The following is a 136,232-nucleotide window of genomic DNA, read 5'->3' as shown; positions in this document are numbered from 1 at the left end:
GATTAAGCTTGTGGTTTGTTTGGTCTTTTCCCCCCACCCTGGCTTTGCAGTTGACAAGTTGCCTGGATTCCATTTAGAATTCCACTAAAATAAGGGGAGGATGGAAATATTTTTGTAGCACAGCATAACTACAGTGTTAAAAACCAAGCCGGCACATGAAACTGAGTCTTCCAAGGATTTGGATCCTACTACGCTGCTAAATATAATTTTAGCTAGTGTAAAATATGTTCCAGATTTCACTCTGCAAGCACAGACAGTTTGAGCACATGAACCACCTTGGAACGTGCAGGAAACACACACAGAGGGTGTGGAAATCTGAGCCAGAAAAGCAGAAAAAGGAATGAACGCCAGGGAGGTTCTTCCCAACTCTCCTGACACCTTCTCCAGGCTAACAATGCCTGGCTGCTGTGGGACAGGGATCTCCTGTCCTTCCCTCTGCCCAAGAACCCCATGAGGCCTGGGGAGGTGAAGCCACAGGGATGTCCCAAACACCAGGGGCTGCTCTCCAATGCACGGGACAAATCCCACAGCACCTTAAGGACTCCCCCACCTGCACCCCACAGTGACACCAGATTGCACATCTGGGCAGCTGCAAGGCAGACTTGGGCAGTCAGGACACGCTGTGGGATGTCCTGGGCTACAAGATGTGCCTGGGGTGTGTTCTATTGCCATCTCTCACAGCTGGGACATTTATCTTCTGTTAACTGGGCACTTTTCTTTATCTCTCCCACAGCCCATCCTCCCTCCAGGAGATCTCTGCTGTCCATGGCCACTGAGTGTCCCTGCAGGGCTGATCAAATCCCACCATCCCATGGGGAGATGCTCTGCCCAGGGGAGGAGCCAAGCATTCCTCCCTGGATCCAATCTGCCCTGGGAACAGCCCAGCAGCCTTTGCCCACTGCATTCCCAGAGGAGCAGCTTTCTGCTGCCCTGCATTCCCAGAGGGAGAGCAGGCCCATCTCCAGCAGCCCTGGAGCTCCAGAGGAAAACTCCCCCCTTGTGCAGGATCCCTGCTCCAGCAGAGCCACAGCTGGCACTGCAGGAGGGCTGAGCCCCCCTGGGATGGGACTGTGCCACCAGCCTGAGCCCCCTGGGATGGGACTGTGCCACCACCCTGAGCCCCCCTGGGATGGGACTGTGCCAACCACCCTGAGCCCCCCTGGAATGGGACTGTGCCACCACCCTGAGCCCCCTGGGATGGGACTGTGCCACCACCCTGAGCCCCCTGGGATGGGACTGTGCCACCACCCTGAGCCCCCCCTGGGATGGGACTGTGCCACCACCCTGAGCCCCCCTGGGATGGGACTGTGCCACCACCCTGGGATGGGGCTGTGCCACCACCCTGAGCCCCCCTGGGATGGGACTGTGCCACCACCCTGAGCCCCCCTGGGATGGGACTGTGCCACCACCCTGAGCCCCCCTGGGATGGGACTGTGCCACCACCCTGAGCCCCCCTGGGATGGGACTGTGCCACCACCCTGAGCCCCCCTGGGATGGGACTGTGCCACCACCCTGAGCCCCCCTGACCACAGAGGGCCGGGGCATGGTCTGACTTAGCAGTATTTTTTTGTTGTTGTTTGTACTATTGCATTTGTATTTTTAATTTTCCTAATAAAGAACTGTTATTCCTACTCCTGCATCTTTGCCTGAGAGCCCCTTAATTTCAAAATTATAATAATTCAGAGGGAGGGGGTTTATACTTTCTATTTCAAGGGAGGTTGCTGCCTTCCTTAGCAGACACCTGTCTGTCCAAACCAAGAGAGGGGATCACAGCACAACAATAGTGCTCCCCCTCCCTATGTGAGATCTGTGCAGCTTTACCTCTCTGAGAATCAAGCTCGGCCCCTCGGAAGGACTCTCACAACACCGTGTTTAAGTCCTCAATTTGTAGAGTCTGTGTTTCCATGGTTACCCCCACAGCCCATAGTGCAAAACTGCCAGGATAAAACAATTCTAACAAAGAGCCAACTTTGTGCAGTGCAAGTCAGTGCTCATGCAGCACTGCCTCTGCTCTCCCAAAGCTCTGGGAGCCTCTGCTGCACTCAAGGCAGGCAAACACCTGTTCTAGTGAAACAACCAATTATTGGACAAATTTCTTATCTCCCCCTAAGTAACTTCACAATCCTGTCCACAGCTACCAGTGAAGCACAATAGTTACTATAGTAACATTGTTCTGGGAATAAATAACACTTTGCTATGGATTCCTTTCAACAAATAAAACAAAATACCCCGAGCACACTCTGGATTAATGGCTTTATTTATTTAGAAGCCTTCATAGATTGTTATTTCTGTTCCAAGCCCTGAGCTGGTTTGGGTGCCCCATTCTGTCTTCTCCAGGTAATGGGGGCTGCATGGAATAACCCCCCCCTGTGATGGCACTGGAGCTATGATCTCATCTGTCAGGAGGCCATTTGAGACTGACACTGCTAAACTGATGGGAAAACCTGGCACACACCTGGAGGGCATCCACAGGCTGCAAAGGCTCTGACCCCCAGGACTGACACCCAAGAGCTCCTGGCAGCTCAGGCCCTGGGCTCTGCCTCTTGCTCGTGCAGGTGAGGCTGACAGCAAGGTGCCAATGCCTCAGAACGCTTCTGGTGTCAGCAAAAAAATTATTTTTAGCTGGGAAAGAATTTCCTGAGGGGAGGTTCTGCCTTAGATGCCATTGCAGAATTTTATTTATGGCTCAGATGCTCATGGACTGTTTAGAACCAAATCAAAATAACAAAACAAACAAACAAACAAACAAAGCCCTAAACCTGACTGTGAGCAGCTCTGCATGGGGCAGTGCTTGCCTGGGGGATCAAAACTCTTGACCCAGATCCCTGGCTCTGCCCAGATGGTGACAGGAGTCTCCAGGGGGGCTGCAGTCCCATTCCCAGGCAGACCCACCAAAACCATTCTGCTGAATCCTTGCATGGTCCTGTGAGACCCCAACAGATCAGGCATGACCCTAAAGGACAGACAGGGCATCCAGCTGTGCCAAAGGTGTCCCAGGGCTGTCCTGTGTCCCCAGGGCTGTCTCCCCAGGGCTCTGTCCCCAGGGCTGTGTCCCAATGGCTGTGTCCCCAGGGCTGTGTCCCAGGGCTGTTCTGTGTCCCCAGGGCTGTGTCCCAGGGCTCTGTCCCCAGGGCTCTGTCCCCAGGGCTGTGTCCCAGGGCTGTGTCCCCAGGGCTCTGTCCCCAGGGCTGTGTCCCCAGGGCTGTGTCCCCAGGGCTGTGTCCCAATGGCTGTGTCTCCAAGGCTGTGTCCCAGGGCTGTTCTGTGTCCCCAGGGCTGTGTCCCAGAGCTCTGTCCCCAGGGCTGTGTCCCCAGGGCTGCGTCCCATGGCTGTGTCCCAGAGCTCTGTCCCCAGGGCTCTGTCCCCAGGGCTGTGTCCCCAGGGCTGTGTCCCCATGGCTCTGTCCCCAGGGCTCTGTCCCCAGGGCTCTGTCCCCAGGGCTCTGTCCCCAGGGCTGTGTCCCAGAGCTCTGTCCCCAGGGCTGTGTCCCCAGGGCTGTGTCCCCAGGGCTGTGTCCCAGAGCTCTGTCCCCGGGCTCTGTCCCCAGGGCTGTGTCCCCAGGGCTGTGTCCTCAGGGCTGTGTCCCAGGGCTGTGTCCCCAGGGCTGTGTCCCAGAGCTCTGTCCCCAGGGCTCTGTCCCCAGGGCTCTGTCCCCAGGGCTGTGTCCCAGGGCTCTGTCCCCAGGGCTGTGTCCCCTGGGCTGTCCCCAGGGCTCTGTCCCAGGGCTCTGTCCCCAGGGCTGTGTCCCCAGGGCTGTGTCCCTAGGGCTCTGTCCCCAGGGCTCTGTCCCCTGGGCTGTGTCCAGGACTCTGTCCCCAGGGCTGTGTCCCCACGGCTGTGTCCCCATGGCTCTGTCCCCAGGGCTGTGTCCCAGGGCTCTGTCCCCAGGGCTGTGTCCCCAGGGCTCTGTCCCCAGGGCTCTGTCCCCAGAGCTGTGTCCTAGGGCTGTGTCCCAGGGCTCTGTCCCAGGGCTCTGTCCCCAGGGCTGTGTCCCCAGGACTGCCTGTCCCTTGTGCCCAGGTGGGTGCCTGTGCAGCAGGAGCAGGCTCTGGGCTCCCAGGTTCCCAGCCAGGAGCTCTGAGCTGCCTGGGGACAGCAGGCTGTGTGACACTGGCTCCAGGAGCAGTCTCAGAGCAGTCAGGCAGTGCCTCAGCTGGCAGAGCCCAGGGGTTCCATCACTCAGTGCCATCAGCCAGCTCCATCCCTCCTTGTGTCCCCCTGCTGATGGAGCTGGCAGCTCCTGGAGCCCACAGGGGTCTGGAAGCACAGCCCAGGAGCAGCCCTGAGCCCCAGGCACAGCACAGCTGGCACTGCAGAACAGCTGGAGCCTGCTGGTAACTCAGGGCAGCTTTGCACTGAGCTCAGTGTAAATGCCATGCCTTTTGCCCAACTTCCTACACTAATAAAATTTAATAGAACTGGCAGAAAAAATTTTAGAATTTAATTTAATAGAACTGGCAGGCTGGAGAAAAAGTACACCATTATTGCAGTGTTTAAGTGAGGTTTAGTTTAGATGGGGATCTCAAAGTAATGAAAAGTGGAGGGTATATCAAAAATCCCAGTAAACTGGGGTAAGGAATTCACCACGGGTGAATCATCAGTTATTATGCAACCAAAACTCTTCTCAGCATACTAATGGTACAAGATGGCCCCTGGTACTGCAGCTTTGATTTTTGGGGTTTTGGTGCATTTTATCTGCTTTTGTCTAGTCCTAAAGAGGGGAGGGTCACCCTCAGGAAAGCTCCAGACTCACAAAACCATTTTTTTTTCTCCATGAGAAGATTTTTTGACAGACAGGCATCAGCTCAAGCATGGTCAAACAGCTCCTGCTCTTCCTAAAACAGCATCAGTCTCACACAAATGTGCAAAGGGCAATTTAGCAACTTCAGATCAAACTTTTCAGAAGGGCAGGCAACTGCAGCAAGATCTGTTTGCACAGCTTTCTGCAACAAATCCTCTCTGCCCACAGCTACAAGGAGCAGAGTGAAAAATCACCTGCAGGTAATGAATAAATGTTTCAAAGAGAGGATGTTTCCAATTCAAACCCCTGAGGGTTTTGCAGTGGGTGATCACAAAGTGAGCATTGCCCAAGTGTGACCCCTGGACTCAAAGAACCAGCACAGGAGTCAGAATCTCCCTGATCTCCGGATTTGGTCTCCTGGCTCATAGCAGCCATGCAAAGGACAGGACCCAGCAAGGCACATAAAACAATTCTTTTTTCCATATTGCTGCTCAACACAGGTCAAAATTTCATCCCTGAAAGGGTGGAAAGCAGTGCAAGCTGGCCTGAAAAATGAAAATCAATTGTAAGATGCTCTAGGAAAAAAGCAAGTTGCAAACCTGAACAGGGACAGTGCAACTGATGGGAAATCAGCTCTCCCTGAGACACATCAGATCAGCTCATAGGCACCTCCCAAACAGTTTGCTTCTTTCTTTAAGACAGAGTTATTAAAATTTTAAAATTTCACTAAATATTCCAAGGTGGAATGAAAGCTGATCAAGTCATGTGGTGTTCCCCCAGAATTTGTGGTGTGCTGTAAAACCCAAGTTCAATATAAAGCAGAAGACAGCTCTTGAAAGGATGATATACTGATGATAGATGATACACTGGGGGTGTTTCAGTGAAGGAAGAGTCTGACCAAAATCACTGCAAAGAAAAACCCAATTTTGGATGGTTGCAGAGTTTCAGTCCTTTTCAAATAACTCCAAAACACAGGACAAGGAAAAAAAATAATAAAAAATTAAAAATGGGAACTGCTAAGTAAATTAAATGATCATGTCAGGTTTGATGTCCAGTTCCAAAAATCGCTGTAAATCTGCACATGAAGAAGGCAAAGAAGCATTCTCATGCCCAGAAAAGGGCAGGGCAGCTTTGATCCCACTGCAGACCCAAAGCACCAGGGGTTCCTCCCACACCAGAGCTGGGCAAAGGCAAAGCAAACACAACCCCAAACACAGCCCCAAACACACACCCCAAACACACACACCCCAAACACACACACCCCAAACACACACCTCAAGCACCACTTCCTTCCTTGTCCCCCTTTTATTTGAGCCAGGTCTCCAGTTCCTCCAGCTCTGAGATGTTTCCAAAAGGACCAGGCTATTTTCTGCCAAATCAGCCACATTTGCACAGAAATGCAGTAATTAGCACTGAAAAATACCTCTGCATTCACATTTTTCCCACTAAGAAGAGTAATAAATTCACCCATAAGAGGCATGATGAACATTCCTAGGACATGGATTTTTCTGTCTTGAATGAAATGAACAGTTTGTAGCTCAAGCAAGGTGATGGCACTAATGAATTTTAAAGGCCTCTCCTCATGAGTGGGATTAATCTTACATGTCATAAATGCTGATTAGATACCCTATGTGCAACATGGAATAAAAGGATAGGTTTAGTCATCTAAATGTTGTGAGGGATGTTCAAACAGAGCTAAAACCACGTGGCAGCAAAACAGGAGGCCATGAGAAAGCTTTCCTAAACTCCACACATGTCCTGGCTAAGCAGGAATTGGGAGAGGCAAATCCCAGTGTCCCTCACCTGCTGCCAAGGAAAAAGGGATCTGAGAGGGGTTAGGGTTAGGGTTAGGGTTAGGGTTAGGGTTAGGGCCCAACAGCCCAGCAGGACTTAGGATGGAAGAGCACAGGGAAATGCTGTCATTAATACAGGAGAATGCTGTTGCACAAGCTTTATCTCCTGTCCAGCACGTTCTGACTGAAATCACTTCAAATTACTGCATCAAAAGCATCCAAACTTGGCTTTCAAGAGATCCAAATCTGATTTTAAATTTCCTGTCAATAAAGAACTTTCCACAGGCTTTCTTGGAAGATTTACCCAAACAAATAATCACATTTACAATTGGAAAATGTCCATCTTTTTTTCTCCCCCCTCAAAATGAACTCCTTCTCTTTCAACTACTTCCAGCAGTAAAACTTGGTAAAACTCTTTTTGTCTGGTGGACTGGAAGACCCCCATTAGCAAAGCCTTGCTCCTGATGCAGTTATTTGTGATCCCATCACCTCCTCCTGCTTAACCTCATCAGGGTTTGCTCCTGGAGTCTCTCAGTGCACTTGGAGCTGGTGGGGAACTCAGGCTGGCTGAAGGTAATTACAGCAGCCATCAGAGCCACAGCACTAATGAACCCTCAGCCCTAACGAGCCATGGGGTGTGGAAGGGGCTGTGGCACCACTCAGGAGCACAAGCCCTGCAGGTCCCTTCAGGCTGGCTCTAAGGGAGCTTTGAGAGGAGCAGCAGCCCTGGGAGCTGTGCTGGGACCCATGCTGGGGTTTTTGGTACTGATCCCCAGCTCCTGGGACTCTGGCCAGGCCCTCCCCTGTTTGGGGAGACCCTCCTGGAGCAGACTTGTGTCAGGAAAGAGAGATGCACTGGATCTTCTTGGTCTTTAGGTTCTTGTTTATTGTCATCTAGAGTTATTGGAGTTCTCTAGAGTTATCTATCTTATCTAGAGTTCTGCAGGCTGTCCACACAAGGCTCAGTGCACTGGAAAAGCACCACAAAAATGGCCAACAATCTCTTGTTCCAAGGTCTTTTAAAGCTAAACTATCCAATTAAGAGCTAACACCTAGATTATTTCCCTTTTAACCCAATATCTGATCCCACAATGTGGACTTTTCCACCCAATCACAAAAAGCCCCCCAAACCCATGAAGAAGGAGGAAGAAGAAGCATGAAGAAGACACCCAGGACAGAAGGCACCCTGTGCCCTCCACCTTGCTTCCATCCACAGCACACTAAAAATCCCAAAACCTCAATTTCCCACCTAAGTGATACACCTAACACTACTCTCTACAATCCACTTCACACCTTAGTGGATTCTTGTCTATTCTGGAGTTTAGCAAACTTTCTCCATGAATAAAAGTCAGAGTCAGTGCTCCCCTGGGGGTCAGGGCACCCCAGAGCAGACAGGGAAATATTCCCAGTGCCCTGAGTTTCCACAGACACAGGTACATCCCACAGCAGCTCTGTGTCCAAACCCTGCCCTGAATCCCAGCTCTGCTTCTGGCTTTGCCAGGAGCTCTCCACTGAGCTTCCTTCCTCATTCCCTTGTGAAGTTTCCAGCTCTGTGAGTGTGTGGTAAAAACCCCCCATTCCAGCTGCAGGGTGACAAACTCCAGGTTCCTGACACTGAAATACTGAAGTGGTTTTCTGGCACATTTGTTGTTTTGTGGTGTGCTTTATCACCACCTTCAATCTCTGCTTTCAGAGCAGCTCATCTCATAAACCACAGTAGGAAATCAAGATGATAAAATCTGCTTCTGACTGTATTAGTGACAATTTGATTTTCCCCTTTGCTTCACTTGTGCAGCACTCTCACTTTCCTCACTGACTATCAAATCTGTCCCTGGGTTTACAGAAATATTACTCCTGGTAAACATAAAGCAGGCCTGTGGCTAATTCAGCTTATGCTACAGCAGAACTCCTGTTTCTCACTCAGGTTTTCTGAGGTGCTACCAGTGCAGCTCTTACCCACGCCACTGTCAGCTACTTGAACACTTCTCACACACTGCATACAACTAAATTCATGGGTTTTCTGTATAGAAAAATAACTTTTGGTAATGCCTGCCATTTAATTAGTAACAGGCTGGAAATAAGAACAGCCCTAGATGAAGGCAAACAAGTCCTTGAAGACTCTGCTGCCCAACAGCTGCAATCCCATGGGATTGCTGCTCTCAGGTGCTCAGGCCTCTCTGCTTGGAGCACCTGAAGTCTCTGCTGGATTCTGGTGGCTCTCAGAAGGACAATCCTTCCATGGAGAGCTGATACATCCCCTGTGTGCAATCAAGGAGGTGCAAGGGAAAGGTTGCTGGTCATTTTGACCATTGAACATACTCTGAACCATGAAAACATATTTTCCCTTTTGAATTTCTATTAAAAAAAACTTTATTTACAGGAAAATCAACTTGCTATTCACTTGCACATTACATTCAACTCCATGCTGATACTTACTCAGCAGTTTGTTTTTTCTTTTTCTATGAATAGAGAAACTAGTATGAGAGAGAGAGAGAGAGAGAAATTCCTGCCTGGTTCTGCAATGATCTTTAAATAATCTTAAACATTCCATATTCAGAATTGTCATTTTTAAACTTTTCAAGTTGAAGAATAAAAATATTCACTCATACTTGTGGAATTCATTATAGGCTATCTATGGTTTGTGTGTCAGCCAGTAAATAATAGCTTTATAATATTGTTTTGCATATCCTCTTTTACCTGGAACTTGTTTGAAGTGTCTTGAGCAAAATAAATCCAAAAGTAGAGCTTACCAAGTTACTGAATTTATTAAAAGCAGATAAAAAAGGCATCTCTTTCCTTGACTACATTTTAAATTTAAGAAAAGTTTCTACTTCAAGTTTCACTTTCAGTATAAAATATGCCCTTGTGGAAGCTGTTACAAATGTCAAACTTTAAGGAGCATAAATTTATGGTGGCATTGAATTTTAATGGCACTATAAATGTCTATAGTAATGGTGATATATCTATTGCAATAAATTGCTACTGAGAAATATAAAAATAAATGTAAGATAAAAGATTGTGTATAAAATATGTTTTTACATACTCTTTAATGATTAAAAATCATAGAAAACTAGAGGCAATAAATCACTGCAAACTGCTGTTGGATTTTACATGCTCTTTTACTCCCAGAACATCCAGACACAATCCTTTGGCCAGAAATGGCACTGCCTTTAATGAGGCTGATCCTGACCATCTTATTTGTTGACTTGAAAAAAAATCTGCTTTCCATTAAGGATCCCAGAAGCACTGCTATCAATGACCCACATTACTGAAGCCATGCCTGCTGGAAAAGGGGAATTTATGGAATTCTGGCACCATTGCTTGGCAGTGCTTCCTGCCTGCTCTCTTCCTCTGCACAGCTCCCTGTTATTTGCCACAGCTCATCCCATTTGGGCTGAGCTCTGTTCCCAGGGCAGAGGAATGTTCCCATTGTGGTAAAAGGAGAACTCCAGCCCAAGGAATCCTCAGACATGCAGAGGAGCAGGCAGCATTGGCTCTGTGGAGGTCAAAAGCAGTGCCTGATATAATAAATGATCAGTCTACACTTCCAGTAATTCACTGTCTTAAAAACCTTCATGTCCTTGCTTTATTTTCTTAAAACAGGGGCAGCTGAAAATTATGAGATTGTTCCTTGACAGTCATGGAAGCTGACATCAATAAAGCCTAACCATCCAGGAATATCAGTGGGAAAGAAAAGGGGAAAAAGCAACAGCAGATGGAGCTTGGGCAGGAATGGATCCTGGAATCCCAGTAAACCCTCCAGGCTGGGCATGGGGCAGGTAGGAGGAAGTCACTGTGGGGTTTTTTCGTCTGATTTTGAATACATTACAGACATTTTAAATGTGGAAAACCAGGTTTTCTCTAAATTGCTGTAGTAATATATTCCAGATATTCCCTGAAACCCCTAAAACTTTAATTTAGCTGGGCCAATTTCCCCCAGGGCTGCCTTGCAGTATTGGGCAGGACTGCTGTCATCTGTCAGTGGAGGTCTGTGCTGTCTGGGTGAATCCCACCCACATTTTCCCTGGGGAAGACTGGGGCAGAAACACCCAGAGATGTTGGGGAATCAGAACAGCTCCAGCAGGACAAACTGCAAACCTGATCCCTGCCTTTCCCTTGATTGGGCTGGGGACCCAACGGGGGCTAATGAGATTGAAGTGCCCATGACTCCCTTGCCAGTGGCACTCGTGCTGGACACACAGGAGCAGGACCTCAGTGAACAGCACGTGGCAGCTGCCAGCTCTATAAATATTGCAAGTGAAAGCTCCAGGAGCTGCCATGGCACTGCCAGCTGCTGCCAGGTGCAGGGCTCCAAACATCCTGGCAAAGGTGCTCCTGCAGTGCAGGAAGGGGAGCTCTGGAGGAGGGACTGGGCTCACTGCTCTGCCAGCAGCACCCCTGGGTCCTGCAGGGAGCAGGGGCTGCAAAGGGAGCGGGAGGTGCCAGAAAACAGCCCTGGAGAAGTGTCCCAGGAGGAGACATTCCAGAGAGCAGGAATGCTGTTGGGTCTGCAGGAGGTGACAGATCCAGTGCCACGTGCCAAGCCTGTCCAAGGCCACCAGCACCCAGAGGACAGGAGCACACAAAGACCACAGGATTTTGGAGACACACCTGATGGAAGCAAGGAAACCACGAGTGACTTTTATGGGGTTGGGCTGTCTGTCTCTGCTCCCACACACCCCTAGGATGGTGCTTGCACCCTGGGCCTCAAAAGATGAGTCTGGACTCTGGGTTTTTCCGTCTTCAGAATTGTTTATTGTTTCTTATCTACAAAGTTCCTTCTCTGCCCGACCTGGATCTGACCAGCACGGCAGCCAAAGGCACTCTGACCGCCCCCGAGGCGGTCGCGTCTTTTATAGCAAAAAGTACGTATATCATATTTACTCTTTATTCCCAATACCTGTCACCCTTGTCACCAAGTGCACCCTCACCCCAGAGCAATCCACAAGTGCCAACACCACACAGAAGATGGATGGCAAGAAGAAGAAAGAAGAGCCCTGTGACACGCCCTCATTCCTCCATCTTATCTCCACAACCCCCCTGTACCAAAACCCCAAAATCTGTAATTTACCCTATAATTATGTCTTCCCTTCACCATTCACACCCGAGTGATTCTCACAGGTTCCATCTCCTCACACACAGGTGGCACATCCCTAGATGGATCAAAATCCATCCACCAAGTGCTTCTGGCAACATTCCAAGGCCCCTGAGCCCCCCAAGGGTTCTCTCGGTAGCTCTGGACATCAGGAGTGATGTGCTGAGTTCCCACAAGTTTCTCTGGAAAAACCAGCCTCCTGTGGCATGGAAGCTACTGGAAAAACCTCTAAGCCAGAAACATCACTTTTGGTTTTGGTTTTGTTCTCCAGCACGTTTCTGGCAGGAATTACACAGATAAGTTTGAAGCATCTCTGGAACTCGATGGATGATAATATCTTAGTGTCAGATCTTTAGGATTCAGGGCTGATTTAACTTCAGTCTTGAGAAAATCAGGGAAGTAGGATTTAACCAATTTGAAGTGCTTTCTAAAATTGTGTTTTGGTTGTTTCTAACACTAAAAATGGCAATTAGTGCCCTCAGCTTCCCCCAGGAACAGTTTCACAGTGAAGACCACTGAGTAAATGTACCTGCTATAAATACATTACAATTACAGAGGTTCAAAGAAAAAATGAAGGAAAGGAGCAAGCTTAAACTTCCAGCAAAATACTCTCTAGTTACAGCAAAAGCATTGAAAATTTTACAATAGAATTCAAATTCCTGTTATTTACACTGCCATTGGCAGCTGGTGCTTTCTGCAGCCTCAGAGTAAAGAGGATGGGGCATGTAAAACACTGCTGCTCGTTCTCCACATCAGCCAGAACCTCTCCTCATCTCTTCCCCACCCTTGGAGGAAAAGGAAGCAATCCCACCAGCTCTTCAGGAGCTTCATGGAACTGGAGACTTTCCACATTGTGTGTTTCCTTGTCTTCACACTGTCACTGACACTCAGTATTGCCATGATTACAACCCAGCACTGGCACTGCACAGCTTCTCTGGGGATGTGCAAAACCTGCCAAAGATCCATTTGGCTGCTGCTCATCCCTTGGGGTGGCCCCACCAAACCTTTCCCACCTTTCTGCTTTTTAGTGTGATTTGTTTTTTCATTAAAAGGATGCAACAGAAGTTATTAATAGCTTAAACTTCACTTTATCACTATTAGATCCAGATTTATTCTTGTTAAGGACAAAGAGGAACAGATTCTCCTGGCACATGGGATGTTTTATTAGCACCCCATGGATGGCATGGATCATCTTGCACTGCTCTAGAGGCATCATTTCCACACTGGGAGATCAGCTCCTCTCACACAGCTACCACATGAATATTTCAATTCTTCCTTCATGCAGAAGAATTTGGAACTGCAAGATCTCTGGAAAACCTCTCCCTGTTCATGGAGAAAGCTCGTGCAACTGTAAAATAATATTGCAGCAAAATCATGGCCCCACTGTTCCTTTACAAGCTGCAGATAAATGAGGGGACAAGGTGATAATATGGGATTATTTTCCTATTTCAGTGACCTAATTAATTTCATTTTGTTCACACTTTCATCTGATTTTGTTCTCTTAGAAATATTAATATTTCCACATCCAGGCACTTCACATAAAGGATTAGAAGTTTCCTAGTTCAGCAAGAGAAGGAGATAGAAATGATCTCTGTCAGAGAAAGGAATGAGCTGTGAGCCACAATCCTTCCATGCACAAAGCTATTCTAATACAACAGGGGAACTACATTTGATTTTAGAGTGTATGCTATCCACCTTTCTAGCAGATATGGCCACTTGGGAGTGATTACAAGACCTTTCATTCCATGATAAAAATAAAAAAAAACCCCAAACCACCACAAATAAAGCAGAGAGAGCTGAAAAAGAAAATCTCCTCAAACCACTATGAAGTTTTGCCATAAATAAGAGCAGGTGGGAATGATGGCAAAGGAGATCACAGAAAAAGAAGATCAGCACCACTGTCAAATGAGTAAAAATGGGTAAATAGGGATTTTTCCTGCAGTTCCAAGGCCATCAGAGCAGCAGGCAGTGACTGCAGTGATGGACCTGAGCCCTGCCATCAGCCCTGGGCTGCACCTGACCGGGGTGCACAGCTGGGGACAAGGGCTCTGCTGGCCTTGGAACACACTGCTGCTGTGCCTGGGCCCTAAGCTCAGCCTAGAGCCACCCTGCTCAGCTTAACAGCACACACAGCCCTCAGCTCAGCCTAGAGCCACACACAGCCCTCAGCTCAGCCTAGAGCCACACACAGCCCTCAGCTCAGCCTAGAGCCACACAGTCCAGCTTAGCACCACTCACAGCCCTCAGTTCAGCCTAGAACCACACAGCTCAGTTTAACACCAGAACCCTCAGCTCAGCCTAGAAGCACACAGCTCAACCTAGAAGCACAGAGCCCAGCCTAGAAGCACACAGCCAAGCCTAGAAGCACAGAGCCCAGCCTAGAAGCACAGAGCCCAGTTTAAGACCAAACACAGCCCCCAGCCCAGCCTAGAAGCACACAGCCCAGTTTAGCAGCACACAGCCCAGCCTAGCAGCCCCCAGCCCAGCCTAGCAGCCCCCAGCCCAGCCTAGCAGCACACAGCCCAGTTTAGCAGCCCCCAGCCCAGCCTAGCAGCACACAGCCCAGTTTAGCAGCCCCCAGCCCAGTTAGCAGCCCCCAGCCCAGTTTAGCAGCCCCCAGCCCAGCAGTGAAGGCAATATCTGTGTTTTATCAACAGCGTTTTGGTGACAAACCCAAGAATCCTGAGAAGAAAAAGAACCCTGTCCCAGCCAAAGCCATCTCAGCTGGCCAGCCCAAGAACAGGGCATGCCAGAGTGAAACCTGTGCTGCTTTACAAACCCCTGTTAAACAAAGGTGGGAAGGATTTTGGAGATGTTTTATGGTGAGGATCTCAACTGCTCCATGATTACAGCCCACACATTCTGGGAGAATGTTTAGAAGTGTGGTAGAGATAGAGCAAACAGAGGGGATATTTCTTATTTTTTATTCATCTGCACAGGGATGTGATTATGCTTTTTACTACTGTCACTTAGCTTAATATTTAAAGAAAAAGTTAATAAAAGAAATAGTCAAAGCAAAACTAAGAGCAGGTGTGTAGAACTTTATGGATGCATACCTTTAATTTTTGTCAAAATCTACATTTCTTCTCACTCAGCTGTTAGGAATCTGTCCAACAACCTACCTTAAAGCAGACCTTTCACACCAGCAAGGCTCATTTGTTCCCAAACACTATGAATGCATGACAAAATGATAAACAAAGACATCTTGAGTAGAAGATGATTATTTTTGCCACTCCTGTGCAAAAGTAGAAGATTTCAAATGGTGAAAATAAAAATCTGTTTCTAAATAGGATATTACAAGTAAGAGTTGTCCCAACACCCTTGTAGTCACTGCAATGAAGATGTCACCAGCAAATTTATTACAAGGAGTGACTGAGGGACTGATCACACATTTGCATGAAGGGAAGACCAGCAAATAGCTTTTTTTTTAGAGTTTTTACCTGATTCCCAGTTTCTCTCAACTTCCAGAGGTGTGTCCTGCCCTGGGCACCATTTAAATCCTGTGCAATGCTGAACTGAGCCTCACAAAGGAAATGTGCCAAGGCCTCAAGCTGCCACTTCCCACAGAAAAAGGAACCAGAGATTTGCAGAAGGAACCCTTCTATTCTGTTAAACATATGAAAATCTTGGCAGGAGTCCCCAGGGAACAAAGAATCCTGTTCTGTATGAACAGGTAAATGTCAATTTAGCTGGGCCAATTTCCCCAGACAACTGCTTCTACAAACTCAGGGACATTTACACAGCCCTGAAGTAAAGGAAAACTCCCCACAGTCTTCAGAAAGTTAAATCCATAACTGACAGTGACTGCTCAGCTCCCAGGAAGCTCTGGGGCTGACACAGAAAAGCAGTTATTAGTTTTGTCCAGGTCCCTTCATCCCACATCTCTAGGTTTCAATTGCCTCAGGCTGAAGCATTCCTTTTGTCCCAAAGTGAGAGCACAAAGCCCAGCTCTGAGCTGGAGCCCCTCCTGGCTGGACACACCATTCCAGCCCTGCAGGGACAGCCCTGGCAAGGCTTCACCTGCCAAGCCCACCACAAAAATCCAGGTTTCACCTGGGGAAGCATCTCCAGGTAGAGCCAACCCTGCTGCTGTGAGCCCAGAAGGGAATTCTTTCTGCCCAGACTGTGCTTCCCATCCAGGGAGCCCTTTGGTGGCAGGTGCTGTGATCTCTCTGGTGCTCACAGAGCTGGAGAGTTCTTCAGATGTGTGCCCCAAGAGCTGCATTTATAGAACACCAGCTGGTGCTTCACTCTGATGGAGTTCTGCTGTTACCAACACACTACAGGGCCTTGTTTCCCTAAATAGAGAGAGGAGTGGTAAAATTATCCACTGTGTTACTCATCTATTACACTGAGCTAAATAGTGCTTCCACTGATTTGTGATTTTTGTTATTGTTTTCTTAAAATGTCACAGTATTGCATTTTTCCATTTGAAGAGAGAGTGTGATGACAGCTATACATAGTTCCTCTTGGACTGCTGCTTTCAGCAGTGTCTGAAATATAAATTCCTCACCAGCAGAAATAGAAATTCCTGAGTGGCACTTTCCAAATCAAAATTTTTGGAGGGCACGTGACCAAAGCACATGGCCACAGTGAAAGCAGTTGGCAGTTCTGTCCCAAACCAGGATGGCCTCTTGGCCACAAGGCAGGGACACCAAACAGCCAAAACACTGAGAGAAATTACAACTCTTTACTGCAAGGACACAAAGATCAGTGAAGCATCTCGAGTCCAGACCTCTTGGTTCTGCACATTTGCTCAGAAAAGAATTGAGAAAATAATTCTGTACACAAGATTATCTCCTAAATTCCTAATGACAGCACTCAGGCACTGTGTGCCCCACACAGCAGCAGGCACAGAGTGGGACTGCTGCAAGCAGGAGGAAAATGAAATGTGAAAAATGCCTATTTTATGATTGGCTTTTTGCAAATATTAATATGAATATTATGTGTGATATGTTAGAAAGTTATGCTGTATTAAATTTCTTAAGTGGTGTGTTAGATATAGTTGTAGGTTATAACAAAATGTTAAAGTAGAAACTGTGCTATGTAGGATACTTTTTTTTAAAAGATAGGACTTGCACTGAGATAGCAGCCACAGGACACCAGAATCTTTCAGAGAAAGAGAATTTATTGCTCTCTTTTTGAATTCTTCCTGCCTCACTCAGCCCTGCAGACACCTTCAGGATTCAGAGGTGACACTGCCCAGACAGAATCCTGTGTTTGAATGGAATTTGTGCATCATGGATGAGGTGTGTGAATATGCAACAGGCTGTTGTTTTTAAGGGTTAATTCTCTGTTAATGTGGGTCCTTTTTCAGGCTTATTTTGCCCAGAAAAGGTACCCAGACTGTCTGTAACTCTTTGTTTTTATTGTCTCATATTGTCCAAAATCCTAATTGTCCAATTTTTATTACTCTAATTATATTACTATTTTTATCACCATTTTATTACTATTAAACATTTAAAATTCTAAAAACAAGTGACAGGTGTTTTTCACACGAAACACTTTGTGCTAGCATGGCCATGGTACATCCATCCATGGTGAGGGGTGATTCAGCTGTACCAGATCCACAAGCAGAAGAAGTGCACAAATACAGACACCTCTGACTGTAAGAGGCAAGGCTAAAATAAAAATATCATAGAAGAGAATGAGTGAGGGGTTCATTGTTGGAGGGGAATGCCAACACTGCCATCTCTGCAAGTCCTGACAGGCTCCTAAAGCACCTGAGCACAGCGAGCCACGTGCTAATTCCACAAGAAGTGGGTGTGAAGTTACCACAGACATGCAAACATGCAGGCAAAACAGGAAATATCCTGTGGGGATAACCCACCAAATGGAAAGTCCTGAGAGCAGACAGGGCTGCAGCTGTCCAAAAGTCATCTGTGGGCTCTGAGAAGAGGCAGAGGGCAGAGGAACCCCACCATGGTGTGAGGGAGCAGGGTCACAGGCTGCAGCACCACCACAAGACATGACTCTCCCTTACAGCCAGGCTCCTGCCAGGCTCTGACTGCATCAGACTCCTTAGAGTAACAGATTGCAGCTCAGCAGCTCAAGGTTGGGCTGGGCTCTGCTGGGGATACAGGCACCAATACCCTTGTCAGCCTGCCTGTACTGACATGGAGTCTGGCTTAGCTCATTAGAACAAGTCAGATAATCTTCTCCTATGGCCAAGGGACTCTAAATTATTTCCTTTACTAATTTTTCAAAGAGCACTCTGGGTCTGAAAGCAGCTAAGCTCAGATAGATTCCAGCAGACAGGTTCCCCATGTTGTTTTTATTCTTCTCTCTTTTGACTAATGATCAAACCTTACAATTCACCTGTGAGGAATGCCAGTTCTTCATAACACAGTGCCATTATCACAGTGCACAACACACCCAGGATTATCTGAGATGGTAAATCAATGGCTTTAGCCCAACTGGTGATTTAATTACAGCTAAGAAATACTTTATGAAGTTACTCACAGGTGAATAATATTATTCCCATTTTATTCTTTAAAAATCTTTTTGGTGTATCCATCTGAGGTACTAAAACCCACACCACTACAAAAGTGCAATGATTTGTGTGTGGATTTTTTTCCCAACATTGATTTTAAAAGGTCAATTTCTGTGTTCTCTTTAGGCAAGGAAGGGATTTTTGAGTTCTACAACAAGATACAGCAAGACTGTAACAGCACTCCAGTGTTTTCTGGCACTCTACAGATGGGACTGACACACACCTGTGTTAACATCAGGAAAACACCTTTTCCTGCAATTAACCTTTACTGCAAGAACAGCCTGAGTGGATATTCAAGGGGAAACATGGGAGGGATCCACCCCATTACATTAAAAAATGCCAGGTTATATTCACCTGTCACCCCATGGGGTGTCAGAAGGGGTGTGTGTAGATACAGAGATTAGATAGATATCAATTAGATATAGATAGAGATTAGATACACATAATTAGATAATATATAATTAATTAGATATAATTATGATTAGATATTATAGGTACAGATATAGATTAGATATATATATAAATAGATACAGATATAGATTATATAGACAGATGATATAGATATAGATAGATTAGATATTGATATAGAGGATATAGATAGATTATATAGATATAGGTAGATAGATATACAGATAGAGATGATATAAAGATATAGAGATACAGATATAGATATAGATACACATAGATATAGATGATATAGATATAGATATATAAATATAGATAGATTAGATATAGATAGATATAGATATAGATATAGATAGATATAGATATAGATTAGATATAGATATAGATTATATAGATATAGATTATATAGATATAGATAGATATAGATAGATATAGATTAGATATAGATATAGATTATATAGATATAGATAGATATAGATTAGATATAGATATAGATTATATAGATATAGATAGATATAGATTAGATATAGATATAGATTAGATATAGATATAGGTGATGATTCGAAATAGATATAGATTAGATATAGATGTAGGTGTAGATAGATTTAGATTTTTTGCGTGAAGAAGGTCACTTCACCTATATTTTCAGAAGGTTAGGAGCCCCACTCCTCAGAGTGAAAAATGAAATTCATCCCAGCTCCATGATTTCTAATCAGCAGTCAGTATCACCCCCTCAATATGCCTCAGTAATAGCTGGAAGGTTTTGTGCCTTGTGTTGTTGGGTTTCATCTTGAAAAAAAACCCAAAGAATAAAAAGTGAATAATTACAGAAATTCTTACTTTAGAGTAGTAAAACTCATGATTATTTGGTCTATAAAATGAGTGACAGCCACCTCAGTCCTGCCATGTGAAATTGTTTAGTGTTAAGGCACTTTTAAAAGCCAACCTTCAATGCAGAAAATATAAAGGAAGTCAAATATGCAGCCACAGACTTGAGTCCATGAAAAAAGATTGGGTGTACACACCTGAACACACCTCACAGTTCAGATATTTACAGCAGTTTAACCACACATGTGTCTGAAAATGAGCACAGTGGCAGGAGGCTGCTTGCATGTTTAACTGCCACAATGCCCACAGAGCCTGGAATAATTCACTTCAAAGTGTGGCTGTGTAAAGTCTCTGTTTTTCTTCCATAAATAAGTGGTTGGGATTCAATGCTAAGCTCTCCATGACCCCAACAGCTCCAAAGGCCAGCTGCAGATGGTGCCCCTTGACTTGCTGACACTTGAGGGACTCTGAGGTCGACTTGTATAAACTGCTGGCACATTTAGACCCCCCCTGGGACTCCAATTTGCTGTGTGCCAGTTCATCTTAATGATTTAAATTAGTGCAAAGTTCCCCACTTGAACAGCAAGGCACCAGCTCTCAGGTCCATCTGTACAGTCAGGGCTGTGCAAACTGATCTACCTGAAATTCACTCCATTCTTCACTGAGCTTCAGCCACCTTCTCTGCTTTTTAAACTTCTCACCTTGCTATTAAAATCTATTAGGTTAAAAAGAATAGCAACTCTTCAAATTTTACTGGAGGGCAAAAAAAAAAAGGACTAAAATTGTTGTTTTTTATATGTGCCTTTTTCATTCCTGGTTACTCTTTAGATAACAATGATCATGAGAAGGCTAAAACAACAATCATCTTTGAGTCTGGCAATCAGGAATGGTTTTGATTCATTGCACATTTAACTCTGGCATTGATTTTCTACTCCCTAGTGAGCAAATATCTGGCAACTCCTAAATTTAAGCAAGACAACAAACAGAACAATGAAGATTTCCATTTCACAATGGGATAGATTCCTCTGGTTTTTCAGGAAATGATCTTGCATTTTCAGAGAAAACAAAACTCATATTCACACAGCTTTTCAACCCTATCCCCATCCTTACATCCAAACCCTGCTGGGAGCTGAGCCTTTAGAAAAGCCCCCAAACACTGCCCAGACCAAATAAATTCTGTGGGTACCCCCTAAAATATCCCCAAAATATGATTGCATTCAGTAGGTGCCAGCAGAACAAACCAGCCCAGCCCAGCATCAGCCAGGGCCACACTCTGCACTTCCTTCCTCAGAGCAGCATTTTCAGGGCATCAAAAATGCAAATGCAAAATCAAACCTGCAGAAGGAACAGGGGGTTAGCACACAGCAAAGCAAGGAGGGAAGTGGAATGATGATCAAGATTCTGAAAGCAAAGGCTCTTTCTGCAAAAGCCCTCTCCTTGAGGAGCACCTCTAGTCCCATGGCAGGCTCCTGTCCATTGTGTTGGCAAAAAACAAAGCACTGAGGAGCTGATTTCCAGCACTGCACTTCCCTGGATCCCCTGGGCTCTTTTCCATATTTCCAAATGGTAACACAATCATGAATGAGGCTAAAAAGGTGTGGCCCAAGAGCCCTGAGAAACCTGGGGAGAGCAGCAGGTGCAAGGCTGCAAGGAAACAAGGTGAAAGGAGTGAGAGAAACCAGAAATATTAAACATTTGTTTCATTCCAAGTAACGCAATTTCCTTCAGGAGCAATGTCCTTAATGCTTTCCAAAGTGCCACTGGGATCACTTCCAGTCAGGCTGGTTTAGAATAATGAAAATCACTGCTGTGCCCCCAATTATTGGACCTGTTTGAGTGGGTGTGGAACCAGAGCTGAGCTCCTTTTTTGTTTGTTTTGGTCAGGGCTGCAGCTTTGCACTGAAATAATTACACTACACTGCTCCTTCACATAATTCCCCTGCAGGTATAAGCTGGAGAGATAATGTTATTACTTGGGAATAACACTCAGAAGAACTGTACACTCAGGAGGGAAGAGCTGCTTCACTCTGATGAAATAGATAAATTGGCACTTCTCCGGGTGCAATCAGCAGATAGGAGACTCAGTCTGCATCTATTACCATGGCATCAGAATGCTCTGATATCATCCTTGGAGCAGCCCTCTGATGTAACTCTATCTCTAGATTACAGAGAGAAAGCCAAAATCAAACCTCCAAAGGCAAATGCTGCAGCAGGATTTAGGAAGCTGCAAGAAGACTTAAGTGGAATTTGCATACTTGAATCTCAGGATGCAAAATTAAAAACCCTATTTGAAGGAAGAAAAACCAACCCCAAACATACTTAGCAATAAAAAAGAACCCAACAGTAACTATTCCATTAACCAAATAGAGAGGAACCCCTGTCAGTGTCTAAGTGTTTGCTGCAGGCTTCTCTGGGCCTGGAGAGCAGTTGTGCATCAAGTTTGGGGTTTTTGCCTGGTGCTGAACAGATGGTGCTCAGTGCCAAACCTGTGTCTTGTGATCCAGCCTGGTTTTCCATGAGAAAAAAGCTCAGAGGGATTTTTTGGCTTGCCATGATCCAATCCTGCAACTGTGGCACCTGTTCCCAGTTTGAGCTCCTCAGCAGCACCCTACACTGCAGTGTGCCAGCCCTTTAAACTGCTTGGGTCAGTTTATGTTTATCTAGGAAGGAAAATATAAAAATTAAGAGAAAAACCCAAGCTTCATAAACTGCTTAAGACAGCTAGAACAAAACACAGGGAATTAATTTTTAAAAATACAGGGAATTAATTCATTGCAGTGAAATGAAAGGTCAGCTTGCTTCACTTTCAGGATGAAAAAAAGCATTAAAATAAATAAATAAATAAACATTTAGCACTGTGAACAACCAAAATGACAAAGGAAAACAGAAAGGCAGCAATCACATGTTCATGGTGACAGCTCCCACCCCAGGGACTGCTTGTGTCCCCAGCCCACATCCCATTTGGAATGGGGCTCACACACACTGCACTTTTGCTGCCCATCTGCAGGGCAGAGGATGCAATCTCCAGAGCTTTTGGAGACAGGAGCAAGCCTCTGATGCCTGGCTATTAATCCTAGTTGGACAGAAGTGGGATTTGCAATAAACTCTCTCCAGTGGCAATGCTGACTTCCCTGGGATTTGCCACAAACTGCCAGGACCCTCTCTCCAGTGGCTTTGCTGGCTTGGAGCCCAGCACTTCCCAAGAAAAGCACACACAGGACTTGAGTTTCTCTTTCAGCTGCCTACAAGCCCTTCTCTGCAGTGACTCATTTTGTGGCTCCAGCTTATCCTCTTGGAGGATTTAAGTCTCCACGACCTTGCCCAGGTCACTCTCCACTTTCCTGCATAGCAAGAAGGAAAGGCTGACACCATAGTAACCCAAATCTCAGCCTGAAACCATGGTAACAGGATCATCTTGCTCCAGGCACGCTACCGGAGGTGCCCAGCACAATTTCAAAATATTCAAATTGAAATAAACTGCTTTGGAGCAAATCAATTCCCTGACCCCGATTCCTGCAAATTATTCCAGTGGAGAATTTCAAGGTAGGCTGGAGCTCCCATCAGAACCTTTCAGGGAACATGCCTGTGATTTCTCTTCATGCAACAAAAAGGGGGTGGCTAGAAAATTCTTTCAAAAATTCCCCTGAAACAGTGGTACAGAAAGGCAGAAGGGTCTCCATCTGTTCACCTGTGGATATTCTTAAAAGCCTTTCCTGTGAGCTTCTCCTTTAATACAGAAAAATGCTTCAGAAAGTACCCCTGGTTGTACAGTCTAACCAAAATGGAGAAAAAAATAGGGGGAAAAAGCCTTTTTGAACTGAGCAGCTCCTTTTATTTTCATCAATCTTGAGGTTTTCTGCAGCCCTAATAAGTGCAAGATAGCTGCTTTCAGCTTCATTAATCTTAAGCTTATTTGTAGAAATAAAAAGTCCAAGACTTTCTGACAGAAGTGTGATTTCCATGGGATGGTTTTCCTTTCAGCAACCATAATGCAACAGAGAAGAGAGAAAATGCAGCCCTGCTCTCCAAGCTTTCTGCAGGCTACCAAAAAATTTACAACTTTTACAGCTCCAGTTTGTCTGGCATGAATAAAACCAGGTGGGATCAGAGCTTGCTGTGCCTCACAGGATCCAAACCCACCATGGGCAGATTCCCTGAGCGTGGTGCAGGGAGATGTGCACACACCAGGAGAAAAGGAAATGGGATGGGCAGAACTGCACAGGACTGAGGTGATGCCATTCATTCAGATGGAGAGATCATTTGTAAGGACTCAAGGAGATGATTAAACACTAAGGAAGGAACTGTTTAACACAGGAAAAAAATTCTGCACATGAGAGATGATTTTTTTCCACAATTTCTACAATGAGAGATGCAAGTTAATGCCAGATTGTTTCTTCAGGTATTTACTGCCTGACTCCCAGGGAATTCTCCTGGAGCAGGCTGCCTGCAGGTGATGGCTTTTCCTAAAGATACCAGCTAGAGGTTTTTAAGCCAAGTTTTCTTTCAAAAAACTATTTAACCCCACCCCCAGTTTAACTGTCAATATTTTATTATCCACATAAATGTCAAATCCTTTAGCTGACATTACTGTTTTATTGGCATGAGTCTACTGACATGCTGTAACACATGTTAATTGTTCATTGCATCATATTTCACTTAATTAATTACAGCCTTTCTTCCTGATGAATGTCCTTGGCCTGTTATATTGTTAGCAAGGGTAAACAGGAGCACACCACTTAACTTGACACCATCAATTTAAAAAGTATTTCTTCCATTCTTCCTCTGCATCTTTTTTTTTATGCTAAATAGCTGTAATGCACACAGCCATATGCAGAATGGAAATTAAATGCAAAGAATATTCATCTGTGAAAAACCAATTTGTGTGCAGAATGTCCATAATGGAGAAGTAGAAAAAGATAATTTCAAATCAAGTCCATTTTTGAGCCCAGAAGTGGGATTTGCCTGTGCAGTTCCTCAATGGCTAAAAAACCTGAAAAGCAGAACTTAAGCCTGTTATTTGGGGATTTGGGGCAAATGCACTGGCTCAGAAATAAGCAAATGAAAGAAAAGTTAATTTTATTTTTTTTCTAACCTTATTTCCTGTTTGTCTGAATAGCCCATGGAGCAACCAGGCAGCCAATGATATAAAAAAAGTCATTAGGCTGAAGCCTTCAGTAATATTATCATCTGATTACAGCAGCCACCAAAATACCATCAGTCCTGTAAGGCAATGGAAGACCTTGTTCCCCTCAGAGGTTTCTTCACTTCTACACCAAAAAGCAAAATGAGCAAGTGCCCCTCCAGCTGCTCAGTGGGTGCTGATGGGCTGGGATGAGCCTGGACTGTGCCCTTTGGGAATATATGTGCACACACACAAATGCCTCAGCCTGGATACACACACCCCAAAACCTCCAATAAACCACACCCTGAGCTGTGCCTAAAATCAATAAAATTCATAAACCACACCTTCAGGTGTGTCTAAAATGAATAAAACTCATACAGCACACCCTGAACTGTGCCTAAAATGAATAAAGTTCATACAGCACACCCTGAGCTGTGCCTAAAATGAATAAAACTCATACAGCACACCCTGAACTGTGCCTAAAATGAATAAAGTTCATACAGCACACCTTGAGCTGTGCCTAAAATGAATAAAGTTCATAAAGCTGTGCCTCCCCACCTGCAGAGAGCCTCTCTGCCAAGGAGCCCATTGCTGTGGGGAGCATGGGGGGGCTCTCCTCAGTCCAGAGAAGCTTTCCAGAACATTCCATCTCCTCAGCATTACACATTTATCCCTGTTCCAAGGCCACTGGCAATTCAGCTGTTCTTAGCAGACCTGCCAGCAGTTCTCCAGTCAGCAGCAGGAAATTATTAGGACTATTTTATTCCTCCAGTGCTCACGCTCCAGCCCACTCTGCCTGCTCCCTGCTGGTGTCCTGGGGAGCTCATCCCATTAACTCCCCTGCTCCCAGCTTTCCCTGGCTCTGATCTGCTCAGCAGTGGATGAATACATTGTGCCCCATATTTACACACCTATTAGTGGCTAAAAACCTCCCCTCTGTCCAGCTGCAATGACATTATACCCATTCCAGCTCTTTTTACACCAAATTTATTTGCAGGTGAACACAAAACAAACGGGCTGATTCTCTGGCAAACAAGGTGTTTGCAGCAGCACTGAATAGGAATTGCATTCTGACAGGTTAGCTCTCCTGCTTAAGTTCTGAGGCTGCTATTATGGTTGGAAAAACATTTATCCCAACTGCTCAGAAATTTGCCTTGGTCTACTGCCCATCCAAGATCTTATTTCTCCAATGGAGTCTCATTTCAATGTAATCATATTCCCAGTAAAAATTGAATAGTGCAGGATTGGGAGATTCAACACAAGTTATTCAGTCTAAAATACATGAAAGATTATTAAACCTGGCCATAGGGGTTTTTTTTTGGGGGGGGGTGTGGAGGGAATGTTTACTTGACTATATTTTAAATATATTTTATGTGAAATTTTGATTTTATAGTAAATATCCCTGCTGATCCCTTTGCCTCTTCCTTCTATAGTAAACATGATCTGGTGCGAACATAAGGCTTATTTCAAATCCTAAAAGGTAATTAAAGCTGAGAGAGTCCAGGAAAAAAAAAATCACCGATGGTTCTTCTGTGCCTAAGGGAAGTTTTAATTAAAAGTCACAGGAGAATAATCTGTAAGAAACAAAAATGAGATGGCTGCTGTTAATTTGCCTGGGTCTCAGGCAGATAAACAGGAAATGTGCAAGCACTAAAGCTGCTGTGGTTTAGTTGTTCACTTTAACACTTGCTGGCAAAGCTCTGCCCCGAGCACTCCTTGGCAAAGCCAAAGCTCTGCTGTCCCCAGGCTGGGCTGCAAATCCCACCAGGAAAACTGCAGCACGTGTGAGCCTGGCCTCCAGAGCGGGCCATGGGCACCAGAGAGTCACTGCTGGCTCCCAAATCACCAGTCCCTGGGGTGGGACAGGATCCCAGCAATGGGACAGGATCCAGCTCACCAATGCCCTGGGGTGGGACAGCATCCCAAATCACCAATTCCTGTGGGATGGGACAGGATCCCAGCAATGGGACAGGATCCCATTGTCCCACCAATCCCCTGGGGTGGGACAGGATGCCAGGGATGGGACAGGATCCAGCTCACCAATCCCCTGCGGTGGGACAGCATGCCAGCTCACCAATGCCCTGGGATGGGACAGCATCCCAAATCACCAATTCCTGTGGGATGGGACAGGATCCCAGTGATGGGACAGGATCCCACCCACCCGTCCCTGGGGTGGGACAGGATGTCAGGAATGGGACAGGATCCAGCTCACCAGTTCCTGTGGGGTGGGACAGGATCCAGCTCACCAATGCCCTGGGATGGGACAGGATCCCAGAGATGGGACAAGATCCCAGCTCACCCTCCACAAGCTCCTGAAGCAGTCCAGGTAAGGAAATCCCCTTTCCTCTGGACAAAGTGCCTGCAGAGGCTCTGCTCCAGATGTTGGGCACAGCCCTGGGCTCTGAACTTGCCTCACAGAGAAGCAACAGAGAACCAGCAGAGAACCAGCAGAGAGACAGGAGAGAGACAGCAGAGAGAACCAGCAGAGAGACAGCAGAGAGGCAGCAGAGAACCAGCAGAGAGACAAGTCAGAGAGTCATCAGAGAACCACAAGAGTACAGCAGAGAGGCAGCAGGAACCAGAGAGAGGCAGCATAGAACCAGCATAGAACAGTCAGAGAGACGACGCAGAGAACCACGAGAGTACATCAGAGAGGCAGAGAGCGGCAGCAGAGAGGCAGCAGAGAGGCAGCAGAGAACCAGCTGAGAGGCAGCAGAGAGACAGCAGAGAGACAGCAGAGAGACAGCATAGGACCGCATAGAGACACAGAGATACAGCAGAGAACAGCAGAGACCAGCAGAGAGACAGCAGAGAGACAGCCGAGGAACACAGGGAGCCACAGAGAGACGCAGAGAGGCAGCAGAGAAACCAGCAGAAGAACCAGCAGAGAGAACTCACAGAGAGACGCAGATACGGCAGCAGAGAACAGCAGAAGAACAGCAGAGAGACAGCAGAGAACCAGCAGAGAACCAGCAGAGAGAACCAGCAGAGAACCAGCAGAGAGGCAGCAGAGAGAACCAGCAGAGAGCCAGCAGAGAGACAGCAGAGAGAACCAGCAGAGAACCAGCAGAGACCAGCAGTTACCAGGAGAGAACCCGCAGAGAACCAGCTAGACCAGCAGAGAGAACCAGCAGAGAGAACCAGCAGAGAACCAGCAGAGAGGCAGCAGAGAGGCAGCAGAGAGGCAGCAGAGAGACAGCAGAGAAGAGCCTTTCTGTGCTCCATTTCCAAGGAGCAAAAGGAAGTGAAAGGATTCCCCCTTTATCCCCCCACTGCTGTCTCCAGCTTTTGTAGGGAATTCCTCAGTTTGCAGTCTGGGGTTCTGTGGCTGCAGAGGTCCCCAGTGAGGATGACAAGGCTGTGCTGGAGGAAGGGGACAGCCCCACCCTGCCCCAAGCCCTGAGCACACAAAGGTAACCAGGAGACAATTTTACCCTTGGGCATCTGGCTGCCCACCAGAGCCATCAGCCCCCAAATACAGCAATAAATCACTGCTATCCTTTTCTGCTCCTGGCCTTCAGGAGCCCTGCCAAATGTCACAGCTAGAAACTTGGGCTGTCCCCCTGTTTTGGGAAGAGGAAGCGTGGTGCACTCTGTGCATACAGAATCACCAAAGCTGCTCTCACCTGCCAATGAGGTCAGCAACTGCCACAGATTCAATTTCTTTCTTGTAAGGGGCAAATTTCATTGCAGGTGAAAAGTGACTTTTGTATTTGCTCAGAAATCTTTCCCCAGATTTGATATCTCAGGTTTGAGCTTTTCTATGTTTCAGGTTCTGTGCTGCTTTAGTGTGTGGGTCTGGGCTCCCATCAGGGCATGCTGAGCTCTGTGCACAGAGCAGGGAGACAAAACAATTCCTGCTCCAGCTGGGCACCAAGGACAAATGATCCAAATCTCAGCCCAGGAGCACAAACCCCGTGGGCTGGAGAGAGAAAAACAAGGGTGGGACTGGCTGGGCTAAAGCTGGGCTGGGACAGTGAACTGCAAGGTGGGAATGGAGCAGAATTTATAATGTTGAGAGTCCTTGTGACTGTTCATCCATTTTGGGGCCATTTTGGGTCACCTTGGGTGCAGCCCTGGCTGGGCTCTGGTGCTGCCCAAGGTGGATCCATGGAGGAGATCCTTGGAATCAATCCCTGCTTTTTTCTTTAGCTCTGTCCAGCCTCTGCTCTAGGGCAGCCTGCACAAGGCATCACCTTCATTATAACCAATGGATATCACTGATAAAATCTAGCAAGACAACCATTTTTTTTGGGTCACAATAATTTTTGATACTTTTCTGCTTCCATAACAAAGAAAATCATATTTATTTGGGGTTTTCTTCTTGTTACACAACTAAAAATCTCTACTCCCACTTACCTACATCCCCAGTACTTGTGTGTTTCAGCAGGATAACTCCACCTATAAATTCAGACATTTCCAGGTAAAATGAGCAGCAAAAATGTTCTTCCAACAGTACACACTGAATTGTGCTATTATCCTACTCACAGCAGGTGCCATTTGTTACCAAATCAGCAAGTGCCACAATTATAAGCAGAATTACTTGTTAAAATTTAAGAAGCAGATAAACAGCAAACAGGAACATTGATTACCCAACAGATGCTGAAAAAAGGAAGAATGTCTGTCTGTGATGAGGCCAGTATAATATTTTTTGTTCCGTGCATCTCTCCAAAATGCAATGTTTGATTGAGAACATTTTTGAAGGCTGGTATTTAAAGTGATTCTTAAGTGACCAACATCAGTATTTTTCCTGTGAAACATTTACAGATACTATAATGAACCCCCGTGGCACTGAAAACCAGAGCTGCTGCATCCATTTACAGCCTGAACAACCTGAAAGGGAACTGAGGGGCAGTGTCTGAAAAGTGACTCTGCCCTGGTTTGGTGTCTCAGCCATGGCTCTTGGAAAGCTCTGACCTGTTTGGTGCAGAACTGACTTTGGAAAACACTGAGAAGGAGGCAGGTGGGACTGAGCTGAAAGCCTTCCTCCTGCTCCTTGCCTGCTGTAATCACTGTCCAGCCCATGGAACCCCAAACTGCATCCTGACACCCAGGGGGAAGAATGCCTTGGGAAGGCTGACCTAGAGCAGACCCCAGACAGAGCTAAAGAATAAAGCAGGGATTCATTCTTAAGAGGTCTATTTATTACTAAGAGGTGTCAAGCAGATCCACCTTGGGCAGCACAACTCAAAATTGTCCCAAAATGGATGAACAGTCACAGGGTCTCTCCCTGGGATCAGCTCTGCTCCATTCCCACCTTGCAGTTCACTGTCCCAGCCCAGCTTTAGCCCAGGCACTCCCACCCTTGTTTTTCTCTCTCCAGCCCACGGGGTTTGTGCTCCTGGGCTGAGATTTGGATCATTTGTCCTTGGTGCCCAGCTGGAGCAGGAATTGTTTTGTCTCCCTGCTCTGGGCACAGAGCTCAGCATGCCCTGATGTGAGCCCAGACCCACACACTAAAGCAGCACAGAATGTGAAATATATAAAAGCTCAAACCTGAGGCATCAGTTATATCTTTAGCTAGTTTGCTATTTTTAAAATAGGGGGTTTTTTAATGTTTATTTAGGGAGAGAAGATTTTTTTTGTTAAGGTTATGGAGATTTCTTTATAAGAGGAAAAATAGAGTTGGGGGCTGTGTCAGCTCCCACCCAGCTGTTGGTCAGTGCTCTGTCCCCCATGGACAGGGGAAGGAGTGGGAAAAACTGCACAGAAAAAACTCCCAGGCTGGAGCAAAGACAGAGCAACCACCCAGCAGTGACTGTCACAGGCAAAACACACTCACCTGGCAGGATTTGATTTAATTTTTGCCAACTAACTCTAATTATCTCTACCCCTTCTTATCACCACAGGTTACACTCAGTCCCCAAGTGTCTCCTTTCCTCCCTCATGCACACATGCCATTATTACAGAGTTTATATTTTTTCCTGAAAAGCAAAGAAAAAGGACAGCTTTCCTCTGTTTCACAGTAATAGCAATTTTTCTGGGTAACTGTGGGGTTTTTTTGTTCACCTACTTGTAGCCTGACAGGAATGGGAGAAGTATCTTCAAGCAAAGCAGTTGGAAAAATAAAGAGACAGATTACTCATATCTTTATAGACAGCTCATAATGAATACTCAAAGGAGGAGAATCTGACAGAAGTGGTGAACACACTCCTGCAAACTGGAAAGACAGAGGAGAAAGAGGCTTCTGGTCCACTGGAGCTGATACCTTAATTAGGCAATTAGAACTATTAAACATTGCCAAAGCTCCAGGCCTAGGTGAATTGCAGCTGAGAAATCAGTAGAAAAATGGTGAGGGGAAAAGGAAAGCCCTTGGCAGGATTTGTGATAACTCACAAGGAAGGAAGGAAGGGAGTATCTGAGAACTAGAGTAGCAGTTAATAGAATTCTTTTTACTTTAAAAGGCTCCAAGAGCATAGAAACCCCAAGCTTCTTATCCTGCACTCAGCTATGCAGAAGAGAGAAAATTATTACAGCAGATTTAGGAATGCCTGATTTAGAAGACCACAAGGAGGCTGAATGCAGAGAAAGAGGCGCTCAGGCAGAAAACTGGAATCCCTTCCACGTGTTCCTGACCTGGAGACAATCCCAACATCATGGACAATTCATCAGGAACTCAGCAAAGCCTTTGGTAGCACAGCACAGAGCAGTTGGATTTGAAAGGAGGTGAACATGTTTGCAAAGGAGTGACAAAACAAATTCCAGAGCTCCAAAGACACCCAGCAAGGAGCAGCCAGCTGTGGAGAGCAGGGGGGAGCTGCAGCTCCTGGGAGCTCCCAACTTCAGATTGGTTCCTGGAGCCCTGACCTCGGCATGGTGTGTTCAAAATTGTTCCATCTGCTGGTGGCACACCATTCCTGAGGCCACAGAAGCAGGGGAGAAGGAGCAAACAATTCCAGAGGGAGCTGGGTAATTGTGGTTTAAATATCCATGGCACATAGGCATGAGCAGCAAGGAATTCCACTGCACTGGAAAGGGACCACAAAGAAAAGTGGGGAAAACTGGGGAAAAACTGGGAAAAACTGGGAAAAACTGGGGAAAACTGGAATGTATTGTGCCTGACACAAAAGATCCTCTTCTAACTCACTGCAGAGGAAAATTAAGCAAATTGTAGGGATATTTATAGTGAATTGATATAGAAGAGGAAATGATTCTAGAAATGCAAAATGGGATGTCTTTTAAGAGGGTCATAACCAAGAAAGTTACTGAGTGATTTCACTGTTTCAATATTGGCTGATAAACCTCCTAAAAATAAAATACAACTTAGATGAAATGCTCAAGAATGTTGTATTTTTCAGACATCAAAGATTGTGAATTCTGTTCAGAAGAGAGAAAATCTCAGGATTCAAAATTGCAACCACTTACTAATTTAGCTTCTGCACCCTGGATGAATATCAAAACTAATAAATTCCATGCCCACTGAATTCTTATTTTCTTAAAACATCTCATTTTGGGGTTGATTCTATGCTTAGCTATAATTTGATGAAAAGAATTTTAATTTTTTCCATGTTATACAGGGATAAGAAATGAGAGAGAGATGAGAGAAAATAGTAGATTCAAATCTTTGGCACTATAACTTAGAGGAAATTACAGAGTTTTAGAGTAGGTAATTTCTTAGGCTTACTGAAGAGAAAGCAAAAAATTGATGTAAAAACCTGTGACTAATACAAGGACAAAATTGCAGCTTTTCTATTGTAGCATAATACACAGAATACCCATCTTTTAAATAGATCCAGGCTGAGAATGAATCAGGAATAGTGAATTAAAATTATGCTGAGCATGGCTCAAGGAGGAATAAATGTTGGGCTTGGGGATTAAAAAAATTGGAAGTATATAAACTAATCTGTTTCTCTGGGAGAAAAGGCATGTTTTGATGACTCTGCCATTTTGGTTTTTCCTACAAAGATATTACTGCATGTTCCTAATTTTTGTGTGGCAAGACAGAAGGATTTTCTGCCCAAGTACCCCAGGAAACAGCCAGTGAGCTGAGCAGCCTCAGACTCAGGAATTCCTGGTTTCTAGGAAAAGGTTCCAGTCAAAAACATTTCAGGGGTGTTTTAATTTGGATGTGATTCTGCTGATTTAACTGGTTTTTGTGTCCTTACCTTCACCTGTAAAGCTTAAAGTGATAATTTTGGCAAAGCTGTTGCCTAATGACTTTCAAATAGATTTAAAAATATATTTTGATATTAACTGTATTGCCAAAGTCAACTATATATGAGCTAAGGGAAATTAACCTTCAAGTGATACTTGAATACCAGTAAACCACAAGGGTATGGAAGAGATTAGATAAACTGTAGTTTAATTATGTGACAATAATTCACCTCATTAATCTCTTAGGAAACAATAACCACAACTGTTAAATACTGTGATTAACAAACTCTATTTCAAACCTAATTTTAATTTTATATGACTTTGCAGTATTATCCAGTGCAATCATAGAAAAGATAAAGTAAAAAAAAGCAAATAGTAAGTTCTCTGGAGAAGACATCCAAAATATCCTCACCTCTTCCACCTGTGACAAGAAAGGAATAAGACCAGCACTACTTGGACCTAATTCTGTCCCAAAAAGTGGAGACACAGTGGCTCCAATCCATGTGCAAATAATCCCAGGATCTCTCAATGCACTTCTGCTGGGTCCAAGCACTCCTGGTTCTCTCTACTACCAACATCCCTAATTCAAACAGCACTCCCTGGGAGCACTGCTGCAGATTTGGGCAGCATACTGGAGCTTAATAAAGCTGATTTAATCTGCATTTAGGGTTTTTTTTTTCCCCTTCTGTTGCCCTACACAAGGGTTTGCTAAACTGCATGCAGAAATAAACCTGTCTCTGCTGATGCCTTGGAGTGGCTGCCTAGAGCAGAGGCTAGACCAGATTAAGAGAATAAAAGTGGGTATTTATTAAAGGTGAGTTATTTATTATAAAGTGAGTATTTATTCAACAGATACACCTTGGGCAGTCAAAGCCTCCCAGAGGCTGCACCCAGGATGGACAATGGGCAGGAGTTTTTCACACAGTTATAGGTTTGGTCCATTTGCACACCAGGGTTAAACCTCCAATTACAGCTTCAGGCAATGAAGTCATTTACTCCCACTTTGCCCCCCACAATTCCCTGTTGTTTACATTTTTCAGGGCCTGAGACCATGAGGTGTCCTTGAATCTCAGACCTGGAGAGGAACTGTTTGGTCTGGGAGAACAGCAGCTGACAGGCTGTGGAATTTAGAGCTATAGCCTGAAGCTGTACAGGATCTGAAAAATATAAAATTTAAATCCTAAGGCACTACAGACACTGCCCTTGCCCAAAGCCTGAAACCCCCCAAGCCTTCTTTAGCCCTTCCCAGAGTCAGGAAAGCTGTGGGAGAGGAGCACAAGGATCTTCATGGAGCAGGAGATCCCACGGTGGGCTGAGACCATTCCCCTACAGCTCTGCAGTGCCACTGCCTGGGGAGCTGAGCTCTTGTGTCACGAGTCCCACACAAGCAAAATGCAGGAAAAAAAATGTATTTACAACAGGAGCACCTAAGGGTTGCTGCCTTGCAAGGGGCTTGGTCAGCAATCACAAATATAACAGTGATGGTGAAGCCTCAGGTTTGAGCTTTTCTATGTTTCACATTCTGTGCTGCTTTAGTGTGTGGGTCTGGGCTCACATCAGGGCATGCTGAGCTCTGTGCACAGAGCAGGGAGACAAAACAATTCCTGCTCCAGCTGGGCACCAAGGACAAATGATCCCAATCTCAGCCCAGGAGCACAAACCCCGTGGGCTGGAGAGAGAAAAACAAGGGTGGGACTGGCTGGGCTAAAGCTGGGCTGGGACAGTGAACTGCAAGGTGGGAATGGAGCAGAGCTGATCCCAGGGAGAGACCCCGTGCCCGGCCGGGCATTTTGGGGCCATTTTGGGTCACCTTGGGTGCAGCCCTGGCTGGGCTCTGGTGCTGCCCAAGGTGCATCCATGCAGGAGATCCTTTAATAAATCCCTGCTTCATTCTGGAACTCTGTCCAGCCTCTGCCTAGGGCAGCCTGCACAGGGCATCAGTGGCAAAGGACATGGGGACAAAGGGAGCCCCTCAAACCAGGCAGTGAGCCTGGCACCTGCAGCACTGCCACCCAGGTGTGTCAACATCCGAAAGGAGAGTTCTGCACCAAGTTACAGCAAAAAAGCCTCAGTTCCATCCACAAACACTAAACAACCTCCTTCCTGGGGGTCTTGGGTCTGCTTGCAAAATAAGAACTCTCAGTCTTTTTTATTTGATGAGCTCACAGCCTAAGTTCATGTCTGCTGCAGGTGTTTTCCATGTGGATTAAGGAAGATGTCCCTTAGTTTAGAGCTGTAAATCAAAACCTCACTTTTAAATATTCTTTTTTAGATTATAGTCCTCAAAACCTCTCTTTTAAATATTCTTTTTTAGATTATAGTCCTCAAAACCTCACTTTTAAATATTCTTTTTTAGATTATATTCCTCATTCAAATACCATGCAAATAGAAGGGAAATTGTCTTGATTACTTTGATTTTTAACAGGTGCCACGTTTAGTCCACAAAACTTCTGGAAAACTACACTCAGATTACTTAGCTTCTGCTTGCTGACCTTTTTTTTTTTCTTTATAGCTGTCCAAGGAGAAAAGGAGATATGTTTATAAAATCAGCAAGCAATAAACAAGAAGTTCATGTTCTCATAGAATGAAAAAATAACATCCTCGAGAAAGTCATGTTCAAAAATATAAGTGTCTCAGAGAGAATAAAACCCTTTCATTTATAACACTTTTCCATTAAAACAATGTAATAACTACTGAAGTTCAAATGATGTATGAGTATCTCCTTGAAGAAGATCTCCTGTACATCTGATAAACCATAAATACTGTGGAATGTACCTCAGGCAGAACAAGCACAGCTTGCTGTGATCCTGAAAAATATCCAGTGTGGGTGAGGATGAGTTATGAAGGTGAACAAATTTAATATATCTGCTTGCCTCGTGGACACCCACAATTTGCAATTTAATCATCCAAAAGTTACGGTGTGTTCATAATTGTATTAGATTTTGAAATAAGGCAGGGCTGGTTATGTTAAGCCTAAAAAATAGCCCACCTTTTCAGGTTTATGGTAATTTATAAAGGAAATAGTTACAAACAAGGTGAATGGAAGCATTAGAGCTGCACTGAACAAAAGGACAGTATAGTGCAGACAGATTCTTGAATCTACATCACATTTTTATCATTGTCATCTTTTAGACCCCCAGATTTATAGACAGAGAAAAACCCTGTGCTGTTATTCTGTGAGGGTGACAGGATTTAAATTTAAATTTATTTTTCTGCAAGCTAATTTTAAGAATAACAAGACTTTCAGAGTGGAAAAAAACATTGATCAGTCTTGAACCACTATCTAACAAGTAGAGGCACAGGCTTTATGCCTACAGACCCAGATCCTGGAAAATAAGATAATATCAGAACCATTATTTATATAAAATAATTTAAAAACCTCTGAATTAGATCTAGATAGAGAAAGCTAACCTTGCATTTTAGTGGCTCAGACACCTGAATAAAGCAAGATGATCTGCTAGCTTATTTTTCATTAAATAATTTCATTGTTTAGAAGAAAAATGAAGCATTTGCTTCTAGAATGATGGGGAGAGATTTTACGATAATAATACAGCCAGGTGCACAATTTTAGAAATAAAAGACCTTGGTTCAAATCTGTACTTTGAATTAAGCTGAGATTTAAACATGACCCTCCAATTTTATATATAAAATCAAAAGAACATCAGCAGCAGCCTCTTTCAGGCTCTGGACCTTCACTCTCTGCTTTAACCAGGGGAAGGAAAAAACCACCCAACAGAGCTCCTCACTCCAATCAGAATGTTAGCTTTCACACTGAGGCTGAAATTCTAGCTTTAGTGAGCTAAAGCTGGGCTGAAGAAGGAGGAAAACTTTATTTGGGGTAGATTTGAAGCAACCCCTTTTCCAGGAGGGGTGACCTCCTCCCAGAGTTCAGGACTGAGCAGGCAGCTCCAGAGGGGATGGAGGCTCAGCCTCACAAGGAGCAACAGGTACAAGTGGCACCAGGAGAGGTTTCACCTTTATATATGGATTTTTTTCCACAGTGGAAAAAAGGGAGCTCTGAGACAACCTCCCCGTGGATGTGGCAGCATCCCCTTCTCTAGAGGCTGTTTGAAACATAGCTGGACAAGGTGATAAAAAGGCTCCTTTTCTCCATAAAAAGTTGGACCAGATGCTCTTTCAAGATCCCTTCTAGCCTGGCTTGTTCTATGATTTTTCCCTCAGCAGCAGAGCATTAGCAGTAAAGGCAACATTCTTTCAGATGCTGCAATAAAAATAATTTTAAAGAGGGTAACTCTGAAGTCTTCTTGCTCTATTATCAGTGAAAGCTTTAAAAAAAACCCACCCACCACTATGACATAAAACCTTCTAATTCCTCCCCAAAAGAGAATCACATAACAAGATCTCTAATAAAAAGGAGGAGATTAATTGGAGAGCTGCCTTAAGAGACCAAATGTTCCAGACCTGACAGTTGTATAATGTAAGTAATTAGGGCAACATCATGAGTTATGTTATCAGAGGCAGCAGCATGATCAGCAATTGTTTGCATTTCAGGGTCTATTCAGGAGTCCAGCACAGAAAGGAGAGCACCACAAGCAGATGAAACAGATGTTGATGGAGCAGAGCTGACTCCTCAGCTGAGTGCTGTTCTCCCCCTGGCAGTGCCTTCCATGCATTTATCTTCATGGAAAGAAATGTAATCTTCAATAAAAAGAAGAAGAACTCAGAAGTTGCCCCAGCACAGGCTCCTGCAGGTGTCAGCTCCTGATGGGAAGAGAAATTAGAGATGAGCTCAGCAGCAAAGGGTGGGGAGTGAACCCAAACTCTTCTCACTCCCCCAGCAGAGCCTGAGCCCCCTTCCTGCTGCTCCCCTGGAATGATCTGGGCTCCAGGGGAAATGAGTGTGGGTCCCTCTCTTGGCACAACAGCTGAGGAGAAACTAAACCCAGCCCCAAACTGAGAAAGGAGCCTCCTGAACTGATAATGCCAAAGGCAAAGGCCCCTTGCTGCATGAATCAGTGATAAAGGGAAAAAACAAAGCTTGAAACGTAACGGCCAAGAAACAGGAGAATTTGTGACACAGGGGGAGAGAGGAGGGTGACAGATGATGTGTGGGATGTTTGACTCAGTATCTGCCAGAAGTGACCCCAACTGCGTCATTATTGGTGCCTAATGAAGGGATGGGACTAAAAATGATTTATTGCTCAGATGAGCATCAGCCTCAAAGGCCATGAGATTTTAGAGGAGCAAGCAGCCAGCCATAGCTGAAGGTAGTCACAAGTTCTTTGTTACAAGGCAGTACAGAACTTTCTAACCCAATGGAAAGTTGCCACAAAGTTTATTTTGTTTTTCTAACCTATCACCTTTGCTTTATTTTGCTGCACTGCAGATACTTTTATCCAATGGGCTGCTATCACAGGTGCACACAAATGCTTCTATTGTAACTTCTAAAGCCTTTACTTTATATAATTACATTACTACATTATAAACCCTTCACCATCTTATCAATACAGTTTCTCACTTACTTAAGGCAGATTCTTATTTACACTATAGAAACACAAGTTTGTAATTTTTCTGCCTTATGTCTGTGTATTTTATTTGTACACCCCTCCAAGCTTCTCCCAAGGCTGCAGATCAAACCCTTCAGTGTCTCTGGGAGTTTCTGTCTTTCCATTTCCTACCCAGCAGGAAAAGCCCAGCCAAGCACAAGGAATCACAAAGTGGGGAGCTGGGCTGGACCCCACAGCAGGGACAGGCAGAGGGGGAACCACAGAACAGGGCAAGCGTGTCAGGGAAAACAGAAACCTGAGGGGATTATTTACAGAGGGAATTAGAAATTTATGGTTCCATCATAATATCTCACAAATGTCAACTGCTGGGTCTATCTACAGAAAGGCTGATTCTGTCTGAATGCCCAATTCCCTGCCTGCCTGCTAGTTACATGTCATTAAATAAATCTGTAAACTGCTTTGGTCACAATTTGATGTAAGGAACACAATTTGAAGTTTTCCTCTATTACAGGTGTTTATTCTTCAAATGACCTCCTTGTTTAGCTTTCTTTTCTTCTTATTTCTGTACCTGTTTGAGACTCTAACTGGTACCATATGTCCAAAGAAATTAACTTAAACTGAGATGAGGTTTTTGTAATCAGTTGTATTTTTGGCTTTGTCAAATCAAAACTTGGCAAACCTTATAGTAAAACATGGGATGATTATCAAAACCAAAATTATAAATATTACACATCTTCCATCACATAAAATAAATATCATTTATCTGATCACTTAGGGCAACCCATGAGAAGTTTCTGCACTCTGATCTAGTGTGGTATAGAGGTTTTCTTTGACTTCTACTAAAACCAGAGAAGAAAACATCCAAACATCCAAGTGATTTTATATATATATATATATATATAAAGTGCACAATTTTTTTTAAAATCAAAATCCTGCAAAGTGACTTTTGTTTTCAGGGAATCAGGTCCTGAACAGCTGCTCCAATCCTTGCCTTACAGATGGAAAAAACACCGAGGTAATAAACATCCCAACAAAAATAAAGCCTTGTTTTACAGTTGAACTGAAGGCTCCAAATGACTGAAACAAAGCAAATAACACAGCAAAGATTCATCTCAAAGGAGTCCTACTGTAACCACAGAATAATTACAAGCAGCAATGTTTATTAGTATGCAAAGAAGCCAGATCTGTTTTGCTTCCAGAGCAGCACAAAGGATAAAAAGTCAAGGAAGCAGCGCCCATTATAATATATCACACACAAAAATTCTCTGTTTGTTTCAGAGAACATCTTTACTCTGGAGGCACAGAGTGCAGAGCTTCTTGCCAAGAATAAAAAGTCTTTAATTTCTATTTCCAGTGATGCATTGTGCCTTCAGAGCTCGTTCAATTGAAAAAGTACAAAGGTTTCAGTTTGCAGAACTTTTGTCAAAATGATTACAGAAGTTGTCATGGAACAATTTCCAAAACAAACTGTCTTATTCTCCTTTTAAGGCCCCCTTGACATTTTTAGTTCTTTAGAGGTGGTGTAAGTGGTGTAGGTTTCTATTTTCACAAGAGTGGCAGTGTTTTCTCTGATAAACAGCAAAAGTTAAAAAAAGTCACAGGCGTCTGTGAGTGCACTGAAAAGGCAACATTTTAAAGTGCTTTGTGTTTGTATGTGTAAATAAATATGTGTACAGAAGGAAGAACTGAACTAACAGAGTAAAGGAAAGATTTTTCAGGTGTTTTCAAGACACTGCTCCTCACTACAGGAATTACTGACAAATTCCCTTTTTCCTGTGTTTCCATCTTTACAGACACATATCAGCAAACAGAGGGCTGCTGTCTGGAGCCCCACAAAAGAAAAGGTGAACTGTTAAATAAAACCTTCAGGAACAGAATGACTCATTCTAGCAGGAAATGAAGAAAAATGGCCCATCTGAAAAACCCCAGCTCTACTTCAAGAATGTACAATTAGCAGTTGAAAGAAAAAGATTAATTATTTGCCATTGGCTCATCTATTAAAAACAGTGTTTAATCAAAACATTACAGATGGAGAGGGAGCTAAGAATTGGCTACAAATTAGGTGTTCTCTATAACAATAGTGGGAAAAGGGAGTAGTTAATAAAATCTAGTTGTAGTTGTCTCAGAGAAACTTTGTGAACAGCTGAGCAGATCCCCTCGGCTGCTCGGAGTGGAGTCACACATTAATAGTCAGTGCATCTATCAAAACTACTACCTGCACTACAAATGTGTAAGCTGTCAGACAAGGGAGTCTCAGGGGATGCACATCCTGCTGGGCTGCTGAGATGAGTTATTCACTGTCTCTGCAGCTTGAAAAGAGCACAAAAAAAGAGAGAACTTGGAAATTTCATCAGACTGAGAGTGTCAGCGCCACACCTGAGAGAAGTGGTTCCCAAATTAGCCTCTTAAAACAGGAACTGAGGGGCTCTAATTTCCCTGGACAGGTCACCCCCACTATTTTCCCAGTCTGCATCATTCATCTTCCACCTTCAGAAAGATGAGTGGACCAAAATAGTTTTCAGTTTCACACAATTGCACTTTCTTTCATATTTAGACTTGCTTTCACTTACAATTCAGAGAACCCCAGGGGGATGTCACTTGGAGGGCACCTCTGGCACTCACCCAGTCCAATCTGCTTTGTGCTCCTCCACTCAGAGCAGGCTGCCCAGGAATAGTCTGGTCCATTTTGGAGCATTTGAGCACCTCCAGTAACTGCCATTCCTTCTCTCCACCCACACACACACAATCTGTTCCAGTGCAGGATAAAAATGTTACACACACACAGATATGAATACACACACACATAGTGAGATATATTTTTATATATATACATGGAATTTCACACATTCTGCCTCCTGTCCTTGGATAACCAATGTGCCTGGCACTACAATCACAGCAGCACTACCAAGTTCCCCAGTACCAGTGCAAGATTTCCACAAGTTTGTAGCATTCCCCACAGAAGCCCAGGTTCCACATCTTTAATAATCACTGGTGCTGCTCTGGATGCCAAGGCACAAGGAGCAGGTCTGCTCCACACCACGTTCAAACCTCAGAGGTGGAGATGTGGGGATCTGTGTGCAGCCAGGCTGTGGGAGCTGAACAGCCAGTCTGAAATCCCAAATCCAAGCCTGGGCTTGCAGGCAGCCTCAGGGTCTGTCAGTGTCCATGGAAGGAGCTGTTGTCACAGGCCCCCAGCCAGGTAACAATGAGCAATGACTCCACAATTCAATGGAGTCAATCAGAAGATTGATCAGAAGACTGATCAATCACTTTGTTATACTATACTTATTGAGAAACCCATTGTTTTTTATAGGCAGTCATGATACAGGTGGAGCCAGCTGGTCCCTGAACCCAAACACCATCACCAGTGGCCAGTTCAGAAACCACCCTTTGGGAACCAATCTCCAGAACACATTCCACATGCTCACAAGCACAGGTGCAGCAAGCTGTGAGGAATGGTGACTCACTTTCCATAGTTTGGGAAGGTTTGTTAAACCTGATCAAAAACACAACAGAAGACTGAATAGAGAACAAAGGTTACGGCACCAGGAGCAAAGGATTTTGCCCACCATGTGCTCTCTCCCCCACACCATGGAGGTTTCCCTTTCTAACCCTTTAACCCCTCCCAAAGTTCTGTCCACCAACCCCTTCCTCACTGCCCAGTGCTGGAGATCTCTTCCTCCAACCCTGACTGGAGCTCAGGTGTTCCATGGTGACAAGCCAGCCCTCCCAGATGTCCCAACCCCAGCTGTCCCTTGATAACCACATGAGGGGGTAAAACATAACTATAAATCTATAAAACCTTTCTTACTTACACACATGATATCTGTCTGTTAACTGTCAGAGTCAATCATCACATTACTCATCTGTCACAAAGGAAAGACAGGCATTGTTTCTCATTCCTTCCTCTGATTTCTCTCAGCCTTCCCCAGGACAATGCCTGGGAAAGCTGTGCCTTGCCCTGTGTGGCCAGAGAGCTGCTGCCACAAAGAGCTGACCAACCCCTTCCCCAAAACCTCAGCCTACACAGCTCCAACAGAGGCACCTCAACACCTCTACATCAGGCTTTAAAACTGAAATTTTAAAATTCAAAAAGCAACAAATTTTAAATTTTAAATTTTTCATTTTAAAATTGAAAATGCAATAACACCAAAGAATTCCCAAGAGAGGCAGAGCTGAATCCTGTTATCTGCACCAAGGACAGAATGATGGACCAAAAGATAAACTGATATCCAGGAAACACCACTATTTGTTTTTTAGGAATTATTCTGGGAGTTTTCGGCACTGCAAATTTAAATTGCTTGTGTATACATACATCACTAACTGCAACAAAATAGAAACCAAACCAAACCTGCTAGGAAATCAACCAGGCAGTCAAATTCTCCTCCTTTTGTGCAGATTTCTATTGATTCTGTGGGGATTTTCTCATACTTCAGAGCACTCAACAGAGGCTATAATTAGTCAGAGGTTTTGAGGAGACCAGATGATCCAATACCAGTATTTGGCAAAGAACACACATATGGAGAGGAGGTCTGTGTGGGGGCACTCAAGGTTTTGGAAATAAAAATAACAGAAGCATCAGAAGAAGCACTTAATGACAAGAAAAAATACTGATAATGGAATTATTGTAATAGTATGTCAAGATGAGGAATGACAGTCTTGGGAAATGAGACCAGGAAATTATTATCCCTCAGGTTTCTTCCACACTTTGTTGTTGGAGTGTGAAGAAGACAATATGCAATCACCTCAGCCATATATTTAGCTTTAACACTTTATTAGTGCCAACAACTCCAGAGCTGCCATCTTCAGGAATATCTTGCCATTCTCATCCTTCTGGATTGAGTAGATGCTGAGAAAGTTTTAGAAAAAAAATGTTGCAAACTAGATGTGTATGTGGATTTTTTTGAAAACCTTAAATAGGCAAGCAGGATGAGAAGTTTTACTTTGCTACAGAAATACCTTAAATTCACATTTATTTTAGGGAAACAAACTTTTGGGATTAAAGCTTCACTGTAGTGTCCTACACTACACCACAGTGTAAAATCAACTGGTGGCCAGTTCCCACAGCCACAAACTGGATTGTTAACACACTGCATGGTTGATATGTTAAATTTAGACGCTGATTTATGTACAGGATGAGGTACATAATGTCCACTTCTACAATTATGTACAAATCCTGTGCATAAAGTTTATTTAAGTACAGGATTTGTAGATAATTGGGGTAGTGAAGCACTGGTGGGAAACAGAACATGACTACATTTAAACTACTTTTTAAAGCAGAATTCTCCAAAGCTGATGTTAGTTAGGGAGTTGACTTGAAAGCTTTTGGCTTTCAGTGACTTCTGAGTCATTGAGTTTCTGACTTTTGCAGGACTTTAAGATAGGTCTCATGCCAGATTTGTCAAAATTTTCCTCACAAAATGTTAAAAAAAAACCCTGTAGAGGGTGATCTTGTCCCCCAATGAGTTGCAGCTGGGTCAGTTGCTGAAGATTGGAGGTGGGCCTGATCTTAACAGGCCACACCTGTAATCAATAAGAACTAGTGCTATATAAGAGTAAGGAAAGAGGAGTGAGGAGAGTTAGATTACTGCCAGGAGCTGGAGAAGTCAGTGTGTAGAGGAGCTGCCTGTATCAAGAAGGTATGAAGCTCTGATAATATGAAATCCTTGTACTATGATGATGATAGAACCTTTGATATCTAAGACAACAAATGGTGACCCCGACGTGATTTGGGACTAAACTATATTGCCCCGTGGATTTGGAGGAAACTGGATTTGACCAAATAACCCCGAGGATTCAGAACTGGATTTGACCAAGTAGCCCCATGGATTTGGGAGAACTGGATTTGGCCAAGTAACCCCATGGTTTTGGGAGAACTGGATTTGACCAAATAACCCCGTGGATTTGGGAACAGGACTTGAACACTAAACTTTTGGCAAAATATATCAATTACAGCTCTTGGTGTTTGCTAAATATGAGTGTAAAAGACCTTGAAGATAAGTGCTTTTGTAAATTGGGAAAAGCTGTAGAACTAAACTAATATTTAGAAATATATATGTCTGTGTTGTAACATGCTGTTTTGAACGTTTGTATAACTCTTAATTCTAAATGAAATATACAAATATGTAATAATGTTAATTTATTTAAATATGTCTTTCTGGAAATGCTGCAACTCTGTGGTTAAAAGAAAAAGGGGGAATTGTAGAGGGTGATCTTGTTCCCCAGTGAGTTGCAGCTGGGTCAGTTGCTGAAGATTGGAGGTGGGCCTGATCTTAACAGGCCACACCTGTAATCAATAAGAACTAGTGCTATATAAGAGTGAGGAAAGAGGAGTGAGGAGATTCAGATTGCTGCCAGGAGCTGGAGAAGTCAGTGTGTAGAGGAGCTGCCTGTATCAAGAAGGTATGAAGCTCTGATAATGTGAAATCCTCGTACTATGATGATGATAGAACCTTTGCTATCTAAGACAACAAACCCCCAACCCTGCAGACGGTGGTCCAGCTCTAACAAATACATAGTTCTGGTTTTGATAGCTGTGTTAACAAAGACAAGACAGGAACATTCATGTCCTTGTAGACCATGATTTCTGTGGTTAGGGGATTGCAGAAAATATTTGCAAGTTCAGGAGACAACTTAATGAACAAAAGCCAGAATTAACAGTGGAAGTGGCAGCACGGACAACCAAGAGGATCAGGCCCTCTTTTCCTATAAAAATTTCTCTTGTCTTCAGCAGCTGTACAAAAATAGCCTAGCTCTTGGTTTCATTTTCTTCTCTGAAAAATGCGTTTTAGCAAGTATTAACTGCATATCCTTACCAGCAAGGAGTTCAACTGCTCCAATTTAAAGCACTTTTTAAACAAAAAATAATAGTTTGTGGGTGTTGTTGCTGTACCTGGCTTATTTTAAAATATTCACAAAATACACATGCTTTATCAATAAGTCTAAAATTCTAATAGTGGGGAGAAAATAGATTTTTATCAATTTCCTGTCCTTTTTGAGATCTGTCTTGCAAAGCTGTGAGAACACTTGGAGCAGAGCACATCACCATTGTTAATTTGCTAATTGCAAACATCACCATTGTTAATTTCCCAATCCCAGTCTAGGTGGAGCAAAGTGCAGTGGGCAGACCTGTAATGGATTTTCTGTGCTATCCTGGACACCTCCTTCCAGTAGCATTAAAAAAAAATAAATTCCATAATTTCTGAAATCCAACAAAAAATATTTTGAACCCCCCAAGTTCCTAAAATTTTGGCAATGCCCTTTGAAACAGATTCTTTTCTGTGTGCTTTTTTCTAGATTTCTCTGCCAATACATGATATTGTGGAGGAGGGTTTGTCTCTGTTCTGCAGACAGATGTTCACACTCAGGGAGATCCACACAGACTGCACAGCCAGCAAAAGGCTTCAAAATGGGACACTGGCTTAGACAACTGACATCAGCTTCTTCAACCCTGTACATCTAGAAGGAGCTGCCAGTTCTATCCCTCCCTTAGAGCTATCCAGCTGAGTTTTTCCAGTTAAATTGACTGTAGTATAGGTGTCTGACAAGAAATCTACTTTTAATATAAATATACATAATGAAGCTCAAATAGAGAAATCACTCACACAAATATATTACAAAGCTAGAAATGTAACAATTAATTTCCTGTCCAGTAATTGGATTCTCTTTGCACAGATTAGTTATTGCACATATGACAACAGAATTTGCACATTAATTCTTTGCATATTTCCACTTGTGCTTCCCACTCTCACAAAAGCTCTTTTGCCATTCTCCCTGTTCATGGAGATTCTTTACCCTTTCTTTTAATTGTCGAAACTCTCAATAAGTGCAGTAAATTCCTCCCCATTATTTTTAACAGGTTTTTCATGTCCCATTGAATCAAACAGCTTAAAAGCTTTGGCTTCAACTGCACTTTTTGAGCCTCCTGTCCTTATAAATATAGACACTTTTTCTTAATAGGATTTCCAATTTGATGTGCCCCGAGCTGCAATGCCAGAAGGATTACTTAAATTATTGAAATTTAATTCCAAATCATTGTGGGTTTGATCACAGAGCTGAGGAGGCTTTGCTGTGCATTGTGCAGGGACGAGCCTTGCTCACATCACAAACTTTGGGCAAACAGCCTTTGTAGGGTCAAGCCAATTGCACTTTAGATTTTTGGGCCCTGGGTCTTAACACCATGGGTTTCAATGCCACAGTTTCACATGTTTCTACTCCAGCAGATATTCTGTGGGCCAACATCAAAGCATTTCTGGGCCTCAAATATAAATGACAAAATAGTCTGCAAACATATCCCATTGCTGGCATCCATCCCACCAGGGAATCAGATCCTCTGGCAAGAATCCTTGTGGATTGGACAAGGATTTGCTTCTTTTTGCAGTAAGCACAAGACAAAAATAATAATAATATTAAAAAAAATAATAAAACCACAAGCCCTGAGCAGGAGGATCCACATCCTTGAAGTCTAAGATGGAGAACCACAAGGAGAATGGGGTGCATGAGGAATACATGGCAAAGCATCCAGGAGATGACAGGAGAAGTGTTCAAGGTGAGCAAAGTCAACACCAACAGAAAGTCCAAGGCAGCTGGGTCTGTCAGAAAGGTGAGATGTTTGTCCTGCATGCTCAGTGTCATTAAAAATACTGCCCTGCAGTCAGTGAATAATAAAGTTGAGCTCTGCTCCCCTGTACCCTCACAGAGTTTCATTCAGCACTACCTGCATCAAACCTGTAATTCTGTTAGAACTGAAAACTGTTTCTTCAAAAATAACTCCAAGTTCCTACCTCAAATGTGAATTTTAATATCTAAATATACATGAATTTATTTATTGAGAAAAAAATTTCACAGTTCCTTTTTTTCAAACATCTCTACCATTATCCTGTAGAAACTCTGACCTTTCTTTCTGAAATGAAGTTCAGCCCTTTACACAGACAGTATTTACCTTATGGGCTAGTTAAAACTGAAATCTTTTTGGGATCCCTGAATTCCTACAACTCCACAGAACACCTACATGAGAATGAGGGGTTTGTAGGAACACTGAAGAGCTGAAAATTACTCTTTTTCCACCCTCTGTCAGAATTCACATTTGATATTTCAACAAGCTGAGATTTGTTTGCCTTTTTCTGCTCTGTTTATCCCTTCTGCATTTGTCACCTCTGGCACTGCACTGAGCACTGTGCCCAGCTCCCTGTACTGAGCACACATCAAATGGGAGGGGGTCCAGAGGGGAAGGGCCACCAAGATGTTTACAGGGCTACCAGCCTGCAAATGCCAAGAATTGGGTTTAGACAGCCTCAAGTCACAAAATTAAAGGCACTGGCCTTGCTTTAGCTGTGGTGACACAGAAAGAGGAACCAGATTCTCCTCAAACATGCACAGCTAAAGGCAGAAAGAAACAGATAACAAGTTCTGATTAATTACCAGCAATAATTCTCTATATAATTAGGAATAAGTTGCCCAGGAAGTCTGTGGAATTCTGTTCACCAGAGCTGACAGAAGCTCAGCAGGGCACAATCCTGATCTAACTCTGCAGTTTGAGGAGGATGCTGAACTAGAAGATCTCCCAAGTCCTCTTCCAAGCTAAACAAGGCTATGAAATATCCAAGGAAAACCTATTATTTATTGGTAAAACCAGACACAGTGGCTTAGTCTGACCTATTTTTAATCATACTGATCCACATGTTCAGTTTATTCTTTACATCTCCCTGGCTCAAGTTCCCACTCTTCTCCTTTAGTGGCTGCTCTGTGTTTCACAGCCTCTCCCATTTACCAGATCACTTTTGTCACCAGATTTTTCTGGTTTTTTTCAGGAACCACCAGCTGGGAGCTGGTGATTTTTTTCCTGTTTTTTTCAGGAATCACCAGCTGGGAGCATACCCAGTTTTTCCAGTGGGCTCCCAGATCCATACAAGGGCTTTGGTAGTTCATCATTTCTGCTGAGTGCAAAGGCCATGCTGGCAGTCACAGGGTGGATTTCTCTCTGATCTCCCAGAACACCTCCAAACCCTAGCCCTGCTCAGCACCATGCTGCCTCTTTAGACAGAACATTCTTGGCTTTCCAGATGGGGCTCACCAGAAGGGTTTTGCCACTGGAGTACAAACTCACCATGCTGGGAAGGTCCCAGCTGCTGCTGCCTAGGGAACAGGGAAACACCCCACCTAGGGCAGGGCAAAAACTCAGCAGCAAAAATATTTCCTGCTAAGAATTAAAAGAAACAAGATTTGAACTACAGACATTTCCCATGCAGTAGGAATTCTGGGTTTTGAGCAGCCTTGAAAGCAGTGTTTTCCTCTAAATGAAACACAGGACCAAAGAAAAGCAGTCAAAACCTTCCAGAACCATCGCTAACAGCATCCCTCAAACCTAGGGTGTCTTTTGCTGTCCCTAAAATTACAGCAGTTAGAAAACCAGACATGTAAAATTTGAGCTTTTTACCAATTTATCTTACACTCCTTGCCAGGTGATTTCCAAATTTCTACTCTCAATCTGATTTTTCTGTACAGCACTCCCTATTGCACTCTGCATGGGTTCACTGTGGACCACATTTATCCAAAATGTCTTTCCCTGTGCCTTGAAGTTTTCTTTGACTCTTGAGTCTCTCTGATCTCTTGTAGTTAAACATGAGGTGAGAACCTGGGAGATTCTTCTGAAAGAAGTGAGAAGAACTTTTTCCCTTTTAACTACCTGCAATTTGCATGAATTCTGGATTTTATTTCCCAAGTTAAAACAAACAAGAAGATTTAAAACAGAACTTTTTAAAACAAGACCTAAAATGCTGGAAAAGAGTTTTCTATTAAAAACAAAGTTTTCAGTGAAGACTGTAACTGAATAGGTCAGATGTGTGAAAAAGCCCCTACTCTCCGTTTTCATAACAGGTTTCTATCCCAGAATATCTTCATCTAAGCAGACTCTCTCTTTGATCTTTATGTATCAGCAGGGCAGAAGATGGAGGGATTTGATAAATCCCTGGCCAATAATGGGGAAAATCCCACTTAAAGAACTGGCCATCCAGCAATCTTCTTCCCCAAAGTGAACATTAAAACTTAACAGACTGAAATATTTTTGCAGACAGACAGGAGGAGGCAACTTCATCCCTCCAGTGGCACTGCATCTGGTTAGGCTGGCATCACCTAAGAGGTGATATCAACAATTCCAGACTATTTGCTTCTCCATTCATCCAAGAGCATCTGAGCCCTGTGTGCTGCACTGGCTGTGGGGGTGAGGGTTTGGCAGTGGGGGCTGCAGGGGTGGCCTCTGCCACAGGAGGCTTGGGGACAGGGACAGCTGCCCATCCTGAGGCACTGATTGCAGGGAGGGACAGGAAATTGGCAGCTGGTGGGAAGCTGAGATCAAAATTCCTTTGGTTTTGCTTTGCTTCTGCACATCACTGTTGGATCCCTGGCTGCTGAGAATTTCAGGCTTTCTGTGCTGCCAGGCACTGACACCGAGGGGAGCACTGCACTTGATCTGAGGCTGTGCAGAAAACTTCCAAAATGGAATGACAGTACTGGGATTATAGGTGTGTGGTTTTAACAGAAGTGTGCAATATCACCTGGTGGAAAACTCAGAGTTTAAGGTTTTAGAATATATGAATATATATAAAGCAAGAGAGAAGTTTTAGGGCAGCAGCCAATCCTTCTTCACAAGTTTGAGTGGTACTGTGTAATCAGGTAAAAAAGTCTGCATTGCAGGGCACAGGTAGTTAGTTATTAGGGTAAAAGTAAAACTAATTTAAGTGTCATTTCTTAATTAGACAGTTTATCCTTTAAAAGCCCTGTAGAGAGAGAGATAGGATTCCATTTTTTAGTTAGTGAAGTGCTGTAGAACTCACAGTTTATAAAACCAGAGTATAGATAACAACTAATGAACATCTGAGTCCTAGCGAGAAACACTGTCTCACACATTGAATCCTGACTTTAGCAGAAAAAAGAAACAAAGAATCCACACCACACCTCTGCTTTTTTTTCTTTTTTTTTTTTTTTATGAACCTGTCTTTACTACAAGCCAAGAGTTTTCCATGTCATTTTCTGCCCCTGTCCTGCCCGGGATGAGGAGTGAGAGCAGCCCCCAGCAGCCAAGGTGAGGTCACCCCACCATGGAGTACCCCAGGCATCCATGGATAATTAATGAGCTGTTAATCACTTTTGAAGCTGTTAAAGCTACTGGGCATTTTTTAAAGGGTAGCTGACTATTCCTGACAGCTCTAGTTTCTCTGAATGTGCCCAGCAATCAAATGGCAAATTGGTAACAAGACAAATCTCACTAAATGCATCACACTGGGAGAGAAATCTTCCCTGTCCCAACACAAATTCTTTCTGTAATGGCAGCAGTTCTTTAAGAGAAAACAAATTTATGGGCCTCCTTTACAAAACTGAAGTTTAATTCCACTTTTTTTATAGTTGTAATCACCAGTTATGGTATTTCTTCAAACAGATAAGGGACTTTCCTTTGTGATAATTCAACATATTAAGCATAAGCCCATAAGGAATTATCTCAAAGAATATGTCAAAATAATCCAATGTGTTTTCCCTCATATTCTGCTGATGGATTTAAATCCAGTCTTTAGGAAATGGTAATGTATTTGGAAGATGAACCTACCTAAAACAGACACACAATGGAAAGAAATTATTTCTTTTCAGAGCAGCATTTTAGAGGGGCCAGGTGGAAGATGAAATAAATTCAATGAAAGTTTGAAAACATATCAGGACTGAGGCAGTGCATCAGCTCCTGAATCTCCAATCAAGAAGGTAACATCTTTAATAGCTTTTTAGAGCTCTGCCTCTCAGAGCTATAATCTTAAGTTACCCAGCTCATGCAGCTCCAATCTTCTCCAGTCTCACTTTTCTCCCCAGTGAGAGATTATGAAATCCATTTATCTTCACCCAGTAGAATACTGTAGCTATAGGCACAAAATATGCTGCTATCAGGGAAACAAAATGCAGTGGAAAGCCTTCTGATATATTTATTAACTGTTTAGTGTTTCTTTATTAGAGAAATGAAATAAACTCAGCTTCTACAAAATCCCCAAGGAATCAACAGAGTTTGACTGAAGTGTGTCATTGCAAAGAATGCTGTAAAAAGTTTACTTTCAGGGAAAATATACCCATGTCTCAACTTTTTATGTAACCAAGAGGAGTCCAAACCAAACCCTGATTCTCTGATAACACATCCCATGTCTGCCCTACTCAGTTTGCACCCCCACAAACAACCAGGAGCCATTAATAAGTTCATTAGCTGATCCCTAATTCTTCCAGGGACACAAAGTTATACCCACACAAATCTCAGAAAGAATTACTGCTGCTATTGCAATGCCAGCATCTCCAAGTGACACTGCCATTTCCCTCAATATTAACATCTGGGTTAGAGCTGGGTATTCTGCTCCCTGCTCCTGCTGCTTCCCCTGTTTCAGAAGAAAAACAAGGCAGTACAATGGGCAGGGAAGCAGGAACGTGCTGAAACACCAGATTGTGAAATATGTGCTCATATTTAGAGACAGAAACCTGTCTCCAAAGAGGCAAGAGAGAGGAAGAGTTGAGTTCAGGAGCACAGGTGCCTGTGCCCAGCTCAGCCTCCCTGCAGGGAATTGCTGCCACCTCCCAGGACTCAAACCTTCAAAAACCCCAGCCCCAGAACTGCTCACACACGTGGCTGTCAGTCATGCTTTGGGGAAAATGGAATCTTTCCCAGAATCTAGCACCACTTTCAATTTTTACTCTCAATTTTTATTTTTACTCTGTCAATTTAACAACAAACAGAAATAAAGTTCCCAAATTCCACATTAGGGTTCAATTCAATTAACAGACTGAAAACTCAGACTGGAGTCAGAAGTAACCAAGTTACTTCAGTTTTGAGAACCTTTGAATACAGGCTTATAATTAATTTGCATTACCATAATATAAACATAAAGACAGAGGAATGAACCAATTTTTACCAACAGCAGCTGCAGGCTCTCTCTTGTCAAGATTATAACAACCACAGAGAACCTTGTAGCTGGAAAGTACAACACTGTAAAAGAAATATCACTATTTTCAGTAGAAAACTCTTGATATTTGAATTACTGATAACAGAGCCCATCTTCCCAAAAGAAGCAGTGCTGTTACACGTTCTGGTCAGGAACTTCCTTTTAAAATTCTGGGTTAACTTGCAGCTTGAATTGTGATTTTTACAAAACTGGGGAAAACTCACAGAAATCTTATTCACCCCTCTGACCACCTCTAAGAGCCAAGCAATGCCTGTTTGTTACAGCATGACACAACAGCAAAACATCCAGATCTTTGCATTTAGCATTCAAACAAAAAATATTGGGAAATGGAATGGCAAGCTCTGAACATTCCTAAAATGCTGAAATGCAAAAGCACCTCTTTGAAAATATTTTTCAAAAGGAAGTCATAGGAAGGAAATCAGAATGTACAGATTTTTCACCTACAAGAATTTAAGGACCTTGACTAGAAAGCTGTCCATGTGTTTGCTGTAACATTACTGGAAACAGGAAAAAATGTGAGGTTAAGCAATCTGCAGTAAAGTATGAAATACAGTTCTTACATTGCTGTTTTGCCTTTTGAATTCTGTGTGAGAGGCCATCAGCAAGAAACTGTCATTGTCAGCTATAAGACAATAATGACAATCCCTGGAACACCTTTTAGAAACATCCTGACACCTACAGGAGCCCCTTTTCCATGCACAGAGGACAGGGGTGATAATGGCAGATGCTGCAGCCAAGCAGAAATTCAGCATTTGTCCCCAGACTCCCATGGACAGGACCTTCCTAAACAATGTATTCTGGTGTGTGCAGCTGGACTGGGGAGACACAGGGGACAGAAATTCAGAGGAGGGCAGAAAAGCTTAGGAGATTGGATAGTGGGGATTTCCTCCAAAATAACACTTCAGAGCTGGTTTATTTCAAAGCACTACCTAAGCAGACATCAAACTTGAAACTTTTCTTGCTAAAATTAAAAACAAACTGTCCCAGCAACATTTCATCTTTTTTTTTTTAATTACCTCACTTCAGAGTTCTCTACTTAAAATCATGGTAAAAGCAGAAAGCTCATAATTTTAATAATTTACACCTGTGTTAATACAAAATCTCTTGAAAGGCACAGAAAATGTTTGGGTTTTTTATAGCTCTTCATTTTCAAGAAATTTTTGTCCTCGTTTAGGATCAAAAAGCCAACAATAGGATAAATTGGTAAACAAATAAATAAACCCCTCTACACATTTCTTCAGCTCTCCACAGACACACACCAGCAGATCTACACCCACATTTTTCTGGGTTACCATGGTTATCTGCTTCCCTGACTTGTTTGAACAAGAAATTGAAAAAAAAAAAGGCAAACAAATCACATTTAGTCAGAAGAACACTTATTCTGCTGTGTCCTATGATTCCCTTCTCCATGGTAGCTGAGTCTCCAGGCCAAGGGCAGTGGGATTCCCATGCCCTGGGCAGTTTGGGGTGGCACATTGTCAGGAGGGCACAGGGACCATCTCTGCTGTGTTTGGAGCCAGTGGAGCCAGCCCAGCACTGCCCATGGCAATGGCTGAGCAGGAATTTCTGAGTACCTGGACCCCTGCAGGAGGCCAGCAGTGCACAGGCAATGATAAAGCTTTTCATACATGCAAATTTGTAAGGCATGATGCATTTAATAATCCCTCGTCTGAGTAAGTTGTAAAGATGCCAGCAGGAGGAATAATTAATTTCTGTTAATAGCTCTCAGTGTGGTTTGTGTAGTGCCAGACTTAAAAAAATAAATAACCTGGAGAGTTCCAAGTAAGACTCCACCCCACCACTCACACTGTGATTCTCTCAAGCCTGTGAGCACCCAGACATCTCCAAACACCTGGGCCATCCAACAGAGGGGAAAAAGTGCCAGCAGCAAACTAAAGGAGCCCAGCAAGGAGCCCACAGGGCTCTCCACAGGCACTGGGTTCACAAGGAGGGAGTAATTCCAGATTGTTTCCTGATCATCCTGTGGGATGGCCACTGCTGGATCATCCTCACCAAGGCTTCTGGAGTCAAAATACTGGGGCATGGTTGTACCACAGGGTGATACTCCCTGGGTAACTGAATGGAATAATGCAAGTTGATGTTCTCCTCATGCCCACCTTGAAATACCACTCTATTCTCATGTGAAAATATGATCAGCATCTACAACAGCTCTATTAACTCTTGGTTTCAACTGGTCAGGCTCCAAATTTCATTTAGGTCACTTTTAGCTCCACCCTAACACTCTGAAGCCAGGGGAAATATTTTCTTCTGATAAATGAAAATTCTGAGGAAGCAGAATCTATCTACAGATAGAGGGCCCACAGAAGTAATCTCAAATCATTTTAAACCAGCCATCACCTATTTTTGAGCCAGAGTCATTCTGATCATTCTCCGTTCATTAATGGAGAAACAAGTGACTCAAGATATGACATGGTGTGACCATTTATGAGCTCAGGGGTGGTTTGAGTTCAGATCACTCAGTTTGAAGCAAGCCAAGGACCCAATCCTTGTTTCCATTCTCCATGTGGCAGGCTGTGTTTTGCTTCCCACTATGGATCATTCCTATAAGTGTCACTGTAATAGACACTATTTTCAGAACACAAACATTTTCTATCATATGGCTGAATTAAGGAGGCACAGAGTCTAATAGACTTTCTGTCATATGGCAACAACTGCAGCAATCAGCAAGTTAAATGCAAACATTCAGTAGCTGCTTCCTAATGAAAACAATATGCTTACAATCTGTTCTGCATTAATCACACTTACAGAACGCTGCATTACAGCTCCCTTCCTATGGCAAATATTATTTTCATGGGATATAGAGTTAAAGGGGGATCAGTGGAGTGAAAATGAAAGATGTGGGGGCAGGGTTAGGTAGGTTGCTCTCAAGGAAAATTCATTGCAAAGTATCCACACTGGAAGAGAAAGTGATGGCTAGGTGATGTCTCCTGCCTTGTGTTTCATTTCCTGTGTCTTGTGTGGAGGAAAAGCAAGTGAGGAAACAGGTGCCAGAGCACTGCCAGCCTTTCCCAGCTGTGAGGGATGCTGAGCACACCTTCTTGGGCCTGGCAGGAATCTCCTCAGCAGCTGCTTTCAGCTCTGCACACACCCCCAGGGGAATACATCGATTTTTTTTTAGCAGAGGGAAGCACTTTGCTATGCTCCCCTCCTTTTCTAACCACTGTGCTTCAGTGCTTTCCCTGCTCCTGAAGGTGTGAGCAGCAGGGATGTTCAGGGGGCTGTGAACCCAGCTAATTAATGGCCTCAGGGGAAGGCAAATAAAATCATTCTGGGTAGAGGAGTTTCAATTCAATCATGTTTTCTACCTTGTTCTTAAACAGTGGGGCTTTTTTTTCCCTACTTCCTCTGTCCTTTCAGGGTTTGATTCAGTTCCCAGTCTCCTCTCCAGCTCTGTGACACCCCCATGGCACAGGAGTGGGCAGGAGGGAGGAACTGCTGGTCACACATCACCAAACCAAACCAAACCAAACCAAACCAAAGCAAACCCCAACACACAGCATGCCTCCAGGTGCAGCAGGAGCTCAGATCTGCTCCCCACCACTTTATAAACCTGACTGCTCATGCACTGGCATGAGTAGAGCTTTACAAACATGTGAGATCATGTCACAGACCTTATATTTGTTAAGTTTCATTTTAGTGTAGCATTTATTTAATTTTTTTTACTTTTATTTATGCAAAGCAGTTCTTTAAGTACCCCACTTCATGTATCTGCTGTATTCCTTCAAGGTCTAGAATATTTTCTAAGGTCTAGAATAAAGAAATTATTTCAAAATACATCAGGTACAGAAGAACAGATTTTGCTGGAATGCTGATCCATGTTAACTGGAGTGCTCTCTGACATGCCCAGCACACCCAAGCTGCAGCAGGCTCAGGTGCACACACCCCACAGATCTACCAGCACACAATTCTTCTCACATTTTTTTCCATGGGAAAATGGTTAAGACAGTGTTTTCTTCCAGTATTTCTAGGAAAGGCCTGTGTCAGTTTAGCTGGAGCCATTCCTGTCCCAGAGGCACCACAGAATGCCTGTGACACCACAGTTTCCTGTCAGGTCTCTCACATCCAGAGAAAAGCTCTCTTGGGAGAGAAATTTGTCCTGAATTTCTCCTTTAGGTCCATTTCTCCTGAATGGACCTAAAATGGTCAAGGAGCTGCACTTCAGCAGCACCCATGGCTGCAAGAGAAAGAAGCCTTGGTGGGAATGGCATTAACCTCCACCTGCTCCTGGGTCCTTTTTGGGTCTTGTTAAGGAAAATGCACCAAGCTCCAAAGGCTCTCCCTTGAAAGGCACAGAAAGTGTTTGGGTTCTTCACAGCTCTCCATTTTCCTCCATCACTGAACCCTGAGCAGGGGACAAGACAGCCAGAGGATTTGCTGGGTTGGATTTGCTACAAGCAGAAATAAAAACTAAAAGCTGTGAAGGTTAGGGCAGCCTTAGCTGGAGCAGTGCAGGGATTCTGGAGTTTCACTTCAGCAGAGAGTAAGGAAGACAGATGAATTTTAGGTTTGGGGCAACCTGTAGAGTGCCAAATATCACTGCAGATGGACAACTGCAAAACAGAAAGGTGAAAGCACTAAAGGATACCTGAGAGTGGGACCATAATGCAAATGTGTCCCTGTCTGTGACCAAACACATTCCTATTCCTGGGAAACAGACTGAATGAAATAACATGGGAGCTCCCTAGAACCTCCCACTTCAGAGAAGTCTAATTTAAAAATTTTAATTTTAGAAAGCTAACATAAACAGGGCTTATTGCTTTACATCAATACCAATTTCAACTAGTGCTCCTAAAAGCTTTATGAAATTTTACACCCTCCTAGAAAGGCTTCATGCTGAAGAAGGTCCTACTGATCCTGCAATATTTACTCCAAGAAAAACCCTGGATCAGGCAGGGATACCCCACTAACTGTGGTGAGCAGCAATGTGTGGAAAAATCACCAGTCCTGCCCATGAATGGAGACAGGCAGAGATAGTGGAACACATGTTTACAAAATAAAAATTTGCCCAAGGTGATTTTTATTCCACTCTAATATGAAAGGTCTTTGGTGCAGGGGTCAAGGTTTGATTCCTAAAGTTTAAGTCAGAGCTGTACACTTGGGAAACCTGGGAACTGAGCCTTGTGCATGACAAAGAACTTCAGAGTTCTGGCACGTGCCATGCAGAAGGCATCTGTATTTAAATGTCAAATAACTGAGAACATATTGCAGCCATAATGAAGATGTTCAAAGGCTAAACTGTTCTCACTCTCATCATGTCTATATCCTGTCTGACATCTGAATTTCAGTTTTAATTTTCCTAGGGATTCTTCTACCCCCTTTTTCTTCTGGAATAGACACGATCTCCTTACAGTGGTATTAAAAAAAGTAAGATAATTAGAAAAAGTAAGATAATTAAATTCAAATACCTTGTTGTATGACACGAGGAAAAAACCAACACTAAAAAACATCTGCACTATAAACCACTACCAAATGCCAGATCCCACTGGCATTTTCCAGTGGAATAACTGATTATAAGGGGATTCTGTAGAAGACCAAAAAATTGCAATGCTAGAGTCCATGATGGCCAAGAAAATATAATTACTTTACTTTTGGGTGTTCACCTCCACATTAAATATATGCAGAAGTGAGGACATGAGCTAAATTCATAGCAGGAGGCCAAGCAAAAGAATTGAGATATGTCCATCATTGGTGTTTCCTTCATCACACAAACTACTAAAACAGCAACCAGTTCCACAAACCCTGCACTGCACATTTGCTGCAATGGACCACGTGGGGATGAAACAGCAGCATCCTTCTACTCCTGATTGCCCTGAAAGGAACTCTGTTTTCAGGCAAGACTAAGAAAGTTAAGCTTGTAAAAACAGCACTTGAGCAAAATCCCATCCTTCACTGCAAGAGAGCTGCAGGCAGAGCATCCCCTGAGGGAATTGCAGATTGCTGAATTTATTCCCTGCACTGCTCTGTTACAGCTGGAATTAGCACCTGAAGGCCTAATCTACAATAAAATCCCAATTATTGTCAAAGACTGTCCCTGAATCCTTACAGGCTGATTGGTGGCACAGAACACTGCTGTTCTCCAGAGGTTTTGCAGCAGGAGACACCTGCAGAGATGGAGCTGAGGCTTTGGGAAAGAATGGGTGACACATTCCTGCTCTCCTGGGTTCATCTGGGGAATAAAGCAACAGCTGGAGGTGAAGTCAAAGCATGGGACTAAACCAATTTAGCAGCATTAAAAAAAAAAAGGTTGGGGTTTTTAATTTGTTGGTTTTGGGTTTTTTTTACCAGAGGTTAAGATGTGGTAAACAAGTAATATGACTTGAAAGAAAGTTTTAAAAGAGTTGTTCTTAGATAAGCTGCAAAAATTTTAGGTGCATTTTTAACAAGATGCTTGAAACTGAACTCCAAAACCTGATTTGACTTGCAGATGAGAAAGTACAGCCTAGGTAAAATGGCAAAATGCAGAATCTTCCAATCCCTTTCACTTCTGCAAATCCACAGCATTTAATGCATCCCAGGAGCTCAGGGAAACCTGGAAGAGGGTGGCCCTGCTCCTTCAGTGACTCCTGCCAGTCCAGGGCATGAGTCAGCTCCTCCTGGAGCCCAGTGAAATTCATCTCTCTGTTCAAATGCCATCACATTTATGGGAACATCCCACTGCAGGTTCAGGCACAGAAAAGTCAAATTGGTCAAAGAGGTGCCAGGGTCACATCAGGATCTGACCCAGAGCCCACTGAAGGCAGTCAGCCATTTCCAAAGGCTTGGAATTTAACACACACACAGAGTGGTTACATCAGGGAATCTTCAGGGAAGCTTAAGCAAAGATCCATTCATTCCTGCTGAAATAAAATAATCACTGGGAGAAGTAACATTAGCAGACATTTGTTTCTGTCATGATTCAAAGCAAAGTAAATAAAAAAGGCACTTATTTTCAAACCTGTGTTCTTTATCTTGTGATCCTGTTAACAGGAAAAATCTATTTCTTGGGTCTATGCATTCCTAAAATAAATGTTGTGCTTTAAGTCTTTAATTTCATTTAGTGTTTTATAATAGTTACATATACAGCTTATGTCAGTTTCCTGTATTTACTCAAAGTAAGCATTAAACTAATTAATAAGAATCATTATAATGTTTTGCTTCTGGCAAAAATACTCTTTTGCAACACTGAAATCTTTAGTCTCTGATTATGTTTTATCATATGTTTTTTTAACCAAATTCCAGTTTATATGAAGTAAAAAAACTGGCTACCTTATTTGATTTTAGTGTATTAGCACAAAACTTTGGGTTCACTTGGGATCCCTTGTGAAAAATAATGTGTCACTTCAGAGACAAGCACAATAGAATTCACTAAGATTAAAAACTGAAACAGAAGATATACCCTTCTCTTCCATCTTTTGAAGTGTTCTCAAAACCTTTTCTGTCATATTGATGATCCACTTAAACTTTTTCATCTCAATCTGATTACTTTGTTCACACTGCTTCAGAGATTAGCCTGAAAAAAGACATTTTAGCCAAACTGTTCAGCAAATGCCAAGAGCCCATCTTCATACCATCAGGGCTGTGTGATTACTTACATCATATTTCCACAAGTAGAGGATTATACAGCCTGCTGGAAAATCCACTTAATTCACAATTAGCAGAGGGAATTTTTTTCTGGTTGTAGGAACCTACATGCATTTTTTATCAGCTGAGTTTACTAAAAAAAAAAAAAAAAAACAGTTGGAAAGGAAAAATGCCCATATTCGTTTCTCCCAGCAGATGTAATTAATCATAAATCTCAGGACAGATGGAACTGTTGTAGAGGCTTGGAAATCTCCACAGCACTTCCAAAGCCATTGCATTTGCTGGTTTGTGATACTGCAAAACAAACAAAAATCACTTGGTATTCAAGTTCAATTTTGCTGTTTATGTTTATCTGTCTATTCTGCCCTCTACATTGTCTGCTTTATTTATTATTTGGCTTAAAGAATAGGCTTGACTGGGATTAGGACAGCTGTGCTGGCAGCACTGCCAATTGTCTGCAGTTTCAAGTGCTCAGGCTTGATCCACCATTGTATTGCTGGTCCACCATGAATATTGGACAGCCAGCTGTCACCACTGCTTGTGAGCCTTTTTCTACCCTATTTCTCTATCTGCCTGCACAGCCTCTACTTCTAGTTCAAATCTGTGATGCTTAGAGTAATTTCTGTTGCCAGTTGAATGGCCAAGGTTTGCCCCTTGAGCCTGGGATGAATAAAGCCCTGAACAAGCCTGAGATACTTAGCAATGAGCTTCATCCTTCATCCCTGTGCAGTCAGATGTGCTCCTGCAGACTGGGTGAGGTTTCTTTGGTCTTCACCCCAAATCATCCACAAGTCCCTTGGAGTAATGGGACATCAGGCTCAGATCATGACACAAAGATACATAAAACTGTCTCACTATTATAAAACTTGAGCTGATCAAAACCACAAACATTTTTTCCATCATTTTCAGAACTTGCTCAGTAATTTTGATCTTGCAATGTTGTTAAGCACATAAAGAGAGTACAGAAACCTAGGGGAGATAGCAGTCTAATGAGAACCTCAGAGATTAAATCTGCCTAATCCAAGCCCTGACACTTGTCCTGCACCCTCTGAAATCACAGAATCCCAGAATAATGGGGTTGGAAGAGACCTCTAAGATCATCCAGTCCAACCTGTGTCCTAACACCTCACCCAGACTGTAGCACCCAGTGCCATGTTCAGTTTTTTTTAAACACATCCAGAGATGGTGATTCCACCACCTCCCTGGGAAGGGCACTCCAGTACTTTATTATTCTGTCTGTGAAAAATTTCTTCCTAATATCCAACCTATCCCTTCCCTGCCATAGCTGGAGGCTGTGTCCTCTGGCTCTGTCAGAGACCAACCCCACCTGGCTGCAACCTCCCTTCAGGGAGCTGTAGAGAGCAATAAGGGCACCTCTGAGCCTCCTCTTCTCCAGGCTAAACAGCCCCAGCTCCTCCCAACCTTCCTCACGGGGCTTGTGTTCCAAATGCAGTGTCCTGGTGCTGCCTGGCCACCAACCAGCAGCTCGTGTCTCACCCCTGAGCTCAGGGCATTTACCTGAACCAGGCAGGCAGAATCCTGATTTCCTGCATGGTTCCCCTTCCACTGCTCTCCTTCCTCTCTGAAGCTGCTCCCTGTTTCACCAGCACAACACTGCTTGTGCAGGCTTTCACCATCCCTCTCCTCCCATCATCTCACTCTGAAGAGCATTCAGGGTATTTCCATTCACATACAAAATCATTTCCCCCGATTTAAAAATAAAATATTAAAAATAAAGCCGCCAAATTCTAAAACCAACCAGTGCTTGGAAAGCTGGCAGGTTCTCTTTAAATATTTCAGTAATGTATTCATTGATTAAAGTATTTCATACCCAATTCTGTGCAATCAGCAGAATTACCATTACTCATCGCATCACTCACTCTGAATCACAAAATGCTACAGCTATGAAAGGATTAAATTTGTATTGGCTTTTAAGCATTAATACTAAAATAAACACTTCAGCAATAAACATGTCAGCTAAGTGACACTGCAGTCCTCTCCATAATCTGAGGGAAAATAAATGCTCACAAAATGTTTTCCATATACTAGAAGATTGAAAATTACAGAAATTTCTGTTCATCTGCTTTTACATTAAAACTGACATTCATGGAAATTTTTTTCCAATGTTTAAGGCTGTCAGTTCCATTCAAGTGATAGATGTCAGCACTTTTCACTTACCCTTAAGAGATTTTATTAAGCACTAAAAAAACCCCAAAACATTTTGTTTGCCTGCCTGTAAGAAAATCCTATCAAGTTACCTGTGTGACGTCTTGCAAATTTATTTTCAAAACATTTGTTCCATATTTTAAATCAGAGCCTTTTAATAATTTGAAATTTGATACAGAAGTATACACTAAAGGAATTTTAAAATAAAATTCCTCAAGCAATTTAAGTTATTTATGTCTCTTTTGATATTAAAGCACCCAATAATTTCTGAACAACCTGGTACCAGTGAAATATCAGAAAGTGAACAGCAGTGTTGGAAATACAAATCTGTAGCAAAAACTGAGGTTTGAGGAGGTTGTTCTATCAGCAGCATTTGAAATAAATCTTTCAGATGAGAAGTTACTTTAGAACTTCAGTCAAACATTAAACAAGGACTGTAGCAAAGCTATGTAAGCATCAGAAATTTTATTCTTCCCATTTCCCTGATGTGGAAAATGAAAAGCAAGAATCCTCCCCTATAATAAGATCATTCCCTTGGTTATTTCCTAAAATGTTCCCTGAATTCAATTGCTGATTCTAATCTAACCTTATTATTTCAACTCCCAACAATCCTTAACAAAAATGTTTACAAGATGGAGAGCATACATTGTTTCTAATTAATTTACAATTACTTAGTTGGAAGTTAATTACATCCTCAGTCAGGACAACCCAGTTCACTACTACCAATTTACCTCAATTATTCAAATGGATTTAATTGATTTTTAATGCATTACTCAAATGCAAACATAGGCTGAGCCTGATGTTTTCCTTTTGCAAGAGAGACCCTTAGACTGCTTATGATTTGCATAGCTTTGTCAAGACTTTTCTTCATTAAAAATAATAACAATAAATTTTAAATTAACTTGCTGTCAATAAAACACCCCTTTTTTGACATTTTAGGCTCAAACCCCAACCTTGCAAACAGCAAAGAGCTTTCAGCAAAGAGTGCAACAGTCTCAGAGCAGCAGCTTTCCTTCCTAATGTTTCTGAATCTTTTCTGGGTTGGTTTCCTTGGGTTTTGTGGGTTTTGGGTGGTTTTTTGTTTGTTCATTGGTTTGGTTTTTTGGGAGGTTTCTTGGCTGGGTGGGGTTTTTGTTTTTTGTTGTTGGGAGATTTTTTGGTTTTTGTCTTGTTGTTGTCTCTCTGGGGCTTCTCTGTGGAAGAGCATAGATTTTCCATTGGGACAAAAAACTTTGTCTAGATAATACAAGTGTCTGAGCACAGCCTTGGGTTTTACTGAAAATTCCTTACAGCAGTTCCAAAAGCAATCCCAGGAGCTCAGGGGTGCAGCTTTAGGTTTCTAACTCTCAGGAGAAATCAAGAAATGCTCAGGTGAGCCCATTTCCAATGTCCAGCTCTGCTGATGCCTCAGATAAGCCCCATTAAACTCGTTCTGTTTTATTATGCCAAAATTCTCATTTGCAAATTGAGGATAATTTATGGAGCAGACTGAGATCCTGTGATAAACAACCCTGAAGAAGAAGGGAGTGCTGCTGTTGATGGATTAGCTGTGGCAACACATCCTTTAAAAACAAAAACAAACCCAAAAAAGTCCAAGTGAGTCTAGAAACAGCACTGCATTCCCCAGGATTTGCATTAGCACTTTGATCCAACAAACTCTGCATTTCTTTAGAGGGAACAGAACAGCTTGTCTCCACACTCTATTATAATTACCACTAAACTGCACTGGAAACTTGGCAATTTTGAATTTCATAACACCCATGACTGACATTCCTAATTAATACTATTGTTTCTCTCCTCTGGCTGAGTTTCCTGAATGCCAACCTCCACAGCATAGACTGAAAACAGACATTAAAGAAAATAACATCAATGTTAATCTCTAGCACAAATACATTAAATGCCTCAGTACCACAGGAAAGGACAGCATTCCTATAAATAATGGATCATTGCAGCCTGATAATCTTTATCCTCCTTCACTAATAAGATGATAATCTTTCTCCTCCTGTGTCCTTGCCTTTGAATTTCAGTGCTGCAGTGGCTGAAGTGCATTACCAGCTCTCCTTCTCATCTGGCTTTGAAATCTGTAAATAAAAGACCCTTCCAAAAGAGGAAAGCAAAAGGAGCCTAATGAAGACACAATGCAGAAAGCTCTGCTGCATTAGGCTCTGATTAATTCTTTCTACTTTTTGTCATCTGAGTGGAGATGTGAGGCCAGCAGAACTCAAAGTTATGTATTTGGTTCAGGCTGCCTCACTGGGGAGACAGCTCTAATGTGCAGCAGAGATCACAGGTCTCCAGGGGATCCCAGCCTCCTTCCAGAGGCACAATCAGCATATTCAAAAGCAGCAGCAGCAGCTCTGAGCTGACATCTCTCCACATTTCACTCAGGAGCAGAGCTGGGCTTTATTTCTGCATCCCTCTGCACTGGACAGGATCTGTAAGAAGAGCAACTGCTCCTGATTTCATAGCCAGATACTGTGTGGCAGGAGAAAAATATATAATACATTAAAAATTCCTCTCATTTGAGAAATGCTAAACTGGCTTTTTACTTTTCATTTGAAATAAGATTTTTGATGCAGGTGGTGGGAAAAAAATTATAGAAAGGAATTAAGATAATTTGAAAAGCAAATTGACTATTAGAGGTGCTCTGAAAACTATTTTATTTATAAATACTATTATGATTTGACCTCCCAAATGGGCCAAAAACCCACGACACTTAGGTTGAACCCAAAGCATCCCACAAACCCATGATGTCTCACTTTGGCAGTCCCAAGGCTGAATAAAACAGAATCACTTTGCTAGATTGGGATGTAGGAAACAATCAAGATCAGCTGGAAATCAGCAAAGCTTTGCTTTAGTTTCCCACAGATTTAGTTTCCTCCAGCAGTCCAGATACCAACACTTCTAAGTATAAAACTTACAGTAATTGGTTTTGACAGAGTGGATCCAAAATAAAGTGAAAAACCTCATAGTGTCGTCTGTACACATTCTACATATTGATCAAAAATATTTGAAGTAGAATATTCTACACACAAATTCACCACACCAAACCATTTAGCTGACGTGCTGAACCACCTGTATTTCTTTTCTGAACTGGACAGATCAGTTCTGTCAGCACAGACCTTCCAGGAGAAGAAATGTGCTGGAACTTTCACACCTGTCTCTGAGAACTCATGACACAAAGAGTTAAATCAACTGCTGGCTACAGAGAACTGCCGAGCACTGTGAAGCATTTAAATAGTTAGAGATGTTGGAATTGTAAACTTAAATGTTGGAATTGTGTATGGAAAGCTCAGTGTCTCCTGTTTCTAACTCTGCAGATGGCTTTCAAATGTCTCACTTTCAGGAGAACCAACAAAACCAAAAATGGATCACCAAGGTTTGGAAGTGCCATTGGGCAGTGGCTGCAGGGGGAGCCTGGTGTGCAGCAGCACCCAGAGTGCCCAGAGCATGTGACTGAGTGCAGGGGCTGTTCTGTTGGAGGCTGAGCACAAAATGGGGTGGGTTTCTTCATTTTTCCATTTTAGCCTATTTTTATTTTAGTTAAAGGTATCAATGTGGGTTTGCCTGCTGAGTTTCAGTAAAACATCACAAATTTAAATGCACTGAACTTGTCAGTTTAAGTCAATCATGCTTTCTTAAATAGTTTTGATCTGCTTTTAACTTATATTCCACTTTTACTTTTAAATGTGTATCTAAATTGAACTGAAATTTCAAAACAGAATAATGAAATCAATGGGGGAAAAAAATGTGCCAGATTGAAAAACACACAGACAAAAATTTCTAAACCTGTCCTTTTGCTTCATTTTCAAAGCATATAGGTAGGAAAATGCCAAATGCACTTCCAGTCCTAGTAAATGCCTTACCCACAACCTTGCAAATATCAAGCAGAGCATCCACCTACAGATCTTGTTTTGAACACTTTCCTTTTTTCACAAGGTCATTCAGTCATCACAACACTCAAAGACCAAAAGCCTCTGCATGTCAGAAGCCTTTTTTTTCTTGTCTGCAATGTCATCTCCATCAAAGTCTGTAAAGAGCTTGGAAGAGGCTCCAGTCCCTTTGCAGCCCAGCATTTTGTGGTGTGTGGTTTGAGAAAAGCTTTTATCAGGAAAAATGCCACAAAAAAATTCCTTCTGAGCCCCATCAAGTCCTGTGCTTCACTGTGGATATGTTTCTAGAATACTGAATATTCCCCTTGCACAGCTCTGACAGGCTGGAGCCTGTGGCAGCTCTAGTGATCTTTGTCTTCACCTTTCACCTCATGCCACATTTTCCCCTCCCAATCCTCTCCTGATATCCCCACACCCAGGGTCCCTGTGCTCTGAACTCCTCTGCAAAGCTCAGTGCAGCTGACAGAGCCTCTCTGCTCGTTCTTGGGGCTGTGCTGGGGAGATCACTTCATGGCAGAGACAGGCTGTCCCTGCAGACCCCTCTGGTGACCACATCACAGCAAGACTGACAGGCTGACACCACAGCAAACACAGCTACTGTCATTGGGTTCTGGAGAAAATATTTATCATTCCAAAGTAGTCTTTTCTGATTTGATTCTGAGACAGACACCAGACCCTGTGCCCCAGAATTTATTGGCTGAAGGACTTCAAGACAGTGAAAAGCCAAATTTAAAAAAAAAATTGAAATTAGAACATAATTAAATGATTGAAGAAACCATTAAAAACAAAAATACTAAACCACCACTGTGTCAGCATCTGTTCCTTTTGCCCTTTCTACTTTTTCCTGGTCCTCTCTTGGTTTTGTTTTCCCTTTGCATCCAATACTTCTGACATGATTCCATTTACTTATTCCAGCAAGACTTTGAGTGTATTTATTCAAGGCTTTTTTTCTTTTTTTTAATCTTTTGTCCTTTGTCTTCTCTTTAAAAAAGGACTGTATTGTTGAAAATGTCTGTTGTTGAATGCACAATGTTTTCACCACTGCTTTGGGAAACTCCTTCCTAAAAGAAGGAATGTAGGAATTTGATTCTTGTAGGATAACAGTGTGTCCTGGATGCCTGGGGAAAAGCTGTAAAACTGAGGGAAAGGATATCATGTGCAAGGAAGGGAAACCCAACCCAGGCCAGTGATTTACAAGAGAATAGAGATTCAGTAAAGTAAGGAACTATTCTGGAAATGCAGCAATCCTTCAGGAGAGCTGAGTTTCACCAATGGATGAAACATAAGAGGAGTAGGAGAAGTTTCAATTTTCAGAGCAAACTCTTGTTTCTCAATATTGCAGAGCTGGCTGGAGAGAAAAGAGACCAGGCAAACCTGTTCTAACTTACAGTTACATGGAGATGGCAAGAAGTTTTTCACTTAAATGACATAATAAGCATCTCCAGCTGATAAACTGATATTGAAGAAGAAACACAGCAGGAAAAGAGGAAAAGGAATACTTTTTTCCCAAGGATTCATGAGAAATAAAGCAATCAAGGGAGAAGGAATATATGAACCTGCAGGAGATGACCAATACACACCTAAAAGAGCACTGCCAAGTAACAAAAGGATCCCAGTAAATATCTGAGCTTATTCTTATTCTTCATGCTTCATGAGGGGGAAAACAAAGGGAGGAGGGGAGGGAGAGTATAAAATCCTGCTTATTTCCAATTAGAAATCAGGATTTAGAAGGCCAAATCTTTTTCTCAGAAATGCATATAAATCTGTGGTTAATCTGCCTGCCAGACAGACATTTTAACAGCACACTTCCCCAAACAGCAATCATGGCACAGTAACTGGCACCTCTTCTCAGAGACACTGCAGATTACCTCAGAAATCACCAGCAGAAAGCAATGAAGCATGAAATATATGACCCTCCAGGTGAACATTGCCCGGACTCAGAGCCTCGTTTGTAAGCTGAAAATGTACCATATAGGCTTTTTTATGGAGACTAACATTTAAAATGCTAATGCAAATGGCATGCAGGCAAACAGGCACTTTGAACACACAAGGGCATCCTCAAAATGCAGGGACATCACTGCCAGTCCTTCTGGGAGGAGTGTGATGAACCTGATGTATGTGTTAAACCACAAAGTCCTGTTGAGCTTTGTTCAGCTCCAGCCAAACCCTCTGATTTCTTACCTACTGTACTTCAAACATTTCCAGAGGAGGTTTTAATCTGCTTCTTCCCTGCAGAATGCCAGCTGCCATTCTGGTCCCATTTGCCTGGGCTTCAAGGTGAGCAACACATATGATCAGCTTGGTATCTCTCCTATTGTATGTAATTAATCTACATCCTCATCCTTCTAGAGAGATCTCAGCCTCATCCACCCTTGCTGGCACTGTTTGCATCCCAGGGTGTAATCTGTGACAATTTACAACTGCTTGTTTAGTCAGTTTGGCTTCAAATAGTTATTGTGAACATGTTCTCTGCATTGTGTACGTAAAATTCTAATGAACCCTGGGAGAAAATGTATGTTAGCTCTGAATACAGCAAAGACTTGAGAACACCAGAGTGCTCCACAGTGTGGCAGAGCTTCTGGGACATGGCAGTCATGAGCTCATTTCTATTTTGGGTGCTGAGTGAATGCCAGTGATGATGACACAGGCTGGTGATCAGGTGAGAACCACCACCAGATCCAGCAGTGCTGGCCTCAGGAGGCTCCCCTGTGTGACATGAGAGTGAAGCACACTCTGCCTGCAAAACAACTGCACTTTGGGGAGGAATTGGGCTTTAAGAATTACCCCTTTAATGGATCCCTTTGCAAACATTCTCTAAAAAACCTTGAAGCAATTGTGTCGATAGGGATCATTTCTCCTGTGCTCAGCACTATTGAAATCCCTGCTGCCTTGGGAATTCTGGTTCTCCATGGCTAATCACAAGGGCAGTGGTAGTGTGGGTGTCCCCATTCATGACAAGAGACTGTTAATCCTGAAGGGTTCAGTGGTTTCATTACCTTGAGGACAAGAAGGAGATGCATGCAAGGATTCAGTACCCCAAAGTGGCAGATAAATTGGCTAGAGCTCCTGATTGCCACTTGGAAAAAATAAAACTGTTGGAAAGCCCTAGTTAAGATTCTTCCCTAAATGATTAAGTTCATCACCAAGTGAAATATGACCACAATCTGTATTCCCTGCTTGCAAGTGACTCACTTGAGCAGGTTCCATTGCACGCAGAGCAGAGAGGAGCCTCTGGCCTGAGCTGCTGCACTGCTGCTCCTCAGCTCTTCAAAGGAGAACCATGCTCAGATTCAACCTACAGACATCAAACCCAGCTTTTTAAATGGACTTTGAGGTATTGCTACTGGAAATAGGGGGTCTAAATGCAGTATGTTCCTTCTCAGGAGCCAGGCCTGAGCATTTCCCCATTTCTTTTCTTCCTGTGTCTCACAGTACATCACGTAGGCACACCCTAAAATGGTAGAACTGCTTTTGAATTAAGGACAAAAAAAAAAAAAAAAAAAAAAAACTCTGCTCTCTTGCTCATGCATGCCCAATAACTGCAAGTGGTTGTTTTTCTATTCATTTCAAGCATGGGACTGTACCCAGTCCAGGAAAATTATGTAAATAATTAAAACTCATAACCCAGAACCCCACACATCCTCAGCCTCTTTCCAATTTCCCCCTCCCTCTCTCCTGGCAGCTGCTGGTACAGATGTCAGTCCCTGACAGATGTTTTCATGAACCCCTCAATGAGGCACTCTAGAGGTGACTGTACCAACCCAGACTTTGGAAGCACAAGAGGCTAAAGGAGATCTGTGGCTCCCTACCCATCAGTTTAGCCAATGATTGCTCCTTGCAGGTGACTTAATCTGCATTCTTCCTAATAAAATAAAAGAATAAACTGAACGACTCCTATTTAAACAGCATGTGATAATGCAGTAAAGAGGGATATAGAACTCAACCCTACAGCAAGGGGAGATCCCTGTGATGCCTCAAGTTTTAGCTTTCATATTTTCCAGATTCTGTACTGCCTTAGTGTGTGACTCTGAGCTTCATACAGTGTTAGCAAGTTCTCCTCACAGCTCAGTCACACAGAACAATCCTTTTCCAGTCCCAGAACCAAGGACGCCACTGCAGCTCCAGGCCCAAAAGCGCAAACAACAGAGAATTGAGGAGAGCAAACTGGGAGGATGGGACTGCATAACCTGGAGCTGTAACTGGACAATGAACCCCAATATGGAAATGGACCAAAATAAAAGTGTGAGAACTCATGACTCAGAGTCCATCTTGGGTGGAGCCACAGCCAGGCTCTTGCACTGCCCAAGGTGTAACCTTTGAAGGCCTTTAATGAATCCCTGCTTTATTCCTTTAACTCTGTCCACTCTCTGTCCCAGGTCAGCCTCTTTAGGCATCACCTGGTATTTAAGGAGCTGATGGGAACAGTCTGTACCTGGCATGGGGCAGCCCATCCTCCCCTCTGCTCTCCAAACTTCCCCATGGACAGCCAGCAGAGAGCCCAGCCCTCCTGCCAGGCTGCCCATGGAATGGTGTGTCCAGCCACCCTGATGTCACATAGTGACATAAACCAGCTCAGCCATAAAGGCTTTGCTTTGAGGCTTTAGGGAAAGTGCCATCACTGGAAGGAACAGACATGACAAGTTAATACCAAATCTACATCATTCTTTGGAGCAATAATTCACCTTCTGACCTTGCTCCATTTTAACCTGTCATCACTCCTTAAACTTCTGCACTACTGTAAGACAATGAGAGCAAAATGCTTTGTACCATTACAGCAACAGCTTGAATAAAGCAATGAGGTTTAAAGATTACCTGCCCCAGTATCTGAAAATACAGACATAATTGAGTCTGACTTTCTTCAAAGCTTTCCACCCCCCCTAATGAGGTCTAATGTATTCAGCATTGAAAATTTAACAACAGGTGCCTTTACAGGAGGAGGCACAGGCAGTACCTGTGAGTGTCTTGCTCAGGAATGCCAAAGAGGGCCTCACTCTGCTCCCTGCAGCAGCAGCTGCCCTGCTAAAGAAAGAAATAAATTCTCTTGCCTAATGTTTGCAGCTTGCCCAGGCCCTGGCCTGGACCCCAGAGCAGGAGTTGTTTCCATCCCAGTTATTGATTCTCTCTCATAACACGCACACAGTTCCCAGGTTTGGGGCTCAGCTTGCACTGTTTGCTGCAGGCTGCTGGGAAAATCAGCCCCTTCTCCATCCAAACCAGCACAGCAAGAGAGGCAATCAATAGTGAGAGTCTCAGCTTGGTGACTGTCATCACTGCCCATCACTGCTTATCTTCATGGCCTTTAAGAAAAAACACCTACATGGTGGATTACATGATCTGGAGTTTGTTCATAGATGATCTAATAAACTGCAATACACTTAATCAGCTAAAACTTATGAAATTTATTCTTTCATTTAATAAATATACTCTAAATCATAGATAATGCTCCTATAAATCCTTTAATAAAATATTTTGGCTACTTGAATTATAAATGACACCTACATAAAATAAAAAGTTAAATATAACTAATAATATTCTTTGTTAATATTATAGTATAATTTTAATATAAATACTGAAGAAAAATACATCCATGACTCCCAAAATCCATCCAGCCTCTTGCTCAGGCTGCCCAGGAGCAGTGGGGGGGGGGGTGTTTTTGGGGAGCTGTGACAGGGGCACTGGCAGTCCCAGCCTGGGGAGCTGCAGGGGCTCAGCACCATCAATCAGTTTGCTGCAGGAGGCAGGGCAAGGAACAGCACTAAGCATTTTTCAAAAATGAATAATAACCCAGGTACTTGGCACCTGCGTGTGACGTGAAGCATTACAAACAAATGAGGAGTAATAGAGCTTACTGGGCATAAAATGTTACTGTTTTATAAAAAAAGTGCAGAATAAGCAAACCAGAAGTAATCACCCTGAGCACTTCCACCAACTAAACAACCTTTAAACTTTCTGAGGTCCTACAAAATAACATGATGGATTAGCATCTGCATGAGGCTATAAAGGGAAATGAGACAGAGATACTTTTGAAATCATCCTAGAATTTCAGTGTTACCTTAGCTCTGTTACTGTTCAAATACTAAAACATTGAGTTAACTATTTTAATGACCCAGATCTTCCTATTGTGTCCCCTAGGCTTTTAAAGTGCATGGAGAAATATTATTCAGGCTTTAGGCATTTGCCAAATTAATGTCTGGAGACTACCAGGCATTTTAAAAAGCAGTGCCAATTAAATATTTCCTTATATTGCACATTATTGAATATTCTTTGCTAGAGATCCATCTTGCTAACAGTCCCCCTGCCTGGAGGTTTAAAGAGAAAAAAAAAAAGGAGGGGAAAAAAGACCTTTAAAAGGAAGGGCAGGCTGATACATGTGCAGATGGAAGGTGTACATCTGGATCCTGCCTTGTTCAGAAAGGTGAGCAGTTACTGCATTTGCTGGCTAAAATGTTGCCAGTTTGCTGACAGCTTCATTGCAGAGAGTTGGAAATCCCATTCTGCCATTAAATTATATTAACCCTGCCCTAGAAATCAAAATTGAACTTGGATTCATAGTTTCCAGTTTCTCAGTTTTAGCAGACAATTGCTGCCATCATATTTTACAATTTGTTGGTTTGGGGTTTTTTCATCTGCTTTAGCTTCTTGCTAAGAATTCCTTGTACCTGTTTTGTCTTTCCAGAAAGATCCTGCTCATGTGTCCTAATGGACTGAAAGAATTTAGGGTCCCCTCACTGGAAATACTCTCTATTTACATTAATAACTAGAGGAAATCTCTTGGTCACTAATTCCAGCCACTACATATTAAATTCCACTTGGAAAGGAGAAAGAATTCACAATATACAAGGACCAGCATCTGAAAAGAAAGATCCCTGGCAGAGTATTCAGATTCCCCTACTATACAGCCTTTAATTTAAATCCAAGGAGTTGAATTTTATCGTGGATTTATATTCTATATTCAGACTTAGAAGAACAGGCAGAGTTAAGAGAACTTGAGCAAGATTTGCTGATCTTCCAACATGCTTGAAGTTCAGAAAGCTGAAAAATTGGAATTTTGGGGAGACATCTACTGCCATGTGCTTTTGCTTTCATAAATCACAAGCTTTGGGGAAAGAAACAAAATAAAGACAAATTATCTTACTTTATATTGCTATGAGAAAGGTAAGAGAAGAAAAGTTCTACCATTCCCAGAGGAGAATACTGTTGGGTAAGGTAAGGCAGGTACACTGAGAGCAGAACTGGGTCTATGTGTACAACTGACTCGTATCAAAATTGACTGATTTCTCCTGAAATTAAAGTGCATTTTAAAATGCTCTTTAGAACACAATGCAGTGCCATTCTGCTCTGAGAGAAGTGGGGTATTTAGTAGGCAAATTTACATTTGGCATAGTTTAAATGTTCACAGTGAAAGAAGTGAGAGACCTTGTTTTGAAACATAAAAATATCACACAGTGGGAAAAGAGAGAGAAAGAGACAGTGAGAACTGAGAGATAAACATTGTGCAGTATTGTTTATCCAGGCAGCCAGCAGCACTAAATAAGGCTCCCAAATATCATTACTGTGGTGATGAACACCCTTTTGCACATTTAAAAACTGAAACTGAAACTGTAAAGTGGATGGATTTCTCCCCACTATAATTTATTCATCCACATTTAATTGCAGGAAGCTGCAATGTTCTTTTCAACTCTGTACTTTCAAAGCAGGGGCTTCAGTCTGCTGAGTTCTGTTCTGTGAGGGCCCAGTGGCCACTGCTGTGTGCAGGGGATGGAGGAGCTGCTCCCAGGCTCATCTCCCACAGCAAACCCCTCAGATCTCCCAACAGCATCAGGGACCATGATGCCTTAGGATTTTAGCTTTTAAATTTTTCATGTATTTGTAACCCTGCAGTTTTAGTGTCTAACTCTGCACTCCACACACAGTGGGAGCTGCTGCTTCCCCATTTTGGGCAGACACAACAATTCCTCTCCAGGTCTGGGAGTCAAGGACACCTCACTGCCTCAGGCCTGAGAGATGGAAACAAAAGGGAGGTGGGGAGAGCAAACGTGGGGTAAATGACTTCTGAAACTGAAGATTAACCTCCAATGTACAAATGGACCAAACTTATAAAAGTGTAAAAACCCATGACCTGCGGTTCATTTTGGTTGTAGGCCCTGGGGGTCTTCGTCGGGCCTAAATGTACCTGAAGGCCCTTCCATAAATAGAACTCCTTTTGATTCCCTTAATTCTGTCTGCCCTCTGTTTTTAGATAACCCAAAAGGCACCAGTTTTGGGACAAGGAGAGCAGCGGGGTTTGAGCTTTACTGAGGTGCCACAGACCCCAGGCAGCAGTGCTGGAGCCCCACAGTGGGGTGTGCCAAGGCCGGCCGCGGCCTGGTGGCTGTGCTGAGCTCCTGTGGGGTCACAGGGCAGGCACCCACTGTAGCCTCACTGCAGGCACCCACTGTAGCCTCACTGCAGGCACACAACTGTAGCCTCACTGCAGCCTCACACTGCAGGCACCCACTGCAGCCTTACTGCAGGCACCCACTGCAGCCTCACTGCAGCCTCACTGCAGCCTCACTGCAGCCTCACTGCAGCCTCACTGCAGCCTCACTGCAGGCACCCACTGCAGGCACCCACTGCAGGCACCCACTGCAGGCACCCACTGCAGGCACCCACTGCAGGCACCCACTGCAGGCACCCACTGCAGGCACCCACTGCAGGGACACGGGAGGCCTCAGGTTTAGCTTTTATATGCTTCAGAGTCTGGGCTGCTTTAGTGTGTAAATCAAGGCCTCACATGAGGGGATGCTGAGCTCTGTGCACAGAGCAGGGAGACAAAACAATTCCTGCTCCAGCTGGGCACCAAGGACAAATGATCCAAATCTCAGCCCAGGAGCACAAACCCCGTGGGCTGGAGAGAGAAAAACAAGGGTGGGACTGGCTGGGCTAAAGCTGGGCTGGGACAATGAACTGCAAGGTGGGAATGGAGCAGAGCTGATCCCAGGGAGAGACCCCGTGCCTGGTTGTGCATTTTGGGGCCATTTTGGTTCACCTTGGGTGCAGCCCTGGCTGGGCTCTGGTGCTGCTCAAGGTGCATCCATGCAGGAGATCCTTGGAATCAATCCCTGCTTTATTCTGGAACTCTGTCCAGCCTCTGCTCCAGGGCAGCCTGCACAAGGCATCAGCTCCCACAAGACTCGCCACAGATGAAGACTAGAAATGGCTGAGGCCATGTCAGAAATGCCATGTTTTATTTCCAGATCTCCCTTTTATTTTTGTCAAGCTGCTTCTGGACAGGGAGAGAGCAGAGCAGCAGGGCCAATGTTCCCTGCCCAGCAGCTCCAAGAGCTCCTTGGTGTGAGTTGGCAAGTAATGCAAGGGCTGAATTCCCCCATTCAGGGTTTGTCTTTCATTGCTTTAATACCCACACCGACAGCAGCACTGGTGTCACAACCTCTGGCACCACATGAATGTTATGTAGGTAAACAACAGAGATAAACTACAAGTAGTACAATGGGGGGGAGAAAAAAGGGAAGTTAGCTGAGAGCTCCCATCTCTAAATAAAAAAAGTTTTGGGGTTGTTTATGCAGAATTGAACAGGCTTGGACTATTTCTGTATTTGCAATATGGCAACTCGGCACTTCCCAAAATCAATAATATAAATCTGAATTTTGTTAAAAACTGAGAGCCTCTGGACATAGTGAGAGGTATCAGTGAATGTTTCTGAGCCTGAAGGTATTTACTTAACACAACTTCACCAAAAAACAAATCAAATGCAGAATATCATCATTGCATCACATCAGCTTTTTCAGTCTCTGCCCAAACATTACCTCCCTTCATTAACTTTGTTCTTTTACAGCAAAAAATACACAAAAGGACTCAAAGCTTGTATTAACACATTGCTGAAATGTTCTCTTTGCCACTAGAACAAATCTTCTTTTGTCACTTGTTAAAAGACACAAAACCCACTTTCACATCATACCCCATACCCAATTCCCCAAGTACAGAATAATATGAAACTAGTTCACATCCATACATGCATGTGCATATAGACTTTCCAGAAATAATCACCTTTTTTTGGTGCTGATGAACCACTAAAAAAGCCCTTGGGGCACCCAGCACTGAACAGGCTACTTGGTGTGATTTACCTTCCTATTTTAGCTTATTGAACATCCCAACCTAGAAATAAGGGCCACACTGCCAGGTAGCTCTGCCTGAAGTGCACAGAAGGGGGGAAATAAATTGAGAAAAGCATTTCTGACCCTGAGGGTTACTCTGTGCTTTTCCTCTAGGAGTCAGTGTGAGGGAGACCCTCCACCCACACCAGCAAAGATGCTGCCAGGTGTTCTCAGAGTGTGCCAGCCAGGCACAAACCCCAGAGCTCACAGGAGAGCATTGTTCCAGAGCCTGGCAAGGATCTCTGGTGCTGCAGCTCCAGATTTCCAGGGGGCTGACACCACCTTGAAAGCCATCTCTGTAAGATTAAAGATCACCTCTACTTGACTTTGCTCCCTGAGCTCTTGGGAGCCATCTCAAGTGTTCCAGCATCTGCTGGCACTAGAAACTGTCTCACCAGAAAAAAAAACATTTTAGATTTTTAACAAATAAATAAGAAAAGCAAAGCGTCCTACGATTCTGGGAACTGTCACTGTGCATGACAGGCCTGGCTGCTTAAGAGGGACAAGCAAAGTAAACTTCAGTGTTTTCATGGTTGTCAGGAGGGGGTCAGAGGACCTGGCAAGCCTGAGGTTGAGAGAAATGACCCTGTCCTTGTGTCCACAACCTGTGAACCCAAATGTGGGCGCAGTTTGGGGCCTCACAGTCTGAGACAGACCTTGGCACAGCAGAGCAGGGCCAGCAGAGCCCATGAAGGTGTCAGGGACTGCAGCACGGAGGACTCAGCAGTGACACAACAGGGATGGGTCACCCCTGGGAACAGACTGCTGAGGGAAGCCCTGGCTCCCTTCAGCTCCCTAAAGGCAATTTCTGGGAAAGAGAGCCAGAGTTGGACACAGGGGCACAGGAATGAGAGGTACAGACACAGCCTGGAACATGCAGGAACTGCTGACTAGAAAGAAGGAAAACAAATTTAATCAGGAATATGGTGAAACATTGGAGAGAGGTCCAGAGATGGCACTGGAGAGATTCAAAACTCAGCACCTACAGAACAGAGCAAGTGAATAAAAGTATGAAAAAGCAAGTGCAAAAAATCCTTAAAATGAGCATCTGTGTCTTCTGATAACATTCTGAGTCCTTTAGTGTCTTGTTTCATTCAAGAATCAAAACCCAGTTGTGCCAAGTCCCAAATCCGAGATAAGTTCACCACTCTGAAGTGTTTACAAGATGGAGTTACAATGACAACTGATAAAACAGTAAAAAGCAGAGATTACCAGTGGAAGAGCTCAGAACAGAGCCTCAGCAGCAGCACCATCACAGCACGTCCTACACCCATAATTAATTCATCCTGGGATCCAAAATTTCAACAATCCTTTCAGCACGTTCAAGTATCTTCAGAGAATGGAGCCTTTGTAAAAGGAGAATGTAATTTCAAAATCAGACTTCAGTGATGACTGAAGACAAAAGCTGAAGGTGCAATGGTTAAAGACCCTTGTCATGGCCTTATTACAATAATAAGGATGGAAATTAAAGGCATAATTGTCTTCCCTGAAAACTGTTCAATTTCTGCAAGCTGGGATTCTCTTTCCCCTGCATGTTCCCTCCTCATATTAAAAAAAAAATAAAATACCCTCTGTAATCATAAATGCTCCTATTCAAGAGCAAACTCTTTTCTTTCACCGCTTTAAACTACTAAATAGCTGCCTGATTTAATATTGCAATGGATTGGAAATCATAGCTTTCTAAAAAGCAAAACACAGTGTCCTAAGAATTACTTTCTCTTCTAAAAGGCTGATTTCTTCTAGATAAATAGCATTCTATTCTATGTCAATTTATTCTAAAGGGAGAAAAGAAACCAAAGAAAAAATATTATGCAAATAGCTGGACCAAAATAATACAAAGTTTTACCTTTGGAAAAGCTTGGATTGTTTCCTTGCCTTGAACTTTGCCTTTTTGCATTGCTAATCTTGTTAATGGGCTCTGAAATTTGCATCGTGAGAATAACCAGCCTTACCAGGTGCTCAGTTTGTCTACTGGTTATAAAGGTTATGTTTGACATTGGGGAGTAGTGACATGCCTTGAAAAGGTAAAACTGTAACATGCTTCATTAGTGTCAGTGGTACAACAACACTTGGCAGTGTCTTCAAAACATGAGGATCTGCACTTCCTTTTATTCAATTCAGTAATTAAAACAAAAACTACCCCCCAAACCCAGGAAATGATGTCTGTGATGATTGCTGTGTCTCAGGCTCACCCCAGAGTGGCCAGCCATCCTCACAGAGCTGGAGCTGTGACCAGCACAGTGCAGCTCCAGAGTTTTCCATTCCCTTGTGCTGCTCCCAGGATAAGCAGCACACCTGAGCACGCAGGGAAGTCTCATCTCACATCTGGGGATGCTGACATTTGCTTCCAGCCCAGCTCCCAGGCACTGCTCCCCATCTGCACAGCCAAGAGCACAGGAATGATGCTGTCAGTCACACCCAGCAGAGCCCACACCCCGTTCTTGATGTGCTCAGCTTCTGACAAACACACTGAAAGAACAAACCCCAACCCCTGAGCAGAGAGCACACTGTGTTTAAAATACATCATTTATGATGCAATTGGAAAGCCTGAGGTGATCTGCCTGTGCCCTTCCCACCCCTGAAGGGTGCATTGCTCCCACTGCAGCCCCTTCCACCCACCCAGCACTGCAACCCCAGGGGCTGGAGGGGTCTTTGCATCAAGCTTTCCATTCCAATATCCCCTGCCAAAGGCTTGCTGTGCCACTGTATTGCTCTTATCCCCTTTTCAAACGAGTCAATCTTTTGATTTCAAGTAAATGATTTGAAGCTCTTCAGGTAGAAAACACTACAAATTTAAAATTCTCCATACTCCTTACACTCCACAGTGGTAAATTTTGCATAACTTTACTAATCTGCTGTAAGACTGGTTGAGCCATCATAAATGAGTGTCTTTGGGGGGCTTGTGGAGCCCCAGAGCCCCTTGTCAGAGTCCTCCCAATGATCCCCAGCTGCACACCAGGCATTGGAACAGCACAGGCTCAGAGCCTGAGGAGGGCAAACTCTTCCCAGAGCTCACACTTGATTTATTGGAACACAACTGTGCTGGATAAACAGGAGCCACACATCAGAAAAAGCAGCAAAGCACTTTTTTTGGATCACAGGGGACATGCACAACACAAGCTCCAAGGCTTGAAATGGAAGGTCTTAAAGAGGGAAAAGGGCCTGAGCTGAAGGTTAAATATATGCACAACATGCACTGGGAAAGTCTGTGGCTCTTGGACTCAATCCTAAACCTTCAAAGCTCTGAAAAAATACAGAATATTAAAGTGGCCCAAAAAAAAGCTCTTTAAGAAGACACACATGACCCCCATGCAGTGTCTCTGTGTTATCAAAGGACACCATCACATTCACAAAAGAAGCTCTTGCATTTGCAATGCTTTGTTTGGCCAAAAAAATACATATTCCTTCTCCCTGGTTACATTTCTGTGATTTCCTCATTGTAAGGAGGAAAAATTGGCAGAACTGATGGCACTGAGCATTTAGAGGTTACCCAACACATGAAAATAAATGCTCTGTAAAATAATCAGGTGTAAGCTCTTACAAAACAAGAGACAAAAATCTTTCCTCCCCCATCCCAATTAATCTGACCTTGAACTGGTATTTCTAAGCAAAACTAGTCAGGGGAAACACCACTAAAAAAAAAATCTTCCAGCACTTTCCTTCTTTAAGTGCCTCAGACAAGACTGAGAGGGTTACAGAGTAAATGAAAAAGGGACAGAAGTAGATGAATGAAATGGGCACAAACACACTTCCCTGTCCTCATTATTTCTGCAGCAATTTTTCAAAATGCTGTTGACACCATAATAGTCCCCAGGGAGAACATGTTAAGTAAAGGGAGAGCAGCTCCATTTATCATTAAGGGGACAGCAAATTTCCCTGTAGAAATTATGCCAACCTGCTAATACAGCTAACCAGGAACTGGTGAAACGAGATCTTGCTTTTAGAAGTCAAGGGCAAATGACAGGATTTTACTCTGATTACTGGGGATCCAGAGCTGTTCATTCTGGGGAGTACATTCTAAATTACTGCAGCCACACCTGGGGGTGGAGAGACCAAAAAACCCCACTAGTAACAACATGAGACAGGTAAACATTTTACTTTGAGAAACTTGATTTCCCCTGTCTAATCCTGTAAAAATAAAGGAAGTTTTCAAGGTTTTGTACACAAAGACTGCATGATAGCATAGAGATAATGCCACAGCTACAGTGAAAAAAGATGTTAAAAATCTAGGTTTTCCTAGGATTTGAACTTCAGCTACCTCACTTCCATTTACAGTGCCATTCCTCAGACAACTCAGGAATCCATTAAAACAGAAAATCTCAGGGGGATGAGATCAGATGGAGAGAACAGGCCCTGTGCAAAGCCACTTCATTTCTACTCCTCCCTTTCAGTCACATCATTCACAATGGGACAAAGGCCAAACAGAGATGTCCTTATTTAGACAGAGCACACAAAATCCAGGCCTTTGCAAACCCAGTCAAAGATTGCAATGCCTTAGTTTGGTTCTGTTGGGTTGCAGCTGCAGATGAGACTTTTGAAGCTGCAGCAGCCAGACCAAAGAAGGAGTCTTGGATAACCCAGTGTCTGTGCCAGAACCTTCTCTGTCCATGGCTCACTTCTGTAAAGGAGGGGCAGGAATTTAACTACATCCCCTTTTCAAAAACACAAATCCCACATTTGCTTTACTAATCAGTTTTTACCTGCTTTCCATTTAGCCTATTCATTTAGGAAGATGTGCTCTGTACACTTCAGTACCTTCAGCTGGGACTTCCCTCCACAACTGGTTGGTCTTTTTGTGCAGAGGGGATTGTCCTACAGCTCCTACACAAGTGGTAATGAGATATTTCACCCTGTTTTCTATGCACTGGCCAGCTTCCTAAACAAAGACAATTAATTAATTCCACAGCTTTTCAGAGGGACCTGGGATAATCCTGGCAAATGCCATCTTTTGGACCTGGGTGCTGCAGAGAGGAATAAGCATCTGCTCCACAGCAGGTTGGGGTGGGCAGAGCAGCACATGGCAATCAGATGCACTGGGAAATCAGTCATGCACTGTTACCTCGTTCAGAGGGGTCTCAGGATGAGGGAAGAGACGAGAAAGTTGACTCCATGTATCAGAAGGCTTGATTTATTATTATATGATAGATAATATATAAAAACTATACTAAAAGAATAAAGAGAAGGATTTCACTACAAGGCTAAGCTAAGAATAGAAAAGGAATGTGTAAACGAAAAGTCTTCTCAGCCCGAGACGGCCGGACAGGTGATCTGTGATAGGCTCTAATTGCAAACAGTCTGACAGGGCCAATCACAGATTCCCCCTGTTGCATTCCACAGCAGCAGATAAGAATTGTTTACAGTTTGTTCCTGAGGCCTCTCAGCTCTCAGGAGAGGAAAAATCCTAAGTAAAGGATTTTTCATAAAACATGTCGGTGACAATGCACCAGCTCAGAAACTGCCAATAATGCACAGATAACACAAGGATGTGCAGGAAACACTGACACTGTGCTCTGATTACCAAGCAGAACTTCCCCCTGATGCCTGCAGGTCTAGAGAGCAAAGACCTCTGCATTAACACATACCTTGGATAATCCAGAATGCTGACACCAGCATTTTAACAGCAGAAGGGCTCTCCCTCATCAGATTTGGTTGTTAGTTTAGGCTTGAGGACACATAGAACTCTTCCTATGAAAAATAAATATTAATTCCAACTTACTTTTAAAGGGGGAAAAAATACAAGTGTGGAAAGCTGCCTTATGAGGCTCAATGAATGAAGCTGTAGCCTGTTCATCTGCCTTGCTCTTTTCAAAAAGCATTTCCTAACAGAGGCCCTCAGGAAAGGGGAAATGTTCAGAAAGGCTCAACCCTGAGTAGAAAACAAATCACAAGCCCACTTGAACAAAGCCCATGACCCTAAAGCAGAGCAGAGGCATCTTAGGTCCCTGTTAAGTCTTTGCAAATAGCAAATGTTGAACAAACACCCCTTCTCATGCCAGACTTCTCACACAGATGAACCTGAGTGAAGAGATGCAGTTTGCCAGTGTATTGATGGCTCAAATGGGTGAAATTCTGAGATGGAAACACCCCTGAGACTGGATAGTCATTCCATGGTTTTGTCATGAAGAATAATCTACTTTTTGTAACCCAAATCAGGACCAAAAGGGTTACCTGGTAAACAAGTGTGGAGAGATGGCTTTGTAGGATTCTGTGAGACACCAGAGCACAGAGGCTTTGTTCTCTAAATTGCTCTATTTTCTTCCAGATGAGCACAAACACCACAAAAATCACCAATCACAACTCCTTTTTGCAATGACCCATCACCACAGTGTCAACCACAACAGTTCTTTCAGTAGTCTTAATGAGAGCTTGGAAGATTTAGTGCCATATTTCCATAAAACAAAAAGCACTGGCTGCCCTTGCACAGAGCCCAGTTGCATAGCTGCAACAAATCACTTTTTTAGCTAAGATATTTTTTCCTATAACATATAAAAGCTGTCCAATTTGTATAGAGCAGTGAAAGGCCCCTGGCTACATGCTAGGATAGAGGATATCCAAACATGCCAGGCTTCCACCTGAGTTTTAATCAGAGAATATAGGAAATATGTATGTGACAGTGGTTCTGTCCCCGTTCTTTCAAGTGAATAAATGTACTTTTAACTGAGAAGAAGAGAGATGTCAATTCAGGGCTAAAGGAATTCATAAAGACATATTTAGGACCCAGGAGAAAAGATAAAAAGACTCCTGAAATTAACATTAACAGCAGGCACACAGTGTAGCCTTAAAATATTTTTTAAGGTATTAGAGACATAACACCTGAAGGCTACAAATGTGTCTTTCACAAATAGTTCATCAAAGTTAACATGTGCTGCTGGGGTCATTCACCAAAATCACACACAAAAGGGGCATTTCTCCCACACACAGGCAGGTAAAGAAAAACAGGCCTCCTACTCTTCAGAATATATTTAAATATTGAATATTTAGGATTCAGGAACACTTGAGGCAGGCACAGCACTGAAATTCCCCCTCTCCAGTGGGATGTTCCCAGTGCTGCTGGGCTGCACCTGGCCTGGACCTTGAGCTGGAACAGATCCAGGTCCTGGAGCTGAGCAGGGAACACTCAGAGCAATTCCCATGGAAAACATCTCTGGGAATTTTCTGTGCCTGGGGAAATTCAGGGATTTAAGTGCTCTGTAATGGCACTGTGAGTTTGTGTCTCTTGCCCACAGGTGACAATTCCAGAGCAGCAGCAGCCCCAGCCCAGCCCATGGTGATAATGCTGCATCTGCCCTACCAGAGGGGGAGAAAAAGAAACTTAAACTCACCTAAACCCTGACATTAGTTATGTGTTGTTACATAGCAAGTTCTTTTCTGTCCATAATTCTATTATAAATATAAAAAATCCAAAAATACAGGTGGAAAATTGGTCAGCTGGCCTTCTGTCTTTAAATACAGTGCTGCAGACAATAGATTTCTGAATGGAGTTTGATTTGAAAAAGCAGAAAGCAGGAAATAATAATTGAAAATTGAAAATGGTTGACTTTTTTTTTTGTGTAGTACCTATTCAGACTTCTGTCAAAACATTGACTCTTCTGCCCCAATTAGGGTAAATAATTATTATCATTTCATTGGTAACTAAAAGTACTACTTTTTAAATTTAAAAATATCAATTCTATTTTCTGTACTAAAAATATGAAAACAGTATGGTTTGATTGAAAGAGGAAAAACTTGTTCTGACAGCTTAAAAACATAATTTGACTTTAGTTAACTTTAATTAACATTTCCACCTGCACTCTCCCAATGAGCTGAGGGGGAAGATTAGCCACAGTATATGATGCTACCAGGAGTTCAATTCAATATTTATTATTCATCCCAGTATTCTGTAGGAATTAATTCATTTAATGAGCAAACAGGCATTGTGAATACTAGAATGGATTTTCAACACTTCAGATATTTCTGTCAGTGGAGGTAAAAGAGAAAATGTTTACTTGTGAGGCACTGTGTTTGGTTTTCCCCTGTGCATTTCTCCTCCCCACCGATGTTCTCACCTCAAAACCTCCCTCACACTGATCCAGAGCCAAACCAGTGCTCGTGGTGCAGCTGGAGTTTGTTCTGACTGGGACAAACTCCCTCTCCAAGTGGGAAATTCTGGTTTTCAGTCTCATCTCACTGCTCTGCACCCCGTTTATTGAAACTCCTCTGTTAATCCTTTGTTTCACCAGTTGTTGGTTTAAACATTCACTTGGGGGTTAGATCTATTGCCCAAGTGTAGGTAATGAATTTCCCAGCAATATTTGAGTTTTGACTCCATTTATAAAACAAAAAAGTTTCAAAGCAGGTATTTCAGGCTCTCTCCCACAATGTAAAAGAACATCACAACCCATTCCTGTTATTTGGGGATTCTTGGATCAGATTTCAATCTCTTTCAAGTCCCAGTTCCTTGCCTTCATGTCAGTGACTCACATTTTGTTGCTGTGCTCATGAAGTGTTTTATTAATGAAGATGAAGTAACAAACACCCACACTCTGGCACATCTACTTCAGGCCTCACAGTTTTACTCCACTCTTTGCTGGTACTTTCACACATTTGTTTTCCATATTTCAGATGCTTGAGGCCTTGATAGCATCATTATAGAACTGTTTAATCAAACCCACAGTTTACTCTGACAATATTTGGCATTAGTAACAGCTATAACTCACCATAAACATTCCACTGGCAACTCACTCATGGGAGATTTTTCAGTGGCTTTTACATAATCAAAAATCATGTGGCATTAAACAGACACTTGGATACAGACTATAATTCTGAATTATTCTGCTATGGCTTTTTGTATACATAGAAGAAAAACCAGCAGATTTCTTCCACTGTTGTGTATAAATTTAAAATAAAACAGTGGCAAAAATTGTAGTAGTAAAAAACTTATGTGCTCCCCAAGGAGGGAGAAGCCCCATTCAATTGAGTGATCAAAAGACAGAATTAAAAATATTTCAAATGCCCAAAAATGTGCAGGTTCAAAACTGATAAGAGGAAAAACTTAGGAAGACTATTTATTAGAGGTTATTAAAGGCAAAAATGGAAATTTCCAACAAGCCATCTAGCACCTAAGCTGGGGAAATTTAGGACCACAATAAAGATCCTTGCACATCTGCTATTTCTTAAAGGTCCATAATATCTGGCCCCACTGGAATAAAGCATCATGCACAATGCTCTCACTGCTGTGCTCTTAACAACACTTTCCATCTTACTTAGGCAGGAAATTACTGGCAGTTTTCTTAGGATGTAAATTGGAAAACACTGATGAGCAACAGGCAGAACTTGCAATTGCTCCAATTACTCTCATAACCCCTTCCTTTTTTAAAAACATCAATACCACAGATTGCTTTGGGGAACTTATTTCTTCCTGCATTTTTTTTAATAGTATTCTGCATTAAATGGATGTTTGGCCATCTCCTCAGAAGCAAATCTATCCCTCAGCACAAATCCTTCCTTCACAGCTCCCATGGAAGGACACAAACAGCCAAGGGAGGAGATCAATATCCCACTATTTTCAGCTGTTTGTTCCTCACCCTTAATACACCCAGACTGCCAAAATCTCCATGTGTGGTAATTGCAAATTGGTTTTAATTTTTGCACCTAATTTGCATTTCTGTTTCAAACATCCAAACACAGATGTGTCTATTTAAACAGGTACCCACAAATCTTTATTCTGGGGCTGAGAGACTCCTGCTAAAATGCTCCAAGCAAATGCTTTGACCTTTCCCCAGCAGAGTGTTCACATGTTTCACCTGAAGAATATCCAAGTGCTCTGAGATGTGGGGACATTTATCCAATCACCCCTTCAGCCATCTCCCCTCCTGTACACACTCTCACTTTTGGGAAGTGCACTGACAATCAGCACCTTCTGTTCTCTGCTAAGTAAATAAGAAGAGGGTGATTACAGCCATTTTCCAGAGGAACCTGAGATGTGCTGGACTTTGCTGACTTGAACTCTCAGATGTCAAAATTCTATCCTGTAAAAGCTCCTATCATCTGACATTTATACAGACAGGAATATTTCCCTCCACACTCGTGCTAAGATGGCCAATAAGACACTGTCACTGCACACTCCCACTTAACCCACAATAAAGATTAGTTCTAGAACAAAATTAAACTGCCTCAGATGTGATTTTTCCCAGATTTGACTCTCTCCAAGCAAACCACATCTATTACCAGCAAAAAACCACAGACCATTGCACATGGTAACTCATTTCAGTCTCTCTCAAACTGGTGTTTTCCCTGGAAAAGTAAAATAAAAAAATTCCCAACAATAAACTCCAGACATTTTATGAACCTGATATTTTTAAGCAGGAAATGACAAACAACATCTTTCTTTCAATAATGAACATGAAAAATCCTACAAATACTCACAAGTTTGAATGACTCTAGGTTGTTGTAAAAATAAAAAAAAAAGTAAATGTTCTGTATTCAAAAAAGCTTCTCTTCCACTATTATTAAACCTGTTCTCTGCCAGGTGAGAGCACTACAGCACCAAACTCACCAGCCCCACATTCTGGGGAGCCTGGGAGGCAGCAGGGGCAGTGCCTGCCCTGGCACAGCAAACCAGAGCCAGGGCACTGGGCACACATGAACACAAGCTCAGTGGAGTGCAAACCATCTCCAGAAACAGCCCATTTCCGAGTGCCGTGCCTGTGGCCGGCTCTGTGCTCCGAGGAGCGGTGCTCAGGGCAGCGCGGCTCCCCGTGGCACGGTTTGCTGCCAGCTGTCACTAGGTGGCACCTTGGCATCGCGCTCTGCATCTCCGGCTGCCTCCTGCATCCCGAGCATCCCCGGCGCCGGGATCCTGCGCCTCTGTTGACTCCTGAGATGTTGGAAAGTCCTTTTTCTCCCGGCCCCGAGACTGAAGAAGAAACCGAGACTCTTCAGTTCTGCTTTTCAAGGTTGTTTATTTTCTCTTATCGGTTAATTCTTTCTCTGAGCTGCTGAGATCTGTCCAGCAGGTCAGACAGAGGCACACTGCCCACCCTTGGGGTGGTGGTACATTTTATACTAAGAACTACGTGTACTTTATTTACAATAAAATTCCAATACCTATCACCTATGTTAGAGAGTCTCTCCAAACCAATCATTAAGTGTCACCATCACTGCAGAAGATGGAGGGCAAGAAGAAGAAGAAGGACAAGTCGTGCCCAGATTTTCAATTTCCTGCAATTGGAAATTGTTTATTCTTATTTTATTTAGTCTCTCACCTCCTTGGCTAAAGCACGAACACAGAAGAATCTCTAATAGTGAAATGAAGGAAGGCTGGGAGAACAGGGCAATTTCTTGGTTTCATCTCTCCTGACAGAAAAGATGACACCTGACTCAATTTTAATTAATGGAAAACTCAAAACCTTAACTGTGTCAACTCATCCTGGAGATCTGCTTCTCTACAAATAATAAATCAGCTCCAGCTCTGTAGACACCACACCATTAGCACTCCAGGCAAGGTTAACTCTGATAAACAACATTCAGCACCCGATTTAATAACAACACACAAGTACAGGCTGGTGGAACAGGGAAAAGGTGTCAATATATTACAGGAGTTTGAACCTAAGAATAACTGGTTTGTCCTAACTTCATTCATCACTAAGTAATATTTCTTATTTGAGGATTTCCCCTATACAAGCACTAATAGTAACACTGTCTCATCATCCAAATGATACTGGAGTATTTTCTAGGAGACATTTCCAGTAAATGGGGAAATATTCTCCATAATGTATGGAATAGTGGCTCCAGCCATTGGGCCAATTCCTCTGCTGGGATAAAAACACACAGCCATGGGAGCAAAACACTGTGAGCAGGCGGAGGTGGAAGGAGCAGAACTCAGCATTCTGAACCTGCTTCTGACTTCTCCCATCTGCTGTGCATTAACACAGCATCATTTCATCTGCCTGCAATCCCAAATCAGTAATGGGATGGAAAACTTTGCAAAATCTTCCCACAAGAAACAGCTCAGGTAAAATTTTCCCCTCATGCTGTATTCCATTCATCATAAACCACTCTCTGATCCTCATGACAGAGCTGCCAAGAATTTCCTCTATTTTTCAGTGGTTCTATAGATGAGTTTGAGAACTAAAACCAAACTTAGCCAGATATTCCCCAGATTTGTTGTTTTTATTGGCATGAGTTAGATCAGCTCCATGTTTGAGATGCCTGCACAATGCACTTTCCCTTCTCCCCGTGAGCAGAAGATTCTCCCCTCCCACCCAACCCATTATCCAAATGCTCTGTGATGATGCTCAGGGAAGACTTATTTTTGCTTTCAGTTCTATTGTTCTCTCCCTGATAGTGACAGATTCATTTAATGTTTTTTAAAGAATGCTAACACACATTCCATTCAATAGGAATCTGAAATTTAAAGAAATCCACTTTTTTTTTCTTTCTTTTTTTTTTTTTGCAAGTCATTATCTCCAGCTAATAGATATCCCTCCTGAAGCAGCAGTAGAGATGAAGTAATTTCAGGTACTATCACATTTCTATTCAGATCACAGGCAGCAATTCTTGCAGCGATTTTCTTTCTCAGCAAAAATCATTATTGTCCCTCCTGAATTACCCTGAAGAGTCCTATTTTACTCCCACTACTTCTTCTCAACATTTCTTGATTAAAAAACAGTACATGATATTTGTTATCAAATATCAATACATCGACCAGAGTGGGAGAAATGGGGACTGGGGGAAAAGCAAAGGCACTTCAGAAAACATAAACCTTTAATAAGCAGGAAGGAGAATTTAAAGCAGCCTAAGAAAGCTGCAGATAGAAGAGTGCAGCACTTAGAGGAAGCCAGAAGAAAAAGGGACAGAAATCCAAGGATCCAGCCCAAATCCCTCCCCCATGGTCTGGCAGAGTCTTTAATTTTACAACATTCTAAAGCTTCCAGTAATAATTCCTTCAGTTAGATTTCCTTAGCTCTGCAGGTACAACCAACTGCCTGATGAGATTTAAGAACAAAAGAAAGGCTTTAAAAGACTCAATCACTCAGCTTAATGAAAACATCTTGAATTATTTAACAAACAATCTATTAGGCAGCTCCAGCTATCAGGAAACATGAAGTTTGATAGATCTGACTCCCTGCTGGAGTTTTATATCACAGTGACTCCAGCCCTTTCCATGCAGTCTCAGTGATGTAACACAGGAGTGAATTCAGCCTGAGATTGAGCTGCATTAGACTTTCATATAGGATCTGTCACTAAGAGCAGGAAAAGAAGCCACCAATTATTTAAAAAAAGGAAAAAAAAAACCCTGGAAATAAGCTTTTCAGGCCCTGGAACTGGGGCATTATTCAATAATTCGTTCTCAGGTCCATTTGAATTCTCATCTGTCAACTCTCCTTTTATTACCAGACTGTTCTATAAGCAATGATCTGGCAACACTCTTGAAAAATCTACGTATTCCTCCTCATCCATCACAACAAACAATTTTCCAAGCAACAACAGAGACAGTGTAATTTCAAGAGCAATAAGCTCAACTCCTAACTCATTATTTTTATGCCATTGTAGTGTGGCATAAGAAATATCATGGAAAACAGGAAACATTTCCTCTTTGCATCACACCCCTCTTCAATACATTAAAATGCACTGCTAAAAGTGCCTTTGGAACTCTTTCCATCGCTCAAAAATAAGCAAAAAATAATTAAAGTCCAAGTTACTGAGGCTCAAGGAAGACAATTGAAATCTTGTTTGTTAAGTCACTACTTCAATGTCTGAGGACATTTTGTAACAGACAACAAAAGGATTCAATCACTGAAAAAAGGAAAAGAAAAAGAAAAATAGAACTCCTGAGACAGTTTGACCAAGAAATTCAATAAAGCCCCCACCCTCTCAGTACAAAATGACAGCTGTTCATCAAATCTTGTTCTGCACTTGTAAAAACATTTCCTAGTTTAGAGAACACATTCAGTCAGAGAAACACTGCATCATTCTTCAAAACATTCCTTTTTAACTGACACAAACCTAATTTCCATGCAAATATATGAAGCACAAAAAACCAAGGTTCTAAAAATAAACCTCCACCTCTCAGAACATCATTCTCAAAGTTAACTTTTGACAAACTAACAGAAAGGCTGTGACTTGGTGTAGCAAAATGTTCCAGCAAAAAGCATCCGTGCAGGAAGAATTATTGAAAGATACTCTTCCAAAACCTACTATACAGGGTAAAAAAAGGATCCTGTCAAATCATCAGAGAAGCTAAAAACCTCTTGTGCACATTTTCACTTTTCAAGATATTTTTGTATTTCCGTTGGTGTGACTAAGCACTTTCCAAGCCAGAGATTTCCAACTGAAAGACAGTGTTCATTTGGAGAAGGTCCAACCACCTCCTCCTTCCAGGAGGTTAATGCTTGATGTTCATGTTTAAAACAGCATTAATCATGCCTGCAAACAGGGAGAAGGGGGTTGCCAAACATTCAAAATCCTGAGTATTTCCTTATTCTGGCATAAATCCACACTCCTACAACCTCGAGTCTGAGGGGATACAGATTAGATAATCAGAAAAAGAAGGGGGAAATACCCAAAGTGTTCCCAGTGACATCATTTCAATTCCTGGGACCATCCAAGGAGAGGCACTTGGAAAGGCCCTATAGCACAATATTACTGCTTTAGAGAGACAAAAAAAACCCCCATTAAAGGATCTTTACTGCAGGGAATGATTAACTGTGAGTGCCATCAGCCCGTGCTGAGTGCCACCAGCCCCTCTGTAAATCAGACAGGGCTGTGAATCCACAGCACCTCAGCATAACCTCGGTTTGGGGTACACATTTCCTGCCAAAATGGGGTATTATACCCAAAAGGGAGCAGGCAGCACAGACAGGGTATATCCTCTAAGGGATTTAACCTATAAAGGTTCTCTCCCACCTTTAGGCCAGGACAAGGCTGATCCCATTTGGTCCAGCCCTGCTCAGTTTCCAAGCCAGCAGGGGCCTTGCTCTTGTGAATGCTTTGCCCTTGCATGGCTCTGAACTCACCCAAACTTCTGCTTTCTCCTTTTGTACCTGCCCTCCTCACCACATCATGGAATCCCAGAGCTGTTGCAGTTGTAGCCCACCCTCCCATTCCCTCTGATTTTATCCCAGAGCAGTGACACAGCTTGGAGCCCAGCTGGAGTGTGCAGGTGACACAGTTTGCAGCACACACAAGGGAGAGCCACAGGGCTATTAATGAACCCAACTGCAACAATTTTAATCACTTTGCCTCTCTTTGCTGAGACAGATATTCCCTGTACTATATATTCACATATTAAAGAGCATTTAAGCCAATTCAAGTGCAGTCACTTCAAAAGCAGCAAGGTGTCACAGGTAAGAGTTAGTGCCAGTGATTGATGACTGGAACAATTTAAAAGAAGATCTAAACTCAGTTACAAAATCTAATCTCTTCAGCAAAATGCTTTACTTACTGGACCTTGAGGACTGTTCTTGGCACTGGAAACCAGAGTCATAACATCAGATTTATAGTCCTGAAGAGAGAAAAGGGGAAAAAAATAGTCAGTTTAAAGATAAAGGATGGCACTTTAGATATCAGGAATAAAGACCAACATTGAGCACCACTGGGATTAGACTCAGAGGTGCCATTAGTGAAACATTTAATTGTAGAGATTTTCATTGCTGTTCATCCTGTGCCTAAGACCCTTTTGACTGAATTACACACTTTTTGGTTTTACCATAATGATCCCCAAGGAAGGCAGCAGCCTGATGTCTCTTTTGGAAGGCAGTGGGGTGGGAAGGACAGGATTTCTGCCTTTCAGAAACTCAGGAGAGAGCTCCATTGCAATTCCTGAAGCAGCCCTGCACGTGACATTTGGGTGACAGTTTCCCAGCCACTCAAAATTCTCTCAGCATCTGATGACAAATGCCTCTCCATCCCATCAGAGGAACCATGGTTTATGTGCTGTAAATGTTCTTCCAAAGCCCTGCAGCACAGGCTGTGCAGGAGGCAGGCCCATGGCTGTGCTGGCTCACAGTTCTTGTGTCACATCTCCATCTAGGTGCACCCTAAAGCAATCTAAAATCCCTCATTTTCTACCCACACAGCCCAGCTGGCATTCCACAAGTCCCAAAGCAGTTTGGGGCTTGGGCATGAGAAGAAGCTGAGAGCTCTGCTGTCACTGCAGTACAGAACAGAGGCTTGGAGGGTTTTGAACAGCTGAGAGAAGTGCCACAGTGTCTAAACACAGGTGTAATAAATTCAGCTGCAGGACTCAGGGCAGTGATTAAAACAGTTCTGATTTTTAAAGGATATGTTAGAAAGAGTTGGCACACCAAATTCTTGCCTCTTCCCTAATGAATACAGGCATTACACTCATATTTGGATTTTGAAAAGGCTCCCAGGGCTGGCCTCCTCTTGTCATGCAGCCCCTGTCAATAAAGATCAGATTTACCTGGCAAGCCAAGCCACACAGTTCCCCCTACTGTTTGGGAATTAAAGTGTGATAAGCTGAAATTGAGGTCTATCTGTCCAAGACAGCAAAGAGTAACTGCTATAAAATTGTAATTACCATCATCAAGCATGCCTCCATATATAAAGCTTCTAGAGCCTTTATTTATAGATGTGCTATGACCCAGGAGACAGATCATATTTATTTCAGGGAGCTGGTAGGAATTCTCCATCCTTCACCCAGAGTATCCCCAAGTCTCTGAACTGTATAAATTAGAGTGTCCCTCACTGTCCATTCAATTCAGCCATTGCAAACACCATCTACTTCACAGAAGTGCCAACAAAAAAACTTTACAAGGTGCAAATAGACAAACAACCACCAGAGTCACCTCCCAGACAAACCCCTGCAGCCCAATTCCATCATTCCCACAGAGGATTGCAGTCACTGCTGTCCGCTAAGAAGCTGCAAACTGAGACCAACACTGCAGAAAACCACCAAGCAAGTCTCTGTTCCAGCCCTGGGTGGTTTCACAGTGCCTCCCCACCTTACCCACTGCTGTGCCATTGAGCAGCTGTGCTTTTGCTGCCTTTTCAGATTTTCCTCAAGCTGGCTCCTGTCACTCTCCTCCCTTGTGTCCCTGCTGCCCCAGAGCCCTTTCCCTGCTCCTGCTTTGCAAACACTCTGTGCAGCAGGATGGATGTGCAGCTCTTGGTATTCCCTGCCCACTTCCTTCCCCCCTGGTTCCAGAGCTCCTCAGGCTGCACCATCTCCCTGGGATCACAGCTCCACAGTGCTCAGGAAGGACTGGGGCAATCCAAACTAACCTTTTTGCAGGGCTGTTCCTCCTGGGAAACTCCCTAGGAGAGGCAGGCAGGCAGAGAGACAACACATTTTATTTCACACACTCTTCCAGAAGGCAATGCCCTGAGTTCCAAATAAATATGACATTTTAAGCAGCTCTTTTGCAAATATACTTATTTTCCCTGCCCAACCCAGCTAATCTCTAAGCATTGCACAGCTCTGTGTAGCAGTAACAAATTAATAAACAGCTTTAGGCCAGTGCTGCATGTGGGACAGCTCCTTGGGAAGCTCGTGGTGTGCTCCCTATTAAAAACTCCCTTACCACCTGGGAAAATCCAGGCACATCGAACCAGAAAATAAAAGCAAAAATAGCAAAACTCCTCAGCTTTAGGTTGTTTTCAGGGGGGCAGAGAATACCAACAAGAATCCAGATTAATCTAAACCTGTTAGCAAGAGCCCAAATCCTTTCTCCAGTAATTCCAGATGCTTGGACTGGGATCCACCAAACCCCTTTCTCCTCCTCCTGCATCACACGGGCTGAAATCACCATTCCCTCCCTCCAGCAATTGCAGCATTCAGCTCTGACAGACAAAGGAGATTAATTCCCACCATAATGATTTTCACATCTAAGACACTTTCCTCTACACCATTTCTGTATTTACAGCAAACAAAAAATTGGTTTGTGGAGTTGCTTTCACACTCATTTTCAGGTAATGTGTCATAATAATATCTGGTACATGTTCAGCTTATGCAAAGTATTGTGCCACTGACAAATCATTTAACTATGCACTTGTCTTGGAGGCTGCAGGAAAATGGAAATTACACAGTTGCAACACGGCAGCAGCACAATAAACAAAAACTTTCTCCCTCCTGTAGAGCTACACTTCATGTTCCCATCAGTGCCTCCTCCAGGTAATTTCTTTTGGGTCTCTTGTTTCCATTAACATTTGTATTTTGAGGTGATTTCTACTTGGTACTCGAAGGTGGAATTGCAGCAACCATTTATGAGCTATTTTATTTTCAGGGCCTGTTCTGTTACCAAGGGCAGCTATGCTGTGTGCATGCCAGGCTTTCCAGAAGTTTCTTATGATTCCCATTACTGCCCATCTGCCCTTAGAGAAATCAAGAAACAGCAATAAAACACTCCCTAAATTTTATGTGGGGCACAGCCTCCTCCACACCCCTCAAACTGAAAGTTTGGACTAAATGGCAGCTAACAGACATTACTTTCCATTCTTCTGACTTTAATGGGAAAAATAAATTTTGGCAGTCTTTCCCCAGTGTTAAAAGTCTTAGCTGCTCCCTGGGGATAGAGAGAATCAATGCAAGTAAGATCCATATTTTCTTTCTTGGAACACCACTACTTCCAGCAATTTATTTGACTGACTATGCCTTCTATTACCATGTAAATTGTTTCAGGCTGCAAGAAAAAAAAAAAAAAAGTATTAATCTCCCCTCAGTAAGTCATAAAATAAAGAAATCAATTTCAAGGTCAATTTAGTCTAAATAACACCTGCTGCCCTTTTTGTAACATGCAGACTCCTCTGAAACACTAAGTTGCTGTCTATAAAGGCATCAGTACGTGATGTCTCACATAAATCAGGTGCTGGATGGTACAGGGCAGCTGATTTGCAGGGTACCAAGTGGGGCTGGCAAACTGGACCCAGGGCAGGGCCCTGCTCATCACTCCTCTTCATCATCAGCACGAGGCTCTGCAGCAGAAAATGAAGCCAGGGGAGCCTGGAGTCTGCAGGGCTCTGGGTCTGCAAGGACCTTGTGCCTTGTCAGGCTCTGGGGACATCCAGGGAGTCCCAGCTCCCTGCTGGGACCATTTACATCCATGAAGGGTCAGCAGCCTCAAGGTGAGCTTCAGAAAAGGGGAAAAGGACAAAAAAAAATAACAGTAACAAGAAGAAATCTTTCCTTCTGTTGGAATCTTTCCTTCTGTGGAAAGCAGCGTGGAATGGCAGAGACTGGAAATAGGAATTAAGATAATGGACTTTTTTCCCTATCCTAGAATTCAGAAAAAGGAAACTACTTGAAATATTATCTTTTATTCTACTTTTAAGTGGAAATCTATTTCTCCTTTGGTCAAAAACTGTCCAATCTTTCTTTTAAATATACTTAGTGTGCCCTCCTTGTAGCACAAGACTGCATTTGATGGCTCTAAAGGGGCTGGGTATCCATGCCCTTCTCCTGAAAAGTTTGCCTTGAACTCTGTAACCTTTCTGGGCTGGAACAGAAAAGCTCCAAAGCCCCAGGACTGGGTGGCCTGGTCACTGTGTTCCTCCCCACTGTGGTATTTCTTTCCCATCAGATAAATATAACTGTTTTTCCTTTGCCATGTCCAGTTCACAGCAGTGCTGGTGCTTTGTTAAATCCAAAGTTCCTGACAGATTTTCCTTTGTTCCTCTGGGTCCCCCAGCAGAAGACAACCTGGACAAAAGCAGCAGAAGTTCCTGAATGAAGCAAATATTCAGATATTCTAGAAAGGGGACTCCACATTCCTGTAAGACTTCTCTGATGAAAATCAAACAATTTCCTGAAAGCTTCTGAAAAGTGTTGAGGACAGAAGGATGCACAAGGCTGAGCAGAGAGCAAACTGAAATCAATTTGCACAGAATGGTCTGGCACAGGAACCCTTTAAAGCAGGGACAGATTGTGGCCCCCCTGACAGAGCTGTGTCCCAGCTCTGCCCCAGGATACCCAGGAGAGGGAGCACCCCCAGGTGTCCCCAGACACACTAAGAACAATGCTCCATGCAGAAATGGCACAGCAGCAGAGCTCTCCAGCTGGTGGGCAATAGCAGGTGGTGTCCAAGGCCTTCCCAGCATTTATTGCATCCATCTGGAATTATTGAGGGGTTTCACCTCTTGTTCTACACAGCAGAAATACCTTCCCACTGTGCCCAGAGAGGAAACCAACCCCAACTCTATCATTGAGAGCAGGGAGTGCACAGCACCATCCCTGTTCACAACTCATAGCTAGCCCTGGAATGTGGAGCCATTTCCATACTTATATAGACTTGGCATGTATTCAGCTTCATCTGGAAGATAACATTTCAACAAATTATCAAAATATAAAAATATATCAAAATATAATTTCATCAACTCTGATATATTCATATATTTGTAGAGTATAATGGCTCCCCTATGATGTTACACCAGCAAAAAGGAATGCTGCCCTTTCCCATCAGATAACACTCAGTGAGTCAAAGGTTACATAGAAATAAACTGGAAAATATAAAGTCACAGAAAAAATCATTTATTTATTGGATATAAGAAAATATTTTATCTTTTTAATCCATGGTCCTGAATCCTATTTAATGCAAACTTCTCTGTGAAATCCCACTATCACAAGCCAAGGATAATGGCTGTGTGTCAGGAGCTGCCAATATACTGATTCAGTGAGTCAAGAAACAAGGATGAGATTTACTGGGAGTGATAAGCATATTAATGTTAGATCATCTCAAATCATACAAATCCTCATTTTGCAGTTGAATGTGTCTAATAGCATGAGATTCCACAGTAGAAAAACAAACAGAAGCCTGGCATGGCTGTCCAAGGGCTCAAAAGATTAGAAACACAAGAAAAGAGCAACTTTTTAAAAAGGGTTCAATTGTTTGAGGTGAAGAACAGAAACAACCACTAACTTCAGATGCACAGCAGAAAGAGCAATGTAAGACACACAAGGAATTTTTTTTTAATGGGAAATTATCTTTCCCACATGCCAAGAAGCAGCTTCAGAATGCTGAACAATGAAGCCTTGTAAAGGACAGGGAGAGATGTCTCCCAAAGATGAAGAATAGAAGCAGTGCAAGAAGAAACCCAGAATATTCCTCACTACTCCTGCTCAGCTGAATGATTCTGTATTTCCTAACCCTCCAGCAGGCCATGAAGTGGGTAAATTATTGCAGGATCTGCTGTGAAATCAAGGTGAAGAAAAAGACAAAACAAGTGGAGAGTTAAATAAATACTTTCAAAATGTAATCTCAAAGGGCACAGATGAGCATGTCTGACATTGCCCATTATCTCCTGAGCAGAATTACTTTAGGTTTACTGAGGCAGGAGATTTCAGTCCCCTACAAGTCACTCAGAACATTTATCTGGGAGTACTGGAGACAATCAGGAGCAGAATCTGCAGGGCAGTGCTAACCATCCCCGGGGTTTGCCCTTGCACTGGAGCAGCAGCAGAGGTCCCCAGGGATCTCAGCCATGCAGCCCTGCCCTGGCTGCAGGGAGTGCTTGGTGCAGCCCCAGTGACACTGCAGCTGAGTTCAGATAAGAAATCAAAAGTTTCTCTTTGCTGGAAGCTGAGATAAACCCAGCTGGGTTTATCTCTACCCCAAACAGCCTGGGAAAATGTTTCCAATTATTCCTGATTTTCACCAGCCAAAGCTGAAAGAAACAACCACTGCCTGCAGATGCACAGCAGAAAGAGCAGTGCAAGACACACAGGGAGCTTTTTAAATGGGAAATTATCTTTTCCATGTGCTGAGAAGAAGCTTAGAATCCTGATCAATGGTGGAAATTTCACAGGAACGTTCTCCCATGGCACCCCATCACCAAAACACCCCATCAGGAACTGCCTAATTCACCAACTAGCCAGCATTTTCACTAAGTGGATTTAAAGGCAAAAGATCAGCTGCAGGATGCATCCACATTATTTGTTCCCCCAGGCACAGAAATATTTCTTATGCTACAGAATTTTCAGTCAATGATTATATTTTAAATTTGTTACCTGCCTGATCACTGTTGCAGGATGCTCCTCACAAAATATACTTTTCATGTGATTCTCTGGCATGTATAATATTTATATTATATATTTATATAATATATATCTTTTTATAATAGATATATTTTATATATTTATATTTATATATGTGATATTTGTGCAGGGCTGTTCAAATCTAAGCACTAATATTCTGCTGTAGCAATCCACCACCCACCTTGCATTCTTCTGCCCCAAACTGCTTGGACAAGCTATGATCAAGCTTCTAGGGCTGAGACTTCAGAAAACAATCAATATAATGCTATTGTTCCTTTGCTGGGAACAATTCCATGACTGTGAAGTTCCCTTATTTAGAACTGTAAAATTCACAAGCATTACATGGAGTCTTTCAGAAGAAAAGACCAGAATGTTTCTGTCCAGTCTTTGTTATGTTCCCTGCATTTAAATCTCCTCTGCAGGGACTGCTGCCAGTCTAACATGACAGAGTCATGACTCAAAATGTAAATATTCCACTGCTGGGGAGCATTAGCAGTGTTGCAGTTAACAGTGGCTGCAAGCTCTCTGTTTTAATGCCCTGAGGAAAGAGCTGAGTGCTTCTCAGCTCCTTGGTGGACCCCAGAGAGCATCACTGACCTGTCCAGAGCATTCTCATCTTTCCTTGTGCTGCCAGAGCCCATGGACTCTGCTCCCATGGCTGTGAGATAAGAACTGGTGAAGATATAGATTAGAAATATTTCTGCATTACACCCTGAGCTGTAGTTTCTGACAGTGCCTTTCCCTCAGCTCTGTCAGGGCAGCATTCTGTGCACTGCCCAGGGCCTGGAGAGCTCCAGAGTTTTGTAATCCCAGGTTTGCTTCATTCACAGGACAATGAACCATATTCACCGCCTGTTCTTTGTTAAAACATTAAATTCCTGTTCTCTGAATGCCATTTCAACCACTCCTGCAATTCCAAGCCACCTTCTGCCCTGAACACTTGCTGGCTTTGCAGATTTCTTTTGGCATGGATAGCAAAACTACAGTTAAGTATTTCAATTTTCCTTATATACCAGCATTCATGTTATTTTTCAGGAAAGTTGATGAGGCCTGAAATAACAGAAAATTTCTTCCTTTTATTGAAGAAATACATATAAATGCAAACAAAAGTGAGGAATCAATTCAAAATCCTAGGATAGCTTTCCAATAAATAAAAGTGAAATGAAAATTCAGTTGCATGCAGCTATTACAAGCTCATATAACTCTGCCAAGATAGCACTTCAGCTCTGTGTTTATTTCTGTCAGAATAATATGAGGAATGCTCTATCAGTTGGAACTGGATTACAATAAATAAGACTCAATTTAAGAATAAATGGCTTGAGTCCTGAGGGCAATTTAAAATTTGTATATTTAAGAAAAATAAATCTATATCTCTTGCAAGGAAATAATACTTTGGACAGTGAGTTTATGAAGGGATACAAGCTATGAAATTATGTAGCTGCTGCTAATGTACCACAGAACCTGTCAGCTAAAGAAAAAGAGCAGTAAAACTGCAACCAGAGAGAAGGAAGGGAAATGCTCTGAGAAAGTGCTGAAACATGCAGAGAAGGGATGCACCAAGAATGGAAATTCAGGCAAAATCCTTGTATCACTTCCCCATGAGCACCTCCCTGCTCTCTGCCATCAGGGTAAGCCTGTTTCCATGGCATGCTGTGGAGTCTGGAATAACAGCAGCCAAATGAGTTCTGCCAGAATTTTCAGCGTCTCTGTAGTGCTCTAAGATGTTGGAACTTGGAGCCAAAAGTTGTGACTGCATTCAAAATGAATGAGGACATCCCACCCCAAGCTCATGTGCAGCTTCTGACAGCCACAAGGGCAGCTGCAGGTTCTGCTCTGACAGCATCAGGAGAAAAGGCTGAGTATTTGTTTCAAATAAATATTTGTTTCAGATCCATGTGGGCTGTGCTGTGGGCCCTGTCTGCCTAGGGTTGAAATTCAGCATTGTGAGAACACCACAACTCCAGCACTGAAAATTCAGCACTGGGCAGGACAGCACCACAACTCCAGCACTGAAAATTCAGCACTGGGCAGGACAAGATCACAACTTTAGCATTCAAAATTCAGCATTGTGAGAACACCACAATTCCAGCACTGAAAATTCAGCATTGTCAGGACATAATATCACAACTTCAGCATTGAAAATTCAGCACTGGGCAGGACAGCACCAAAACTTCCAGTCACTGCAAACCTCTCTGCCTCTTCATGCCCACAAGAAACAGCTGAAATTCAACCAGTTGCAGATCTAGATGAACTAACTGAGTTTTATGTTGCCTGTTGCTTGTCCAAATGTCCCCCCACCCACAGCAGGAACATTCCAGCGCTGGCTCCTGGTGTTTTGATCTGTTCCAAGCACACAACCAGCTCCCTGGTTATTTACTAAAGCTGAATTTATATGGGAAGTTGCTCTACCTGGGACCTGCTCTGTTATCTGGATCTTACTGATTCTTAAATTAGAGTTGTTAGGTTATAAATCAAATGGCATCTAGTTATAAAATAGCCACAGCAGTATTAGAGCTCACTGCTTGGCAGGAGTACTGGCTGTCCTGTCAGAAAAGGACTCTCAGGAAAATGAACACACAGCCAAAAATTAATGTCCCAAAGAAAACTATTTTCTTTACATGTGGTGAAGCATCCATTAACATCAGTCAGCTTGTAAATAGCATCTCTGGAATAAAGGGTGAGGTTTTCTTGCTGCATGTCCAAAGGACCAGTGGATTTTGGCACGTTTCATATTTTGGCCTTCACTCTTTCCCTCCTGAGGCACTGAGGAAGCAATGGAAAAGAGATTATGGTCTTAAAGGAAAAGAATCCTGCATGCAGATTGAGGGGCTTGATACCAGAAGCCATAATTCCCCTTTCTAGTCAGAAAAGCACTGATAAGCACTGCAACTCCACTGTTCACAGTGCAGCTGCCTGGAGGGGGAAACATGAATTTAATGCTAAGCCCATGTTACATTTTCAGTCTTTCCACACCTAAGGCAGTGCAGAGAGCAGCTCCATCCTCCCAGCTCTGCTCTCACTGGGGGGAAGGCTGAGATCAGAATCCTCCCCACTCTGCCTGCATGGCTGGGGGAGGAGGGGGAATGAGGGACAGATAAAAGCTGCAGAAGTGGGACCCCAGCAGGACAGGACTAACCCCAAAATACTGACCAGAGCTGTGATGGCAGCTCCCCCTTCCCCCAGGTTCATACAACAGGGAATACTGGGAGCCAAACGTTGATCAGAGCTGCTCTAGCCTTGTTTTTAAGTCCCTAAGCCCTTTCCATGCCCTTAGTCATGGAATTGAAAATAACTAGGAAAATTGAGAAGCCTTTTGGGTTTTTTCTGATTCACAACAAATATTTTCAGGATGAAAACTTGTTGTGTTTTAAACATCCCACGTTTATATCTCTGAAATTGCTTGGCAGTACAATATACACATTTTACAAAACTCACTAGAGCAGCAATCCAAAGAAAGTGTTAGGAAGACTTCTACAAACACTGAGGTTTTCCTCCTTGCAAATTAGACTGCTTAAAACTCAGGCAAGGCCCAGTCTAAGTTTCTAAGAGTCAAACCTTGCCTTCACTGTCATTCCATCACTCCCCTGAACCTCTCTCCCTTTTAAACAGCAGCTATGCTTAAGCCTGGGAATGGTGAGAAGTGAATCTTCCTCCCAGAACATTTTGTGCTTTCTTGCCAGCTCATCCCGTGGATGTGCTTAACTACAGCTTACAAGTCAGATGGGGCAGGGGTTCCATGTGACACCCATCACTCATCCTGTGCTGCCCACAGCCCAGGCAAGCTGCCTGCAAAATGCCTTGTCAGTCCTTCAGGCATTGCCTTCACCAAACACAAATGGACTCAGAGCAATGCCAAGCTGTCACTCTGCATTTGTCAACAAAAGGGAATAATTTTTAGGAAAATAATAATAAGTTCTCCTCACAGCACCAACACTAAATGACCTGAGAAACTTTCCTAAGGGACTGAAGGCACAGAAAAGTTTCATTTCATCTTGGTAGATCTGGCAGCTCAATTTCCCAAGTTCCCAGGGACCTTCAGCAGTGCTAAACAGAGGCAGTAACAAATGTCAGTGTTTACTCTGAGATCTCTTTGTTAAAGCTCTCTGTACTCAGCAGTCTTTAATAACCCTCTTTAGGCACAGGCAGAGCATGTTCTGCATAAAGCAATCAGGGGTGACTCAGCACAGTGAGTCTGCTCTAGCTGAACAGGATGGAATCGCACTCTTAAACTACCACAGATGATCCTGTTCCCTACCAAGCCCCTTCCCCTGTCCTGCTGAGGAAATCAGCTTTCTTTTCAAGCACCTCAAGCCCAGTGCTTTGCTTTTGCTTTGGCAGCTGCAGCCCCGGGCTCAGCCTCGTGTTCTCATCACTCACCTGGGGCTGAGCTGCTGCTGGCAGGGCAGGAGGGGCAGAGAGCCCCCAGAGCAGGCACTGCCAGCCCTGAGAGAGCCAGGAGCTGTGTGACTGCAGGGTAACAACACATCAGCCACACTGCCCAGCCCAGGGCACGCTCCTGACCCAAGAGGAGCTCCAGGATAATTACAGAGGTGTCCTGGGGGTCTCAGCCAGCCTTCAACAAGAGCCACTGCTTTGGGGCAAAGCCCACAATAACTTTTTCCTCATAATTAACTGATTGTCCAGGATTTCAAAAGCTGGCTCTACATTGCAGAAGCTAAGGAGGTTAAGAGCAGTGCAATGGGCAACAAGAGTTTCCTACACCTAGTTTGCAATTCGAGCTTTCTTCTAATTAAAAAGCAAACAAACCTTGAATTTCCAGAGCAAGACTTAATTGAGCTGACTTGACTTTCATTATTTAATGAAAATAAGTAACCAGGAAAATATCTGGGGGCTTTACTGCCATTGAAAACAATGTTTTTTGATGAACTGTTTTCCTTTGATAGTTCAGTTGACCAAGAACTTTTTCTGAACACTCCAACATTCACAAAGAGAAAGAAACAGGATCAAAGAAAATAAAATAGGAGCCAAAAGAATAAGACAATTAACTTCAAAAAGCAGGATATACAACTCAAGTCATTCCTTAGGGCCATCCATCTAACCTGGTTTTAAAAGCCTTCAGTTATGAAAACTCCACTTTCCCCAATTTATTTATTCCATTTCTTTTAGAAAGCTTCTCTTAACACCAAATCTCCCTCTCTTTTGCTACAATTTAAGCCCATTACCATTTGCTCTTTCCCCGTGGATCTGCATTATCATCATTACCTGAGTCTCTGCAGCAACTTTTTTCCTGCATCTAAAGGCTGCCAGTGCAGCTTCAGAGCTTTTCCTCTTCCTTAATCTCAGCAACCCCTCCTTTTTCAGCCTTAACTCACACACAGTAATACAAGGAATAAAAGTTGCTATTATGCATAAGTTTGGGCAGACAATGCATGACAAGAATTGAAGGTGAGGCTGAATGTGAAAGATCTTGAATTTTTCAACAATTTTGGAAAGTGGTGCAGCACCTGACTCATTAATATTCATAAGCAGATATACACACATATTTACAGACCTCTTAGCTCTGGGGATATTTTGACATTGCTGCATCAAACCTTAAAGGATTTCCACACCTATTTACTTCTAACTACATGTACACCCAGGCAAGCCAACCCTCAGGACTAGAGAATTGTTCCTGGGTGCAGTTGGTCATTTCAAAACTCCCAAAGATGAGCTTTATTCAGCTTTCAGGAGCTGGGTATTTAATTCAAGCCTGGAAAGCACAACCACAGATGGAGCTTTTGGCTCCAGCACCAAACTCCCAGTAGCAGCTCCCTTCAGATGCAGAGCTCTCAGCTGGCCCATAAAACCAGGGACAGCTGTGAAATTTAGAATCTGCTCAGTCTTTCAGAGTCTCAGCTCCCAGTGCAGTTTGTACTCCCAGTTTGTGTGTGGAGATCCTGGATGTGTTCTGTGACCAGGAGCTCTGAGCCACAGGGATTCTCTGAGTGAAGGACACAGGAAAACCCTTCTTGCATGTTCCAAGGTCAAGTTCCTGATTGCCACTCTACTCTAGGGGACCTCTGCTCCCCTCTTAGCAAAGAAGCAGGGCTGCTGATACAGATGGAAATGCACTCCCACTGCTGCAGACAGGGTTTATTTGTAGAAATATCTCTCTAAACATAATTAGCAACTAATGGCAGCAAAGAGCAAACACATTATTTGTCCTTTTTTTTTTCACTTTGAACCCAGAAATAGCAACCCAGCAGGAGAAATACTTGAGTCAAATGAGCTAATGAGGAGACTGTTCCTGTATAATGAGATCCAGAGAAGTCTGTACTTGCCTTCTTCTATTCATAGCATCTGCAGTTTTTACTCTGCTATTTGGACTCCCCACACACCTCATCTGTACCTACCAGCACCACAATCCCTAAAGTTTTATCTCTGGAAGAGCAGCAGATGTTAAACACTGGACTGGCAATTACAGAGTTCTTCTTCTACTCCTTCTAAAGCCTGGTCACCTTTGCAAGGCTGAAGGGACAACCAAAGTCACTGGAGATTGAGAACATGGAAAAGAATTCAGGGAAATAAAATTAAATACACTTTAAATTATGGATTGGCTTCCTAAAGAACTGGCTTTTCCAGCCCAACAAAATTAAATGTGCCCTGTAGTAGAATCAGCACCTTCTTACAGGTGTTCTTGCCAAATATCTTTTAATTTATGTTCATTAGTAGCCCAGTTTGAGAAAAACAAAATATCCTTGAAGTTATCCATGCCATAACCAAAAAAATTCTTGTGTTGCACGATGAATACTTTTGCCTATTTAATCATCACCTTTTTAAATGATGATTTATGGATGAAGGAAAATATTTCTTTGGTTGGAAGTGAACCCCAGGTTCACTGCTGCTCAGGTGTCTTCTGAGCCAGCAGGTGCTGCAGTGGAGCTGTGCCAGGCAGCCTGAGCAGCAGCAAAGTCACCTGAAGGCTGCCTGAGCTCCCCTGGTCCAGCAGTGATGCCCAGGAGCCTGGGACACACAAACCTGAGCTCCTCTGTGCTTGGCACAGATCCTTGCCTTGGATCTTGTCAGCACAAAGGGAAACAGACAGCAGGTAGAATAATGAGCTTGGGGAAACAATAGAGAGCCTAAATCTGGTAAAAGAAGCATCTGCTAGAGCACAGCAGCTGCCCAGGCACACCACGAGTGCTGCCAGGGTCACAGCAGAGTTCAGCTCTCACGTGGTACTCACTGATCATTTCTTAAAAATAAAATAAAAAAGTCCTCCTGTCTTACAAAAGGAAAAAAAAATGTAAATTAATGCAGAGTTTCAAGCAATACAGACATGAGATTTCAGATCCATTTAATGATTTATGTGGTAAGAAATAAAGAGCTGTAGCTGAAGTAAAGAGGGAAAATTCCTCAGCATTGGAAAATGTTCTTAAAAGGCAGCATTCACATTCCTAGGCACTACCTGGATGGACCTGCCTTTGTGAAATGGATCAGGGCCCTCAGGTCCCAGTGAGCCTTATATTTAACATGGATTATCTCTCACAGGAGTTCAGGCTGTGTGCTGGAAGAGAAGCCAAACTCCTGAAAATGCCATTGCAGCCGAGCTGCAAAGGGGCTCTGGGGACAGATGCCTCTCTTCAGCCCCAGCTGGGCAGGATGGGGCCACTGGCAGCTGGGAAGGTCATTAAATTGGTTTGGAAGGCACAGAAGTGACAACTGCACATCTGCTGTGGGATGTGAGACGGGCAGGCTGGGGCTGGAGCCCTGCAGAGCCACCTGCACTGCACCCAGGCTGTGTCTGCCCATGGCCTTGGGGACAGTGACCAAAGGGACACATACAGGACCCGAGGGCCAATGGCCACAGCCCAAAAAACACCTCTACTAATGGCTAAACTCATCTGTACCCTAAACTAACAAAAAATGACAAATTATTAGACATTTCTTAGGTATTTTGGGTTAATATAGACTCCCTGCCTTCCTGGATGAAGCTTCTCAGGATGTTTTGCTCCTCATTTAACAGGAGCTGTCAGAAGCCAGGACATCCCTCTGGCTGCCCTGGGTGGCTCCAGACCCTGCCAGGGGGCTCAGAGACCTTGGCACAGAGCCAGAGACACCTGTGCCTTTGATTTTAACCCAACTGTATGTGAGGATTGACAAGCCACGAGGGTTTAAGTAGAATGATAGTTTGTTACAAGATAGAAAAGTCAAATTTTAAGGTTTTTAGAATGAGGGTTCAAAAGCCAAGATGGAGGGATTTGGGCATGCATTGTCCTTCTTCTTTCTTCTTCCCAGCCTCCATCTTCTGGGTGATGGTGGCACTTTTGGATTGGTTTAGAGTAGGAACACTCTGCCTAACATGGGTGATAGGTATTGGGAAATTATTGTAAATAATGTGCACATAGATTTTAGTATAAAAAGATAACACTGCCTTGAGGGTGTCAGTGTGCCTCTGTCTGACCTGCTGGACAGACCTCAGCAGGCCAGAAAAAGAATGTTTTAGATAACAAAGAATAAACAACCTTGAAAACCACAGCCAAAAAATCCTGACTCCTTCTTTGATCTCAGGGCTGGGAAAAAGAGACTTTCCAACACCTCGGGGTCACCTCAGCCACAGAGATCCTGAGGAGGAGCTGCACCAGCTGAACATGCTCACCTTCCTCCAGCCTGGGCAGGGCTTTAGAGATCCCTAACTGGGACACACAGCTTGTGTGCCACGAGAATGTAAAGAAACCAACACCTAAACCATGTTCTTCCAGAGCCATACCCACCTTTCCCCCCTTTTTATTAAAGAAATCTGCATTTTCCCTGACTTTTCCTGCCCCACGACTGCAGGGTGCCATGCTGCTGCATGCCATGCATCAGAAACAGATTATTCATCCCTTCACATACTCAGCTTCTTAAATGGCATCTGCATCTTGCCAGGCTGACTGTAAATGCAGCTCCTTAGGAACAATTAACTCTTCTAGAAATATTTAGGACATGTGAAAATCTTGGTTATTTAGCTTCTGATAGTTCCATCAGGGCCATAAAATCTATCAGGTAAATAGGTCTTTAGAATTATCATTATTCAACCCCACATTAGTGGTTCCTAATGACTCCAAAGATGTTGTTCCACTCCACTGAGTAGGCTCTTGTGGCATATTGATATGCACAGGAAAATGCATGCAAATATCTCTGTATTTACCTATTTTGATTGTTGATTGCTTGCAGAGTTAAAAGCCCATTTAATATGTTTCCTAAAATAATTTAAAAGGCATAAATCGGGCAAGTTTAAGAGTAACCACTTTTAAATGGGCACATTTAGTAAATTTGTTTCCACTGTCCCAAAATCCTTTGCTGAACGTGAGCAGGACTTTTATAAATAGGCACAAGCTATAATTCCTTTTTCTTTGTCACAGCCTAGCAACAGGACACAAAATTCCTTCTGAACTACAACTAATTAGGACATCAATTCTATTTTTTCAGGCATTTGGGCAGCCTGGTTTAGCTGACCATGGGAGCACACAGACAGCCCACACAGAAGCAATTGCTGCCTGTCCTCAGCACAAATAAATGAAGTCCAAAGAAATGACAAGCTCCTTGGATTAAAAGCAAACTACAGCTTTGCCTCGTTCCCAGAGGGATTGAATAAAACATATCCTAAAGAATAGAGAGAGAAATTTCATTTTTCCATAGCAATAATGCATTTTTGCTGGCATGTGATCCATGTCAACCACACTCAGGGGGAGCCACAGAAGAGCCCTCAGGAAGACAAACACTGAGAGCTGATGAGGAATTTCACAGCCTGCCATCCAAAGTTTGTTCAAATCCCAGTGTAGTGTGCCCACAAGTATAGGGAGAGGTGCAGGAAAAGATTGTGAACACCAAAAATAATCATCTAATGGACAGTGATTAGTGGATTAGGCAAATCCTGGTTTCAATCATTTTCCCAAGTCAATAACTCTGCCCAAATTCACAATGCAGAGCTTCACCTGCACTTGGAACAGATGGCATTGCCAATTATCTGCCTGCAATGACAATGGTTCACTGACATGCCACCAAGTCAAAGCAAGGCACACTTCTGGTTCTGCCATCAACCACAAATCACACTGCAGTCTGACCTGTTGAAATGCCACCATTCTAGTTTATAAGGTGCTTAATAGGAAAAAAATTACTATAAAAATATGTATACGTGGGGAATATTTCATATGTACATTTATAATTGTATTATTATTATATAGTTGATATTTACATGAATATTTTTTCTATACTTGCATATGTTTTATATAGTAACAGAGACTGCATTTAGATAAATGCAGAATATAATTTGGTACAATAGAGACCAAAATTCAAGATTCAGGGTTTGTTCAACTGGGACACTGAGACACCTTGAGGAAGCTTCCCTGCCCTTTTTACCCAGAATGAACTTCATTCCAAGTGTCCTTTCCAACCAGATCTAGCTGTAACTCACCATGCTGCATCTGAAAACATCCTGAAATCTCTGAGACATCCTGTAGGTAAAATGGAGTGGCCCAACCATCACAAACCCCTCACCCTGTGAGCGAAGAGAGATCCATGCAGTCTGGCAAATGGGAGGATTTGGCACTCAGTGATTGATGAAGACATCAGGAGAACACATGGAACTTTTAGCACTCAGGCTCCTGCTTATTGATGGCTGAAGCTAGAGAGGCCCTGCAGCAGAATTATCCTTATATGATCTCAATCTGTTTTCCATTGATTTTTCTTACACAGCAGTAAGTTTTGATTAACTTTAGAAGCAGCAATGACTACTTCAAAATGCCTGGAATTGATCAGACATAAGGATTTCCTGTTAAGTAGAAATTAAAAAAAATATTTCTTCCAATATCACTATTAAGAAATGCCTTTCTCTTTGCAAAAGTATAAATGAAAAGGCTGCCACGTTCCTATGGCCATTTTGTTGACTCAGAAGGTCATTAGGACATCTCCAAAAAGGTGATTAAATCACAGGGAGAAGTTTTTCCAGGTTAACACAGCACTGGGAATGCTTTGGTGACTGCTCAGCTCAGCTTGTCACAGGTACCAGCAGATACCACACTCACAGGAACTGAAAATATGAAATACTTGCAGTGACCCAATACACCAAAACAATCAAAGCCACACTTGTGAGTAGAGCTTTTGAAATAAAAGCTGCCAGAGTAGCAGTTGAACATTTCAGTGCTGTGTTATTGCTACTGACAAATAAAAAAAAATTTTAAAAAAAATCTGCAACAAGCCCTTTTGTCAGGTCTGCTATGTGGCTGGGTTTGGCTTCCAGAATGGCCTCCTGCTTTAGCTTACCTTCTTCTTCATGAATTTCCACTACTACAAGCACAGTGGACTCTCTCCTAAAGCTTCCCACCTTGTGAACAGAGCAAGAGCAGATTTGTTTTCCTCAAGGTTCTGCTGACACCCTCTGAAATCTGCAGTTCTGTGATAACAGCTCTCTTCTACTTCTCAGATATAGATCTAAACTGGCACTGCAACATCCCAGGATCAGCAGATCCATGTGGCTGCTCCAGTCATTACTGCTCCTGAGCTTTGTGCAGCTGAGTTCATCACACAAACTCTTCTAAAGGCAAATTTTACATTCCTGTACTCTGGTAGGAATGTAATAAACAGACTGGAGTCAGCTCCATGCAGTCCAGCTTCCAGAACACCTTCACTTCCCACAGGGGCTCTCTGAAATGACCTTTTCCTCCTCCAGCTTGATGGGAAGCACGAGTTCGGGATTTTTTTTTCCAGACATACTTGTGCAATACTCTGCTGCTACATTCCAGATCATTGTAACTCCCAATTTCCTCTATCTCCTCAACATTTCATATTTTAAAGCATTACAATCTCTCTTCCATAATGTTATCTAAAAATAACAACATCGGGCTGGCAGAAAAATCCGCTGCAGAAATTTCACACCATTTCAAAGCAGCCAACAGGGAATCTCCCAGGGGATGCACTCTGGGTAGTGAATGATTTCTATCTGGAGAGAAATATTGTGCAATCAATGCTAGAGATCAATCACTTTAAAGAAATGCAGCCATTTGGGACAGCCTCTTTTCCAGGGCAGAAAGCAGCTCTGCTGGCAAACCACTTTGTGCACAGTGTACATTGGTATGCACAAGTTCATTTATAATATATCTCAGGAGATGCTGCAGCTTGCACACAGTTATTTAAATAGTTTGGGGACTTTGCAGGAGAGATTTACTCTCACTCTCCACACATTTTATTATGGAAGGTTTATCATCAATATTAAAGTTTAATTCCCCCAAAGCAGCGCATTAATACATTCATAAGCTGTAATACCCAGAGCTTTGTGCCCACCTTCATCATATATTGAACACAATTGTCAAACAGCAGCTCCATGCTTTGCCATCCTTCTTTTTCATTTTAAAGGGATTTCAGAAATATTTCAAAAGCACAGGGTCATTTTGATGCACTACATTTTGCTTAATTTTAAATGCCTGCCATGCAGAAAATTGAGTTCTATGGTTTTCAGAGTAAAAACAAAGACTGCAGACCCCCAGCTCTCACAGCTCATTCTTTTCAAGCCATTTTGCTAATCACATATGGACCTTTTGCTACATTTATTATTTATTGCTTGCCCCTAAATCCTGCTCTCACCCATAATCATTTGGGTTTCACACCCTTTCAATATTTAAAAGTCATCTTTTGTTCTGTGCAATAAACTTAACATTAGGAGTAATTTCCCATCAAAGATCCATCCACTATTCCAAATCCTGACACTACTTCCAAGTGCCTGTCCTGAGGCTGTCCTGTGCTTCTCCTGCATCCTGAGGGATTGCAAGAGAAAATCCTGTGTCTTATTAAACAGCTCATCAGCACAATAAACCATTTTTCCTGGTGTGCTCTGAGCAGAGAGGAAGTGGCAACCAAGAACAGCCAGAACACACGAAAAGAGCAAGGAAGGACATTAAAAATAAAAGAGAAAACTGATTTAATTGCAATGAAAGAAAGCAAACAGCACACTTATTACAGGAGGAAAAATAAAAGTACTCTCAGAGGCATTATCATTTGTCAGCATTGCTGCTGCTCCTTCCTGACACCATGGCACACACAGGGGGAAAAGGGGGAATCCAGAGAGCATCAGGAGGGCTTTAAAATTGGCTTTTGGTACCTGAGACAGCTCACACTGAGAACCAACACAGCCACAAACCCCCACCTGCCTGTGAGTGAAACCTTAATTCAATATGTAATTTAATTTGGCTTCTGCTGCCTGTAATTGCTTCCATCCTCAAGAACAGCTGGCAGGCACCAAGACAAAATGCACACTCAGGACAGCAGCAGGGAGGGGTTTAATTAATTTTTTAAATCGTTGTATTTTATTTAGCTTTTGCTGCCATCTACAGTAATCATCACAAATCTGCACAAGGACCAGGTACAGCACCAAAGCAGCAAAATAAACCTTCAGCACAGTAACAAGCTGGGCCAGACACACACCAGGGGACTTCCACTGTCACTGCAAGATCTAATAAACCTCCTTTGCAGATAAACTTTCTGCCTCAGCTGGGGCCCAAAAATTCATTTACAGCTATTTGTCAGCTCTATAAATGAATTAACTCATCCACAGAGCTCCCAGACACAAGCACAGACTGCCTGGGTCTGTGTGCATCCACGAGGCAGCAGTGCTGGCTACAGACTGATCAAAGTTTTAATTTCTCTCTGTGAGATTGGAGCCCTGACTGGCTCAGTTCAGTGTCTCATTTTTCCATATGGCCACACCACTAAAATGTGGACACCATAAGGCATCAGTTTGCTAATTTGCTCCCAAAGAGCTTTGTGTAATCAAAATATTTTTCACTTGTTATCTTAATTAATGGAATTTTTTTACATTCCAGAGTAATGCTGCACGTGTTCAGTAACCAATCCATCTAATAAAGGCTGGCTGTGGCCCAAAGCAAGGTGCACAGGGCACACTGGAAATGTCAGCAGGATGAGACAAAGCACTCCAAACAAGAATGCAGCATCTGCTCTGAGGGGAATTTTAACTTACAATTAAGTCATTGAAGGCATTACACCTCAGACCCTGGGTTACCTTTCCAGTAACTAATGTTTGATTTCCAGTTCCAGGGTCTCAGCAGGGTCCCACTGTGATTTTCATCTCAGCTTTGTCAGTGCTGTGTAGCAGCATCTGAACCAGAATGAGCACTAAAATCCAGATTCTAAATAGATTGAGTCTAATCCTTCTTTTTTTTTTTTCCCTCCTGTGATTTGTAATTTTTCTTTTGGGGAATTTCTGCTCCTCCAACAGCCTGGAGCCTCCTGCAGCCTCCTGGTGTAACTGAGCCCAGTCCTGGCTCTCTGAGCAGTAACACACACAGCTGCATTCTCAGCTCTGCCCTTCATTCAGAGATGGGCTCTAATTCCACTTTACACCATTCTTACTCCACTGAGTAAGACCAGGCTTAAACTCAGAGTTATCACAGCAGTGGAGAGCACGATTATCACCTTGCCAGAGTTGTCTGCTGGGTATCTTTGAAATCCAGTGTTCTCTGATGAACCTTAGAAAGAGTTACCCAAGGCAAGACACTGCTGGGAAACCAATTTTCTCCACTTTTTCAACTCTTTGGCAAAGATTCAATCTTTTCAAGTATAAGAACAGAACGTATTTCTGAGGATTCAACAAAGCCAGCTAAACCTTGTTTTATTAATTATTTTCCTAACTCTGTATTAAGGAGTTAATTATTCAGGTTTTTTAGAAGAATAAAGCATCAACATATTTGTTGATTTAAATTTCTGCCATAACACAATCCACTGAAAGACCTGCACTTGTCAGCTACTGCGTGGTGAAACCCAATTTAAACCATAACAAAATCTTCTGAGGAGCAGCAAAAACTGCTTTCAAACCAAACATCTCTTTTCTAGCTATATTTCAGTACACATGGGGACCATTACCTACATGGGATTTTGAGCAAAAGTGGAACCTGGACTGGATTTGTGGTATTTTTTCTCTATTGCTGATTGCCAGAAACCATGGTAACACCAGGTAGGGTTCCTCCTACTTCCTAATCCATGGAAGGAGAGGTGTTCACAGCAATGATAAAACCCAGAGCAGCTTCAGAGTTTCACTTTTACCTTTCCTTCTTCCAGCATCACTAAATTGCCTTTCCATTTTACCTTTCCTTCTTCCAGCATCACTCAGTTGCCATCAACAACCTGTTCACAAAGCTCCTTGCATGCCAGCAATCAGATATCACAAATATTAAAAAGACCCATGATATATTTTCCCTTCTTCTTATATAAGGCAACATATAAAGCCAATGAAGAGAAAATAAACCTAAAAAGAGAGTCTCAGCAAGCACGTGTCCTGGAGATCAAAGAGGGAATTCTTGACTACACAAAATGCCATAAAATTAATTCCTTCAGGATTAGGATCATGCCCAACACTTCTCCTTTGCATACAACATGCACTCTGAATTTTTTTGCACTGCTGCTGGAAGTCAAACCATCTCAGAGCTGATCCTGAAGTGCTTCTCCCTGCTTGTTATGCACATGGCATCCAGGAGGGCACAGGCTGCCCTCCAGCCAAGGAACTGTGCTGCCAACAGCTTGCTACAGCTCAGACACAAAACCTTCTAACCCAGCAGACGAGCTTGCCTCAAATAAGCTTCTTTGAGACAAGTACTGAGGGAGTTTTTTTGGTTTTTTCATTCATTGAAGTTTTATTAATAGAGCTGAAATCTGTAGGCTAAAAACCCCCATGCAATAAATACACCAAAGCTGTTCAGGGTCTGATCTGTTTGCACAGTTTTGCCTGTGCATATTTGAGGGTCAGTTTATCTATTTATTTAAGAGTCCCATCATTAAAACATAACATGAACTAGGGCAAAAAGCTTCAAACCTAAAAAAAAAAATCAAGTTTACATTGTACAACACTTAATCTATGTCAGTCTGTGAACACAGTGAGAAACAAGGTTGACCAGGTTAGATTTGAAAAGCAAAATGAATCCTTTTAGTCCACTGAGAACCTCTGCAGTCCAAAGGACAGGCAAAACTTCTGTCCAAACTGTTTCTAAACATTCTCACCATGCTGTATGGCAAACTATTTCCCAATTTTAAAAAATTATTCTTACATGTCATTTAAGAAAAATTGTTCTTAAAAATTATTCTTAAATGAGAAATTGGTATGAATTAAAGGTGCAATTGCTTACAGTTGTAATAAATTTTTAATATTTAAAATACAGTTTATTATTACAGTAATATTTTCAAAGTTTTTAATATTTTTAATACAGTTTTAATATTTTTTAAAGGCAGCATTATTTTACAAGTGCATTAGTAGGGTGAGCTGGGGCAGATTTCTTTGTTACACCAGTGTCCTCTGCAGCTGCTCGTGGTCATCATTAACACCATTAATTGAAGCAGGAATAACTGCTGATAGCAAAATAAAATTGACAGCTTCAAAAGTTCAGAACCTTGTCTTTATTCCCTTTGGTTTTCTGATAAAGTAGCAATCCCTGCTGAAACCAAGCATCAGTGCCCAGAGGAACTCATGTTCTGTACACCCTCCATAGCCCCTGAGCATTGCTGCAGTCACAGCCCCCAGCCACAAATGTGCTGAACATTTCAGATTTTAAATAATATGGGAATAACATGGGAATAACAGGAATCCTCAGCAGGCACTGCCTGATCCTGAAATGCAGGGGGGTGGCAGGGAAGAGAGGCACATTTCATCTGGGTTCACAAGTGCTCCCCAAGAGCTGCAGCTCCATGCCAAGGGCAGCTCCTGGGGAAAGGCAGGAGAAGACAGAAATCTTTCAGCCAGGTGCCTCCAACAGCATTCCCATTATTCCCTGGGAAATCAGACATCCATCCTGTGGAGCAGAGTGCCTGTTTGCACAGCCAGCTCTGTACATGGTTTGGGCAGTTTGGGGGGATTTTAACCCATCACCTGCACCAGTAAATCTCAAACACAGATAAGCAGCAGGGAGCTGTGACCAATCCATGTGTTTCAGACAGAGCACATCAAATGGTCCAGACAGCAGGCCCAAAGGAATGATCAGGAATTCCCACAGGTAATGCATGAACATAGGTTAAAAAGGTGTACAAGAGATGAAAAACACTGGAGTTTTTATGTAAAATGTGCTCTCCCTCATGACACAGTGTTAGAACACCATTCTCCAGAGGGCATCCAGGCCAAGGAGCAGAGAATTCCCACCTTCCTTGGGATTTAGCCTGGGCCTGCTCAGCTTGGTGACCAAAGCAGCATTCCCTAAGAACTTTCCAGCACTCAGAAGCTCCCACTGAGCTTCAGGCTTCAGTCCTCAAGGAAAAATGCCCCTACAGGTACTAGAGCAGCTGTGAGAATGGCCTGGAGCCAGCCCAGTGGGAAGAATGATTTATGGATAATAAAATTAGGTAAATAATTGGTGTAAATGATGGAGGCAAAGAGCTGAGCAGAAAGGCTGAGAGAGAGAGAAAATTCTTCCTGACAAAACAATGAGATGTGACCAAAGACCTTTCAGTCCTGGAGGGAATTAGGGTTGGACTCAGAAGGAATCACCAAGTGAATGGAGGCAGGACTGAAATGAAGAGAAAATGCTACAGAGGCTTCCCTGTTTCCACCAACTGGCACCATTTTCAGTCAAATTCCTCCAGAGCTGCCTGCAGAGCACATCTGGGTTCATCCCTTGGGCACACACATCTGTAAGGTGCCTCTGGTGTTTGCAGGCCCTGCTGAGTGACAAAAGCCACCCCAAAGCCTTGCACAGCAGCAAACAGGACAGACATTTATTGAACCATGGGCAAATCAGAGGCTCTTTTATGTGGTGGTGTCCACAGGGGTCCCAGGGGTCCCATTCCCAGAGATGAGAATCTTGACTCCATGTTTCAGAAGGCTGATTTATTATTTTATGATATATATTATATTAAAAGAAAATGATATATTAAAACTCTACTAAAAGAATAGAAGAAAGGATTTCATCAGAAGGCTTGAAAGGAATAGAAAGGAATGAATAACAAAAGCTCCTGACTCTCAGAGGGTCTGAGCCAGCTGTGATTGGCCATTAATTAAAAACAACCACATGAGACCAAAGATGCCCCTGTTGCATCCCACAGCAGCAGATAATTACTGTTTTTCTTTTTCTCTGAGGCTTCTCAGCTTCTCAGGAGAAAAATCCTGGCAAAGGGATTTTTCAGAAAATAACATGGTGACACTTTTATTGTGACTCAAAGTAAGGCTGAAAAACTTCTGAGAGAGCAAAACTGCACCCAGGTTTGTCAGCCATGGGAGGCTGAAGGAGGAGTCAAAGGGCAGGGCCAGCTCCTCCTGGGAAAGGGCCACAGCTCCAGGGGGTTTGTCACCAGCGCTGTGACAAACGCTGAGAGCACAGCCAAGGCCCAGGGATGTGCATCCACACCTGGAGCAGGAATTGCTTGATGGCTGCTGATGGGAGATGGCCAACAGGGACAGAGCCAGCCACCAAGGTGCTGCTGATGGGAGATGGCCAACAGGGACAGAGCCAGCCACCAAGGTGCTGCTGATGGGAGATGGCCATCTGGGACAGAGCCAGCCACCAAGGTGCTGCTGATGGGAGATGGCCATCTGGGACAGAGCCAGCCACCAAGGTGCTGCTGATGGCTTCTGCACTTCTCCACTGCAAACAACTAAATTAGCTCTAATGGAACATCCCAAATTGCTGCTTTTACCCTGGCTTGAAAGAGATGATGCAGAACAGGCCTATGATTAACTTTTCCATTTCAGATGCAGTACTTAAATCAGAAAGCTTGTCTGATACTGCTGAGAGCAGGGAGACAGCAATTTTCCTTTCAGTATCATGCCCTGACAATGAGCTGACACTATTTTAAAAGTACTGAGCAATTTGAAAGGTTCCAGATAGCAGAGATTTAAATGTACTTTGCAAGCTGAAATGGGCTCAGCTTTTGCACTCCCTTGAAAAGAGAAAAAGGAAAAGAAAAATCAGAAAATTATTACTCTTTATAATTACAAAAGTGCTCCTCTGGGGCGAGGGTTAAGGCCATGTGCTGGGAGCTGCAGAAATGTCAGTCACAGAGCATTGAATAATCCTACTGACAGAGCACATTTCTAGGTGTGTTTTGCAAGTAAATCTGGCAGCAAAGCATGACATGAGCAGGAAATGTCTTCTTCATCTGCAGCTGCAGCGTGGGGAGCAGGGGGAGCTGCTCCAGCAATTCTTTACACCAAAAGCTCATTGCAGGCAAAAGCCAAAACAGGTCACAAAGGATTAGGAACAGCTACAAGGACATTCCACAGGAAAAACCAGTGGGTTTCTAGCTGGAGCAGCCTTATCACAGCAGTCCAAATCCACTCCCTAGCCTGCTTTTCTGTGTGCTCTTTGCTCCCAGCAGCTACAAATGAGATTGGTGATTAATTTCATTTTTGTAGCAACAGCAAAAATCCAAGAGTAACAGAAAGAGGGGCAAATGTGGGAGAAAGAGTGGGAAAATAGCAAAGATGCTGTAATTCCACTCTCAAGAGTGTTACATTTTACATTAGATGGGATCTCAGATGGGAAGAAAGGAGTTTTGAAGCATTAAACTTTAACAACTGAAGCAGACATTGCTGTATCAACTGTGAGCTAAACCTCACAGGAGAGAAAGGCAACTTGTAATATTCATCTCTGCAGATATTGGAATTCACACTCTGCATTCTCATCCCACTCACCTGTCATGTGTGTGCATTAAATACATCCCAGGGACATCCATCAATGCCGAGACAAAAAACTGAGATAAAAATCTTCCAATGTCCCCCTCACCTGAGAGAAATTGCTGTTTGAAATTCTGTTTATGGACTCTGCTGCTGCTGCCTCCTCCCTGCCTGGGGCTGCAGGAATAGGGACAGGGCTCACCTGTGCTGCAGGGGGGACTTGTGTTTGATCTGGGATGTTCAAATGAGTGTTCAGAGAGTTCCCCTCACCTGAGCCCAAAAACTGCCCCAGGACAAACCTGCTGCCATCCCTCCCTCACTATCCACACTGCCACCTAAAACAGCACCATGCACGTGGCTGGTCAGAAACACAAACCATCCCCCTGTTAAAATTGGTTTTCCTGCTAGAATTGATTGTGTTTAAGTAAAACACATGGATCATTCCTGCCTCAAATTTAGAATAAACTCAATATGATGTTGTGGCCAACACCACACTGGAAGGAGCAGCTGCCACAACAGAGAGCACACACATTGTTTATATATTGTAGATATTTATACAAATGTTTGTGTACTGTTTGCACTTGTCCTTACCTAAAATACTTGAGAAGAATCAATTAAAGTTAGTGAGAACACATCAAAGACAGAGACACACACCTGGAGTTTAAAGCAGCCTTTTCAATGCATGCTTTCCCCCAAATAATCTGATGGCCAAGTGTCCAAAATGATTGCTTCCTAGGAGACTCTGATGTTTGCAGCCTTTGAATCCTCCAGATACCAGGACTGGAATGGCAGCTCCTCCTCAGCACAGCAGGGCTGCCCCAGGGGGATGAGGAATCCAGCCTGGCATCAATCAGTCAGCATCCCACATTCCAGCTGCCCCCAAGGGTGCAGGAGAAGGGTGGGAGGACTGAAACAGATCTTGGCATTTTTAGAAAAAGAGAGGTATTTCCTTAGTGCCCCAGTCTGAGCCATAAATTGGAGATTAAATGACCTTTAGGCAGCACCTTTTAGAGAAACTGTGAAGTAATGATGAGTTGAGATAATGCTGTGATGCCAAACCTCGCCCTCCAGTGTCACCCAGACCCTCCAGGGACAGCTCTGTGCCCCAGTTTGGGGCTGCAGCATGGGCAGGATCCTCCCAGCTGGGCAATTCCACCCAGGGAGAGGCTGGTGATGCCAATGCTGTGATCAGCTGGGCAAACATTTCCTCTTTGTGCAGAAGGGAAACTGCCTTGCAGAGCTTTCTCAAAGCTCTGACTTCATTAAGGAACATTCCAATCACTTTCCAATTTTAACTAAACAGGTGCAGTTCTTTCCTGGGGTACCACGGTCATGTACAAACAATGCTCCTTGAAATCACATATTAACTGACTCTTTAAGGCATGAAATGCTGCTTTTGCAGTGATCTTTATTGTGACACAGGCAATTATCCTCATGGGTGGGGATCTCCAGCTCCCAGGACTGCTGGACAATCAGTGAGAGTTCTAATCCATGCAAGCCTGGTTACTGCAGCCATGGATCTGATGGTGAACTCACAGTGACTGCCTCTCAGAGCCACACCTGCTGCCTAAAACAAATCTGCTGCTTCAAATGGATTTGGAGCACACATTTCATTATCACAAAGGGCTCCTGTGTCCCCCACTGGGAATCCTTCCACCAAGATCCCCCTCTGTTCTGTTCCTGTGTAAATCTGGTCCTGGGCGAGGCTGCAAGGAAATGTTCCTGCTCATGCAGAGTACACAGATTTGCCTTCTGAACCTTTTAGGGTTTCATCCTAAAATTCAGATTTCCAGAAGGATCTGAACAGCTCTAGAATCCTAAATTATGATAGCTCACTATCCTAATTTATGGTCCCATATTGCATCACTAATTACTAGGATCAAACCCTTAATTCCTCTGAATGTGCTCAGGCATGAAGGGATCTGCCCACACACTCCCAGTGTCAGCAAGCAGTGGAATTGTCTAAAACAGCCAAGTGCCTTTTTGAGCCTACTAAAAGTTTGGGGTACCCAGGCTCCTGCAGGCACTTGGAGCTTCTGAAAATTGTACTAGAAGGAAAAAATCCACCAGTAGCTTGGAGCCCTGGAGTCCCAGCACAGTAGAACTCTCACAGCTCAGTGAAAACTGTACAGAAGATTGCAGAATAAAGTTTCTATGACAAAGAACGGTCCCAGAGTTATTCCACAGCAGCAGCAGCAGCCAGGAGAGGAGTGACCAAAGCCTGACACAGAGCCAGGTGCACCTTTGGCCATGTCACCTTTCTGCTGTTATCTGGTTATCTGCAAACATCCCCCCTCTTTTTTCTCAGCCCTCCTCTCCCAGTCTCCAAGTTCTCTTCTGCACCAGGACCTGCCAGCTTTCAGGCTGGCTCTTGCCACATCGAGCTCTCTTTAATCAGTGTGACACAAACTCGGAGGTGTGGGATAGGTACAAAACTTACTTTTTGAACACAAAATTGGTTCCTACAGGCCATTTTTTACATCAGCTGTCAGCACTTAAATGCCACAAAAGCTTTCAGCATGAGTAAGCAATGCCATTTAGAAAATCCATTTACTTTGTCTCTACCAGCAGTCGTCCTTCATGCTTCTTTTGTGAACGTTTTAGGAAACAAATCCTAGTTACAGGGGAACCACCCCAGAGAGCAAACAGTGAGTTAATACCCTCAAGCCTGCACAGAAGCAGCAATATATTTTAGATAGGTGGGATAACACTCAACTGAGCAGCCAGAGCTGTGGCACAGAGGCTTTTATCCAGAGATGGATCCAACCACAACTCACACCAGATTAAGCTCACTCACTTGATCTCTGCAAATGTGAGGATATAGCACACAATGCCAGAATTTAACTGATATATTGGGATCACTTTCCCTCCTCCTCCCGAGGGGACTTCCTAACCCTGCATACTTTCTGCTTTCCCCTAATCTGACGGTCCCAAATCAAAAGTCACTCAAGCAGCTTTGAGGCTCTCTCTCAAAAGTGATTTAGTTCACAAGACAGAAAGGCTTTTTTGCTTCTATTTTTATAGGCATCCATGGAAACTGGAGTCTCATTAGAGTTTTAGTCATTTCTCATAGTTTGATGGCAGACTTACATGATTACTCTCAGTAAAAGTACTCTAATTATAGTATCAAAATTATAGCATTGCTAAATACATCAATAAAAATACAACAAAGAAACCCTTACTCTGTTATTGCTTACATAAAGAGGTGCTGTTTTCCTCAGTCTCAAATACTTTTGAGATGTCTTGTTCATAATCAACTCAACTTGAAGAACTAACCCAGCAGCCCCTCTACTTCCCTTTTCCCTAATTCCAATCTGAACTCTCACTTATCCCTATTTAGGGTTTTTCGTCTCCTCTATTCCTCATTCCATAAATCAGGTGAGGAAAACCTTCGCCCTGAACGCTGCAGTGCCTGGAAGGTGAGGAAGGAATGTCACAGCCACACTATGGGCACTCACTCACCAATTAATCACCGGGCAGGGACACCCATTTGTCCAGAGGATGCAAAACCAACCTCCAAGAGAGGCAGAGATCGCAAAGCCAAAGGGACCGAGCCCTCGGGGGGCCTGGTGGTGACAGCCTGGGCAGTGTGTGCGCTGTCACCCTGTCCTGAGGCACCCCTGGGCAGTGTCCCTCTGTCCTGGGGCAGCTCTGAGCAGTGTCCCCCTGTCCCCGTGCAGTGCCCCGATGCAGTGTACTCCTTCCCGCATCCCCCTGGGATGGTGGCTCTGTGCAGTGTCCCCTGTTCAGTGTGCCCCTGTCCCTGTGCAGTGCCCGCTGTGCCTCTGCAGTGTCCCTCTGTCCCTGTGCAATGGCCCCTGTCCCTGTGCAGTGTCCCCCTGTCCCACAGGGGAGATGTCCCTGTGCAGTGTCCCCCTGTCCCCCGTCCGTGTCCCCCCGGGTCGGGGCCGCAGCCGCAGTGCCGCCCTTTTCCCGCAGGGGGCGCCTGCGTCCCGGGAACGGAGGCGGCTCCGGCCGGGAACGCGCCCGGACCCGGGAACGGGCACCGGGGATGGGAACTGGGAACGCGCCCGGACCCGGGAACGGGCACCCGGGAATGGGAACTGGGAACGCGCCCGGACCCGGGAACGGGCACCGGGAATGGGAACGGGCACCCGGACCCGGGAACGGGCACTGGGATTGGGCACCGGGAATGGGCACCCGGCAACAGGGAACTGGGAGCGCGTCCAGACCCGGGAAGAGGCACGCAGGAATGGGAACAGGCACCCAGGAACGGGCACGGGCAGAGCTGCTGCCGGTCCCGCAGGTGCCGCCCCGCTGCAGAGCCCGCGGCGCTCGGTGCCGCCCCGCAGTTTCTGGGACAGGGCTTTCGGATGGGCCAGGCTCGCTCCACGCTGTGAAACCCCAAGCTCTGCTCGTCATGTCACTGCTCATAAAGGGCCGACAGCTCACCAGAACTGCATTTAGAGCCAATTCTGGGAACGTGCTATTGCTGCTGCCTTCACAACATGAAGATTTCACTTCCCTTTCTCCAGGGTTTTACATGACAGTTTTTGTATTTTCTTTTTTTTAAGGAGTACAGACTTCTGGGTTCCTTCACTTACCCATGAAGCTGCTCTGTGCTGACATAATTTCCTCACTGTGTTACAGATGGAGCACTATTCTCCCTGTGCATCAGAGGGGATATTCAACTCTTCATCCCAAAGGATGGAGAGGTTTTTTTATCCTTGAGGATGAATGTATAGAAGTATAAAACACTCAAATATTTGTGTACCCATGCAGCAATAGGTACCATCAGGAAATCAAAACTGCAACCACTAGCACCAAAAATGCCAGGTCACTGCATCAAATGAGACTTCACAATTATCATCTTTTATTGCTGGGACACAGCACAGGAACTGTGGCCACACCTGATATAAATGTTTTCTGGACTGAAATTTTGGGGCAACATCCCTGGCAGCAGTAGACCTCAAGATCCCCCAAATCCTAGCCTTAAGAGTGTTCAAGGATACAGGAATCTGCACGGGGAAAAAATAGTTCAGGGGGAAGAAGGGAATGCAGGGAATTAAGGGATTGAATTGAACAAGGTGTTTGGAAGGAAAATCATTAGGAGTGATCACCAGACATCACACAATGGAGAGTTCAGCTTCAGAATATATTCCAAGAGGGTTTTGTATTCCAGACACAATCTTTTAGACCTGCCTGTTTTGAATTCTGCACTAGTCCAGCGTAACTAGCAAGGCTCTGCTGCATTCAGGGGTGAATTGAGATTGTCCTGGTACATCAACAAGCTCATGACACCGTGTGCTGCTGTCCCATGTGTCACTGAGGCTCAGAGCCCTGGCTGGCAGCTCCAAGAGGAGCAGCATTCCCAGCTGGAGCAGCTCAGCTCAAGCCCACAAGTGAAACCACCTCAGGCAGAGGATGTCTGTCTGGTGCACACTGCCAGCCCAGCCCTGCCTTTGTCCTGGGTGTTTGGGGGATCCATCACCCAGCTGATTCCAAGCTCTAAAACCACCTTTGTATTCTAGGAAGCTGCTTCCTGCATTTCTCTGGGTGCCAGCTACACTGTGCTCCATCCATCACATTTGTAGCCAGCTCCTGCCAAGAAGCAAATACTTCATTGACTGTTTTATAGCTATTGCATTTTGTGGAGACAAACTGTGACTACCTAGATCTGAATAAATAATAGCAATGAAAATAAAGACTTCAGAGATTTGATTTTCTTAAGCACATGCAAACCCTTTCAGTCAGAAATAAGACAAGACACCAAGAATGTGGCTGTCATCTACAGTGCAGGAATCTACTCAGTGCTGGCCCCTGAGGTGGCACTGCTCATCTCTGCAATTTAAATTATTTTCTCTTGTTGGAGTAAAATCAGGAAATTAAACTGGTTGGATTAATAATGGAACCCCATTGTGAAAATAAATAATTGCTCTATTCATTAAACACTGCACTGAGTCAAAAGGTCTGGGGTGGAGAGAAGAAATCTCACGTTGAAAATTGCTTTTCACAGACTATCTGCAATTCTTGGGTTGATTGCTTATAAGCAGTACATCTAGAGTATGAGTCAAAGAGTAGACAGGTTAGTGCTGAAATAAACAGCCTGAGTAGGGATTGTTTTAAAAAATGGGAATTATTCCAGAATCCTATTCCACTGTGGCAGCATCAAATCCAATAATTTCAATGCTACAGTGAAGCATTTGGAACAGCTACAAAAGTAATTTGAACAAAGTAAGGAAAACTCAATAACAGAACACTTTTCTTTCTCCAGCTTCCACACACTGACTTGTTTATCTGCAGGGAAAAGAAAACATTACAAGGGAACTTCAACACTTCAACACCTTCACCCTTCAATGGTCACTTCTGCCAGCCTTATCACAAACTGCTCAGCACGAGTTACATCAAATCAGCATCACACAGCCCAGTGCAGGCAGCAGCTGGGTGAGCCAGGAGAGGGCATTCCTGCTGGCACCGAGAGCTGCAGCGTCCCTTGGGCCAGGGCAACAAGGTCTGTGCCCTCCAGGGCTCACACAGACACTTCAGTCAGTCTGAACGAGACTGGCAGCACCTCGGGCAGGTGTGGAGCTCCTGCCCCAGATCTGTGCCCAAACCCACTGCAGCAGCTGCCTCCTCCTCCTCCTCCTCCTCACACAACCAGCACCCAGCACCTGAGGCTGTCACCCTGTCCAAGGCCAGGGCTTTGTTAATGAACAAACTCCATCATTTCTGGGGGGGTCTCTGACAGTCCTGGCAGGGTCATGAGGATGAACACCATGGGGCACCACTAAAATGGGATTGGGAAGGGCTGGACACCATGGGGCACCACTAAAATGGGATTGGGAAGGGCTGGACACCATGGGGCACAGCTAAAATGGGATTGGGAAGGGCTGAACACCATGGGGCACCCCTAAAATGGGATTGGGAAGGGCTGGACCAGCCATTGGGGCAAATGGGGCACCACTAAAATGGGATTGGGAAGGGCCGGACACCATGGGGCACCCCTAAAATGGGATTGGGAAGGGCTGGACACCATGGGGCACCCCTAAAATGGGATTGGGAAGGGCTGAACACCATGGGGCACCCCTAAAATGGGATTGGGAAGGGCTGGACACCACAGAGCACAGCTAAAATGGGGATTGGATAGGGCTGGACACCATGGGGCACAGCTAAAATGGGATTGGGAAGGGCTGGACACCACAGAGCACAGCTAAAATGGGATTGGGAAGTGCTGGGGATTTCCAGTGGCAGCGCACACTGGTCAGAATTTCCAGAGCCATGGAATAACTGGAGGACTGCTCTGGGACACATGGAGAGCAAAGTGAAAGACAAATGAGTGAATTGGAGTGAAATGTGGGGAATGGAACAGGGGGAAAAGGACTGTGCTGAGTCCTTCACTGCATTTCATCCATGGTAACTTCCCAAGGCAAAAAAAGACCTTACAACTCTGTTCTTGAACTGTTTCAATAACTTAGACAGTGGCCTCAAAACAATCCCTACATGTAAAAAACCAACCACCATAAAGATCAAAATAAAATCCACTGTTTCTAGAAGCATACAGGAATATCAGCTCTTCATCACATGCCTGCTCACAAAAGTTAGATACAGCTGTAGCCATAAAACACTCCAATATTTCTGTGTACCCATGCAGCAATAGGTAGCATTAAGGAATCAAAACTGCAACTATTAGCACCAAAAATGCCAGGTCACTGCATCAAATGAGGCTTCAGAATTATCATCTCTTATTGCTGGCACACAGCACAGGAACCACACCTGATAAAATATTGGAAGAAATGGATTTAATCTTGGGCACTGTGTCCAGAAATTCCTGAGTAGTTTTTACAAATCTCAGCAAGGATAAAAGGTGATGAGGAATAGTGAAATCTTTACTCCAGTCCTGATTTTGATCCAGATTTGTATTTGGAAATGCTGAAATATTTTCATTCCAGACATAATGTCTGCATTACCAATTCTAACAGCTCATAAAAGGAACATTCATAATCAATTATTACAGAGTTAGAGCTGCATTTTAGCAATAAACTGTCTAACAGGAAATATTTTCTTCATAATGGCAAGAATGTCATCTTTTATAGCCCTTATCCCACCAGTGACAAAGTGCTCTGATCTCCAAAACTGGAGGGAGGAAGAGCAAAGTTTTCAGAATGGAATTGTTCCTTGGTAGAATTCATCTCCACTCCCATTGTTCAAACTGAATGCACAATTAACCACCCCACAACACAGGCAGTGCTGCTATTCCAACCCTTGGAGCATTTGCAGTCAGAGGAGGAAAACTGGTGATTTCCTCAATGCCCAGGATGGAGAATGAAGGATCCAAGGGTGAGCCACAGATCCCTGGTGCCCATCCCAGCACACTCTGGACACCTGATGTGGCCAGGGAAAGCAACCATCACCTCCATGCCTCCATTCCTCCACATGGAAAGAATTAATTACACACATAGCACTGACAGGGATTCATTATTGTTACAAGTACTGTAGAAACTTTATGCTAAAATATACACTATGTGCATTTTTGTTTTATATATATATATCTGTGGCAAAGCATTAAATCAACCTAACTTGTGGATGAAGCAATTCCTCTGCTGGGTAAATCTCTGAGTAATCAAACCCAGAGCTGTGAAGAGGCTGCCCTCAGCAGCCACCTCTGCCTTGGGAGCACCTGGGTCACACAGCCTGAGGAATCAGTCAGGAAGGGAATATGGATATTCAGGAAGGGAAGGTCTGGAACTGGGGCTCTCCCACTCCACTAGACATGGAAAAAGAAAGATGTAGGACACAACATGTGGGAGAGGTTTTACAGGGACTTCTGTGAGCCAGAGAGGAGTTTGAGAAGAGGATCCATGTTCACCCCTGAAAGGATTTCCTACCAAGGTCACTGACATAGAAACCAAGAGAGAAAGAAGGAGAAATAAGAGAAACCTGCAGCTGCCTGTTCCAATGAGCTCTTTGTCTCTGTGACCAGTGAGTAAAGTGTGAACTTGTGAGCTTTGTAAGGATGTATAAAGGCATGCATGCTGGAATAAAACCAGTTTGAACCTTCTGAAAGTGGAGTGTGTTACTTTGTATTGTCTCCATCTCAGCTATGACGACAACAACAACACATAAAAATCCAAACTGAGTCCTTTACACAGCATTCAGGAAAACACCTCTGAGGAAACCTGGCGGCAACACCTGAGAAGTGCAGGTTAGAGGCCATTATTGAAATCCAAAGGAATTTAATGTGGCGCTTAGTGTGACAGGCTGCTGTAGTGCCCCCACCGGGCTCGGCAAGCTCAGTGTGCTTTGGCAGCTTAGTGCTACTCTAAGACTGCTAAATGTCTGAACTGTCTGCTGAAACCTCCTGCATAATGCATTAACTTCCCTCTGAACACATTCTGGCACTCCCCTCTCTTGATCTTCTCTGGAATCAGGAAGTACCAGGGCACGGATAAATAAGTGGATGAATAATAAAATAAATGTTAAAAACTGTCTCCACATTTTATAGCAGCTCCCCTACCTGCTTCCTCCTTTAAAATTATTTAAAAAAAAAAATTAAAAATAAAAAAAATAAGTGATGGACTAGTGCTTCCTGACAGGTTTGAGTGGAGCTTTTACAGGTTGTGAGGTGCCTCAGAAGAGATTCCCAGTGCTCCCTTTAGGCACACACACTGCTGTGGCCAGAGCAGTTCTGGACACTGCTGTGAGAAACAACTGCTCATTTTTTAAATTTTAAAGGTTTATAAACCTTAACAAAAAGTACAACAAAAGGACTAAATAAGGAAAAATTACAGTGCTGGGAGCCCCTGTGACTATCCTCTTCAAAGTGGATGCTCCACCCTTTCTATCTCTATCCACTCCTAAATCCTGTCAGCCAACCCCTTCCTTGCTGTCCAGGGCTGGAGATCACTTTCTTACACCTTGGCTGGAGGTCAGGTGTGACCACAGCAACCAACCCTCCCCAAATGCCCTGAGTACCAAGGCCATCCCATGATGAGGACAAATTACAGTGACAAAACTATGCACCTACAAAACATCCAGAAAATGTTCCCCCCTTAATTGTGGGAGCTCATTACCCACCCACACCAGCTGGCAGCTCTGGATCAGCAGCCAGGACACAGCCTGGCTTCTCATGTTCCCTCTTAGGCTCTTTCCTCATGGCCACAGTCTTCACCTTCCTCTTTTCCCATCTCCAGCTCTATCACTGTTCATGTTCCAGGGGTTTGGGACACAAATGATGGATTTCCAGCAGTTTGTGACATTGTCAGTCATTCTGCACCCACGCCCAGGGGAGCTGTGGGAGTGTGACTGAATGCAGAGGAGACACAAGGTGTGTATCTGCAGGGTTTGGAAAGGAAGTGCAGGAAGGATGTCAGACTGATGGCTCAGGTTTGAGCTTTTCTATGTTTCACATTCTGTGCTGCTTTAGTGTGTGGGTCTGGGCTCACATCAGGGCATGCTGAGCTCTGTGCACAGAGCAGGGAGACAAAACAATTCCTGCTCCAGCTGGGCACCAAGGACAAATGAGCCAAATCTCAGCCCAGGAGCACAAACCCCGTGGGCTGGAGAGAGAAAAACAAGGGTGGGACTGGCTGGGCTAAAGCTGGGATGGGACAATGAACTGCAAGGTGGGAATGGAGCAGAGCTGATCCCAGGGAGAGACCCCGTGCCTGGTTGTGCATTTTGGGGCCATTTTGGGTCATCTTGGGTGCAGCCCTGGCTGGGCTCTGGTGCTGCCCAAGGTGGATCCATGGAGGAGATCCTTGGAATCAATCCCTGCTTCATTCTGGAACTCTGTCCAGCCTCTGCCCTAGGGCAGCCTGCACAAGGCACCAAGACAGACAGACAGACAGAAAGAGCTGGGATCTGGCTGTCCTGAGCTCAAGAGCTGCATCACTCCCTGCACATCCCTCAATTTCCTCTGCTAATTCCATTTGCCTTCTTATCAGTTTTGCTGTTTGAGTTGGGCAGTGCTGTGCCTGCTGTCCTTACACACCCCTGAGCTTCACAAAAGTGCCTGGAATATCAGCCAGCACTCAGGCACCTTTCCAGATGTCCTTTGAAACATCAAAGGTAACTCCAGCCGTTTGCAAGCCCCACTTCCCCACACACACACAAGTCACAAAAATGAGCAGTAACACTAAAGGCTGCTGTGTCACAAATGCCACCTGGGACAGCTCCAGGACTGGGGACCCACTCCTGTAGCATTAGGGATCAGGAATTTAGCTGCTGTAGGGCTTTCTCCCTCCCTGGAAGACAGCAAAGATAATGTCATTAGAGAGCTAATCAGGAGGCTACAGGACCTCACAGCCTAAATCTCTTGATTACACTAGAAAATCTGAAATTCTTTGTGAATTCCAGATGTGATTGCTTAGGTATGGGGGAAAGGCAAAGCCTGACATTTGATGCCATTTCCTAGACCAAAGCACAGCCTGTCACTAAAATAAAATCAATGCCAAACTCACAACACAAAGGCAGCACACAGAGCACAGCAGGCTAGGGGACCAGGGTCAATAAGAGACCCACAGCTGCAATCCAGGGCAAGGAGCACTCAAATGCCTCAGAAGATCCCACAGGACTCATGGATGAGGGAGAAAAACCAGACAGGACCCCCTAAAACAAGTAAAACTAGTTTATACAATGAGACAAACTTGAGGGACGTCTCTGAACAATTCCTGCATTTCCCCACATCACCTCAGTTAAGCCCATTTCAAAGCTGTGTGAGATGAACACCAGTACCCCAAACACCCATCTTCTCCAATGAAGGGGGAATGGAGAAATCTGCCTTTAGTAAAGGCCAACACATTCAGCTCCTCAAGGTGCTCTACTTCCAAAAAAGTTTTTGCTCCTTGGGTAAAATGGGCAAAAGGACCCTGACCACACTCGTGGCTGCACTGTCACTGCACAGGGTTTTCTTCTGGCTAATGCTGGGTAAATATCAACCTCACCACAGCAAAGATTAAAGTTCCTCCAGAAAAGAGCATTGTGCTGCTTCTTAAAAAGAGAAAAACCAACAGAGGGAAAGGAGGCTTGGATATCCTGAGGCAGGCCAGCAGCAGAGAGGTAACTCATTAAACACACACGAGTGCAAACACAGATTTCAGCTGAGACTTGTGACAAAAGCAAATACAGCAATATCATACAGCAGCTTTAGTCTACAGCTGCACCTCCTGTAATTTCAGTGTCATTGTATTTGCAGGGATGCCCTGCCAAAGGCAGGAATGATGGATCTGACTCCATGTTCCCAGAAGGCTCATTTATTATTTCATGATACTATATTATATTAAAGAATGCTATATTACACTAAAGAATGCAGAAAGGATACTTACAGAAGGCTAAAAAGATAATAATGAAACTCCTGACTCTCTCCAGAGCCCTGACCCAGCCTGGCCCTGGGTGGCCAAAGAGTGAAAACAACTCCCAGCAGAATGCAATGGAACAATCCCCTGTGGGTGAACAATCTCCAAACACATTCCACATGGGCACAGCACAGGAGAAGCAAATGAGATCAGAATTGTTTTCCTTTTCTCTGAGGCCTCTCAGCTTCCCAGGAGAAAAATCCTGGGCGAAGGGATTTTTCAGAGAATGTGAATGCCACACACTTAAAAAAAAAAAAAATGGAGAGAAGAAAAGAGACCAGAAAGAAATGTGGGAATCTAGAATAAAAACTGAAGAACAAACCAAATACCAAGAGGTTTTCAGACCCTGTGGGGAAAACTGAGCAGTGAGAGAAGCCATGCAGAAAGGAAAGTTTGAAGACCCTGGAAAGGCAAACAAGGAAATAGCAGAATCCCCTGGTGTGGAGCTGTGAGAGGATCAAGGCCAGTGCCCATCCTCAGTGAGCACAGAGAAGCCAGAGTGGCCCAGGGTCCCTGAAAGCCCTCATGTTAAGGATGGCTCCAGCACCACCCAGTCACACCTCAGCATTACTGCCCCAGGAACACAGCTACAATAATATCTCCAGTTATTTCACAGCTCCTGTCCACCACTCCTGTCCTTTCCAAGCTGCTCATTAAAACCTGAGCCACCCCAATTTACACCTACTTTGAAAACTCCTTTACTGTCCTTTGTGCTATGTGTAACCATTGTAACTTCAATTAGCCAGGGACAGGCTCTCAAAGCTGCTGGTAATTCAGGCAGGAGAAGAGAGCTGGTGCCCACGTGTGCCAGCACAGCCCTGCTCTGGTGCCTGGGCAGGCTGGTGCTCCTCCTGCCCACCCCTGCTGGGATGGGCTGATGGGGCATCTGGTGAGTATCTGCATTATCTGCTGCTCATCTCAAAGCCAAGGCAATTAACTGGATGATTTGTCAGGCTCTTAACTGGTTGGGATGCTGACAAGAAAATGGCACTCAGCAGTAAATAGATCATTTCTGAGGAAGAACAGATAGCAGAGAAACCGAATGCTAAAAGCAAGATTGGCAGCTCCTGGATATACAAGATCTTTATTTTCAAATCTTTTTGTGTTATTCTGAGCAGAGCTCAACATTTCCATGCTGGCCCTTGGGCATTTTTTTCTAGTAACTACAATTATTTTCAATTTAACAATCTCAGAAAGAAAAAACTCCCACTCATGACCCGCCAACTCAAATTTGCTGTGGGTTGTTTTTTTTTCTTCTAATCAGCAGTACCCTTTGTTTTCTGAGTAGGAATTCATTTAGATTGCACTTGGGGTCCTTTTCATAAAGGAGCAATTATCATTACGCTGCAGTAATTTGAATTAGGATGCACTAAAGCACCTCACACTATCTCTGAGTCATTCCATCCTCCTGCAAGTGATCCACAGTGGGCACCTCCCATTATGCATGGCAGGAGAGTGCCACTCCAAAAGACAGTGCAGTCAGCAGGAAAATGAGCAGGAGCTCTGCTGAGCACATTAGGTGTACAAAGAAAGGGGAAAATGTAAAAATGAGAGTGTGGCAGCACATTTTGCTGTGAGTGATTCCTGCAAGTGCTGCAGATTCTGTAGGTGCTCACCAGAACAACACTGCAGAGCAATTACTGCTTTCAACACAAACAAACAAACAAACAAACAGCTTTTGAGCTCTGCCCACCTCTGAACTCAGGAAACCTTTTAACTAAACTCTAAATTCTCCTTTTCACTGAGGCAGGAGCTAATCTTGCAAGTCTCATCATTACCTGTCAGGGTTTCTCTCAAGCAGCCAAAAGAGCAAGTCTCTGCTCTACTGCTCTTTCAGGAGCTTCCAGACCAGGACAGTGTGACCACAGATACAAATCCTCTCTGTTATTTGGATTTGATTTCCATTGAGAAGGTGTCCTCTCTCAAATCCTACTAAAATAAACAAATACCAACACACTGCAAAAATCAAAAAAAAAAACAAAACAAAACAAAAAAAAAAAAAAAAAAAAAAAAAAAAAAACAAACAAACAAAAAAAAAAAACCACACAAACCCAGCAGCAGGTCCACTGCTTTTCACCATTTCTTCAAAGAACAGCTACAAGACCAATCTTGCAAGAAAATGGACAAATTTCAGACATACAATTTTTTTCTGAGCATTTTTTGAGCTTCCCAAGGGACTTGGGCACCCAATTTCACCACTCTTTATGGCTGATTCATTTGATTTTTGGAAAAAAAAATATCCTAGAATGAGAGGGGAAGGGAAATCACCTTACTGATCAATCTGACAGATGTGGAAAAACAGAGCATCCTTTCAGGGATTTTCCTAGGCCACACTTGGGGCAGCCCCCATTTCAATTAGCCCAGGGTTAAAGTGGTTAAAGAGGGAAATTGGTGTGAGTTTTTATTCTCAGCCCACACCACTTTGGGAAGAGGCTCCCAGTGAGCAGCTGGGCAATCAGAGGATGAGTTCCAGCTTGGAGGAACAAGAGCACTGACAGCAATTCCTCATGCTGCCTGCCACTGGGAATTCCAGGTTTCTCCCCTGATCCTGGAAAAGCTGTTCTGCTTTGCACATCAGAAAAGGAAAACAACCCCATGGCCAAGCAAATAAAGCACCAAGAGGAGAGAGACCATGAAGGGTGGAGAGAACAGCCATTGCTACAGCACCTAATGAAGTTTAATTCTTTATATTAAATAATAAAGAGACTTTTGTCTGCTTTAATGAACGTTTCATCCCCCTACAGGGTTTAATTTTTCCCTTTTGAGTGGCCATGGCTGGGCAGTGAGCAGGCTGAGGTCTCTCACTGCAGTTCTCTGGCACTTGGTGTGACACAGTGGCCCAGACACTCTGTCCTTGCCCAGCCCACAGCAGCCAGCTGGGACAGAAACTGGGCTGTGCAGGGGCAGCAGTGCCCTGCAGGAGCTCAGGGCATGACCCACAGCAGACACAGCCCTGCAGGCAGCTGCTCAGACAAGGAGGGACCAGAGGGATGGGACAGAGTGCTGTGGGAACGGCCAAAATCATTCCCAGGGTGCTCTCCATCCTCTGCAAATCCCTGCTTGCAAAGGAAGACCCCAATTACTGGACAAAGACAGGGTCCTGTCCTGCCAAAGGGCAAGAAGAGCCCACCAGAGGTTGTCTCTAACCCAAGTGACTCTTCCATTTCAACAGCAGGCCTCACACTCCAGGTTTGCTCTCCAACTGTGAGATTAGTGGGATCCACCCAAGCAGTGCCCAAGACCCTTTCCTCCCAGCTGTAATTCTGTAATGAGCAGGAGCCAGAAATGGATGTGCTTTGTTCTGGTGATTTGCAGCCTAGAACACAGATCATTTGAGCTTAATGCTCATTTTTGAACAGGGCTGTTTGTGTAAATCTTCCTTTTTGCTGCTGGTCTGCTCAACCTTAGGTGGGTTCAGACCTGTTCTTAGCAGGAGCTAAATGGAAAAGGAAATGCCAGGTACAAGGGTGAGGGAGATCCCATTCTGTCTGCTGCCTCTCCAGATTTCCCCATGTAAGTGGTCTCCACTGAGCTCGTGGGTTGCCCAGATACTCCAATAACTTGCTTTCAATCTCATTATCCAAGTAATTTATACACATAATCAAATGCTTCAGTCTTGACATTAATTCTTGCAAAATTTTGCATTGGCATTAATTTTACTTCCTGGATTTTAATTGAAGAGAGTATATTTTGTCACAAGGGAAACTGAACATTAGTTCTTCCACTTAACAACCATGTGGTTTCATTAGAAATTACATTAGTTCCTCATTAAGCAACAATAATAGCGTAGAATTGGGATCAATAAAAAAATACATTGCCCTAAGGTGCTGAGGAGTTTGGTTCATTTATACTCTCATGAGCTAAATACTTCAGGATTCAGAATTAAAAACCCTCAAACTTTTATGCAGTGCTTAAGAAATGTCTTTTTATTTCAAGTAATGCAGATTCAGATTGTACTGGAATAAATGCACGGGCTCAGGCACAGCTCTGCATGCTCCAAGCAAAGCTTTAATCATTGGGAGCTTGCAGCATTTTAGGAGCTCCCATCTTTGAGGGAACAGCCCCTCTGAACACAGCCCAGGTAATTCTGCCAGCTCTGAAGAGGAAATGGAAGCAAACTGAGATCCCCCCTACAGAACAAAGCACCCTGGCTGCACCATTTGACCCCACAGCAGCACCTTGGTCTGGGAAATCCAATAAATCCACAGCATTAGCATTGGAAAAAATATCACTTTTAAAGTGCTGTGATGTCTCTCTAGTTGGGCTTGGCTTTTCCTTGGGGAAAGGAATTTACTTTGGTTTTTTTAAGAGGTGCAGCATCACTCTAAGGAGATGAGCTTAACACTCCAACAGGCTGGGAGCAGCCCAAAGGCACCCAGAGAGGGAAGAGGCCATCAAGGGAACATCAGTGGCCATCTACAAATATCCACCACCTCTGGCAGGGCTGGAGACATCTGGGCCAGGGAAGATTGATAAGAAATCAAAATACTGATAAGAAATCAAAGATTGAAGACCTGATTAACATTGGAGGTGAAACTGAATTCCTGGGGGGTGCTCAGCTCTTGGCCAAGGAACTCTGAACCACTGCATCTCTGTGGGGTTTGGGCTGTATAAAGTTTGGGACAAAATCCTGCAAAAAGGTCTATTTGGAGTCTTTTCCTTGGCAATTCCTGGCCAGAAAAAGTAATGTCTGATTCTCTATCGCTTCAAATATAGAGCTAGAGGGTTTTATTTTGTCCCTGATTTTCAGTGACCTGAGGTTTTTGGGAATTTATTTACAAAATGGACATTTACACAAATCAGAGCAGGCCTTTAAATAAACCACTCCTGTCAAGTGAGTGAAAAGCTCAAAAATATGGTGTAACTTGCTGTTATTTCCCTGAAATCATGCATTTAGGGAACTGTGTGGCTAGGAATAACACAGCCAGGTTCCTTCCTCTCCACAAGTCCTTTTGGATTTATCACAGACTTCAATAACAGACTTGTAACCAAGGCTGAACCAAGCTCCAAGAACAACAAGGATCATCCCTGCAGGTGATCCTGGGATTCACATCATGCACAGAGACAGCTCTTGAGACTTGGAATCTCCCTCTCTGTCCCAATCATGAGCTCTCCTCACTCCCAGCATCCTGCAGGATCCCTCATCCCCTGGGAATGCACTTTGGTCTGGGGGCTGGTGGGCAGACAGAGAGGAAACAAGCTAATGAATGAAGACACCACTGAAGATTGTGAATGCACTTTTTTAGCAGTTATAATTCTCTTTCAGTCTCATGACTTTGAGACAAAGCAATAATGTAGATTTCCCCCATGACCCTGAGCAAGGAAATCCGTGTAGAGCTGAGGTCAATGACCCTGGTGGGAAGGATCCCCTTGGTGCTCTCTGTTACTTTTTCTGCAGTGGCCTCCTGAAGGTGCTCAGCAGTGCCATGAGAAATAACCCACACAGCTCCTAGTGCAGGACCAACCTCCCTCCAGCAGGGATGGTTTCCCTCCACGTGAGGAGCAGCTAACCCTAATTTCTGTCTCAGTACTGGCTGCCAGGGGCATGCAGGGCATGGGTGGCACTTGCAGGAGATGGGGAAAGCCTTGTCTCTGTCTCTGGGGAGGCTTTGCCTGGCATCCATTTCACACCTCTCATGGCACAGGCAGCCAGCAGGACCCTGCCCTCCTCCAGAGATGTTCTGCAAGCACATGGCACTCCCCAACCCACCTGCTTTTCCCCTCTGTCTGCCCTCCTCTCTCCCCCATGCTGCATTTTCCTTCCTCTTCTCTGTCTTTTCCAGTCCTCTCTAGCAGGGCAACCCCCCTCCCTTTTTTTTTGTTTTTTTGGTTTTTTGTTATCAATGAACAGTTCTCAGATACAATATTTTCTTGTTTTACTTAATTTCATCCTAGACCATCTGTTTCAAAATAACTCCCTGTAGTTCCCAGCAGAGGAACATGACAACATAACACAAAGGGAAGCAGTAATTCAGCTTTCACAGCCTTTTGGGAGAGCTCAGCCTGGCTTTTGCACAGGTGCCTGAGGAACCAGGCAAGGGTGTGCCAGCTGAAAGAATGACACTGCCTACCTGCCCAGCCTGCCAGGGGTGAAAAGAAATCCACACATTCTTCTACACACAAACTTGCAGCACCTCAACAAGAACAACCTCCCTGCAGCTGTTCTGTAGCAGACCATGGGATGTTTAAACAGCTCAGCTTCAGTTTGCCATCCAACAAACCTGAACAATTTGCTACTTCATATAATTTAAAGCACAAGTGTCAAACATTACATGCAACTACATTTTCCCCTCTCCTTGTTCCCTTATTGTTGAGTCTTTGCAGCAGCACCTTCAGGGCACCAACCTGCATCAGACCCCAGCTCCTTGGAGCACCACACACCTGCACTTCAAGATGCAATATTTGACTCAGAGATAGCTGAAAACCACAGATGAAATTAAGGGAACCACACACCTGCACTTCAAGATGCAATATTTGACACAGATAGCTGTAAACCACAGATAAAATTAGGGGAACCACACACCTGCATTTCAAGATGCAATATTTGACT

The 136,232-nt window shown here is 43.6% G+C and overlaps 1 long non-coding RNA gene across 1 annotated transcript; it reads right to left on the bottom strand.

Annotated features, from left to right (window-relative positions):
- Positions 1-36,888: 36,888 nt before the first annotated feature.
- LOC127060165 (uncharacterized) lies at positions 36,889-93,164 on the bottom strand. Its single transcript, XR_007778854.1, has 3 exons — positions 93,043-93,164; positions 91,241-91,300; positions 36,889-37,294 (listed from the first exon to the last, which is right to left on the bottom strand). It is a non-coding gene; the product is annotated as an uncharacterized LOC127060165 (long non-coding RNA).
- Positions 93,165-136,232: the final 43,068 nt, after the last annotated feature.

The sequence above is a fragment of the Serinus canaria genome, chromosome 14 (assembly GCF_022539315.1).
Source record: "Serinus canaria isolate serCan28SL12 chromosome 14, serCan2020, whole genome shotgun sequence".
Classification (NCBI taxonomy): domain Eukaryota; kingdom Metazoa; phylum Chordata; class Aves; order Passeriformes; family Fringillidae; genus Serinus; species Serinus canaria.
The sequence above is the reverse complement of the archived record's forward strand: the minus strand, read 5'-3'. Positions and strand labels throughout refer to the sequence as shown.